The sequence below is a fragment of the Saccopteryx bilineata genome, chromosome 1 (genome assembly GCF_036850765.1).
Source record: "Saccopteryx bilineata isolate mSacBil1 chromosome 1, mSacBil1_pri_phased_curated, whole genome shotgun sequence".
NCBI classification, from domain to species: domain Eukaryota; kingdom Metazoa; phylum Chordata; class Mammalia; order Chiroptera; family Emballonuridae; genus Saccopteryx; species Saccopteryx bilineata.
The window spans coordinates 88,726,932-88,839,841 of NC_089490.1; the positions used below are offsets into that span (position 1 = coordinate 88,726,932).

Genomic DNA, 112,910 nt, shown 5'->3' on the forward strand with positions numbered 1-112,910 from the left:
AAAAAGTTTTAATTTTGTCTTTGTTTTGGTTGTTCTGGGTTCATTCATATACAAATATCTTCCCAGTGGCAATCAAAGTCTCCCATTAGATATGAGTCCCATAAATATTTTCTAATTTTGTTCTTTAGTTTTGGTGGTCCTGCTGCCAGGATGTCTACTATTTGTTCTACTGTTTTCTCCAGAATGTTCCATGGTCTAAAATGCAGAAAGCATAATTATTAATTTGAGAGCAGCAGAATATCTGTGTTCCATTGCTCAGGCAATTTCTATTGGCACACCAGGTTATATGTAGAATTATAATAGTAAAAGGTACGATCATAAGGAGTACCAGGATCCAGATTAACAATTTTACTAAACATTCTGTCATTTGATGTGAGGTTGTCTACTTTGATCTGTTGTATTTGTCCCTGTTTATTTACTGTCCACACAGTGTTGTATCCTGCGTTGCAGATTATTTCCTGTTGGGAGAGAGATGCATCATTAGGGGATTTTACTATTATTTTATAGAGTGGATTTTCCTTAATTTTAGGTACATTTCCCATTTTGATTTCTGCTTGTTCTAAATGGGGTTTAATCAGTTCTTCCAGGGGAGAAACTTTGTTTACTCTTGGTCTACTATTTAGGGCAAAGCATGCTTTGTTAAGAAGTGCTTGCGCCTGACCAGGCAGTGGCACAGTGGATAGAGCATCGGACTGGGATGTGGAGGACCCAGGTTCGAGACCCCAAGGTCGCCAGTTTGAGCGCGGGCTCATCTGGCTTGAGCAAAAAAAAGCTCACCAGCGTGGACCCAAGGTTGCTGGCTCGAGCAAGCGATTACTCAGTCTGCCGAAGGCACGCGGTCAAGGTACATATGAGAAAGCAATCAATGAACACCTAAAGTGTCTCAACGAAAAACTGATGATTGATGCTTCTCATCTCTCTCCGTTCCTGTCTGTCCCTATCTATCCCTCTCTCTGACTCTCTCTCTGTCCCTGTAAAAAAAAAAAAAAAAAGTGCTTGTAAATTGTTAAATTTTCTATCTATTAATAATGTATGACATTTGGCTTTTAATAATCCATTATGTCTCTCTATTATTCCTGATGCTGTTGGGTTATATGGCATATGAAAATTTCAATCTATATTATTTATAGCAGCAAAAGATTTTACTCAGCTGGCTGTAAAATGGGTTCCTTGATCTGAATCTATGATTTTAGGAGTTCCAAAGAATGTTTTCCACATACTTAATGTCTTAATTGTAGTGGCTGCTGATGGGTGTTTTGCTGCCAAGGCAAACATTAACCTGTATGTACATCAACCATCGTACATGCATATTTTTGTTGAAAAGGCCATGACAAGGGTCCAATAAAATCCATTTGGGCTTGAAAATTTGGTATTTGGGGTCTATCTAACCCTGGTGGCTCTGTTGTCCAGAATGTATATACATTTTTACAGGCTATACATCTATTAATGCCTCTCTTTATGTCTTCTATTTTTGCCTTTAAATTTCTAGTTCTAAACCATTCTATCATTGCTGTTTGTCCTGGATGTCCTAATTGGATATGAATTTCCTTTATAAACTCTGGAGAGAAATATAGGTATTCCTCTTGTATTTTATATTTATCCTCTTCTCTTTTTAACTTGATTGTAGGTATTGGGGGTATTTTATATTCTCCTGTATCTTCATCATTTTGTAACCTTAACTTTATCCCATATGTTTTTGTTGTATCCCTAATATTAATTTCTTCGTCTACCTTAATTCTTCTTGCTAGCTTACCTGCTATTTGATTCCCTAGTGTGGTTGGAGAATTATCTATGGCAGAAGCTGATATATGGGTTGCATAGAGCTTTATGTGTGATGTCAATTCATCTAGTTTTTCCCACTGTTCTCTAGACCAGAGGTCCCTTCCATTAATTTACCAATTATTTTGTTTCCATTTTCCTGACCATTCTGTTATTCCCTAATCAGTAAAAACATATACTTTGGGTAGGCCTTTCTCCATAGCATATTCCACTGCCAGAAGGATTCCTATTAGCTCTGCATGTTGAGCCAAGTCAGTCTTACCTTCCCTCGTGAGCTGCTGTATTTGCTCAGTTTGGTCGAGTCTCCGGCTGTGGAGGCTGATCCGTCTGTAAACCAGGCATTTTTCAATTAGGGTGTATATTTAGGCCCTACTGCCCCTAGAGTCTCGGGCACCCTTCGGTTCTCAACAATGTCTTGGGGGTTCTATCTCCAGTTTGGAGACATCCTCTGTGAGAAGGGCTGGTTCGCCAGTGCTCGTTATTTCTCTGGAGTTTGTGTACCATTTCCATGCCAGTACTTTCTTCTCCTCAATTTGGGTACCTGCCAATTCCTCAGCCGAAATTTTAAGCCATGCTTTGAGGGGTAGTAAGGATCTATTATTGGTATTTGTCCTATTAATGGCTCTGTATGGAGAAGTGCTGCATATAGTACCCATATATGTTTTTCATAGGGTGAATATTTATTATGGCAGTATGGGAATCTTTGGGACCAGAAACCTACTGGTGCCTGAGCAGGTGGTGGTGCAGTGGATAGAGCATCGGACTGGCATGTGGAGGACCCAGGTTCGAGACCCCAAGGTTGCCAGCTTGAGCGCAGGCTCATCTGGTTTGAGCAAAGCTCGCTCACCGGCTTGGACCCAAGATCCCTGGCTCAAGCAAGGGGTTACTCGGTCTGCTGAAGGCCCGTGGTCAAGGCACATATGAGAAAGCAATCAATGAACAACTAAGGTGTCAGAACAAAAAACTGATGATTGATGCATCTCATCTCTCTCCACTCCTATCTGTCCCTATCTATCCCTCTCTCTGACTCTCTCTCTCTGTCTCTGTAAAATGAAAAGAAAAAAAAAAAGAAACCTACTGGTATTCTTTATCACTTGGTCCTTTTTTATATAGGCCCCAACCCAACATCCATGAGTTGCAGTGAAAATTATGTCTAATGTGATAGTGTCTCCTGGTTTTGGTGCCACTAATTTTTGATGGTGCTCTAAATATTCTTTTAATTGTTCTAAGGCTTCTTGTTGCTCTATCCCTCATGTAAAATCTATTGCCTTCCTAGTTACTTTATATATTGGCTCTGCTAATACTGACAAGTATGGGATGTGATTTCTCCAGTATGCAAATAATCCCATTAACTGTTGAGCTTCTTTTTTATTACTGGGGGCCTTGATGCTAAGTATTTTGTTTACTACCTTTTCTGATATTTTCCTACCATCTGAGCTCCACTGAATTCCTAAAAATTTTACTTCTGTCTCTGGGGGTTGTATTTTTTCTGGATTTATTGTCCATCCTACTCCTTTCAATTGTTCTACTAGTTTGTTTAAGTCTTTCTGGAGGTTTTCTTTGTTTTCACCATATATTATTATATCATCAATGTATGTAATAATTTTGGATTGGTAATTCTTTGGATTTATGCTAGATGCTAATAAATTATGTGCAATTGCTGGTTAATTTTTGTATCCCTGTGGCAGCCTTTTACATTGATACTGCTTTCCTTGCCACGTAATTGGTCTGGAATCCTCATGAATGGGTATTGCAAAGAACACATCCGAGAGATCAATTGCTGCCATAAATTTCGATTGTCCTTTTGTAAAATGTTAATTACTTCTTGCGTATCAGGTAAGGTTCCATCTATACTAGGAGAATTTTTGTTGATATTTCTATAGTCTATGGTAATTCTATAGGTTCCATTTGGCTTTTTTACTGGCCACACTGGACTATTATATACATATATATACATATATGATCTTCCTACCTCAATTATGTCTTCATCTATTAATTTATTTATGGCCTCTGTCACTCTTGATGTCCACCTTTTTTTTTTTTTTCCTCTTCTTTCTGAAGCTGGAAACAGGGAGAGACAGTCAGATAGACTCCCGCATGCGCCCGACTGGGATCCACCCGGCACGCCCACCAGGGGCGATGCTCTGCCCACCAGGAGGCGATGCTCTGCCCCTCCCGGGCGTCGCTCTGTTGCGACCAGAGCCACTCTAGCGCCTGGGGCAGAGGCCAAGGAGCCATCCCCAGCACCCGGGCCATCTTTGCTCCAATGGAGCCTTGGCTGTGGCAGGGGAAGAGAGAGACAGAGAGGAAGGAGGGGTGAGTGGAGAAGCAAATGGGCGCTTCTCCTATGTGCCCTGGCCAGGAATCGAACCCGGGTCCCCTGCACACCAGGCCGGCGCTCTACCGCTGAGCCAACCGGCCAGGGCCGATGTCCACCTTTTAATGGATATTGTGGGGTAAAAGAAGCTTTTAAAGGTTCTGGTAAAAATATGGGTTTTATTTGCAACCATACAGGAATGCTACTAAACACCTTACAATACGTAGGATAACCTCCTACAACAACTTATCTGGTCCTATGATGTCAATACCGCCAAGTCAAAACCTCACTAGAGCACCTGGGTTTGAGTCCCAGCTATGCCAATTTCTGTGTGACTCTGGGTTAGCTACTTTATCTGAGCCTCAGCTTTCTTATCCGTAAAGTGGAATAACTAACCACTAACTTCTGTTATGTGCCAGGCACCACTCTGAGTGGTATTTCATTTGTTTCTTCCAAAATCTCTATGAGGTGCTGTAATCTCGTTAACAGATGAGGATAAAATAAAATAAAAGCTTATAGCACATGCCTGGAACATGGTGAGCACGAGCACTCAATAGCTGTCAGTCCTTAGCTATTTTTTTAAATATTTTATTTATTGATTTTTTAGAGAGAGAGGAGTGAGAGAGACAGAGAGAGGGAGAAGGGGGAGGAGCAGGAAGCATCAACTCCCATATGTGCCTTGACCAGGCAAGCCCAAGGTTTCGAACCGGCGACCTCAGTGTTCCAGGTCGATGCTTTATCCCACTGCGCCACCACAGGTCAGGTCAGTCCTTAGCTATTTTTAAGACTATATTTTGTTCACAGCAGATTTGGGTGGAAAACAGAGTTTCCATCCCCTGCCTACACACACACACACACACACACACACACACACACACACACACACCTTTCGTCAATATCAGCATCCCATTGTTTCAATCAATGAAACTATATTGACACATAATTACCCAAAGTCCATAGTCTACAGTAGGGTTCACTCTTGATGTTGTATATTCTTTTTTTTTTTTAAGTCTTTTTAAAAAAATTTAATTTATTTATTTTTTACAGAGACAGTGAGTCAGAGAGAGGGATAGACAGGGACAGGCAGACGGGAACGGAGAGAGCTAAGAAGCATCAATCATTAGTTTTTCATTGCGCATTGCAACATCTTAGTTGTTCACTGATTGCTTTCTTATATGTGCCTTGACCGCGGGCCTTCAGCAGACCAATAACCCCTTGCTGGAACCAGTGACTTTGGGTTCAAGCTGGTGGGCTTTTGCTCAAACCAGATGAGCCCGCGCTCAAGCTGGCGACCTCGGTGTCTCGAACCTGAGTCCTCCGCATCCCAGTCCGACGCTCTATCCACTACGCCACCACCTGGTCAGGCTGTATATTCTTTGTGTTCAGAAAATGTACAGTGACATGTGTCTACCATTATGGTACCATACAAAATAGTTTTCACTGTCCTAAAAATCCTCTGTGCTCTACCTATTCATCCTTTCCTCCCTCCAACCCCTAGCAACCATTGATCTTTTTACTGCCTCCATAGTTTTGCCTTTTCCAGAATGTTATCTAGTTGGAATCATACAATAGGTAGCCTTTTCAGATTGATTCCTTTCACTTAGCAATAATCCATTTAGCGTTCCTCCATGTCTTTTTATGGTTTAATAGCTAATTTCTTTTTAACATTAAATAATACTTGATTGTCTGGATGAACCACAGTTTATCCATTTACTGATTGAAGGATGTCTAGGTTGCTTCCAACCTTTAGGAATTATGAATAAAGCTGTTATAACTATCCTTGTGCAGGTTTTTGTGTGGATATAAGTTGTGAATCTTGTGTTAAATATCAAAGAGCATGATCGCTGGATGGTATGATAAAGTATGCTTAGGCTTTCAAAACAAGGATGAATTGAGAAAAGCATATTTTCACTTTTACCAACAGTCTTGGCTGTTACTAATGAAAATGTTTTTCTGTACTTAGAAAAATGTAATAAGCTTCAACCATCATTGGTAGGAAAACACAGAGCTATATCAAGAAAGAAATGTGCATTATGAATTCACTTTATAATCAGAAACTTGTCTGCCAGAGGAAGATTAAAAGTTTACCTTTTTTGGAGGGCAAAAAGTAATGACAGAAATATATAGTTAAATAATGTGAAAAGCTTTATGAAGCCAAAGGAGTTATAGATGCTGTAAAACAGGGATCTGATCTAGTAGCAAAATATGAATTATTTTCCCCTGACAAAATGTAGGAGGAGGGTTCAATGGACCTACCTTACTTTATAAATTATTAATTATTACAGAGAAGACCTCAGATTTAATTACTTAGCATATATGATAAATAGGCAAACCAGTCCAAAAACTCCCTCAGTATCTGTAACAGTCTAAATCCCAGTAGGAGCTTAATTGTTGGCTTAACTCCTACAAGGCTCATCCTTGACTCTTCTTTCTCTCATATCCCACCCATCAGCAAATTATGAGTGCAGTAACTCATTTATTTGTTCACTGATAAGCCCCAGTTCCTGGCCCTTTAGGCTTTCAATATTTGTCCAACAAATTCGATTACTCACCTGCATCTATGGCCCAAGAGACATCTGAAAGGCTTGTCAGGAAGCTCCTTTCCTTATGTTACTTTTTTTTTTTTTTCAGAGACAGAGTCAGGGAAAGAGACAGGTAGGGACAGACAGGAAGGGAGAGAGATGAGAAGCATCAATTCTACATTGCAGCTTCTTAGTTGTTCATTGATTGCTTTCTCATATGTGCCTTGGGGGCGGCACACTCCAGCAGAGTGAGTGACCCCTTGCTTTAGCCAGCAACATTGGGCTCAAGCCAGCAACCATGGGGTCATGTCTATGATCCCATGCTCAAGCCAGTGAATCCACGCTCAAGCTGGTGAGCCTGTGCTCAAACCGGATGAGCTGGCAACCTCAGGACTTTGAACCTGGGTCCTCCACGCCTGGTCGGGCTCCTTATGCTACTTTTGTAATTATGGTTTTTTAAAATTTCTATTTATTGATTTACCAAGAGAGGAAAGGAGAGAGAGAGGGGAACACAGATCTGTCCCTGTATGTGCCCTGATCCGGGATGCAAGAGGCAACCTCTGTGCTTCAGGACAACACCCTAACCAACTGAACCACACAGCCAGAGCGACATTTGTAATAATTTTAGAAATGCTCACAACATGCCTGACCTGTGGTGGCGCAGTGGATAAAGTGTCGACCTGGAACGCTGAGGTCGCTGGTTCAAAACCTTGGGCTTCGGAGCTCCAGTGGCGCAATCGGTTAGCGCGCGGTACTATACATACAAAACCTTGGGCTTACCCAGTCAAGGCACATATGGGAGTTGATGCTTCCTGCTCCTCCCCCCCTCCCCCTTCTCTAAAATGAATAAATAAAACCTTAAAAAAAAAAAAAAAGAAATGCTCACAACAGGGTAGGAGACACCAGTCAGCTCTCACAATAAGGAACCTCAAGTCTTCTCACTTACACCCAACTATAAAAATAAATAAGAGATGTTGGACCAGCCATTCTCCTAATGTCTTAACATCAGGACAATTTATGACCCTAGCTGGCCAATGAGATTTTTTTTTTTAAACCTCTTTTTTTTTAATCTACTGATTATTTTAGAGTCACACACACACACACACACACAGAATTAGTGGTTTGTTGTTTCACTTATTTATGCATTCATTGGTTGATTCTTGTATATACCCTGACCTGGATCCAACTGCAACCTTGGTTGGCGTATTAGGGCAACGCTCTAACCAACTGAGCAACCCAGCCAGGGTGAGCTTGTGAGACTTTAAAGTGCAGTTTGAGTGAGAAGGAAGCAGGCAGGGAAAGGGAAGCCAGATCAGAAGGAATGGAAACTGCGGCGTAGAGTGGGTAAAAACACGATTTATGTCTGCACCTTTGTGTCTGAAGAAGCCTTTCCTACCGGAAGAACACTAAAGACTTGTCAGCCCCCCCCCCCCCCCCCCAGGCAGCGCCATTTAAAGGCTGTCAAATCCTGGTGGTTACCTTAAGAGGAGCTCCACCCACATTTTGGTTCTATTTTAGTGAACTGTGCTCAGCGGGAGGTAGTGTAAATGTTCTGTTGAGAACACGCACTTTAGTGTGAACCAAGGGTAGTAGGGAGTGCTTTAAATCAGCTGGGACCTCGCTGCCTGACCAACTACGGGAAGAACGGACAAGGCGCATCCATCATGGCTGCCGGCGACAGCACAGCAAGAGGCTACCGAAAGAAACGTCGCCAGGGCGTACGGGCAGTCTCGGCAGACCCAGTGCTGCGGCACCAGAGAGCTGGCAGGGACACGCAGGAGCGCCAGCTAGGGACCCTGAAGACCCTCCTGGATTTTTGGCACCTAGAAATGCTGGAACTTGACAACTACAACGTGGAGGGTCGTTATAGTCTCCGCAATGCCACTTGTATAGGCAGGCCCGGGTTCCGTCCCGCTGTCGAACCCGACAAAATCGTCTATTCTTCAAATAGAATGCGTTACGCACACTGCGCATCTTCGCAACTCTGGGCCAGCTAACGACGCAAAGAATGTTACGTTGTATCTACGACTCTTACTCCGCCCCGCCCCCCAGCCCACGTTCTAGTTCTGGTGGCGCGAGAACTCTACGCCCGCTCCGTACTTTGTTTTTCCTTTGCGGACCGCAAAATGCGTCCACCTTCGTAACTGACGTAAAATGCCTCCAAGAATGTCCGTAGTACTCCGCATAGACCTGGGGCTATTCAGACACGCTGTTTACGTATCGTCTCCGACGTACGTATCGTTAAGCTGGAGCATTCTCAGTGCTGGCCGCCATTTTGTGCAGTCGCCGGGAAGGAAGGAGACGCCTAAACCGCGGCCCTGCCGGGTTTGAGCGTAGCCAAACCTACCCACTAACTTTATAACCCCGATTCTCTGTGTTGTGCTCCCGTCTCCGACGAGAGAGGCGGCGACGGTGGCGTCTGCGACGGGAGACAGCGCGTCGGAGCGAGAGAGCGCTGCGCCTGCCGCCGCCTCAACAGCGGAGGCGCCGCCGCCATCGGTCGTCACCAGACCGGAGCCGCAGGCCCTGCCGAGCGCGGCCATCCGTGCCCCGCTCCCAGATCTCTATCCATTTGGGACAATGCGCGGAGGCGGCTTTGGGGACCGGGACCGGGATCGGGACCGTGGAGGGTAAGGGGGGAGGAGGAGAGGAAGGGCCTTGTGCGTGCATGGGGGGTGGGGTGGTTGCCGCCCAAGGAGACTGCAGTTTGGGGTCTGGTGAGAGACGGAGTGGACTGCTGGCCTGTGAACGACGCTCCCTACTCGGGGGACCGAGGCGACCCGGGACATAATAGCGACTTAGTGCGCGGGCCCCGGGGTCACTGATGACCTGGCAGCGGAGGGTGGCTTGGCGGCCCCCCCAGCTCCTTGCGGACGGCCGTCGTGGCCCGGCCCCGGCCCCAGCCCCAGCCCCAGCCCCAGCCCCAGCCCCAGCCCCGCGGGGAGCGTAGGGACGGCCTGGCCGTCGCAGGCCCAGTCCGGACCTCACTTCGCTTCCCGGCTTTCGAGCCCGGCCTTTTTGGCCAAGTTATTTGATCTCTCCGGGCCTCAGTGTTCATCTGTGAAACACGGATGTTCTTGTTGAGAATAGAATGAGATCTCGAAGTTCAGCCTAGGAAAATCTCAACGCGAAATGGCTTCTCTCGTGTTTATCTGTCGCTAGAGAGAACTGTTAACGGAACTGGAAACCTGGATAGAAACTAGAGGCTGAAAGACTGGTTTCTGGTTTTAAATGTATTTTAAAATCACCGTTAGTCGTTTTTAAATAATTGAGAGGACGCATATTGGACTATAAAGGGAGAAAATTGTCATCTAAATGGCCGTGTTTGGGAAGGGAGTGGTGTTTTGTTTGGCCATTGTAGCTTTTCCCCCCCTTCCATGTTTCGGCCTTGTTGTCTATAACTGGACTGAACATGAACTTCTCGGCCTAGTTGGAAAGTTTCTGATGTAGAAACGCCCCTGTACTTGGGTTGGAAGTTAACGATTAAAAAATGAAGTCCTTCCAGATACTGATATTCAAATATAAATGTCAGCTAAACGAAAAAGTTTCGTAATAGGTAGGTCTATGTTGATTTGTGCTGTTTCTTTTCTGTAATAAAAGTTGCCTTTGTATTCACAGGAATTGAAATACATGTAGTTGTCTCTCTCAGTAGGTGTTCTGTGCATGTTTTCTCCAAACTTTTGTGAGCTAAATACTCAAGTATCAGATCTAGTCACAAGCACCTTGGTTATTAATTTATAAAATAAAAAGGGATTATTTTGACATACCTAGTTAGGAAAGATTTTATCTCCGTGGTAAGTTTGGAAGACCAGAAGTGCACTGTCTGCTGTGTGTTTTTCACAGTATAGCTAATTTGGAAGTAAATTTTAGTACAACAGCTTAGGAAGAAGAACATTACCTACTGGAGTTGAAAAATGCTGCATTAATTTCTCAATCTTTATATCCTAACCTCTAAGGCCTAGAGAAACCCTTGTATGTGTGCCCCGGTATTCATGTACAAAGATGCTTTTGCCAGCAGCATTCACAACAATGTTGGAAATGGCTCAAATGTCTATAAATTGTGGGTATTAATACAGTAGACTACAACAGTGAAAAAGCAAGTTGTGGTAGTATAACATAAGGATATCTACCATACCAATATGGCAAGGCTATAAAAAGCAAGGGAATGCCTAGAATGCGAGACAGTTATGATGGGGGTTTTAAGCGAATGAGGCTACCAAGATATACAGGTAATGGTCTATTTACTGTGGGTGTTTGACTTAATAGTTCATCACATCATATATATCCTTTAATAATAAAAATCTGAAAAGAGGAAATAATGAATTGCTGACCCATATTTAGTTTATCCCATATTGACTCTTTAATATTTTCTTAAAAGCTTTATAAGGCCCTGGCTGGTTAGCTCAGTGGTAGAGCGTCAGCCTGGCGTGCAGGAGTCCCGGGTTCGATTCCTGGCAAGGGCACACTGGACAGGCACCCATCTGCTTCTCCACTTCTCCCCCTCTCCTTCCTCTCTGTCTCCTCCCCTCCTGCAGCCAAGGCTCCATTGGAGCAAAGTTGGCCCGGGCACTGAGGATGGCTCTGTGGCCTCTGTCTCAGGCGCTAGAATGGCTCTGGTTGCAAAAGAGCGATGCCCCAGATGGGCAGAACATTGCCCCCTGGTGGGCATGCCGGGTGGATCTCGGTCAGGTGCATGCGGGAGTCTGACTGCCTCCCCTTTCCATCTTCAGAAAAATACAAAAAAAGAAAAAGCTTTATAAAGTTATCCATTTCAAGCAAAGTGACATAAAGTGCCCCAACTGTACTTTTACTGTGGAATTTCCTTTATGTGTTGGATTGCTATTGACTGCGTGCTACAGGGCTGAAATAGATTATTATTGTGAAAAGGAAATGCGGTCATTTTACATGTACAGTCCAAAGATGTGTATTACTCATTTAAACTAGCATGATTTTGCATGTTAGTGTATAAATCTTCAAAGCTGCATTTAGTGCAAAGCCAAATTAAAAAGAGTAAAAGGCTGTCTTGAATATTGAAGTCAGCATTAATTATAAAGGTGGCAGACAACATATTTATAAAGAATCCTGTGTTTCAAATTATATTAGTGTGGGTGGTATGTCTCGGATAGTAAGCCAAGGCATTAGGGAGAAAGGAAAAAAAAAATAATAAGGGCTACTTTTTTGTAAGCCTTGAAAGGAACCTTGAAAACTTCTGTTTTCCTGATCTGTGGTGGTACAGTGGTAGACCGTTGACCCTGGATGCTGAGATTGCCAGTTCGAAACCTCGAGCTCCCTGGCTTGAGCCCCCTCCCTCCTACCTGGTCAAGGCACAACTAAAGTGAAGTAACTACTACTTTATGCTTCTCTCTCTCCCTTTCTCTTTCAATAAAAAAAACTTCGTTTTTTTCCAGATCATTATTTGAAGGTCTGTACCATTGCACTGCAGCAGCAGCACTGAAAGGCATCTTCTGGAAACCACATAAATTCATTTAAACTGGACTGACAATCTCTAAAAATTGATCTTTTGTCACTTTTCCTTTCTTTGCAAGACTGTCTATAGAGACTTGATTTTTCCATTTAAAATTTTGTTAGTTGCTTTATTTACAAGTGAGGGGAATGGGGTTGATCCAGGCCAGGTGGTTTTTGGTGTATTCAGTATTGAGCTTTGGACCTGAGGCATATATGAAGTTTTATCTTTGATATATATGTGTGTGCAATGTGCTTTTCCTGTTTTGGTTCCTGATTTCTCTTAACAGTTAAGCAGTAGTACAAATGAAGTGACTCAGTTCTGCCTTTTGAATGTAGGTACTCAGTGGTCCCAAGAACATTTCCTGCCATCGATCTTTGTATGTTTGTATTTAGAGAAATGTTTAGCTGAATATTAAGCCAGTGTTTTAAGGCTGGTTTGAAATCCAAGAAGTTGAGGCCCTTTAAAATAGTACTACTGCCTGTCAGTTATAAAGTGGAACCATCTGCAAGATGAGTAGGTTAAAATGGAAAAGAGATATTAAATTTAGTGTAGTGTTTTCAGGAGTAAGGAAATAGGATGAAAATATGCTGTACCAGTAGTTTTCAGGCGCTGAGTTAACCACCCTGATGTATGAAGATTATAGAGTATAATCATTGGGTCTGTAATCTTCATACAACATCAGGATAATTAACATTTTGTGGACCAGTGGTTGAAAACCACTACTGTAGACCCCCCATAGTGTTAGGATTCTTCAAGAAAAAGTAGAACATTTCAACTTCTACTAGTGACCAAATTTGTATTCCAGTTGAACTTGTCTGTTAAAGTTAGATAAAACAGAAAAAAAATGTTTTTAAGTAATCTGAGTTTTAAATACCTTAAATCAGACTGACTTAGTGGTTTCTCTGATAAATTTATAGTTAAATTAATAGTACTTCTTGTTTGGGATCAAAAAGTAGATACAAGCCTGACCTGTGGTGGCGCAGTGGATAAAGCGTCAACCTGGAAACACTGAGGTTGCCGGTTCAAAACCCTGGCTTGCCTGGTCAAGGCACATGTGGGAGTTGATGCTTCCTGCTCCTCCTCCTTCTATCTCTGTTTCTCTCTCTCCCTCCACCTCCTCTCTAAAATGAATAAATTAAAAAAAAAAAAAAAAAAAAGATACAAAGTAAAGGTGGAGATGAAGAGGAAGGATAGGTCATAAATTTTTGTTCTGGCTGTTCATTAGCATAAACAAAAGGTGAAGACTAGCCTACCACGCTTTTTTTATTTTTAGGGGTCCCGGTAGTTTTTCTTAGTAGATTAGCAGACAAAGGAAGTGCTTGTCAGTGTATAAAGGGTAAAGGATCTAAGAATCTATTCCAAGTATGAGGTTGAGTTGCTTGGAGTAAATTTTTCTACCTGTTGTAGTCTTAGCTTGTATTTAAACTCAAACTAATGTCCTCTCTTACCTACATGTCTCAGTATCATACAAGAGTAGAGGCTTCTGTTTTATTCACTTGAGTATCTTGACCACTTGAAACAGTACCTGGTATATAGTCGATACCTAGTAACTGTTGGTTGAATGCTTGCTTGTACTGAGTGCTTACTATACCAGATACTGTTTTAAGCACTTTACACTCACTACTCATTTCGTCTTTATAGCAACTTCCGAAATAGGTGGTAGCATTATTTCATTTTGCATAAGAAACTGAGGGACAGAGAGGATAAATAATTTGCTCAAGATAATACTGTAATCCTCATGATCTATTTCTCTAAATACAAGAACTTTTTTTTTAATGTAACAATTTTTAATTTTTCACTGATTTTAACCATACCTGTAACAGTATTGTTGAATAGTAGAGGAAGTAGTATGACCTCCATTGCCTTTAATAAGAGTAATAAAATATGCTCTTGGAGGGGAGGGCTGGAAATATCCTAAGGGTCCCATCTTTTGCATGTTTTTATGGCACCTAAGGTACATTTCTTAGAAAAATATTAATAGCTAAAATTTTTGGTATTTCTAGATTTGGAGCAAGAGGTGGAGGTGGCCTTCCCCCGAAGAAATTTGGTAATCCTGGGGAGCGTTTACGTAAAAAGAAGTGGGATTTGAGTGAGCTCCCCAAGTTTGAAAAGAACTTTTATGTGGAACATCCAGAAGTGGCAAGGTTGACTCCAGTGAGTGTGGGGAGGGGGCATTTATTTTCTTTTTTAATACACAGTAATGAACCAAGTGGACATAGTAGCCAGAATTTACACATACACTACTATTGCTATTACATGTTATATTCTAGTGCAGTGGTACTTTCGTTAGAGTTTTATTAACACTGTTAATACACCTAAGAGGACCCCTTTAAATATATACCTAATGTATTGACTGATTGGTCCTCATTTATCACATGAAGTAAGTTAAATTTTAGAATGTTGGCATTATGTACTCCTATTTTTTTAACTTCATATTATGAATGTTTTAGACTCAACCCATTGTGGTTACTTGTTCAGAAGAAGGTATAGTCACTATAGTGGAAAGAGCACTTGGTCCTAAGTTCTACATTTTCTTCCTCTTCGTAGTTCTGACCTCGGGCAACTTAACATTCCTGGGTGTCAGTTTTCTCTTATGGAAAATGGAATTCTTATCACCTGCTTTATTGACTCAGAAAGTTGGGAGGCTCCTCACTCGTTTTTCATCTTATTTCAAATTGGGTGAAAATTGTTCAGCTGGATTGCTTCATGAAGTTGTGCATATTTAACTTGTTTTCTAATTTGTCTTCATTTTCTTCCATAGTACGAGGTCGATGAACTACGCCGTAAGAAGGAGATTACAGTGAGAGGGGGAGATGTTTGTCCTAAGCCTGTGTTTGCCTTCCACCATGCTAACTTCCCACGTAAGTGTTCTCACCAGGGTCCTTTTTTTTTTTTTTTTTAAACGGACAGAGAGAGAGTCGGAGAGAGGGATAGATAGAGACAGATAGACAGGAATGGAGATGAGAAGCATCAATTTTCAGTTTTTCGTTGCGACACCCTAGTTGTCCATTGACCGCCCTCCCATATGTGCCTTGACCAGGGGCCTCAGCAGACCGAGTAACTCCCTGCTGGAGCCAGCAACCCTGGGTCCAAGCTGGTGAGCTTTGCTCAAACCAGATGAGCCCACGCTCAAGCTGGCGACCTCGGGGTCTTGAACCTGGGTTCTTCCACATCCCAGTCCAACGTTCTGTCCACTGCGCCACTGCCTGGTCAGGCATCACCAGGGTCTTAATTGTTAATTTGGGTTGAATGGTAAACACAAGTAATTGGTCATTTAAAGGTTTTGTACCATACTCAGGACTTTGTTGAAAACCTTTCACAAAGGTAATTATGTGAAATTTATTATTTTTTTTAAGTCTACTCTAGGCTACAACTAAAGATAGTTGTGTAAGAGATTTTTTTTAAGCTCATCTGTTTTCTGATTTAGAACTTTTTTTAGTTTCATCTTTCTCTGGGATTTTGCCTCTACCCCTTAGAAATCAGAATGGAATTGCGTTCTGACTGGATATAATTTGAATTGAGCAAACAAGTGATTACCATGTGCCAATGCCTGTTAGATATTTGAGGGCAGTAGTTTTCAAGTTTTTGAAGGTAAATGGCTCTGACAGCAGCCCTTTGAGAGGTAGTAGTAAACAGGTCACAGATTTCCTAACTAAAGAAAAAAACTACACTTCTCATGGAGAGAGTGGGTAACTTGCTGAGAACAGTTTTTAAAAATTTACTTAAAAGCAGTAATATTATTCTCTTACAGAATATGTAATGGATGTGTTGATGGACCAGCACTTCACAGAACCAACTCCGATTCAGTGCCAGGGGTTTCCACTGGCTCTCAGTGGCCGGGATATGGTGGGCATTGCTCAGACTGGCTCTGGGAAGACATTAGCGGTATGTACCAGCATGGGAAGATTTTTAACAATGTGGTAACTTATTTTGCTATTCTAATTATCCCATATATATTTCTCAATTCTTTATAATCTTTTTATACAGAAAGACTTCCCTGAGAAAGTTCTATTTTTTTTAATTCAACTATTGATTTTAGAGAGAGATAGAAGCATGAACTTGTCCCACTTAGTTGTTCCATTTAGTTGGGCACTCATTGATTGCTTCTTGTACCCTGACTGGGGATCAAACCCAGGATGTTTTGTCACTGGACTGATGCTGTATCCACTCAGCCACCAGCTAGGGTCAATTCTTTTTTTTTTTTTTTTTTTTTAACAGAGACAGAGAGACAGACAGGGACGGAGAGATGAGAAGCATCAATCATTAGTTTTTCGTTGCGCATTGCAACACCTTAATTGTTCATTGATTACTTTCTCAAACGTGCCTTGACTGCGGGCCTTCAGCAGACCGAGTAACCCCTTGCTCAAGCCAGTGAGGTTTTGCTTAAACCAGATGAGCCCTCGCTCAAGCTGGCGACCTCGGGGTCTCGAACTTGGGTCTTCTATATCCCAGTCCGACGCTCTATCCACTGAGCCACCGCCTGGTCAGGCTATAAAAGTTTTAATTCATATAGTGTAGGTAATGTTTTATTTATTTTTAATTTGTGACAGAGAGAGAGGGACAGATAGGGACAGACAGGAAGGGAGAGAGATGGGAAGCATCAATTCTTTGTTGCAGCTCCTTAGTCTCTTCAGTTGTTCATTGATTGTTTTCTCATATGTGCCTTGACCTGAGGGCTACAACACAGTGACCCTTTGCTGAAGCCAGCAACCATGGGGTCATGTCTTTGATCCCATGCTCAAGTTGGCAACCTTAGGGTTTTGAGCCTGGGTCCTCTGTGTCCCAGTCTCTATCCACTGTGCAACTGCCTGGTCAGGCTAGTGTAGGTAATGTTTTAGCGTTTTTAGCTATATGAAATAGGTAGAAGCATTTCGTATTTAAATTTACATTGCATATATTTGTCACAGTTTTGAGTACTGTTTTCATTTTCTTAGTTAGGCATTATCAATTACTGTTATAATTTAGAACTGTTAAGATAATGGCTTGATTTTTTTTACAAGACCGTCATTCTTCTCCCCCCACAGTATTTGCTGCCTGCAATTGTTCATATTAATCACCAGCCATACTTGGAAAGGGGAGATGGTCCAATTGTAAGTGTTTCAATTTGCTTATAATTCTAAGATTAGCTGCAATTTAATGATTATTGTGTTCTAGGCAGCCACTGTGCATTACATACTTTTTCAGATTTCTTTTTTTTTTTCTTCTCTTTTTTTTGTATTTTTCTGAAGTTGGAAACGGGGAGGCAGTCAGACAGACTCCCCGCATGCGCCCGACCGGGATCCACCCGGCATGCCCACCAGGGGCAATGCTCTGCCCATCTGGGGCGTTGCTCTTTTGCAACCAGGGCCATTCTAGCACCTGAGGCAGAGGCCATGGAGCCATCCTCAGCACCCAGGCCAACTTTGCTCCAATGGAGCCTTGGCTGCAGGAGGGGAAGAGAGAGACAGAGAGGAAGGAGAGGGGAAGGGGTGGAGAAGCAGATGGGCGCTTCTCCTGTGTGCCCTGGCCGGGAATCGAACCTGGGACTCCTGCACGCCAGGCCGACGCTCTACCACTGAGCCAACCGGCCAGGGCCAGATTTCATTCTTGACACTATTCTCCATATCTGGAAGTGATACTGGCATCTTACATAAATTTTAGGCAGTGCAGTTAAATGACTTGCCCAAGGTCATACAGCTATTAAATAAATGAGCTTGAATTTGAATCAGTACTGTTAACCACCATGCTTACTACCTTCGTATATAGGCATTAATTCAAGTGCAGTTCTTAATTGCTCAGTGATTCTGTGAGGGATACAAAAGAGATATGAAGTGAGGTACCTGCTTGTATATGTTTAAGTCAGGTTTGGGATATATATTCTTTGCGATTAAGTAATACTTCCATAAATACTTATAGGTTAGCATGGTTTTCTATTTTCATTATTTTCTCTTGTGTTGTTTTCTATAAGATTTGAGTAGTGGTCCTTAATCATTTTGAATATGCCTTTGTATCTTTTCAATTGAGCTTGGACTTACTATGTTAATAAATATGTACATTGTTACAGTGTGTTTCAGTATTCACCAAAAGAATGATGCGTTACTTTTTATTACCTTAGTATGTATTTTATTCTATATGACTGAGTTAGTTTTATTATCATGAGTATGGGGTGGAACAGTACAGAGAACAAGACTCATTGTTAACAGAGTGGAGGATGCCTATTTCAGAGTCTTAATTTTGTATCATTTTGGCAAACTGCTTGTCAGATTATGTGTAAGTCCTTGTTTTTGCCTTATATGCCTGGCTAAGAGCTTAAACTAGAAGTCAGAAAAGTGTTGGCTCTTCTGTTTTATTTTTCATCTATTTCTACTAATACAGACTTAATCCATGGTTTTGTTGCAGGTTTTTAAAGGCACTCAATCATTTTGTGAAAGTGTTTTTTAAAACTAGGTGATATAGTCTGTAAGTCCACTTAAATAGCTGACATAAACAGTAATGAATCATGTTTTGAAAGTATGCCATCATTCCTAGTGCTCATAATTTTTTGTCACGCTCCAATACAGTCTCTGATGTCCTTGCTTTCCCAACCTCCCACCCCATTACATGCTTTGAAAATACCAAATTAGACAGAAAAGAATTAGATAGCCTTTTGTACTTTTTTAAAAACTTGGGATATGTGTCTCAACTGTTTGTTTGCTTGTTTCAGTGTCTAGTTCTGGCTCCTACCAGAGAGCTTGCCCAGCAGGTGCAGCAGGTGGCTGATGACTATGGCAAATGTTCAAGATTGAAGAGTACTTGCATTTATGGAGGTGCTCCTAAAGGTCCCCAGATTCGAGACTTGGAGCGAGGTAATTTAAAAAAATGAGTGTATAAGAATTATTAATTTATTTCATTTTGTCAATTTCAGTGACTGAAATTGAAGAGAAAAATAGTGGATTCTTGTGGAAAAAAATTCAGTATTTCAGCAGCTTAAAATTTTTTTCAGGTGTGGTTAAAGTACTATTTTGGGAAAGTTCAACATAGCTAGATACTCATACTTTGTGAAGTGTTTTTCCGGGTACTTTGTTAAAATGTAGTTAGTTCTCTGCAGCATGAGTACAATCACCAGAGCAGTGCTTCTTAGTTTGTTGAGGCTGACACTGGGTAAAGATTCTTATTTGCTTGATCTCCGGTTTTGTTTTACAGGAGTTGAGATCTGTATAGCTACTCCTGGACGCCTGATAGATTTCCTGGAGTCAGGAAAGACAAATCTTCGCCGATGTACTTACCTTGTTCTGGATGAGGCTGACAGAATGCTTGATATGGGTTTTGAACCCCAAATCCGTAAAATTGTTGACCAAATCCGGGTATGTAAAGCTGGTAATACACTCTGTTTGTGCCCTTTGCCTCTCATATTTCCTCAGTCTAAAAGAAAGCCTTTCGCCCTGGCCGGTTGGCTCAGCGGTAGAGCGTCGGCCTAGCGTGCGGAGGACCCGGGTTCGATTCCCGGCCAGGGCACACAGGAGAAGCGCCCATTTGCTTCTCCACCCCTCCGCTGCGCTTTCCTCTCTGTCTCTCTCTTCCCCTCCCGCAGCCGAGGCTCCATTGGAGCAAAGATGGCCCGGGCGCTGGGGATGGCTCCTTGGCCTCTGCCTCAGGCGCTAGAGTGGCTCTGGTCGCAACATGGCGACGCCCAGGATGGGCAGAGCATCGCCCCTGGTGGGCGTGCCGGGTGGATCCCGGTCGGGCGCATGCGGGAGTCTGTCTGACTATCTCTCCCTGTTTCCAGCTTCAGAAAAAAGCAAAAAAAAAAAAAAAAAAAAGAAAGCCTTTCCTTTCTTTACAGCCTGATAGGCAGACATTAATGTGGAGTGCGACCTGGCCAAAAGAAGTAAGACAGCTTGCAGAGGACTTCCTTCGTGATTACACCCAGATCAATGTCGGCAATCTGGAGCTGAGTGCCAACCACAACATCCTCCAAATTGTGGATGTCTGCATGGAAAGTGAAAAAGACCACAAGTATGAGTTATTTTCACTGTTGATAATGCTATACATCTTTCCTTAATAATCCTCCAAAACTAAAGTATTGGAGAAACTAATTTTTTTGAGATCTGAAAACACTGAAGAGCACTGCCAGCTTTCCAACAATCCATCTTTCATATTATTTATCAGAACATTTTGGTTAAAGGCAAAGGATTCTGGATCCTTGGATTTGATAAATGGCAGCTCTAATAAATGGCAACTCTATGGGAAGTAATGTGAAAAGAAAGTGCTGTGGCTTTGGGGGTGTTACAGCAGACACAGCTTCTACGTGATGTATAGCGAGGGCTCCTCAGTGGCTGCATTGTTATTGGCCTTGTTTTCAGGTTGATCCAACTCATGGAGGAAATAATGGCTGAAAAGGAAAATAAGACAATAATATTTGTAGAGACAAAGAGACGCTGTGATGACCTCACTCGACGGATGCGCAGAGATGGGTGAGTGTAGCACTGAGGTAACTCATTAGCTTCAGGTTAGGTCAGCAGGCATTTCTAAATCAGTATTGTGAATATTGTATAATACTTTAATAATGCCTTTGCTCTATATTTTATTATTATTTTTTTAGTATTTTATTTATTGATTTTACATAGGAGTGGGGGGGGACAGGAAGTGGTTGCTTCACTCTAGCTATTTATTGGTTGCTTGTGGTATGTGCCTTGACCTGGCAAGCCTAGGGTTTTGAACTGGCGACCTCAGCGTTCCACGTTGACACTTTATCCACTGCGCCACCACAGATCAGACAAAGCCTTTGCTCTTTAAATGGGCACAGTCATTTATTTATGTAGTCTATAACAAACTGTCACAATTCCATATGGTTGTACTTTTTAAAGCTTTCTTTTACTCTTAAGATTTCTAAAATATTGATCACTTTTCTTTTGACAGTTGGCCAGCTATGTGTATCCATGGAGACAAGAGTCAACCAGAAAGAGATTGGGTACTTAATGGTGAGTTTAAAACTAAACATGTTCATATTCTGTTTTGACAAACCTTCTGTAAAAGGACTAGGTAGTAAATATTTTAGGCTTTGCAGACTGTTATGATAATTTGTGTCACAACTGTTCGGTTCTGCCATTGTTAGCACAAAAATGGCCATAGACAATATATAAAGAAACAGCTTGGCTGTATTTCAGTAAGACTTTATTCGCAAAAATGGGCATTGTGCCAGGCTTTACCTGCAGGCTAGAGTTGCCTAGCTTTGCTCCAGTTAATGGGATATTAAGGGCATTTTAGGTATATTGCCACTGTCTTTTTAAGGTCAGCAGTGCTGGCCTTTCACACTTTTTCACATTTTCAACTGATGTGCCACAACGATTTTTAAAATATTTAATATCTGGCTATTTAGTCAGGGGCACTGACCTCTTCTCCCTTAGATTGTCAAATAAACAAATGACATCCAACATAAGAATAGCTGTTTAGTGTGAGTGGATCAAAACTATAGCTATTTTTTGTCAGATTGGCAAATAATATGTATATATTTAAAGATTCTATTGATTTAGAGAGAGAAGGGAGAGGGAAAGGGGGGGAGGGGGAAGAGCGGGAAACATCAGCTCGGTAGTACGTAGTTGTGTCACGTATGTGTCTTGTCCCAGCAAGCCCTTGGTTTCTAACTAGCGGCCTCCGCATTCCAGGTTGACGCTTTATCTACTGTGTCACCACAGGTCAGCAGCAGCAGCAAATGTATTTTTTGATCTGCCTCAGAATTTTAGTAGTTTATGTGTGAAAAAGGTTAAAAATCACTGCTTCCTTTATGTAATAAGTCCTCTAATTTATAGATATACTCACTAGCCCAGAAGCTTTCCAAACTTCTTACTTTAAGGATTTTTATGGAGACTTTATTATGTAGGCATGGTTGAGCTTTAACTCAATCTCCAGCCCATCTTTTCCTCTCCGAGGATGGTGGGTGGGGCTCAGAGTTCCAAGTTTCTAATCAGGGCTTGATTTTTGGTGACCAGCCCCAATCCAGGATCCCACTAAGTTTCGCCTCATCAGAATAAAACAGACTCCAATCACCCATGAAATCTGAGGGACTTTAGTGAGGAATCTGGGTCAAAGACTGAGTATCGGAATAAAAATTCTCCTAGCATCCTTATTTACAAGGATTTTAGAAGTTCTGTTTCAGGAACTGGGGGCTGAGACCAATAATTGTTTTCTTATTATTTCACAGGGAAACCATGGTTTTTCCTTCATTCCACATCTTTTAAACTTGCACCCTAACCCATTTGATTTTGTTTCATTTGGGAGATAACTTTGCTGTCATAATTTGAGGGGGGGAGATTCTAGCTTATGTAATTTTGTTACATATTTCCATGCCCTTTTTTTTTTTTTTTTTTTTTTCCTGAAGCTGGAAACAGGGAGAGACAGTCAGACAGACTCCCGCATGCGCCCGACCGGGATCCACCCAGCACGCCCACCATGGGGCGACGCTCTGCCCACCAGGGGGCGATGCGGAGGTTGCCATGTTGCTACCAGAGCCAGTCTAGCGCCTGAGGCAGAGGCCACAGAGCCATCCCCAGCGCCCGGGCCATCTTTGCTCCAATGGAGCCTTGGCTGCGGGAGGGGAAGAGAGAGACAGAGAGGAAAGCGTGGCGGAGGGGTGGAGAAGCAAATGGGCGCTTCTCCTGTGTGCCCTGGCCGGGAATCGAACCCGGGTCCTCCGCACGCTAGGCTCCATGCTATTTTAATGGGATTTCATTATAAGAGGTAACTTTGTGTATTGTCCCTCTGGCTCCTCTGCTAAAAGAGAATGTCATCAAGATTTTCAAAAGAATTACTATTTTCTTTAAATTTAAAAAACCTTGTCAGTGTTCTGACACCATTACTTGAAATATTACCATGGCATGGTAAAGACCATATAGCTAGGATTGTTTATTTGGTTATTTTTTGTTTGTTTGAAATTAAATGTATGGGGGTGATACTGATCAGTAAGAGCACATAGATTTCAGGTGAACATCTCTAGCATTTGAACTGTTGACTGTATTGTGTGCCTATCACCCAGAGTCAGATCATTTTCCATCACCGTATATTTCTTCCTTGTTATTCCCTTTTCCCCTCCCAGCCCCTCCTTAGATAACCATTTCATTTTATGTCTATGAGTTTAGTTTTATATCCCACCTATATGTGAAATTATATAGTTCTTAGCTTTTTCTGATTTACTTATTTCACTTAGTATAATGTTCTCAAGGTCCATCCATGTTGTCTTAAGTGGAACTATGTTACTATTTCTTACAGCAGAGTAGTATTTTGTTGTATATATGTACCGCATCTTCTTTATCCAATCCTTTATAGAGGAGGGACACTGGTTGTTTCCGTATCTTGGCCACCAAGAATAATGCGATGAATTTGGGACTACGTTGCGTACCAGTGTGCTTTGGGAGGATACCCAGTAGAGGGATTGCTGGGTCATATGGCTAGTTCTGTTCTTAGCTTTTTTGTTTGTTTGTTTTGTGACAGAAACAGGGGGACAGATAGGGAAGGGAGAGAAATGAGAAGCATCAGTTCTTTGTTGTATCACCTTAGTTTCTCATTGATTGTTTTCTCATATGTGCCTTGATCGGGGGTGGGGCTACAGCAGACCAAGTGACCCCCTTGCTCAAGCCAGCAACCTTGGGCTCAAGCTGGTGAGCCTTGCTCAAACCAGATGAGCCCGCGCTCAAGCAAGCGACTTTGGAGTTTTGAACCTGGGTCCTCTGCGTCCCAGTCTGGTGCTCTGGTGCTCTGTCTACTGTGCCACTGACTGGTCAGGTCTGCTCTTAGTTTTTTTGGGAACCATCATACTTTTCTTCCATAGTGGCTGTACCAGTTTCCATTTCCACCAGCAGTGAATGCGGGTTCCTTTTTCTCTACAGCCTCTCTAACACTTATTATCTGTTTCATTGATAACAGCCAGTCTAACAGGTGTGAGGTAGTATCTCATTGTAGTTTTAATTTGTACTTCTCTAATAGCTAGCAAAGATGAGCATTTTGTCATACATCTGTTGGCCATTTGTCTATCTTCTTAGGAGAAGTGTCCCGGTTCTCCCCCATTTGGATTGTTTGTTTGTTGTTGAGCTTTGTGAGTTCTTTATATATTTTGGATATTAACCCCTTATCAGAGCTGTTTGTGAATGTCAACTTCCATTTGATTGGCTGCCTTTTTGTTTTCTTGTCAGGACTTTTTTTTTTTCCCCTCTACTTTTCCTGTGGGTCAAATTCATAAAATGTTCTCTATGGCCAAAGTCTCTTAAGTTTAGTACCTGTGTTTTCTTTATCTGATTTATTGTTTCAGATCTTATATTTAGGTTGCTTTGTTTTCATTGTATCATTTCTTGTTTTGCAGAGTTCCGTTCTGGAAAGGCTCCCATCCTCATTGCCACAGATGTAGCCTCCCGTGGGCTAGGTTTGTATAGATAGGTGTCTCTGTCAATGGTATATGTATCTTTTGGTTTAAAGATTTATCATTTCAAATCAGATTGTATATACATGTGTTTAGATAAATACTTAGAAGAATACAAAGTGCTTTTTGTTTTCTTTTTTTATCCCCTGCAATTTTTAACCTTGGCATTTTTTGTTTTTTCTTTTATTTTTAATGTCTCTTCCTGCTCCTAATAAACAGGCTTTGGTCTGCAGCAAGGCCTAGACATAACATTCAGACAGAGGGAGAGGAGACATTCACTTGAACAGCTCAACTTCTTCCTGGTTTTTCTCTATTATCTAGCAGGATAGAGTGAGCCTGATTGGACCTAGCTGTTAAAAGCTGGTGTTTTCAGTTACTCTTTTCCTCATACCAATGTGTCTGTGCTAGATGTACATGGAGGTCCAATTCCAGGGCTGCTAACACAGTATATTCGGTGCATGTAATAATTCTATAAACACAGTGTCATTTGGCGATTTAAGTCTGCATTGCCCAAATTTATTTACTGATGTAAAATTATCTTGAGTACTCAGTCTCCTCTTACCCATACTCATCGAAGTGCTGTCTTCTAGTTTAAGAATTTAATTTGAGGCAAGTGTTTTTCTGGAGTTTTCAACTCAGTGTAATTTAAAATATACAGATATTTTGTGATACTTTAGCCTATTCAGAGTTTAAACAGGGGTAACTCAAAACTTTTATATTTGAAAAGATGAGATTATTTCTGTCACAAAGCTATCTTTAAATTATTGACAGGTGTTTAATTTCTTGCCCAGTAAAGTGAGAAGTGCTATATTTCCTTAAAATATTTATATAAAGAGACAGCTATTCAAACTGGAATACAAAAGTGATGAAGACTCTATACAGTGCATTCATCGTTTACTCCTTCAGAAGGGGTGGCCTGCAGCTGTGGCTCACACTGTCTATGCCCTCGAGGTCATGTCTGGATCTGTGCGGTTAGGACTTGGGCCTGTTGGGAGAAGAGGCTGAGGCCTGAAAGCATTTGTAGAAAAGCTTTCAGTGACGGTGGTTTTTAAACAGGCTTGCTATGTGCTGGTAGCTTCTTTGTGCATCTTGCCTAGACAATTAAAAACATTTGCTCCATGCCCCCCTGCATTTCTAAACCAAATCAATTGGCTACCATTAGAATAACTGAAGACTCTTCCTCCCACCTCCCCTCATCTGAGTGAGGGAAGAGGGAAGATATCCGAGTCTGTTTCTTGTTACTCAACATCAGTGCTTATTTTGGGCCCCTTTGTTTGCTGCCTTGTAAAAATCAAAAGGAGGGGGAAAACCCACCAAAATGGCAGAATGCTGACCAAGGTCCTACAAGATCCTGGAAAGTGAAGGCTTCTACCTCATAGACAGGGGTGCAATTTTCAGCTGAGTCACCAGGCCTTTTTTCACTTCCTGTCGAGCGATGGCCTCTTAAATGTTCCCTTCAGGTAAGTTCTTTGATTCCCTTAATGTTATAATAGTCACCCTCAGGAAACCACTATTACTCCCTTTCCATTGGGATTTTTTTGATTTTTCCTTTTTTTGTTTAAACTACACACTGTTAAGCTCAAAGTACTGAATTTATTTTGTTTTGTTTTTTAACAGAAGCTTTGGTATCAGCTGCAGCTCACTCAGTACTTGGCTGAGGCAAATCTACATTGGCCCGAAGCAGCTCTAGATGAGCCTATTCGCTAGTTTGTCCCTTCCGATTAGTGATTGGAGATTCAGGCCATGTTATAGGGCTTGTCAGACAAAAAGCTGTTACCTAGGCAGCTGGCCAAGACATTAACTTTTCAATTTCTCACCCTGCTACAGCATCTTCTCTAAAGGCAGCAAGATAATATTGTGGCCGTGCACAAATAACATCAGGGCAAGCTTGACTGGAGACAATCAGACTCTGCGCTTGCTCTCGGGTGTCCTCAGACAGCTGTGTGCACACACAGGACACCTTTCTAGTCTGAAGAACTGGCACCATGTCTGCCCCTTACTGAACCCCTCCAGAAATACCTCCAAGTGTTAGTGTCTGAGCCACTGACTTCAGTCCGTGGTGCTTTCTGCTAGGAAAGCACGTGTCTGGGCATCCAGTGCAGTAATTCAACTTGTGCTGCCTGTGGTCCTACACATGGGATTGAATAAGGACATTATCCTATCTCTGAAGATGTGATCATGGAGCATAATTTCCCACCCCCCCACCTCACGTCCTTCCTGGCCCTGTAAATTTTTGTTTTTCCTTTATTGCATCAACGACCCTAGCCGGAGACTCACGCTGCCCCCTGTGATGACTGCCTTCTCGTCTTTCTGGTGTGATTTCAGGACTTTAGGGGTCAGTAAAGACGGAGGAGCCTTTATTGTAATAAGAAACAGACATAATGCCCCTTTCTTCACAGGCCCTTTAACAATAGATGATTTTTTTTTTTTTTAAATCATCACCCCTTTCCCCCTGAAATTAATCCAGTCTGGGCAATAGATGCAGTCTGACCCTTTGGATGTAACTTACATTTTTTATTAATTATTTTTTTCTACAATCACCCCAATTATCCTTGGGGGAGGCGTTGGAGGACCTGAAATTTTTACCCGAACCCAGGTTCTCCGGCGCTTGGCAACCAAATGGGGCTACAGAGAAGCATCTAAGCCAGTTCACAGAGCGAGCGTGTGTGGGGACTTCTCACTGCCACGGACCCTTGATGCATGCTCCCCGCGCTCCAGTGGTCCCGTGTCAGAAGGCGGAGTTTTCGAAAGGAGGCCGCCAAAAATAAAAGGCAAAGAGACGGGATCGGCTGCAGCGGTTTCCCAAAGGAGGAGGGAGTGTGCATCGGTCTGGTAACAAACAGAGAATGTTTTTTAATTATTTATATCACAAAAATCTGTGTTTTATCTAGGATATTTTCTGAATATTCTTTGTAAAATGCAGATTTTTTTCCACAAAACATTAGGATTCTTTGTTATATTTTTTAATTTGTTTGTTTAATTAGGTAAAAAAAAAAGATGCATTTAGCTGAAAGCATTACACTAACATTTACACACTTGAAGCATTAGGAGGTTATTCAACTCAATTCCCAGCAGTGGATAGAACATTAAACTTGTGTCTCAAGGTTTCATGGATTTTCCCACACTCTTTGGCTATTTAATTTCCCAGGTTACATAGACAATCTTTGGTAATTGAAGCAAGTACCGAGTTAAAATAACCTTGAGTTGAGCAAAAATCTTTATTTTGCAGAGCTGGGCTTGGTAGTATAGTGAAATTTTAGTGTAATGTGCTCTTACAGTAATTGAAAGGGGGAAGATAATTTGGATGTTTCTGCAAAGGAAACTATGTGTACTTGGGCTCTGGTCGGTTTTTTTAACTATAAGAGGAAAAAATATTTTCATTAAGTCTCCTTCAAATGTAGTAATAAAGTATATGAAGTTTCTTTTTTCATTTTGCTCTGTGACTGGTTTAAAGGTAAGTTTGTTATATTTCTGGTAGATTTTGCCAGGCTTCTCCCAACAGAGTAGAAGTGATTTGGCCTTATAACTTAATGGTGGTACTACTTTCTTCTCCATTTCCATTTTGAAAAGGATAGAGCTGGAATTTGATGTAACTCCTGTTGGTATACTGGTTAAAATACAGAAGAGGCAGGAGTTTGGATTGTTGAGTGGGATTCCCTTAGGATTTACAGCTGATAAAGATGCCACTCCTGTGCATGTCCCAAGAATCATTAATCCTCTTTTACTCTGTTGGGATGAGTCTTTTTTAGTTCCTGTTCAGAGTGGTTACTAACTTAATCTTCTCTCCTCTTGCTGTCATCTGCATTCGGGCTTTCCACCTGTTGTTGGCATGTCCTTTACCTTCTCTTTCCTTGCCACGTCAACCTACACCCTGACTCATCGTTGGCTTTGAAGATGTGGAAGATGTCAAGTTTGTGATCAACTATGACTATCCAAACAGCTCAGAGGATTATGTGCACCGCATTGGCCGAACAGCCCGTAGCACCAACAAGGGCACCGCCTACACCTTCTTTACCCCAGGAAACCTCAAGCAGGCCAGAGAGTTGATCAAAGTGCTGGAAGAAGCTAATCAGGCTATCAATCCAAAGCTGATGCAGCTGGTGGACCACAGAGGAGGCGGCGGAGGAGGGGGTAAGGGTAAGTCCTGGAGTTTTCCAGGTACTGCCAAGGTATCTTTTTGTATTCATTGTGCCTTATTTTTTTTAATTCTGTGAAGGCTTTAAATATGTTGCTTAATAATGAAAGATAGTGCTTAATAGTTTTTGTAATCTCTTCTGAGTAACACAGTGTCATATTTCTGTAGTTAATATGAAGCTGACCTTTGTATTTTGAAATATATATGCATATTCAAAATTAAGCTGAATTACTTTACTGCCTAATTTTATACCATTTTATAGTAGTGAAGCATGCATAGCTATTGCATCTAAAAATTGGTTGCAAAATATACTAGGATCTAGGCCTCCCAACTACCATTTTCATATTTTTCCCCCAACTTATTACATGTTTAAGCTCTATCAGAATTACCCAAAGTGGGTTTAGAATTGAGCTAGGAACCTGACCTTTTTTCCTAAAGCTTGTGAGATGATAACTGGTGCAGTTAGGACCACAAAGCAATACTTGAGAACCCCTGTGCACCAGTAGAGGATCTCTTTCTTCATGGTGGTATGAGCTTAGCTGCTTGTCTTTTTTAGTAGTGGTAGTAGTGGTAGTAGTGGTAGTAGTAGTGGTGGTAGTAGTAGTAGTATTTTACCTATGGTAAGTCACGTAAACTCTTTGCCATTGTTCCTACATTTTTTTTAAGATTGTGTTTCTTGGTAATCCTCAAGTAAAGAAAGATCCTAAATAGGTAGGAGGTTGAATATCCTTAATGTTTACCATTTTTTGAGTATGTTCTGTTTAAGATTCAAATTACTGGGGGGGGGGGGTTGGCTTGGGGTGTTTTTTTGTTTTGTTTTGTTTTTTGTATTTTTCTGAAGCTGGAAACAGGGAGGCAGTCAGACAGACTCCCGCATGCGCCCAACCGAGATCCACCTGGCACACCCACCAGGGGGCAATGCTCTGCCCATCCGGGGTGTCGCTCTGTTGTGACCAGAGCCACTCTAGCGCCTGGGGCAGAGGCCATGGAGCCATCCCCAGCACCCGGGCCATCTTTTGCTCCAGTGGAGCCTTGGCTGCGGGAGGGGAAGAGAGAGACAGAGAGGAAGGAGAGGGGGAGGGGTGGAGAAGCAGATGGGCGCCTCTCCTATGTGCCCTGGCCGGGAATTGAACCCGGGACTTCCTCACGCCAGGCCGACGCTCTACCACTGAGCCAACCGGCCAGAGCCAAATTATGGTATGTTTTTAAAGTACTGATTTGGAGACTGGACTAGCTAAAGATCAAGAAAGAATATTGAATACTTTTGTACCTAGTAGAATGTTGACATTGGTCATGTTTTGGATTATATATCTGGTATTAAAAATTCATTGTATTCTTCATTAGGTCGTTCTCGATACCGGACAACTTCTTCAGCCAACAATCCCAATCTGATGTATCAGGATGAGTGTGACCGGAGGCTTCGAGGAGTCAAGGATGGTGGCCGGAGAGACTCTACAAGCTATCGGGATCGTAGTGAAACCGATAGAGCTGGTTATGCTAACGGCAGTGGCTATGGCAGTCCAAATTCTGCTTTTGGAGCACAAGCAGGCCAATACACCTATGGCCAAGGCACCTATGGTGCAGCTGCTTATGGCACCAGTGGCTATACAGCCCAAGAATATGGCGCTGGCACTTACGGGGCTAGTAGCACCACCTCAACTGGGAGAAGTTCACAGAGCTCTAGCCAGCAGTTTAGTGGGATAGGCCGTTCTGGGCAGCAGCCACAGCCACTGATGTCACAACAGTTTGCACAGCCTCCAGGAGCTACCAATATGATAGGTTACATGGGGCAGACTGCCTACCAGTATCCCCCTCCCCCTCCTCCCCCTCCTCCTTCACGTAAATGAAACCACTTGGGTGGTAGTGACTTGTGCAGACTTAACTACATTTAAAGGAACGCTGTCTTTCCCTTTTTGTTCTTTCCCCCTTCTCTTTCTTTTTTATCCCCCCCCCCAACCATTGTGATTTGTCCTTTATGCAGTTTAGTTAGAATTCACTGCCAGGTTTCTTCTGCCCGCCAAATTGATCCAGTCTGTAATAATAGATTTTGTAAAAAAAAAAAAAAAAAGTATATATATATAGCCAACTGGAAGAGATCCCCCCAACTTCTTGCATGTTGAGGATATTTGAGCTATTTTTCATCTTAAAAGAAAAGGCAAGGTATTAGGCCCTTTTGTTGGAACCCTTTTTTTGTTGTCATGAGTTGGGGTTGGGTGGGGAGGGTAAAGGGTTAAATTCTGCAGAAGTTGGCATCTGTGCTTTAATGACTCATTACCAAGTTCGAAAACCAAGAGGGAGTTTCCTGTGTATTTTTCATAATGCTTTTTTAATATTTTCCAAGCTGGAAGAGAGTTCCTCAGGCCTGATGAGTTTTCAAGACAGTGCTTTGCCATTGTCATTTTGGCTGATTGCTTTTTAAGTGCAGTCAACAGTTTTCAAAATTTTCGAATTGGTTTTTGTCTCCCTTAAACTCGACCCTCTCACTTCCCAGTGTCTGAAAAATAACCATTTTTAGCATCAGATTAGAAGTTGGAATTGCCAAGTCTGAGTACTTCAAGTGTATCTTTAAATTAAAAACCCCAAACGTTAATTGCAGTGGTTAGATGTATCTCAGCATCTGGGTGGAAGCTGCCTATTTTTCTTCCTCATACAAACAGGGACCATCTTTGAAATTCGTTTTTCAACCAGATAGCTGCTGTGAGCAGAATGATCATAAATGCTCACTGGAAATTGACTTTATTAACCAGTTAAGTATGCATTCACCTGCAGTGGAAGAACAATCTTTAATTATAAATAATATACTCAATGGGCAGGTTTTCTTTTTAAACTATGTAGAGCTAGAATAAAAGCAACTCTTTGCCAGCTACTCAGCTCTTTGGTCTAAGTTATCCTGAATAAAGAATCTTAAGGATTTATTAAGAACTCTTCTTCTCCTCATACTCTGTTCTCTGCAGAGCTTTGTAACAGCTTTTGGGTGCAGATTTCCCTCTGCATCCTTTTGCACTCAGCTTTTCACAGGTAGGTAGTGCTTAAGAGAAGTTATAGAGGATTAAAGCCTAAGTCCTTTTACTTTCCCTCCGTCTGAAGGTAGGTGAGTTTGTCCCCTTCGTAGAAATGTTGACTGTTTACTGAGACTCCCCATAAGGCCTGGGAAGAATTTTCTGTTCTTGTGTTCACTGTAACAGGACAGGGAGATCAGACTGCCTCAGAAACCTCTTCCATATCTAGTGCGAGACTGTCTAATGCTGTCATCAGTATTCGTTCACCATGTAGTTAAAGGGGGAAGGCTCCACTGCATTCTTGGGCTAAGGCCTGAGAGTGCCTGCCGGTTTGTAAGATGCAAATATCTAAATACTTGAGGTTTTGTGGTGTTTTATTTTACTTTTGAAATTCTTCAGGGAGAGAAGGGATTGTTTCTGAGGGTTCTGAAAGTCTGGTTGAATATGCAACATACAGGTAGGTTGTCGGCATAAGTTGAAATACATACGTGTGAGAACTTTGACACCGCCCCCACCCCATCCTCACTTTCTTAACTTCTCTCCTCCCCCCCTTTATAGAAGTGAGGCCAAGGGATAATAGCAGACATGAAAAACATGGCAGAACTGCTCTGTGCTTTCAAACCAAAGTGTTCTTTGTGCTCTCCCCCCAAAAAAATTGTTTAAGCACTGACCAGACCATTTTTTACTTTTCTACACCAAAATTCTGATTTTTTTTTTTTTTCTTCAAACAGGTGCCACCAGAGGGGCTGTTATACTCTTGCAGGTTTTAAAAGCATCCCTTTTTGGGAAAGGTCTCAGGGCAAGCAAGCAATGGTTTGTCTGCTGTATGCCTCCCTTTTCCCCACCAGGGATGTTACAATCATAGTCAAAATAACAGCACAGTCCGAATCTCAGAAGTATTGTGGCCTGAGCACAGCTGGAATCTAGTGGAGTTTTCCCTATAGCTCTAGTGTAACTCTGCTGCCTCCATGTCTGTTGCTCATAATTCAGGTTCTGCCTTTGCTTCAGAACATGAGCAAGAGATTTCATTTGACGCTAGGTGTTACAGTCATGGTTAAAACTCATTTAAAGAAAAGATCTCAATACTAAGCTGTGGGGTGGCTTCCCCAAACCCTCAGCAATTCATTGTGTGGAATTCTCTCATCTAAAAGGTTGGTGACTTTGCTTAGGATCAGTGCTCCCTATTCATATCCTTGCTGGTCTCTGAACACATTCCTGTTGCATTAAGACTTGAAAGATTTGTAGATGTGTGATGTTCAGGCACAGGATGCTAAGAGCTATGTTACTATTCTTAGTTTGTAAATTGTCCTTTTGATACCATCTTGTTTTCTTTTGTAGGTATAAATAAACACTTGACAATACGGTGTGAGCTTTTTATTAAAAATTATGACTAGAGTCCAATGGTAGTCCTTTTACAGTTATTATTTGCTTCAAGACCAGGGTTTGGGGTGTTGGCTGTTGCGTTAGCACCTAAAAATGTGATAGGGAGGTGTAATTGATTGGTGTTAATGCAAAGGTTTGAGCCACAAAGCAATAAAACAATACCTGGTAAGTAGAGGCTTGAGTATTTGTTTCCTCATAAGTAAAATGGTCTCCATGCTAATGGTACCCACATAGGATTGTTAACTTGGATTAAAGTACCCAGCATGGAACTACTGTGAGACTTAGGTCAATTTTAAAGGTGAGGAATGAAATACCGAAGTCTTGCCAAAGTTGTAAATTTGGTTTGCATTGTGCTCAAGAATATCTTTCCAGATTGGCATTGACTTTCTTAGCATGTGTCTCACAAGAGGGCCTTAGCAGTAGTTCATTTAACCCATTCATGAGTGAGGCACCTAAGGTTTCTTGGTGTTCCTGGTGACAATTGTATGGCACGTTTGTGTAATTGGTCCAGGGTTTTCATTACCTCTGTAAGGGAGGTATTATTGATGAAGTCTTTTAGAATGATCAGTGCTTTGCTGAAATCCATCCACACTAAGCATTTCTCTGGCTTTAATTGTAGCATGTGGACTGAGTCACGTATAAGTCGCTCAGTAGAACTCCAATAATTGGCTTCATGTCTTTGTTCTCTGAGGGCTCTCAAATTGGCATTGGGAGACTTAACTTCTTCCCTTTAAGGACTAGAAGAGAAGAGATTAAATTAGAAGTTACCATACTGATCATAGAACTCCTTTGTAACTACATAGTCTTAGCTCTAATGCCCAGTTCACAGCTATTCAGATTATAAAGCCAAGGGGGAAACAATCGCAAATAACAGATGTCACCCCCCCATCTTGGTTACTGATGCCGCCACTACCCCCTTAGGCCATAAGTTTAGCACCTAATTTAAGTCTACATCTCACATCCAGTCCAGCAATTAACTCCCAACAGATCTGTCCACATTTTTTTCACTGACCTGATGACTGTAATTGCCCCATAACTAGTTTCCTGCTTTGACTTCTGGTGGGTTGGTTATTTTAAACCATTGTTTCTCAACCACCAACCCGTGCAAGTTTACCATACTGATGTATGAAGATTATAGAACCAGTCGTCTTAGTCAAATTCACTTATGCTCAGGGTGATGTCTGCTGTTTTCACTGGTCCCCCAAGTGTAAACAGTAACACTGCTTTGTTCTCTTGGCACCTACCTTTGGTCACATATAAGTAGAAGAAGTCACAGTAGAAAATGGTTTGTACCACTCCTGACACCACCGCAATTTGGTCGTAGAAATTCTCAGTCTGGTATCGTCTGATCCAGTTAGCTAGGTAGAGTGCCCGGTACAGCCCAAGAAAGAACAGGTAGTGAGTAGTAATGGTCTCTGCCTCTCCCGTCTTACTGATCATGAAGAGCTGAGGCAGGATGGCTACCGATTCCAGGTAGATAGAGAAAGTCCAGAGGATCTGAACCAAGGAGAGGAAGTTGGTCAGGACCAAGAAGTTCATTTCTTTAAAGGAATTACTAAAACATGTTTACTGGAGAGAATACAGTTAAATCAGTAAATCACTCCAACCCTTTGTAAATATAAGTTTTTTAAAAGAAGCATGGCTTGTTTTTCACAATACAGCATGAACATTTCTATAGCTCATTTTTTAAAAAGATTTTATTCATTTGAGAGGAGAGAGAAGGGAGACACAAGGTGGGAGGAGCAGGAAGCATAAACTCCCATATGTGCCTTGACCGGGTAAACCCAGGGTTTTGAACTAGCAAGCTCAGATTTCCAGGTCAATGCTTTATCCATTGTGCTACCTCAGGGCAGGCTCTATAGCTCTTTTTTTTAAGTGCCCTGACGGGATTGAACCTGCAACTTTGGCATGTCAGGACAACACTCCAGCCAGCTGAACTATCCAGTCAGGGCCTAACTGGTAATTTTTTTTTTTTTAGCTCATAATTTTTTATTGTGTAAATGCCTTGAGGTCACAGTTTCTCAAAATATAGTCCACAAACACCAGCATCAGACTCCTGAGATGCCTGTTACCCCACAGATTCTTGGGCCACCACCCCGATCTCCTGAGTTGAAATCTCAGCCTGGACTGTGCTCTAGTATCCACTAATCACCTGTTGGACAGACTGTCTCAAGAGCTTTAAGTGTGTTGTGATGCTTTGTGTATGAACATCACTGTTGAGATGTACCCATTTTCAAATGGAGCAATATGGATACTGTGTTGCTAATTTCTAAATTTACAGCTGAACAAGTAATACAGTTGTAACAAACACCCCCAAACATTACAAAGAGTCCAGAGGGTAGGATGTTAGGGAGCGTTTTTGTCTTTGCAAATTAGTTCCCTGGGGCCCTTCTCTTACCTCCAGGAGAGTGAAACTATAGTTCTCAAGGAAGGAGAGGCCAATGACCGGGACCAGAAGAAACTCCAGGCGGAATGTGTCATTCTCACTGTCAAATGTTTTCCGAAATTTCCCGTAGATCATGTACACTGTGACATAGGCACAGAGGAGAAAAACCACCTAAAAAGGGAGAAAGATCCATGGGAATTGATGGAGTCATATTCCAGCCTCATGGCTGTGCTTCAAAGCCACCCTGAGTTGGGACCCACCAAACCTAATAGCGAATGCTCTGCCCTAAAATGGAAAAGGTGAAATGTGTTTGCAATGTCTCCTAGGGTCAGTGGCCCAGAATCTGAAGCCAATGACCCTTTGTTAAGTAACTCTGTGCTTCTAACTGGGGCAGGTAGTGCTCCTGTGAAGACGCAGGTGCCAGGATTGGTCTTTGTGGGAGGATTTAGCAGGAGCATTCCAGGGCACTTTTAAAACTTAAACTTCCTGGGTCTGCATCAGTGATTTGTGAGCATTCTTACACAAGGACTAACATCCCTTGAATCAGTAGATCACTGCTCCTTTGGAAAAGCTCTCTTTCTAAGTAAGTAGCTGTCCTCCAGCATATAATGATTTTAGGATGTGGCCTCTCAAACCTTCTAGGCCAGAGGTTCTCAAACTTTAATGGGCACCAAAATCACATAGATGACTGCCCCTTCCCCTGCACCCAATTTCTGCTTCAGTAGGTCTGAGTGGGCATGAGGATTTAAATTTCTAGCAAGTTTCTATGTGATGCTGATGGCGCTGGTCCAGAACTACCCTGGCCTAAAGAATTTATACTTAAAAACAGGTTATATCCTTGAAGTCTTTTCTCACCAGAATGAGATACACATACTCTGTCACAATAGCCCTGAATAAAAATATTCACTAGTGCTCCTGATCACAAGTCCTGTAAATGTCAGTGTTAACAGTGTCTCCCCTAGGAGAGGGGGCTTTTATAAGAGGGACCATGTCCTGTCCACTTCTGAATCCCCAGCCCAAAACAAGCTAGAATGAATGAATGAATGAATGAATGAATGAATCAAGAAAGGGGTGATCACTTCCTCATCTCACAAAAGTTTAGAAACTGATCTCTTTGTGGTTCCTAGACCTCATTCAGCCATACCAAGGGCTGGGTCCTTGGGCAGAGAATAAACTTTGCAGGTGGTGTGTGTTACTTGTGTGTTGAGTTTAAGGAGACGGTGATTTCAGGACTGCAGACTTAAGTATCAACAGCCTCCCTTCCACCAATCCTAGGAACAAGATGCCTAGCATCCCAAAGGTACATCTCTGATATAGAGGAGAAAGAGAATGTACTTTGGTTAAGTATCTTGTGAGTATTCGACACTTTACGTATATTATCTCATGGGATCATCACAACAGCCCTGCAAGATAGGGAAGATTCCCTCCCATATAGCCTTTCTTCCTTAATAAACAGGACTCCTTTTAGACATTGTGCCCAACTTTTCCCAGCCTCCTTCGCAGATGATGGTCAGTGACATGGAGATGAAAGTGGTTGGGTAGAGTGTTAGGAAAGGTCTTAACAAAGGGTTTACCTAGCAGGCAGGTACCCTGTCACATCTCTCCTTCCTTCTCCTTCCTGCCCAAAATATGATGTGATTGAAGGAACTCTAACACCCATTTTGTGACTAGGGCAATGTTAAAGGTAGCTATCACATTCAAAACTAGCTATACCATTTACAGGACCTCTTACTCAAAAAAGGAAGAGTTTCAGGATGGCAATAGCATGGGGTTCTTCTGAGCAACTGCACAGGTCATACATCCATGAGTCCTGGTCACATTCAAGAGAGCAGAGCAGAAAGTTAAAAGGAGCTGCCACCCCAGCTCTGGATTTCATGTTATGAGTAAGGGGGAAATAAACCCTTACTTTATCAAAATAACTCTTACTTTAAGTCTCTGCTACCAGTATCTGAGCAGTTATATACCATTTTACTGACTCTGAAACTGGGGCTCCTTTCACTAAACTGTGTTGTCTTAAAGAGTTAGAATGGTTGGCTAAAAGCTCAGAAAATGCCTCCCTTCAACATAACCCAACAGTTACTGCCCAGGGCCTATGACATGAGCAGAACATAGAGATTCTCATGTAAATTTCTCCATCTGTAAAATGGCCACGCTTCCAAGCAATAGCCTCAGTCACACAATTAAATCCAAACTGCTAACCTGCCCAGGCTCCCCTCACCCAGCCTTACCACCCGCGGGCAGCCCTTTCCTGCTGAGCTCCCACCACACTGGCCTTCTGTCTGTCCTTTGAATACACCAAGCTTGTTTCCTTCTGCTTACAATGTCCTTCGTCTGGTCTTCACATGGCTAGTTGGTTCCTGGTGGTACTCAGATCTCGGCTTACATGTCACCTCTTCAGAGGGGCCCTTCTTGATCACACTCCCTGAATAGCAGCACCCTACTTCTTCTCTATCATATCACCCTATTTTTTAAATGTTTAAAATAACAGAGTCTAAATCCCATAGCCCCTAACATAGATCCCAGCACAAAACAGTATATGCTGGGCAAATAATCCTATTTTAATTATTTGCATAGCCTTCACCCTAACCAAAGATTTTCTTGTTTGTTTTATTATCTGTTTCCCCAGTTTGAATGTAGCTTCCGTGAGAACAGGAACCCCACATGTCATCCACAGATACCTGGCTCTCAGTAGGTGCTCAATATTTGTCAGGAGGATGGTTGAATAAGTTCTTTGAAAGCTCAGGGTACAGGGTTGGGTTATTTTGCTTATTTTTTAACCATTGCAATAGCTACTGCATGTTTAATATATGACAGCTATTGTGTATTTACGTCTATTCCCTCATTTAATTTTCACAACAAAACCCTCTGAGGTAAGTACGAGTACTTTCATTTCAGAGGAGGAAATTGCGGTACACAAAAGCCTGAGGTCTCACCCCAGCCCAGGCCTCGTTGCCACTCAGCAGCAAAGTCAGGACACAAACCAGGTCTGCCCAGCCCCAGAGCCTGCCTGAGTTCTGAAGCGTACTGTCTCATGGCATGGGGGGCCTGGGCAGGCCCCACCACCACAGCCTCCCATGCCTCACCTTCATGACTGTGTTGTAGATGGAGATGAAGTTGGTGAACAGGTCCAAGTACCTGGTGGTGAAGACGAGAGCGAAGAGGATCTGGCTCTTCCCAGAGATGCCTATGGCCAGAGGGGGACAGGAGACAATGAGAACACAGATGGCCAGGCCCACACGCACTCCAGAAACCCCAAGCCTGGGCTGGAAAGGCTCTTAGGGATCCAACTGCCTTTAATGATGATTCCCTGTCCAGGCACAGTAGCTCTTTACAGAACAGGAAACAACCCTTCTCATTGGGTCACTTGAGTCTCTGTTCCTTTCCTTAGGCTGCAATCTGTTTCCCAGTCTTCAAATAGAGACTGAACACTGAGTTCCCAGTGCCCGGAAAGGGTGTCAGGTGTTGTAATTGGGACTGGTGTGTGTGTGGGGGGGGGGGGGGGGTGAGGCTTCTCCGTGCTCTACCCCCAGAGCCCCACTGAAAAGCCCCAAAGCTCTGTCTTTTGGAGAACAAAACCCTACAAGGCTGACTCATCAGAAGACCAGAGCAGGTAGAGGAAGGCACAGGGCCAGGGGATTATTCTATTTTTCTAATTTTTTTTTTTTTTTGCGTTTTTTCTGAAGCTGGAAACAGGGAGAGACAGTCAGACTCCCGCATGCGCCCGACCGGGATCCACCCGGCATGCCCACCAGGGGGCGATGCTCTGCCCATCCTGGGCGTCGCCATTTTGCGACCCTCCTGGGTGTCGCCATGTTGCGACCAGAGCCACTCTAGCGCCTGAGGCAGAGGCCACAGAGCCATCCCCAGCGCCCGGGCCATCTTTGCTCCAATGGAGCCTTGGCTGCGGGAGGGGAAGAGAGAGACAGAGAGGAAGGCGCGGCGGAGGGGTGGAGAAGCAAATGGGCGCTTCTCCTATGTGCCCTGGTCGGGAATCAAACCCGGGTCCTCCGCACGCTAGGCCGACGCTCTACCGCTGAGCCAACCAGCCAGGACTCTAAATTTTAAAAATTAAAAAAAACTTTCTTTTCCTAGTCATAAATGTTATGACTGTCTTTACCCTTTGTAAAACAAAAATTGGAAAATAAACAAATCTGTAAATTTTTTTTTTTTTTTTTTTTGTATTTTTCTGAAGCTGGAAACGGGGAGAGACAGTCAGACAGACTCCCACATGCACCCGACCGGGATCCACCCGGCACGCCCACCAGGGGGCAACGCTCTGCCCACCAGGGGGCGATGCTCTGCCCCTCCGGGGCTTCGCTCTGCTGCGACCAGAGCCACTCTAGCGCCTGGGGCAGAGGCCAAGGAGCCATCCCCAGCCCCCAGGTCATCTTTGCTCCAATGGAGCCTCTGGCTGCGGGAGGGGAAGAGAGAGACAGAGAGGAAGGAGAGGGGGAGGGGTGGAGAAGCAGATGGGCGCTTCTCCTGTGTGCCCTGGCCGGGAATCGAATCCGGGACTTCTGCACGCCAGGCCAACGCTCTACCACTGAGCCAACCGGCCAGGGCCAAATCTGTAAATTAAAAAGCAGCCATCACCTGAATCCCACAGTCTCAGTGTGCATCCTTCCAAGTCTTTGTTGGCTCATCTGTACACGTGACACATATGAGCACACACATAACACAGGGATGTATGAGATGACAAGACTAGAGTCATACTTTTCTCATCTACTTTGGCCTCTTCCTTCTTTAGATTTTTATTTAAACATTTAAGTAATTTTAGATTTACAGGAGAGTTGCAGAGACAGTGCAGAGAGTTCCCATATACCCTTTACCTGGCTTCCTCTAGTGCTAACATCTTGCATAACCATAGAACATCGACCAAAACTAAGAAATGAACATTGGTACGGCACTATTGACTAAACTCCAGGCTTTATTTGGACCTCAACTGTTTTTGCACTGATGCTCTTTTTCCATCCTAGGATCCAATCCAGGAACTGAAGCTGCATTTAGATGGAATGCCCCCTCCTCTCCTTCGGATCACTTTTGATACGTCATAGAGATGGTCCAAATGAGGGGAGCAGAGGCCCTGCCTCCCATTGCGCTTGCTTTCTCAAGCTCACACCAATCTGGAGACTTCACCAAACCATGCCCATCAATACGCCCACATTTCTGCACCCAAAGGTCAGCTCTGTCCTCACTCACCCAATCTATCCCGAACCACGTCTATCCTGAACCACTGTCCACATTACTGGCTTCTTATATCCTCTGGTTGCTCCTGTCCCCCTTACCATCTAATCCTTGCCACCCAAGCCTTTCTTTTTCCTCTGTCCCTTTGCCATCTCAGCCCACATACCAGGGACACTCCAGCTTTGGACTCTCCTTCAAGTTCTGACCTATATATTCATGCTTGACCAAACTCATCACCTCCCTTTGAACCTCCTCATTTTCCTGTAGCCCCTCCTTCATAAATGCCACCAAATCTCCTCTGTGTTCAAGGTAATAAACCAAGAGCCATCCGTGAATCTCTCCCCCCTTTGTCCCTCCTCCTCCCTGCTTCTCTACAGCCCCCTCTCTGGTGCCTCTCACTCAGCCCAGCCATCCCACCTCAATGACCCCCAACTGGTCTTCCCAAGTTTTTCTTTCTGCCCACCCCTCTCCCAATTCTACCCAGCAGCCAATGAGCTATCTGTAAAATAAAATTCTGCTTAAAGCCCTTAAGTGGTTCCCAAGTGCCCTCAAAATAAAGGGCACGTTATCTTGGCTCATGAGGGCCTGCCTAGCCCCCCATTGATCCTTCTCCACTTCTCTCCCTCCCTCCAGCCATGGTGACACATCTGGATTTTATCCTAAATGCAACAAAACAACTGGGGAACTGGGCACTGAGAAGTGACATTACCTGATTCAGGGTCTGGTTCATTCATACACCTGAACTTTGCCTTATCTGACTATTCTTCTGGGGATGGGCATTTTGGAGAGAGGGATATTCTCAATGTCTGAGAATGAACACCACTGAAGTCCCTAACACTCTAGAGAGCGCTGGGTCCACATGCCAGCTTTCCTACCAGCATGCAAGCCTGAGCCTCTCAGTCCTCATGTGTAAATCGGGTACCTTCACACATACGAGCAAGACTGATGTGAGGACTAAAGAGGATTCAATGGGACGCGAGTGCCTCCCTGGGGGTCTGGCACTGCAGCCATAATGGGAAGGAGACCCCTGGGGGGCAACACTGACCAGTTCTGGGTTGTGGCTGTTGCTATGCCATCTCACTGAGCCCTCATAAGCCTTGCTGGGAGGCCCACAGGCCCAGTTAGGAGGATCCAGGAGGCAGTCCTGGTGGGATATGCTCGGCCACCCCTCTCACATAGTCTTCCCCCACCTCTCCCCTCTCGCCATTCTCAGCTTGCCAGGCCCCTGGGCTTCACTCACATTTCCACAGTGACTGGAACCCTGGGGATCTGGAGCACAATGGTTTCCACGCTCTTGAATGCCATGAATAATTTCCACCAAAGCAAGCTGAGCATGGAGACCCAGGACATGGAATAAAACATGAGCCAGAACCTGGTCAGAGTCCCTGAGGGCTCCTAAGCACATATGGGATCCCCGACCAGGTGTAGTCCTCCTTCCCAATTGACAGACAGGAAAACTGAGGCCCACTGTCACATATTGAGTCAGGGGCAGAGCAAGAACAAAGCCCCAGTCTCCTGTTGCCTTCAGGGCTGAGTCAGTGGGGTCACCCAGGCACAGCTCCTTGGAGCTGACAGGGCTGGCATCCAGGTACTTCACCTCTGCAGACTTCAAACATGCCTGTGCCCATCACTCTCAGCACATGCATAAGCTGTCCTTTCTCTCCATAGCGCTGAGCGTCTCTAACAAATCCTATTATTTACTCGGTTGCGACTACTGTTCCTTGTCAGAGGTCTCCCACTGCTAGAAAATTGCTTCCCCAGCTCAGGATCCTGACCGCTGCCCGCACTCTATTCCAGGGGCCTAGTACAGTGCCTGGCAGACTAGGTTAGAGAACACACTCCTCTCCTGGTCATGGGTGTGCACCCAGCCCAGGTCTTCCATGGAAGTGCAGAGACAAGTCCAAGCTGAGTTCTTTCCCTCACCAAAGCCTTCTGCCCCCAATCTGATTCTCTCTACATTCCTGGCCCCCTTCAAGAAGCCTTCAAGGGTTGGCTCTCTGCCTCCATAGACCCCACAAGGACTCTACAATTATCTCTGTATCCCTTCATCCCAGTGCCAAGCAAAGGGCGGTGTTTGCAGGACCCCAGTTGACAAAGATGGCCACAGGAGGCCTGGGCAGCCCTTTAATGAACTGGGTCTCTTTGGCTACCATTAGTCCAGACCTGAAACTCTTCCAAAAGTCCAGCAGAAAAACCAAACTGTTGGGCTAAAGAGGGACCCTTCCTGCCCTTCCCAGGCTTCTGCTAAGGGGCAGCTCCAAGCCCACCAGGGCTGAGCTGGGCCCCTCCCACCACATCACAGATGCCTGTGCCACACACAAGTGAGGGGACATCCTTACAGGGTGTGGAGTGGGTAGGGGAGAGTGGTGGGGAAAAGAAAAGAGAAAGTAGGGTTGGGGGCCACTGTGTTCATACCTCCTCTGCCCCGGGCCTCCCATCCCACCCTGGGCCTGAGTGAAGGTAGAGAGAATAATGGGCCTCAATCCGTGCAGCTCCTGTGGAGCAAAGGGGATGCCTGGAGTGAGAAGTGTCACTTCCCCTTACCGCCCCCTTCTTTCAACTAGCAGCGGTCATATGGGGGTGGAAGGGGGTAGTGAAAGGCACAAGCCCTGCCTCCCCCATAATCTCCAGGGTCCTCCTTCTTTGATAGGGTACAACTTTAAACTTTCTTTGGAAGCTGAGCTGTGCAAAGCTGTTTCACCCCCAAGCCGAAGTCCCCACCCTGAACAGACATTAGGAGGCCCTGCCTCGAGCCCTGCAGGCAGGAGGCATGGGGCTGGCCAGCAAAAGAAAGGTGGCCGAGGCTGCTGAGTCTCCCTCCTCTCTCCCGGGATGCCCCTCACCTGTGCAGCACTTGGATCTCCAGATCTTCCCCAACAGCAAGATCATGGCCAGAAGGTGGCTCAGGTCGCCGAGGATACGGAACACGTTCATGGTCCAACCCGCCAGCCAGCGCTGCACCCGCGTGCAGTCAACTCCTGGGAAACTTTCTGGCGGGCGAGGCAACTGCCACGTCCCCGGCCCAGCCTGTGGGTCCCGCGCACCCCTGTCCGCGCCTCCGTCCGCCGCACCCGCCCGGTTCCGCCGCTCCGCCAGCGCGCTCTCGGCCGGGCGGTGACGTGGCCAGCCCCGCCGCCACACCAAGGAGCCAGGAAGCGCGGCCGGCCGAGGTCCCGCCCCCGGCCCACCCCAGAGCCTCGGCTCCCGAACAGGCGGGGCGGCCTGGCCGGGCTGGGGGTTTCCGGCCTGGGCCAGCCGCCCACCGCCGAGGTCGCTGTGTGCCAGCGAAGGGCTCGCCACGTTCCGCTGCCGATGCTCGAAGGGGTGGCGTCCCGGAGTCCGGGCTCTGCCTCTCCTCCTCAGAACTCGAGGGTCCTCCAGGAGGTGACCTTGAATAAGCCAAAGGCCCCTCTCTCTGCCTCCATCCCCTCATCTATCTATCTGTACATAGTGCTAATAACACCCATGCCAGGGTGGAGTCCTGCCTGCCGGTGCTGGCATGCGCCTAGCAGATTGGAAGCACCCCATGGTGACCTCCTGCTATCGTCATCCTGGGGTTTGAAGCTCCTCCACCGTGGGCGGGATGGGTTGAGGAGAAGAGCTGGAGTCTGATCACCCCCTGCCCCCACGTTTGTTTGAATAGCCACCTTATCCTGACCTGTTAGGGGGAACAATAAATAATACCTAATGACTTAGGTTTGGAGTCAGGTTGACCTCACTAATGTTTTCCTCTTCTTGGTATGACAAGATGTAAAACAGGAGCACAGGCCAGGAGAGACTCCTGGGGTTGGGGTTATTTGGCTAGAAATCCGGGAGGCAGAAAGGGTGACAGGTGAAGGGCCACAGGTGGGCAGGACTCCTCCCAGTGCTGTGTAGTCTGAGCAGGTCAGCCACCCTCTCTGAGCCTTTGTCTCTGCATCTGTGGGAGTGGGCCACCTGAACCAAAGGGCCTTACCAACCTCCCTTTTCCCTTCTCCTACTTGGGGCCTTAATCTCTCCCTAAATTACTGGCCTCCCACCACACCCCCTTTACTCATGACCCTCCCTCTCTGGGACAAGGTACCGTATTTCTTCATGTATACACTCCCATGTATAAGATGCACCTTAATTTGGGGGCCGGAATTTGGGAAAAAAAGTATTACATTAAGTTACTGAACTCAAGTTGTATTCATCATAAAATTTATACAACTCCTCATCAAGCACAAAAAAAGTGGGAAATGCAAGTTAAAAAAAACTACAACCACTGTATAAGACGCACCCAGTTTTTAGACCCTAAATTTTTTGAAAAATGGTGCATCTTATACATGGGGGGATATGGTAGTCCTTGTCCTAAGACTCAAAATGTGGTCTAAGGACAAGCAGCATCTGCTTCACCTGCTAGGAATGCAGAATCCCAGGCCCCACCCCAGAACTACTGAATCAGACTCTTTGGTTAAACAAGATCCCTGGATAATTTGTGTGCTCATGAAAGCTTCAGAAGCACTAAACAATACTGCCAGCAAGGTGTTGTTATTTCAATTTTACACTGGGAAGACTGAGGCATGAAGAAGTTAAGTAGATTGCTTAAGTTCACACAAACACTAAATAGTAGAGCCTGGATTCCCACACATAGTTTGACTTCAGGGTTCATGGAATTAACGAATTACATCACACTGTGGATTGTCATGGAAGGTGATGAGTGTTGGGCAGATAAAATAAACTATGCTCACTGTGTTAAAGATGGCACTGCCCACGTGGAAGCCCATCGCCCAGGTGATATTAGTTGCCCTTCTTCTTGGGATGGTTATATTAATGTGTGTTGGGGGTGGGCTGTGGGCAGGCAGGATCCTTGTAGCCTGGGGCTTGTTGTTTTTTTTTCTGAAGCTGGAAACGGGGAGAGACAATCAGACAGACTGACAGACTCCCGCATGCGGCCGACCGGGGTCCACCTGGCACGCCCACCAGGAGGTGAAGCTCTGCCCACCAGGGGGCAATGCTCTGCCCCTCCAGGGCCGCTCTGTTGCGACCAGAGCCACTCTAGTGCCTGGGGCAGAGGCCAAGGAGCCATCCCTAGCGCCCGGGCCATCCCCACTCCAATGGAGCCTCGCTGCTGCGGGAGGGGAAGAGAGAGACAGAGAGGGGGAGGGGTGGAGAAGCAAATGGGTGCTTCTCCTGTGTGCTCTGGCCGGGAATCGAACCCGGGACTTCTGCATGCCAGGCTGACGCTCTACCACTGAGCCAACCGGCCAGGGCCCTGGGGCTTGGTTTTTAGGACTAAGCCTTTCCCACTTTTTTTTTTTGTATTTTTCTGAAGTTGGAAACGGGGAGGCAGTCAGACAGACTCCCACATGCACCCGACCTGGATCCACCCGGCATGCCCACCAGGGGGCGATGCTCTCCCCATCTGGGGCGTTGCTCTGTTGCAACCAGAGCCATTCTAGCGCCTGAGGCAGAGGCCATGGAGCCATCCTCAGCACCCGGGCCAACTTTGCTCCAATGGAGCCTTGGCTGCAGGAGGGGAAGAGAGAAACAGAGAGGAAGGAGAGGGCGAGGGGTGGAGAAGTAGCTGGGTGCTTCTCCTGTGTGCCCTGGCCAGGAATCGAACCCAGGACTCCTGCATGCCAGGCTGATGCTCTACCTCTGAGCCAACCGGCCAGGGCACCACCCTTTTTGATGTAGGGTGGTGCACTCTCATGAGGAATCCCATTATGCCTCAGATAAGTTACTTTGTATCAGTGACTTCCTTATTTGTATATTGGATTAAAGGTTTTGATTTCTGCACTATAAAGTGTGGCAGACCAGGAGCTTGCTCTCTCGGTTCCTGAGATTAATATTAGAGGAGAGAGCAGAGAAAGGCCACGTGGAGGAGGCCAGGAGAAGCAGCCAAGATGGTGGAGTGCTGAGTGAGAAGCCAGTTTGTGCAGAGTTTGTGCAGGGAGAAGGAAGGAGATGGGGAACAGAGGTGAATAAGTCTGGTGAGCTAGAAACCTTTGCTTCTAGGAAACTCGGATAAGTCAGTAGCTTTGTGAGCACTGAATGAGTGGGTTTTGGAGCCCAGTGTGTGTTTTTACTTGCCCACCGGGTACAAGCTAGGATTAAAGATGATGGCCCACCAGTTCTTGGCTCTGTTGTTTCTTTATCAACTGTCCAAATCCAATGCGAACCTGCATGGGCCAGGCAGCTGTAATAGCGGTCCTGGCCACTGGCTTTACAATGAGCTTCCTGTCATGAGAGGTGAGGAGCAGGGAGTGAGAGCCCACTTGTCAGGGATGCTGCAATGGGGACTCCTGTCTTGGTACAGAGGTTGAAATAACAATAACAATCAAGCAGAATCAACTGGGTGCTCACATGGATCAGGCACATTAGTCAGGTTCTCTCCACTCAGCCTCAACAGGCACCTTCTGAGCAGGCTTTCAATCCTCAGTTTGTAGGGGATGGCCATTAAGGCTTCCTGAGGTTGAGGTGGGTGATTCCAGTCCCTCTGAGAGGAGGAGCCAGGCACTCATTACCTGGATATTACAGGTTCTGAATGGGCTGCTCTGTTCCCTGCTTTCCCCCCTCCCATTAATCCTGCCCAGATGCCTCCTCTCCAGCTGGTGCCCAAAGAAGGCGGTGGCTATTTAAATACCTCAGGTGTGGCTACATTTCTCTCTGCCCAACCAGCTGGCATCTTTTCAGCACCCACCTCCTCCCCAAACCAGGGAAAAGCATGTGCATTTGCCATTTGGTGAAACATCTGTCCTCCTGAGAAGAAACTCCACCTGCCAGCGGAGGCTGGAACAAGGCTAGAATCCTTCCCTTCCCTCTGTTTCTCTAAGGGGGCCACTGGGGAACTGGCCAAGGCCTGAGGGGGTCTAAGGAGTAATAACTGTGGTGGTGGAGGGGGAAGAACCCAGGTTCAATGGCTCCAGGGCCAAGATCTTGTCATAGCCACAGTGACCTTGAGTCTGCTATGTCCTCACTCTGGGCCTCAGCTTTCCCATCTGTTAATGGGGATAATGAAGGCAGAAGTATTATTGATTGGTTGCTTGGCCCTCTTCGTATGTACTCTTTCCTGTGAAATCAATACTCCCTATGGTTAGATCGCCAAAGGAGGGTTGCACAAGGCCTGATAAGTTTTTGTAAGAACTTTTTTCATGCATCTGTAAACAAATGGCCTGAGACCCTAGGGGCAGCAGCGGAGAGCTTCAGGAAGAAGGTGTCTGATATAGGGACTACTGCAGGTATCTGCTGACATGGGGGTTGGCGCACCTGGACATGCTCAGATTAGCCTGTCCTGGTTTATGGACTTGGTATCTGCTGTCTCCGTTTACCCCAACCCTTGGGCTTCTCTCCAATGCCTTGCCCCAAGGACACTTCCCAGATCCTCTTGGGGTAAGGGGATTTGCTTAAAGCAGCGGTTCTCAACCTGTGAGTTGAGACCCCGGTGGGGTCGAACGACCAAAACACAGGGGTCGCCTACCAAAACACAGGGGTCGCCTAATGGCTTTAGGCGACCCCTGTGTTTTGGTCGTTCGACCCCCGCCAGGGTCACGACCCACAGATTGAGAACCGCTGGCTTAAAGGGAGGGGAGCTTGAATGAGGGAGTTTGCTTAATTGAGGAAGTTGCCCCAGCAGGAGGTTGGGTGAAGGGAGTTTGAGTTTTAAAGGGGCCCTGGACCAGAACCTAACACCTAGGTCTCAAGACAGGGAGCTCATCTGCCCATTTTACAGATCAGGAAATTGAGGCTCAAACTTGTCTCTTCCTCCTCCAGGTCATATAGACCTCCTCGCCCCAAAATCCTACCACTCTATCCTTAGTAATCATCCCCACCTGGGTGACGAAGCAGGAAATTCCTACTCATTCAAAACCCTTGGTTCTAACCCAGGCCAACACACTGACCACCTGCACCATCAGACACTATTCTTTCCTGATGCTATGTGGTTCCAGGCAAGTCCCTCACCTATCTGTGCTCACTTTCCTGACACTTCAAATGTGTCTGCTGTAAAAACGCAATGGAGAGGAAGCCAGAAGGGAAACGTCCCTCCCTGCCGTCTGTCCTTCCGTCCGTCCTTCCTTCCTTCCTTCCTTCCTTCCTCATTAACAAAGCAAAACATATGTTCAAAGTCAGATTTATAGAAGAGAGAATGGGGGCGTTGTTTAGCTATATATATATATATATATATTTTAAAATATATGTAATCTTTTTTCCTTCCTGGTGCTAGCCCTTTGGTGTATTTCACCACTGTACTGACTATCCTGTCAACTTCCTCCAACTGTGTGGAAGGAAAGTGTAGATGTAATGTGAAAATCACCATCCTGAGGACACTCCACCACTTAAGCCGGTGCCTCTCGCTGGGCAGGACCCTGGAGGGATGGGGCTCCCTCAGGTCCCTAGGGGCCACTATAGGTTCTTCTGGCCTTGACGAGTGCACGCCCCCCCCCCAAGGAATGAACTCTTCCCAGGCAGCTCCGAGGTCAGGCCCTGGAGGCAAGGGGAGGCATGAACAAGTCCATTCGCTAACTGAATTGGGGCGGGCAGGGCAGCCGTTCTCGTTCTGTGGTCCTGCCCCAGGTGTCCCCAGGTGTTCTTGAAGCTCTTTCCTGGCTCACTATCTTTTTTTTTTTTTTGGCAGAGACAGAGAGAGTCAGACAGAAGGACAGACAGACAGGAAGGGAGAGATATGAGAAACATCCATTCTTCATTGGTTCCTTAGTCGTTCATTGATTGATTTCTCATATGTGCCTTGACCAGGTGGCTACAGCAGACCAAGTGACCCCTTGCTTGAGCCAGCGACCTTGGGCTCAAGCTGGTGAGCCTTGCTTAAACCAGATGAGTCCGCGCTCAAGCTGGCGATCTGGGAGTCTCAAACCTGAGTCCTCCACATTCCAGTCCGATGTTCTATCCACTGTGCCACCACCATCACCTGGTCAGGCCTGGCTCACTATCTTTTGAGTGACTGGAGGCAGGGGAAACCAAGGCTTCAAAACCTCTTCTCCATTTTCAGTTCAAAATACATTTATTGAAGACCAGCTATGTGCCCCGGTGCCTTGCAGGTTGAACTTAGAGGAAGACCCAAGGAGCCCTGGGGTACACTCTGGGAAGTGGGTGCTTGTGAATGTGCTGGATAGAGGAGAGAGTCTTACCCTGGGTTAGGGGTTGTCACAGGGAGGATGCCCTGATGGGTTTTGAAGGATGAGTAGGAGCTTGCCTCAAGTACAAAACCTGGGGAAAGAGAGTCAAATCCCAAGTAGAAGGACCTACACGTACAAGGGTGGAGAGCTATGGTATGACCCGATCTCCCAGGGCATTTTGTATCACTCTTCTTAAGAGGCCAACGATCAGGGGAAATGTGTGTGTGTGTGTGTGTGTGTGTGTGTGTGTGTGTGTGTGTGTGATAAATCATCAAGGTTAGAAAGAACTTCGTTGTAGTCTCAGGCTCCACCATTTAGGTAAATTATTCAAATTTCTTCAAGTCTTAGTGTTCTCATCTATAACCTGAGTATAAACCAAGTAGTACCGACTTCATAGGGTAGTAGGTTAGCTCAGAATCTAAAGCGCTTTGCAAGTAGAGAACCACGTAACAAACAAACGCCAAAGGCTTGCTCCCTTTTACGGGAAGGACGTCGAGGCCCATGGAAGGCTGAGAGAAAACACGGAAATTTTGTGTCTTTGGAGGGCGATCACTCCCTCGCCGGTTTATTCTCGGAGAAGTGCAAAAAAGACAATTAAAAATAACCTCTCGGCCAGAGGAAGCCTTCTGGGGCGCTGGAAGTGTTCCGTATCTTGATCCGAGTAGTGGTTACATGGGTTTTATACATATGTAAAAATCATCCATCTGTACTATTAAGATGTATATATAAAGTTACACCTTAATTCAAAGAAAAAGAAAAACATAACAACCCTAGCCACGACGCCTCCTCCCCTCGCCGCTGGCGACAGGTGTCTCTGAGTTTCAAAAGTCACTCTTCGCGTGGCGCAGGCCCAGCGCCCTGCACCGAGAGTCGTGCGCCACGCGCCTTGGCCCCGGCAAGGTTCCCAAGGCAACCGCATGCCGCTCGCAGAGTCTTCCAAGTGACGAGGCGCCAGCGAAGACCTGGAACCGGATTTATGAACGGGAGCCACGGAGCGAGACTGGAGAGAGACGGAGACTGGTCAAGTGCGGAGAGGAGCGACTCGGCGCCCTTTGTCCTTGCGTGGATATTCTGAGGGCATTCAGCAGACACCACTCCTCAGCCCCGACTGAGACCATAAACTGCTGCTTGGACACATCCCTAGAAATTCACTCGCAGCTTTCCAGGTCTGGCGATGGAGAGCTTGGCTTGGCTGCCAATATCACAGGTCAATTCAGGGGCAAAGCCAACCCGGCACACTGATGGTCCGCTTTCCAGCTTGTACAGTGCAGTCAAGTGGAAGGCCCATAGGTCTGGGTTCTGGTGCCTCCTTGGGTTCTGGTTCCAGCAAGTAACTCGCTGTGTGGTCTTCAAACTCCCCTCTCCTGTCTGGATCTCCAAGATGGGAACACCACCACTCAGAGTAGTTTTTTTTTACCAAATATGTGAAATAACAGGTGTAAAACTGGCTTACAGGCCCTGGCCGGTTGGCTCAGTGATAGAGCATCGGCCTGGCATGCAGGAGTCCCAGGTTCGATTCCCGGCCAGGGCACATAGGAGAAGCGCCCATCTGCTTCTCCACCCCTCCCCCTCTCCTTCCTCTCTGTCTCTCTCTTCCCCTCCGGCAGCCAGCCGAGGCTCCATTGGAGCAAAAAGATGGCCCGGGCGCTGGGGATGGCTCCTTGGCCTCTGCCCCAGGCGCTAGAGTAGCTCTGAACACGACAGAGCGACGCCGGGATGGGCAGAGCATTGCCCCCTGGTGGGCATGCCGGGTGGATCCCGGTCTGGGGCATGCGGGAGTCTGACTGCCTCCCCGTTTCCAGCTCCAGAAAAATACCAAAAAAACCAAAACAAAAAAACTGGCTTACAACCTGTAAAGTGCTTTGCAGGTGTCAAGGTCATGTGTCAAGGACCATCAGAGTTGCCAGCCTGTTGCCTTCTTGCCCTCATCATCACCCCACCCCCAACTGCAGCCTCATTGCCAACCAGAGTGAGCCTGGGGCTCAGCACTGTCCATGCCCAGAGGTCTCCAGTCTATAGATGAGAATGCCCTCCCCTCACTTTCCAGTTTCCAAGGAATGGGCCCTAGGCAGCTCTCCTGGGTTCTTTGGTCCCCAGACCATGCACTTAGAGGGATTCCCAGAGTCAACACCTAAACCCAACACCCAAACTCCTGTGCACCTCTTCCTAATCTTCCATCCTGTGGCTAGATCACAGAGGCTCCCCACTAAGTGAAGATGTCTGGAGGTCCCAGAACCTGGCCCCTGGACTGAGCCCATGAGTTATACCACTTAATTCCCTTTGAATACCACATGCTGGACATGTTTGGATAGTTGTGTGTTCATGTGCTGTGAGGCTGTGTATATATTGGTGTATATGTATGTGCCAGACATGCATATGTTTGGGAGGATGTACTTGTGACACATATTTGTGTATGTAAGTGTGTGTGTTTATGGCTGGATGGTATGTACTTGCAGGTGTGTGTTGTGTATTTGTGGCATATGTGTTTACCTATGCATCTATTTGTGTCTTTGATGGTATATACGCATATCTAGGTGCTCATTTATGGGTTTGTACTTGTGTGCACAGTGGACGCGTAAGACTATGAAGTCTGTGGTTGTGCATGTATAGGCATGTGCTGAGGTTTTTGGGTGCGGGGCTCTTTTCTCTCCCATCTCCCTTCATCTGGGTGACCTTCTTCCTCCAGATGAGGACTTGGGCTGAGGCCACAGGCATGCTCAGGCTAGCTCCTGCCCCCACTGCAGACCTGTGGCTGCCCAGGTCTTTGCCTTGCTCAGGTTTCTGGCAGGTGGGGGCAAGGGTGGGTGGGTGAATCTGGGGCCAGGGCTTGTGTGCCACCCTCCTCCCTTCCCCACAGCAGGAGCAGCAGCGGAAAGGTTGGCGGAGGGGGACTATTTTGGGAGCGTCTCCTTAGCAACAGCTGCCACAGGCCGTCTGTGGCAGTTTTCCTATAGGTGCTAAAATATTCCACCCTGGTGACTACTGAGTACTGGAGGGGGGAGCAGAGGGTGAGAGAGACCCCTACAGTCCTCTATCCACAGGGCACAGCCTGCTAGGATGGGTCCTGGCCCTTTGGACCTCCAAATTCCCTTTCCCAACCTCTGGTCCTCATCCCTCAGGCTGTGCAGACTTTTAAAAAATCTTTATTTTTACTTTATTATTTAGATTTTATTTATTGATTTTAGAGGGAGGAGAGAGAGAGAAGGGGGAGGAGCAGGAAGCATCAACTCGTAGTAGTTGCTTCTTATATGTGCCTTGACCAGGCAAACCTGGGGCTTTGAACCAGCAACCTCAACATTACAGGTCGATGCTTTATCTACTGTGCCACCACATGTGAAGCTATTTATTGATTTTCAGAGAGGAAGAAGGAGAGAGAGAGAGACAGAAAACATCAATCTGTTTCTATATGTACTAGGGATCGAACTAGCAACCTTTGCATATCAGGACAAAGTTCTAACCAACCAAGCCATCTGGCCAGAGCTACATAGACTTTAGAGTTCTGAGTTAGGCCAGCTATGTTCTGGTCTGATTTCTAATCTAAGCAGCTGGGGTGGCTCAGTTTGTCTCATCTGTAGAGTAGACTGGCTGGACTTTAAGGAACTCTCTAGGCCAAAAACCTCTAAATTCTGTGATTCTGGCATTTTGGAGTCACGTGTTCCCTTCCCTCCCCACTCGTCCCACCTTCCTGGCCAAGGCCACTTTTCCGCTCCTTCTTGCCCTCAGGGACCCTGGGGACCAGAGAGGCCTGTCTAGGCTTTCAGAGTGAGCCCATTAGTGAGTGCTCTGCTGGCCTGGAATGACCTTTCCCCAGAGGCTAGCAGCTGGCTCAAATCCTGGGTTAAACAGGTGCTTAATTCCTGAGCTACCCTGGGCAATGCACTTCCTCTCTCCATGTCTCAGTTCAGTTTCCTCTCCCGTGAACTAGGGCTAATCATAGGCTCTACCTCATAGGGTTCTTGTGACGATCAAATGAGAATGGAGAATAAGCAGGAAGCTCTGGTCAAATAGATAAAAGGTGTTTGTTTGTTTGTTTGTTTAGCAAGAGAGACAGACATACAGGAAAGAAGAGATGAGAAGCATCAATTCTTCATTCGGCACCTTAGTTGTTCACTGATTTCTTTCTCATATGTGCCTTGACCAGGGGGGCTCTAGCTGAGCCAGTGACCCCTTGCTTAAGCCAGCGACCTTGGGCTCAAGCCAGTGACCATGGGATCATGTCAATGATCCCACACTCAAGCCAGCGACCCCGCACTCAAGCTGGCAACTCCACACTCAAGCTGGTGAGCCTGCGTTCAAGCCAGATGAACCTGTGCTCTAACCAGTGACCTCAGGGTTTCAAACCTAGGTCCTCAGTGTCCCAGGTCAACGCTCTATCAACTGCGCTACCACCAGTCAGGTGACAGAAGATTTTATCATCACTCCCCATTAAACTTCAGAGCAAGTCTTACCCTTCCAGAGAGTTGTACTTGGCTATGCAGGCCAAACCACTCATAGCGACAGGACCCATGCCTCAGCTTCCCGTCTGTAACGGTGCCTGTGTCACAGAGTTTTAGTAAGGATTGAAGGAGACAGAGCCTGTGAAAGTTTAGAATAGTGCTGGGCAAATGGTGTGCACTCAGGGGATGCTTGTCCCCCCACTCCATTCAGGGCGTGCTTCTGTGTTAGATGATCCTCTGAGGCCCAGAGAGGATACGCAATTTGCCAAGAGTCATCCAGGTTCTAACACCCAAGCTTGCCCTCCCCATCCCCACAGCTCTGCACACTTGTATCACCTCCCTTCCCCCACCTCCCCACCCCTGCTATTAGAAGCTACTCAAGCAAGGGATGAGCAACGGCAAATTCCTCGTTTAGACTTTAAACATCCCCAGAGCAGCCCCTTAAAATAGATTTTATCCTTCTCTTTTTACATTTGAGAAAACTGAGGCTGGGAGAGGAGAGGTGAGCTGCCCAGAGTCACATAAGGGTTGGATGGTGGAAAATGAACTCTTTTTTCAGGGATCCAAGGTATTCTTCCTGCCTAGAGCTGCCCTTTTTGCCTTTTCCCACCTCCTTCCAGTCTACCCTTGGCCTCCATGGGACCCTTCTTTCAGAAGATGAGCAATGGGGCCAGGCTGCCAACCCAGGCCTAGCAAGGTGACCATCACCAGATGTTTCTTCTCAAATCCTGTGACATCACAGCCACCAGGCCTCCCCTTACCCTCTCCCAAAAGTCACTGTCTTCAAGTCCCCACCCCTTCCTTAAACTTGTGGCCAGTGGTCCAATATCAGGTCTGATTCCACAGGAACATGTGCTCTGGGTCTACCCCTGTCTCCATCTCCCTCTTTTCCCTTCCCTACGTGCTTCCCTTGCACCCCACATGTTCAGGGCCACCACCAGGCCAGGCCTCTGGCCAGGTGAAGAGATCACAGGTCATTTGCCTTACCTGCATCCTCCTATTCTCAATCTATGGAAAGGTGTGATAGGTATGAGGCATACATCTGCCTCTGAGCCAGCATTCACATGACTTGAGTTCCCCCATCCATTCACACACCAAGATTCATGGAATGGAACTTCAGTCCTGGTTGCCTGCCTGCAAGGGCACAACCAGGTAATGAGGGAGATGGGCATGGGATGGGGCATGCACAATGGAGGTCTGCACAGTAGTGGAGGAAGGACTAAGAAGGGATGGTCACTTTTATTGAGCATCTACTATGAGCTATGCATTCTTGTGCATCTACCTTACTTGATCTGCTTGTGTGAGGGGAGGGACTGTTAGGGTCCCCATTTTAGACAGGTTAAACAAAATGTTAAACAAAATACTTTGCTCAAGGTCATGCAGTTCCTAAGTGGGTTTTTTTTTTGTTTTTTGTTTTTGTTTTTTTTTGTATTTTTCTGAAGCTGGAAACGGGGAGAGACAGTCAGACAGACTTCTGCATGCGCCCAACCGGGATCCACCCGGCACGCCCACCAGGGGCGACGCTCTGCCCACCAGGGGGCAATGCTCTGCCCCTCCAGGGTGTTGCTATGCCGCGACCAGAGTCACTCTAGCGCCTGGGGCAGAGGCCAAGGAGCCATCCCCAGCACCCAGGCCATCTCTGCTCCAATGGAGCCTCGGCTGCGGGAGGGGAAGAGAGAGACAGAGAGGAAGGAGGGGGGGTGGAGAAGCAAATGGGCGCCTCCCCTATGTGCCCTGGCCGGGAATCGAACCCGGTCCCTCGCACGCCAGGCCGACGCTCTACTGCTGAGCCAACCGGCCAGGGCCTCCTAAGTGTTTTTGAGCCCAGGTTGGCCCGACTTCCAAACTCACTTAACAAGAACCAAACTTGTGCCCAGTGCTGAGTGAATGAATGAGTGGGTGGTGAATGAATGAGTGGGTGATGAATGACTACTGCAGGGGGCATCAGGAGACTTTCCCAGGGCAGGCAGCATGGAGGCTGCACTTGGAGAACAGAGAAGGCAGAAGGGCATGTCAGGCAAGAAGAACAGTATGTGCAAAGGCAGAGAGGTGTGTTCTAACACCTGTGGGAATCAGCATGCATGGGTAGGTATATGGTGTGTGGGGTTAGGTGGGGCCTGACTGTACATCACCCCGAGGAGTCGGGACTAAATCCTTTGAGGTGGGGAAGGTCTGCAGGGAAGGGAAACAGTCATGGTGGTTCGTGTGTTGTGGTTCCTATGCTGGTCACATCTTCTAGGGATCAACTTGAAGGAGCTGAAGAATATTTCATATTCAACAAGTTTCCAACTCGACTTCAGGATGCCTCAGTCTCTCCCTCTCTTAACTGAGGATAGTCAGAGATGCACAGGCTCCCTGGGAAGTTCTTCTAGCTGTCTAACTGCAGGTGCTCTCTCATCCTACCGCCTGAGAAGGAGCTGTTTCCCACCAGCTTCCTTAGAGGGTTGGAATGAAGTAGCAGAGTGACCATGGAAGTGGCTGGCTCTCCAAGGGCTGGGAGGTGCTTGGGGGCTTCACCCCACAAACCAGAGTGTGTGGAGCCCAGAACTGGAGCACAGTCAGAGAGGGGAGAACATGGGACCCTCCCATATAAAGGCACTTTGAAGTAATGAAGATGAAGAGAACAAGGGACTAAGGTTTGGACGAGCTCTGCCACCTCTGGTGACTTTGGGTAAGCAAGCTTGTGGCCCTCCGTACTCAGTCTCCCCGTTTGTAAAATGGGGCGGTGCTACCCTAGGTGATTTTGCGAGTCCCTCTAGCAGGACCACCTCTGTCTCCGGAGTGGGGTGCGTAGGATCTTTAATTGCCGGTACTTCAGGAGGGAAAGAGGATCGCTAAACTGAGTGGCGGGTCGCAAGAAACCCAGTACCGACCCTCTCCCACCCACTCCCTTCGCGGCACGAGGAACCTTTGCACCTGCCCCTGGATGGCTGTAAAATCCGGGAGCGGATTTCAGGAATGGGTTCTGGGAGGAGCGCTCCTGGAGGCAGGAGGAAAACCCGGGCAGGAAATTTGGGGCAGGAGCGGGGCCACGCAGCCCCCAGCCCCTGCTCCACGCGACTGGCGGGCAGGAGGGGGTTTGACGCCCATCCAGGAGTAGGGGAAGGTGCGGGCCAGGCCCGTGGGCTGCCTGGGGCTCCGGGGCAGAGGTGGTGGTGGCGGTGGTGGTACGGCCCCCGCAGCGGGGCGCGGGTCACGTGTGAGGAGGGGCGAAAGTCTCGCAAAGCGGGGCGGCGTGCGGCGAGTTGGGAGTTCTCGGCGCGCCGCGGACGGCGGGAGCTCGGGCTCCCAGGGGAGCCGGGGACGCGGCAGCGGCGGGGAGCCTGGGTCCGAGACAGCGGGGACCTCTCGGAGAGTGCGAGGGAGAGAGCCAGAGGAAGACAGAGACGGGGTGGGGGACAGATTGAGACAGGTGGGGGAGAGAGGGCAGAGAAAGAGGGAGGCAGGGGAGAGACTGGGAGGACGATCGGGACGAAGACAGAGACCGGCAGGGAGAGAAGCGAGGGCAAGGGAGACAGGACAGAGACAGGGACCGGAGAGAGCAGTGACCGAGGGTGGGGGGGACCAGGCGGGGGAGGTGGCGACAGAGCCCGGGCCGGTCGGCCAGGGTGTCTCGGACCGGAGGCAAGCGCAGCGGGGCAGGGAGAGCAGCGCAGCGCAAGGGACAGCGCCAAGTGACAGCGAAAAAACAGCGGAGTGCTGAGGGGGCAGGTGCTAGAGGCGGGTGCGGGGGGCGCGAGCTCAGTGGGTGAGAGCCATGGGTCCCCGGAGCCCCGCGCTCCAAGCCCGGACCCAGGGTGGACGATGCTGACGCCCAGGGGGCTCCGAGGGCGCGGCGCTGGTCTGCACTGAAAGTTGGGCGGCCGGCGGGAGCGGCCCGGGACCGTGCGGAGGCGCGGAGACCCACGAACAGACCCACCAGCAGCCGAGGAAGAGGGCGGGGCCGGCTCGTCCGGTTCGCGGGGAGGGGGCGCCGGGACACCCCTCTCCCCGCGGGGACGCCGCCCGCCCGACCGTGGGATGTAGCGCCCATTCACCACCTCCAGGACATCCATCGGACCTCCGCCTCGCGGTAAGCCTGGCCTGCGTTCTCCTCTGGCGCTGTCCCTCTGTCTGTTTTGCCGCGTGCCTGTCTGTGTGTCCTGGGCCCTGGGCCGGCCGCTTTGGCCCCGTGCGCCCAGCACCCTGTCCGTGACCCGGGTTCCCAAGACTTCCTAGGAAGCTGGTGAGCTCTGTCGGGAGCTTCGAGGTCTGGATTGATGCCAGAAATTGAGGTGAGATGGTTTGAACTGGCCTTGACCTCCTGCCCCGGCCATGACCTTTCCCTGCCTCCACCCACCCCCAGTTGTCATGCTGAGTTTCAGAGGAGCTCAAGGCAGGAGACTTGTGGCAAAGAGTGGAGGGGCTCCCTTTCCACCTACCCAACTGCAGCCTTTTTGCAAATGGCCCTTCCATCTGACTGGAGAACAAAATCCCATTTCTCCTGTCTTGAGCTCCTAGTTTGGTCCAGGAGACCCCAGGGTGAGGAGGCAGGGATCCAGAAAATGAGGCATGTCATATTGTACAGTGGTAGAGACAGGCTATGGGGACAGGCGCAGACTGCTCCTTCCTCCCTAGAGGAGAACCCCAAGCAGAGAGGTCTGGATGAACCTGGAGCAGAGAAACTTCCCCTTAAATATGCTGAGCGTCCCTCCAGGAGCATCATCATACTTCTGCCCTGGTGCCAGTGCTCCAGGATGAGGCGAGGGTGCAGGGAGATGATAGTGGACAGGAGTGTGGTGGAAAGACTAACAGCAGGGTGACCTGGGCAAGTTGGCAGGTGAGGGCTTCCAGAGTAGTAGGATGTTAAGCAGCAAGTTGAAGGTACAGGGAGCTCAAGGAGGGAGGCCACACAAGCAAGGCCCAGAGAGGAGCCATACCCTGTGTGTGTGCATGTGTGTGCGTGTGTGTGCATGTGTAAAATGTCTATTCTGCTTCTCCCTCATATCCAGTTCTGTGATTTCCAGAGCATTGGGACTTTTGGGGGCTGTTGCCAGGACTTTGGGGGCTTAAGAGTCACATTGTGGCCCTGACTTGCCCTGGGATGAGGGGAGCAAAAGGCGGAAGAGGGCAGTGGGATAAGGGCTGGGATGTAGCATGACAGGAGCAAAGGCCATTGGTTGACCCATATCCAAATCAGGGCCTGGAAGACTGAGCCTAGAACATTCGACTCTGTTCTCTATTGAGAGGAGGGGCTCTTTCTGAGGTTTTCCACACTGGACAGTGGGCCTCATATATCCTTCATTCAGGCTCCTAGAAATCAGCTTAGCTGAGGAACCAGAACCCTGGGCAAGTCACTTGTTCCCTGACCCTCAACTTCCATCTGTGGAATGAGAACACCACTTCCTGCCCCACTACCTCCAAGGAGGACCTCTGGGCTAAAGTGAGTTAAGGGCTGTTCACAGGCTGGGGAAGATGCTAGGCAGATGAGAGTAAGGACTCATTTTACCTTTGGGAAGATGCACAGCTAGGGGGGAGGGGAGAATATGGCCTGAAATAGCAGGCTGATGAAGGAGAGGGGGGTCCAGGCACTAGAGGAAGAGCTAGGGCTTGGGAGCTATTCTTCAGGGTCCCTTGGGGTTACCCTTGAAAAGGAAGCTTCTCTCCCAGCAAAACCCTTTGGGGTGACTGGGAACAGATAGTGCTGGCCTTGAGTTTCTCCTGGGTGACCTTGGGTAGCTGTCTTGACCTCTCTGAGCCTCAGTTTTTTGCACTGGAGAATGGGGATGATGGTACTAATTTCATTGGGTTGCTGAGTGATTTACAGATTCTGCCATGTTTCTGAAAGCAGCTTGCACAATGCTGGAACATAGTAGGTTCTTAAGAGACATTTGTGGACTAGAGAATGAAATTGCTGTCGGAGACACTGTGAAAAGGTTTTGTAGCTTAGAATAAGTGGGGAGGAGAGGAGGAGTGGTGTAGGCTCACAGGGCGGGCTGGTTCTTAATGTGGATCTGGGGGAGGTGGGGGCAAGAGCTGGAGGGGGTGTGAGGAGGAGGGAGCCCCTCTGCGGGGACCACTGAGTCACGAGGACATGTAAGCGACATGACAACCAGCAACATGGTAACCAGGAGACTAGCAGCAATGGGAAATGGAGCTGGAACTGTGTGTTGGGGTGGGGGTAGGGGCGCAGGACTGGCAGCTCCAGGGCTGGAGGGGCCAGGGAACAGCAGGCCAGATTCTCAGAATGAGGAGGGGAGACCTCAAGGCCATGTTGCCTGGGGAGGGGCAGGCCAGGGTGGCAGGAGGGCAGATGCCTCTGGGGTCTGCTGGGCAGGGGGACTTTTCCGGCGCCTCCCCAGGCTCCTCGCTCCTCTCCTCCACATCTCCACTTTTCATGCCTCTCCCCCTAGGATGCCAAATTTGGCTCACGCAATCTGTCGTCTCTCTTCTGAGATTGGCACTAGGACCAAAGCTGAGTACATTACATCATCATATCTCCCCCTGCACGAGGAGGGGAGAAGGAGGTTCAGAGGGCCAGGGGACAAGCGGCCAACCCTCAACTTGCCTGTCTTCCTGCTCACTCTTCCTGCCTCGGTCTCAGATGTTGGGGGCTTCTGGGAGCAGTCAAGTGAGGCCTAGAGACAGGACAAGGGCTCCAATCTTGGGGAGACCCCAGGGTCGGAGTAGGAGGTCAGACCATGTTGCTGTCCCCCTGGCTCAGTGTGGCCTGGGAGGCTGGGAGCCTTCGTGCAAGACCCCAGTTTTTCATTGCTTTGCTATGTGACCTTGGGCAGCCCTCCCCCACCCCACCCCCACCCCATGCAGAGTCTGCATCTGTATAGAGAAGAGTTGGCCACTCAAGATCGTGGTGACTCTCCTGAAAAAAGATGCCCTTGAGTTCTGCTGTTCTCCTGGGAACAGAGGAGGAATCCTGAATTTTGAATTGCTCTCTGTGACCTTGAGCAAGTAACTTTACCTCCTATGCCTCTGTCTCCTCACCTGGAAAATGGGGACAATAGAACCTTAAAAAGTACTAGATGTGAAAGGGATACAAGAGAAGAGGGAGAGTCTCTGGCCCTGAAACCACAGACACTCAGGGGCCCCGTGGCTCCTGGTGTGCTAGGCTGGAGGTGGGTGCAGGCCAGGCTCAGCCATTGGTGGGGACAGTAGGACAGTGTCTCAACTCAGACAGAAGGCTTGGAGCTTACATCACTGGTCTGGTGCCCTCATTTTACAAAAGTAGACATCGAGACCCAGAAAGGGGAGAGGACTCCACAACCAAGGTCACAGTGATGGTTTGGGGGTGAAGGAAGCAGAAATGGGGCCTTAACTCAGGTCTCCCAGCTCTCAGTTGTGCTTGGAGGTAGACAAGCAGATACACACCCCACCCCATGGGACATGGTGGCAAGCCCGGACAGGACCCAGGCACTTTGAGGATCCCGTTCTCACTCTGGCCCCCTCCTATCTCTCTTCCTGCTCCCTATCCCGTCTTCCCTGGACATGAATTCCATCACTCATTTGGTCTATTTGAAAAGCTCCCTTTCAGGTTCATTTAGAAGCCAGTTTTAGGCAGTCCCAGGCAGGGCAAGCTGGAGTTGGGAGTAAGCTGGAAGATGGTGGCCCCTCTAGAACATTCCTAGAGTGGAGGTGGGGAAAACTGGAAGCAGCTGTGGGTGCTTTGTGACATAGTGAGCTCCTCAATCCCCCTACCAGAGCTATTCAAGAAGAACCAGATGAGTATCTGCCAGGGCCCTGACCCGGTGACTCCTGCTTTCTGGGTGAGGTTGAATGACATCTCCACCTCCAAAATCCCAGGAGCCTGTGATGAGCCCAGGAGGAGCTGGGAAGCAGCGCTCATCATTTACCCATTTCCCAGCAAGGAAGCTCACGTTGTTGCCAGGCGTTGGACTTGGAGCTTTTGCAAATCCCTTCTCATTTTAATCCTCCCAGCAACCCTGCAATGTTAAGTTGATGTCCCAGTGTTGCAGAAGGGGGAGCCACAGCTCAGAGAGTCTATGTGGTTTACGCAAGGTCACCCAGCAGGGAAGTGGAGAAGCCTGAATTTGAGTCCGAGCCAGTTTGATTCTTGGGGTCTGTCCCTGGGACTTCCTCGGGAAGAGTGGAGAATGTCCCTCCCCTGAGCTAGAGCTTGGCAGGAGATCCCCCCCATCCCCCCCACCCCAGTCATAGTACAACATCTCTTCAGGGCCCTCGGGGGGCTTCATTCTGAAGACACACCTAAGGGAGATCTTATTTTATAAATGGGGAGGCTGAGGTTCAGAGACAAAGAGTGGCCTGCCTAGAAGTATCCAGAGAGGAAGATTTGAGCCAGTGCTCTGTCCCTTGCACCAGTGGGTGAGGAGGGGCTTTGGGCCTGTTGGTGACGTGAGGTCTGAGACTGGGGGTGCAGACTGCTGGGTGGTTTGGCATAAGGCAGAGAGAGTGCTGACTCTAGAGACTAGGACTACGGGTAGGGGTAGTCAGCCTTGGGAACAGGAAGGGAAACCAGAAGGGACAGCAGGTCCATATCCATCATCCCTGATCCTGCCCCAGAGCCACCCACAGATGTCAGTGTCATACAGCCTGTGAAGTCAGGGGAAACTGTGGGTGGGACCTGCCTGATAAGAGAGGGTCTTGAAGCCAGCAATGTTGGGTGTGGTCCCTGTGTGACCTTAGGTCAGTTCTTTACCCTCTCTGAGCTTGGTACACCTATCCATGTGACCAAGAACCTGGTTTTATGAGTTATTTCCACAAAGTGGCCACCATTGGGCTTTTGTCCCAAAGTGCTCTTCCCATCCCCACAAGGACCCTGTGCCCTGGACAAGGGATGGGCAGGAATCCTGGGGGCTGGCATAACCTTTAAGCCTCCTCAGCCACTCAGCCCTCCTTGGGTGTGGGGGAAATCCGGGCCCAGCCCTTCTCTCCTTTTTATCCTTATTTTTCTCCTGCTCCCTCTTCCTTTTGCTACGTGGGCTGATCGCTGCTCAAACTTTTAATTCAGATGGTAATTGAAATAATAATATGGGCTGAGGCCCCTCTGCTTGTGACGATGCAGCTGGTGGAGCGTGGCTATGAATAGACCTTGAGTCACACATGCGCGCTCCTGCAGGCGTGCACGCGGCTCACGGGGGTTGGCGGGGTCAGGGTGGGCTCATGCTCCAGATTGCTCTGGGTCTCTAACCCCCTTCTTAAAGTTCTGGGCTAGTTCTTCCCCCACAGCCCACTGTCTGGTCCCTGAGGTAAACCAGAAGACTTGGGGCCTCAGCAGTTCTCTCCATTTACAGAAGGGAAACTGAGGTTCAGCTGGGCGGAGGGGGTGGCTGGCTGGATTCAAGTAGAAAGGGTCCAGGACTAGATTTGAATGAGTGGGTTTTGCCTGATTCTCAGACCTTTGTTTTTTCTGGGAGACACAGGCCAGGGTGGGAGGAATGCTGAGGTGTGGCCCCTTGCCTTCCCCTTTGCATCCCTGTGCCTTGCCTCCTCCCAGCATACACACACACCATGTGCACACTCCCTCACACTTGCACTCACACACATGTAAGCTGCTCATATAGATGGTGTTATTGCTTGGTGGCTGGGGTGACAAAGAGCTTTTCTTGGGGGTCCTTCTGTAGAGTGGGCACGACTCCCTGTGTGCCAGGCTCTGAGCTGGGCTTTATATTCATGACTTCAGTTCATCTCCCCTGCCACCCTGTGAGGACCGTCGTTCCCACTTTCCAGCTGAAAAATCAGGCTCAGTGAGAAACAGGGTTTGCACGAGACCCCACAGGCAGAAGGGGCCGTATATCCTTTGTCCCACTCCCTGTTCCAGCCATTCTAGGACCCTCCGTTTGGTCTCCTGGAGGAGGGAGAGTGCATCTTGTCCTGCCTGGGGCTCCCCTTTCTCTCCCTACGACAGTTACCCCCCTCTTCCCTGTAGCTACCAGGCCAGTTGTTGACTAGCTCTAGTGCCAGCAGCAAGAATGTGTGGCCACTCCACCCCCACCCCCTCCTTCCTCTCTGTCTCTCTCTTCCCCTCCCGCAGCCAAGGCTCCATTGGAGCAAAGATGGCCCGGAAGCTGGGGAAGGCTCCTTGGCCTCTGCCCCAGGCACTAGAGTGGCTCTGGTTGCGGCAGAGCGACCCCCCGGAGGGGCAGAGCATCGCCCCCTGGTGAGCAGAGCGTAGCCCCTGGTGGGCATGCCGGTTGGTCCCCAGTTGGGCGCATGCGGGAGTCTGTCTGACTGTCTCTCCCTGTTTCCAGCTTCAGAAAAAAAAAAAAAAAAAAAAAAAAAAAAGAATGTGTGGCCACACTGAGCAGGGGGAGGTGAGGTGCCTATGAGGGGCATTGGCAGGTCAAGGAGAGGGGCCTCTGAGAAAGGTGGGCCTCGGTGTTCCAGACTCTAGCTGAAGCTGTGTAGGAAAAGGGTGTCATCCCAGTGCCCTGTCCTCTGGGAGCTTTGGTCTAGGCCTGCTCCAGCGGGCCTAGTGGGCAGGGCAGTCCCCTGGGCCTGGGACAACGGCAAAAACCCTCCCCGCTTTACCTGGCAGCCCCGATTTGCTCCTGTGTCTGCTTTATCTCTAGCACTCTGATGGGAGATGGAACAGCTGAGCCCAGAGGCCGCAGTGATCTGCCCAAGGTCACATGGCAGGGATGGCAGAACTGGGGCTGGACTGGCACCCAGGGCCATCTTGACTCCTCTGCCTTTCACCTCCAGGGTTGCCCGTACCCTCTTACTCTCTCCTTCCTCACACGCTCCCTGTAGCAGCGGGTTTGGAAGAGGAATGGAGGTGCTAGGTCTCATCAACCTGATTTCTGGACAAATCCCCAGACTGGAGTGAGGGGAAGGGGCAGCAGCCCTGTGTCACAGCTGGGGCAGCTGAACAGGAAAGGCTGCCTGAGTCAGGAGGCCTGGGGTTGAATCCCAGCTCAGCCACTTATCCCACCAGGTCGCTGTCCCCTGGGAGCCTTTCTTAGCTCTTCGATGAAGCATGGACAGCTTGTGGTGATGGGGAGATGTACCTGGCTTTTTCCTTTTGTTTCTCCACCTGTTCTCGGAGCCTCCCCTGGCTCCTCTGGGCTGCAAGGATGGGAGGTGACCTTAGCTAGGCCAGGGGTACATGTGCTGTGAAGGTCTGACCCCATTTTACTGATGGGGAGATTGAGGCCTGGGGGAGAGAGTTTTCTCAACTTTGACTTGGTGGCAGAGCCAGCACAGGAGTCACTGCCTGGCCTCTGGGACTTCTCAGCAGTCTCTCCCACCTCACCTTGCAGCCCCTCTCTTAGCCTTTACCCCAGACTTCTTTTCTTTTTCTTTTTCTTTTTCTTTTTTTTTCATTTTAGAGAGGAGAGAGAGAGGGAGAGAGAGAGAGAGAGAGGAGAGAGAGACAGGGGGGAGGAGCTGGAAGCATCAACTCCCATATGTGTTTTGACCAGGCAAGCCCAGGGTTCCGAACCAGCGACCTCAGCATTTTGAGGTTGACGTTTTATCCACTGCACCACCACAGGTCAGGCTACCCCAGACTTCTTGTAGGAGCTTCTCCTGTCCCACTGCAGGCCTGAGAAGTCCAAGCCCCCTCTGCCTGTGTTAGTTAAGGTGCCACTCAGCCTGTGGGACAGATGGAATGGGGTCTTTGATCCAGGAACTCCATGAGGTGAGGCAGCAGGCACAGAACTAGAGGGGCCCTGGCTATGGGTGACATAGGGGACAGAAAGGGCTGACGCTGCTCTGACATGTGGGCACCAGAGCCCTCCACATCTTTCTTCTATTTTTTTTTTGTTTGTTTTGTTGGTTTTTTTTTTTTTTTTTTTTTACGGAGACAGAGAGAGATTCAGAGAGAGGGATAGATAGGGACAGACAGGAACAGAGAGATGAGAAGCATCAATCATTAGTTTTTCGTTGCAACGCCTTAGTTGTTCATTGATTGCTTTCTCATATGCTGTGGGCCTTCAGCAGACTGAGTAACCCCTTGCTTGAGCCAGTGACCTTGGGTCCAAGCTGATGAGCTTTGCTCAAGCTGGCGACCTCGGGGTCTCGAACCTGGGTCCTCTGCATCCCAGTCCTATGTTCTGTCCTTTGCGCCACAGCCTGGTCAGGCCCTCCACATCTTTTTTGATGGTGAGCTCACCATTTTCCTGGGCAGCCAACTTGCCTCTAGAAGGTTCTGCTAATTGATACCTGCTTCTCACTTTGGCCTTTCCTCTTTACCCTGGGGCCTGAGACAGCCAGTCTGTTCTTGACAGAAAGGGTGGCCACCTCCCCACCCCCGACTCCTAAGGGTTATCTTCGCCCTCAGTAGTCCCAGTGGAGGCCTGTGGATGGGAAACAGAAGATCTGGGTTCGAGCCCAGTCCTACGCTGGACTGGCTTTGTGCCTTGGGTAGCCTTTTCACCTCTCTCAGCCTCTCTGCTTTGAGCCATAGGGTGGGCTTGTGCACCTGGGGGTTGCTGGGAAGATCCCATGAGCCTGTGTGTGACATGGCCTGTTGTAACATGAGCTGCTGTGTGATCTGACCATTCCATGGCAATTCCCGGCAGATTTCCAGGCTTCCAGCCCCAACACCCACCAGTCATCACCTCCAGGTATTGCTTTTCTGGCTATCTTGGTGTCAGCACTGAACCTTTGGGCTGAGCCCTACCCTTGTGCCCTCTCAGCCCTCCTGACCTGCTTGGGTGGGGTTAGAGCTGGCTGAATGCCAGCACCAGGCCATGCAGCTACAGATCCTGAGGCCACCTGACCTTGGAAAGGGCCTCTCTCTGGCTGAGCCTCAGCACCATCCCCCAGACGTGGGGCAGGACCTGGGCACCAGGGAAGAGAGGGAACTGGATGGGGTACAGAGTGGGCCATGGCCTCACACGCTGGCTGTCCATTCCCCTCTCTGTCTCCCGGCCTGTAATTTCAGGGACCCAGGCCAGCTCCAGCATGAGTTATAGCTACCAGCTGCATGAATGGCATGGCGGAGCCTCAGTCTCCATACTCTAGTGGGCTGCCTGAGGAAGGGGTGAGCTACCTATCATTGGGGGTATGCAAGCTGAGTGGCATCTGTTAGAAGGGAAGCAGGAGGTTCTAACACAGGTTCAGGGGAAGGGGTTGGACCCAGAACCCAGAGTCCCTATTGTTTGGGTAATAGTTTTGTTACCCTAAAGGTCTAAAAGCCTATTCCAAGTATTCCCCGTGACCTCCAACAACTCTTCCCATGGTTGTGCCCCCCTAAAGCCCATGGGCCAAGCATGGTCAGTCACAACTTCAAGACAAGCCCCAGACCCCATTTCAACCCACTCACAGCTCCTAACACTCCCCACAGGCCAGTATTTCTTTTTTTTTTTTTTTTTTTTTTTTTTTTTTTTTTTTTTATTTTATTTATTTATTTTTTTTTTTAATTTGAACTTTATTTTTTTAATTTTATTCATTTTAGAGAGGAGAGAGAAATGGGGAGAGAGAGACAGAGGAGAGAGAGAGAGAGAGAAAGAAGGTGGGGAGGAGCTGGAAGCATCAACTCCCACATGTGCCTTGACCAGGCAAGCCCAGGGTTTCGAACTGGCGACCTCAGCATTTCCAGGTCGACGCTTTATCCACTGCGCCACCACAGGTCAGGCAGGCCAGTATTTCTTAAACCACATGTGGGTCCTCACTCATCAGCGGCTGTGAGTTCACAACTTATTTTTTAAAAATAAAAGAAAATAATAATCACTTTGCATTTAGTGTGAGGTTAAGTATTATTTTGTGATGCTTTTGTTTCAACTTTTAAAATATAATGAATAGCAATGTACAATGTGTTTGTTTTTACTCTGAGTCTTGGTCAAAAAGATTGAAAGCTACTACCCTGTATAGAAGCCCTGGGGGACCAGGATTTTCTGTGTAGAAATGATAGGGCTTGGCTCTACAGGTTGCCTTTCTCCGGGATGCTCGATTCCTAAGAACGCGAGTGCCAAGAATTCTAGGAGGCTGCTGGTCTGTCCTCAGATCTTCCATTCTTTGCCCAGAAGCACACTTAGTTCTAGGCCCAAGCCTGTTTGCTGTCAACCACCCCACCCAAGGGCCGGGTCCTGCTTTCTACCCAGCCCGGCCCATCCCAGCCCTGCTTCACCTTTGTGCTCCCTGCTTGCCCCACATCTTCCTGGGGACCTTCCCTCTAAACCCTCCATCAGCACAGACCTTTTGTCTCCTGTCCTCACAGTGTACCTGCAGAACTCAGTAGAACAAGGCCAAGTCTTCCTCACTTCTCTTCCCCCAGCACATAGTAGGTGCTCAATAAATGAATTCCACAGTGGTTTATAGAGCGCCCTCTGAGGCAAGGCACTATGTGCTGTGTGGGAGATATACTAGGCAGGAGGGAAGCTGCTGCAGCTCAGCGTGCATTTAGCGTGATGAATGAATGAATGAATGAATGAATGAATGAATGGAGTCTGAGAGTCTCTGGCTTCAGTAGCCAGCTGGGCAAATGGTCAGAGATGATGAATAAGCATCTCGCACTTTGCCTGCACGTGGTAGGCATTCTGATTGTAACAGTCACTCCTGGCTGTGAGTGAGCTGGAATGTTGGGGTAGGTGGATGGCTGAGTGTTCCATTCCAATCTGATGTCTGTACCCTGCTGAGACCTGATGTCTGTACCCTGCTGGGCCCTGCACATGCCCCCCACCCCAGTCCCCCATTCCAGCTTCTCTTTTGGGCCTAGGGCCCTGGGTGTGAAGCTGGGATGCCCTGATCACCCCCTAGGAGGACCCCTGAGGGACACGAGAGGAGAAGTCAGTGCTCTGCGGGAGGATGAGGCAGAGGCCTGAGGCCTGAGGCCTCAGATGTCCTGCCCCCACTCCGGTGTCACGGAAGGTCTCCTTCTGGTCCCCACTCAGAGGCCACCTTTGTTGAGAGGTTCTCCTTGACTACAGTGACAAAAATAGCTCCTGCTTGGTCATGTTCGGTCACATCGCCCTGCTGAGGTCCTTTATGGGAACTATGACGGGTTGAAATTATCTTGTTTCTTTGTCAGTCATCAGATGTTTATTAGGCGTCTGGGGCTCAGGGGTGAGACAGAGATTCAAGGTCCCTGCACTTAAGGAAATTGCACATGAAATGGGATAAATGTGAGGAGGTCAGGACTCAGACAGACAGATGGAGAGTGCCTGGGGTTCTCTTGAAGGAGAAACCTTTGAATAAAGACCTACATGGTAGGAAGGTATGAGCAGCAGAGAAGGAACAGCCAGTGTAAAGAGCCAGAGATAGAAATAAACTTGGTGTGTTCAAGGGACAAGAAGAAAGGCCCAGTTGGTAGGGGGTCGGGTAGAGAGTGGAGGGGTTGAGGTCAGAGAGGGCAGGAAAGCCCCGAGAGATCTGAGTTGAGAGTGGAGTGGGTCCTCAGCCGTGGAGGGGGGACTGCAGGAGGAGAGGAGGCAGGGTGGTGCAGGGAGGAGGCCGTGGTGTAGTCTGGTGGTGATGTGGCTCAGAGCAGGAAGCACCCTGCAGGCCACAGGAACTGGGTGTGGGTCAGCATTCAGGTCCTGGTCCTAGTCCCAGAGGTTCTCCTGCTTGGGGGAGCTCCTGAACCCCTGGTGGGAATGAAAATATCAGCACATCCCTCCAGGGTGTCATGAGATTGATTCAAAGGAGTGGCCAGGGCTTGGCCCACAGCAAACACTAAATTTTAGATATACCGAACTTCCCCATGTATAAGACGCACCATTTTTCAAAAAATTTGGGGTCTAAAAACTGGGTGCATCTTATACAGTGGTTATGGCATTTCAAATGCCCTAGATGGAACTGAGGACGAGGTAATATATGAAGACAGTGATTCGTCATCAGACACAGATGAGGACAAACTAATGGATGCAAATTTTGACAATGAGGAGTTGTATGAATTTTATGATGAATAAAACAAGTTCAATAACTTTATGTAATCTATTTTTTTTTCAAATTTTGGACCCCAAAATTAATGTGCATCTTATACATGGGGAAATACAGTACCACTATTACAGCGATTGGCTTTGGGGAGGACTGAAGGATAACACCCAGACAGTAGGCCTGAGTGGGCCCCCTGGGAGGTCACAGACTGAGATGGAGAAGGAGGGGAGGGGCTGCGACTAGCTCATGTTGGTGATGCTGATTTTGTGATGCATCTTAGACATCCAGTGGATACTGGGAGCAGGATCCAAATTTGCTTGTCACTGCTTGGGAGGGTGCTGGGGGCCTGACGGTATTTCTAGCCAAGGTGAGCCTGGGCACTGCATGGGGTGTGCACCCAGAGGCTGGAGAAAGTAGCGTAAGGAGGGCAACCGAGAGGGGCCTCCAGGCCTGGAGGGCTCACAGAGGAAGGCACGGGCCAGCCAGGGTCTCCATCAGGGCTGCTTGGGAGGACGGCGGGCTCAGAGGAACCCTGGAGGGGGCAGTGGGGAGAATGGGAGGTAACCCTCCAGGGTCACCATCCATCTTAGAAACATGCCTATGAAGTGAGTGTTATTCCTCCCCATTTTATGGATGTGACTCAGAGAGGTTAGAGGCATCTTCCCATAGCCACACAGTGTGTAAGTGAAGTGTTTGCAATCTTCCTGGGATCACAGTCCCTTTTGGGGACCTCATGAATGCTATGATCTTTCTCAGAAAAATACACATATGTACACACTGATTTTAAAACTTTGTATGTGTCTTTTTCTTTGTAGGTAATACATTCATATGGTTCTAAAATTAAAAAGACACAATGAGAATACAGTGAGAATTCTTCCTCCCACCCATCCCCAGCCACCTGCTTCCCCTCCCTGGAGGCAGCCAGTGGCTCCAGTCTCCTGGGCCTCCATTCGTAGACGAGCACAGACAAGCAAATATGTGTGTCTATAAATTTCTTTCTCTCCTTTTTTGTACAAACGGTAGATACTATACTTGGTATTCATCACTGTTGCCTTTTTTCACTTAAAAACATCTTGAAGACCCACATCGCTCCTCACAGGGCTCCCTCCTCCTTTTTTCTCTGGCTGCGTGGTGAGCTGTTCTGGAATGGGCATCAGGCTGCTTCCAGGCTGGGCTGGGCAAGCAAGGTGCCAGGCTCCCTGTGGGCATGACTGTCTGCAGGCCGAGGTCCCAAGAGCATACACAGTGTCACAGGCAATTCCATGGCAACCCAGAGCATGGGAAGGAGGGAGCCTGGCACTTGACTCTGACTCCCGTTCCCCAATCCTCCCACCTCACCACACCTCTTAGGTGCATCCTCTGGGCCCAGCTGAAAATCCAGCAAATCCTGTGTGGGGGGGTATGAGGGGCAGCAGCTCCCACTCCCCAAAGCTCCGGGAGACCTCCTTCCCCCACCAGCAGCCCAGCTCCTGGAGACTTGTTTGCAGAGAGGCCAAGTACGAGGGTGAGGGACAGTGATCATGCCCATTCCCACTCCCAGCTGGTGGGCTAGATGTGTAGGGCAGTCGTGGGCTGTGTAAGGCCACCTCTGCCTGGGTCCTTGGCCCACCACAGCTATCCCTGCCCAGCAACTCCCCTTTTTCTCTGCTCAGGAAGAGTCTCCACCCCTTTTGACCAGGACTGTAAGGAGGGCATCCAAGTGGAGAAGGGAGGTGGAGCCACTGACCTGGGGTGGTCTGGGCTGCTCAGGACAACTGGGCAACTCTGCTAAAACTCCGTTGCCTGGCTTTTGCCGCTGTCTCCTTGCTCCTCTCTCTCTGCCCCTCAGCCCCCTCTGCTGTGTCAGGCCTCTATGTGCAGGAGCTGCTGGGGCTGAGGCCCAGGACCCCTTCTCTTTCCACCTGGCATTCTTGCCCTAAGTGATCTCGTCCACTCTCACAGCTTAAAATATCACCCAGGCGGTCAAGATCTAACCAGTCTCACTCCTCCCAGATCTCCGGGTCTGACATGCCTGGACATCTCCATCAGGACCCTGTAAGGCTACTGCATACTAGAGAGTGTCACTCCTCAAACCTGGTCCTCTTCAGTGTCCCACCATTACCTACTCCTGTCACCTCTCTTCTCCACTCCCCCATACAGCCTCCTCCTCCGCTCTTCATCCAAAAGTGTCCCCACTGCCACTGCCTAGTAGCTCCAAGCCACCGTCATCACCTGCCTGGGCAGCAGCAGGGGCCCCTTGCTGGCCTCCTGCTTTTTCACTGTGCTCCACATGGCGTCGGACACACCTTAGTCCAGTGTGGGTACCATGCTCAGACAGTGGCGGCCTCCAAGGTCAGACAGGGCCGGGGAGCCACTGGGGCTATTCTGAGGATGTTTTCTTTCTTCAGCCTGGTGGCAGATACGTAGAGGTTTTGTTTTTTTGTTTGTTTGTTTTTTTACAGAGGCAGAGATAGACGACAGGGACAGACAGACAGGAACGGAGAGAGATGAGAAGCATCAATCATTAGTTTCTCGTTGCGCATTGCGACTTCTTAGTTATTCATTGATTGCTTTTTCATATGTGCCTTGACCGTGGGCCTTCAGCAGACTGAGTAACCCCTTGCTGGAGCCAGCGACCTTGGGTCCAAGCTGGTGAGCTTTGCTCAAACCAGATGAGCCCGCGCTCAAGCTGGTGACCTTGGGGTCTTGAACCTGGATCCTTCCGCATCCCAGACTGACGCTCTATCTACTGCGCCACCGCCTGGTCAGGCGGATACGTAGGGGTTTATTGCATTATTCCTTATTCCTACTTGTCTTAAAGATTTCACATGAAAATTGAAAAGACCAAACCAGGTGAAACCTGCTTGCCTTTTTCCCACGGCCATGAAGATGATACCCACAACCCTCCCCACTTTGGCTTCTGGGGCCTCATCCTGGGCAACTCTCCCTCTTGCTCACTTCGCTCCTGGCCTTGCTGCAGATCCTCAACACATCAGACTCTTTCTGGAATGTCCTATACCCCACCGTTCACACAGACACACAATTCTCACGACCATCTTGACTCCCACTTATTACTCAGGTCTCAGTATAAATGCCACTTTCTGAAAGGGGCCTTTGGGGAACCCCACCAAACCAGAGTTTCTCATCTCTCTCACATCATGACAGACTTTTCCTTCAAGAGCTCACAGTTGGCAACTGCCGGCCTCTGCTTGTGAAGTGTAGAGCCTCTCTCCCTAGCTGGCTGTCAGCTGGGTGAGTCCGTGGCCCATCTGACCCACAGCAAGTGTGCAATAAATAGCAACTGAAGGAGCAACTTCGGAAGTCAGGTGGGCAGCAGACCAGATCCTGAGCCACAGCAAGATAGCGAGGCACTGAATGTCACTGCCAATGAGAGACTGAGGTTCTGGAGACGAGAAACCTTCAGAGAACCCCTCTTCCCTTCAAATCCTTGTAGGGAAGAGGACCACAGGTGTTTGTGGTGGCCCCTTTTGGTGGATGGGATGGTCTAGCCAATAGAGGCGGCTCCTGTGAGGGTGGTGAGTTCTCCATGAGGGAGGGGACCAGGTGTTGGCACTGCAGCAAAGGGCACACTTGCAGGTTGGTGCAGTGGCCCTCGGTTCCTTTAGCCACCAGCTCCTGTCACTTGGCCATGACCGGAAGGCCTGTTTGGACATTCGGTCCAAACAGGGGAGCTTGCTTTCTAAGCCTGTTCACCTGCAGGATGAGTGGCTGGGGGGGGGGGTGCAGAGCCGGAGGAATGAGCTGGTTCACCCCCCTGCTCAGAGCCCCTCTGGAGCCCAGAGTCGCCTGTGTGCCTAGGGTCTGGCTGGCCCTGAAACCCGGGACAGGGTCCTGGCACCAACTCCCTATGACCCACTTTCTCCTTTCCTGATAGGACTGACTTGACGGAACCTGGCACATAGTGGGACTTGATAAATGTGTACTAAGTGGAAGACATGTGCGATGTGAGTGTTTCTTCGAGACAGGAGAGCAGAGTGTCTAATGAATGTGCTCTGGTATCGACTGCCTGGGAGCAAATCTTGACTCTACCACTTATGAACTGTGTGAACTTGGGCAAGTTGCTGAACCTCTCTGTGCCTTGGCTTTCTTACTGCTAAAGTAGGGAAAATAATGGCAACTTCTCTGAGGTCATGGTGAGGACATGAGGAATTGATCCTAGTAAAGCACTCAGAACAGTGCCCGCACAGAGGAAGTCTGTGCTAAGTGCTCCGTGTGGATTTTGCAATGTCACATCGGTGGCCAGGGGGAGGGGCTAGGTGTGTAGTGGGATGTCAGGGTACAGAAGAAAGTATGGGGAGGAAGAGCATTAACTGAGCACCCACTGTGTGGCCTGTGCTTTTATGACAATTGACAACCTGCGTCTGGCCCTCACGACTGCCCTGCAAGGTAGGCATTACTATGTTCCTACCCAGGTGAAGATACAGACGTTCTGAGAGGTCAAGGAACCTGCGGGAGCCCGCTTCTGACCCAGCTCTGTGAGTTTCTGAGGCCGTTGCTCTTATTTGCCTGGTCCCTAATGCTGGGCAGGGCCATGAGATGGGTGCAGGGTGAGCTCTGAGCCTGCATCTGGAGTTTAGGGGAGGAGATCAAAGGAAGGACTAGTCAACCTTGGGAGTGATTTGGACCACTTATCAATCACTTACTGTGTTCTGGGCACGTGATGTGCACAATCCCATTTATTTCTCATTACAGCCTTATGAGGTAAGGACTATTATAAGCCCCATCAAAAGAGGCATGCAGGGACCAGAGAGGTTAAGTAACTTGTCCAAGGTCACACAGGCAGAAAGTGGACAGAGACAACACAGTTGAGGCCACTGCACTAAGAGGGGGAAGATGTGGGCTCTCAACATTTACAAAGAGAAGAGTCAGACTTCCCAGGGTCCAAGGAGCAGGAACAGGGCCTGCAAAGGGCCATGGCAGAGGAGATACCCTGCCACAATTTCCCCTGTGGCTAGATCCATCCTCAGCTCCCTTTTACTCTGAGGAGCACAGCTCAGCTCCCTCGTCCTTGAGCCCTTTCCCTGCCCTGCCAAGCCCTGTGTGCCTGAGCTGAAAGGGTCCCCACCCAAGCCACATAGTCAGGCCTGAGAGACCTCCTTCAGGGCTAGAGTAGGGGGCAGGCTCTGTGTGTTCCTCAGGGGATAGGAAATGGGACAGTAGTGTGAATTCCTTCCATTTCCCCAGGGAAACCTTCCCACCCTCTAGAATCCTGTCTTGGTGCACTGAGTTAGTCCCTCCGTTCCAGCCCACCACTGTGCCTGCTCCCTATGGTAGAAGAGCCAGTCTCCCCATCCAGACACAAGAGGGGCTCAGACTCAGGAACACCCCCTGGACCACCTGCCTTGTTTCATTACATCTTCCCAACTCCCCTGCCTGGGAGCAATTTGGGCCCCCTTTCTTGCCCCCCTCATTTGCAGACAGGGAGGGAGGGCCTCTGGCTTGCGCAGTTAGTGGTAGGACCAGGACTGGAAGCCAGACTTCCTTACATTGTCATCATCCTCCTCATCCTCATCATTATACTTTGTGCATTCTACCTGCGATGTCTGGTGCAGCCCCAGCTGATATGTCTATTACAGGGCGGTTATAACGTGTGCCTCAGCCGTGGCCTAGTGAGGTAGACACCGTTGTCATCATATCAATTTTGCAGATGAAGAAACTGAGGTCCAAAGAGGATAGACTGCGAGGTGACAGAGTTGAGACTGAGAACCAAGTCCTGCCACCACAAACATGAGGGTTTGACTCGCACATTATTTTCTTAAAGTAGAAAAGAAATCGAGGGGGACAGACAGACAGTGAGTGCCATAGGCGCAGAGGAGGTAGGGCTGGCGGCTGGCAGCGCAGTCAGGGAAGGCATTAGGGAACGCAGGGGCTCAGGCCTGGGCCCGGGGCCCTGGAAAGAGGCATGTTGAACAGGTCACATGGGAGGAGCCCTTCAAGGAGCCCAAAGCCAGAGGCTGAGGACCAGGGTGAGTCAGGGACCTGGAGCCAGCCAGAACTGAGGAATCTCAGCATCGCCACATCTGCTGTGTGACACCCCCCCTTCCATTTACATCCCTGCTCCCACTTGCACCCCCTCCCCAGCCTGTGATTCTTCAGCTAGAGAGAGAAACAATAACCCTGCCTGTGCTAAGGTAGGTGCTTAATAAATACCTGTTAAATAAACAAAGGGTTGCTGATCCTCAGTGAGCTAGACCAGCAGTTCTGGGGGGTTGTTGCCTGAGAGCAGCCTCCGAGGATGATTCAGTGGGGCTCTGGGGCTGAGCTGTGTGGCCTCAGTAAGTCACTTCACCTCCCCTGTCCTCCCACTCAATAGCAGGCTGGCTAAGCGTCCCTTCGCGTGGGCTTCTGGCCCCTCCCTCCATCCATTTAGGGGGGTTGGGGGGGGCTGAGCCTTCCTGGGTCTCAGATGTGCCCCTGCGGCTGCTGTCTGGGCTGGGAGCCACCTGGGCATTGCCCTATCCCGTGTGCATGGTGAGGGTGCACCCCAGGGGCCTTGCCCAGAAACCACTGGGGCTGCTGCCATTCCAGCAAGCTTTTCTTTTGCAAAGGGAGCTGTGAGCGAAGAGGAGACATTCAGTGTCACAAAATCAGAGGAAAAATGTAAGAAGTGACAGGAGCTGGGTCTCCTTCCTACCTCCTGCGGAGCCCTGGCAGGCAGGGTCTCCAGCCGTCCTTAGCTCCTCAGGAAGGGCTGGATAGCAGCTGTGCCGTGCCAGTGAATTGACAGCCATGCTGGTCACCTTCACTATCTCCCTGAGGCCCCAGTGTCCTTGGCTACCTCCCTACTCACCATGCCACATCCCTGTTCTCTGCCTCAGTTTCTCTAGTTGTCCAGTGAAGTCTGGACTTGGGGCTTCAGATTTTGGATGTTCACAAGTCACATTTTAAAAAATATTGTTAACCTGCACAGCATTGTCACTCCGTCACCTTGCCAGGAAAGGACATTAAGTCTGTAAAAAGCAGCCAGCATGTCCCGCCCTCATCATTTCCCTAAGAAAGAATATTTACCATGAAAGAGTCCCAGTATGCAATCTTAGAAGGACAGGGCCTGCAGGCCAGGAAGGGGTAGGACTTGCTCGAGGTCACCCAGCCAGATCGTGAGAGAAACCCAGACTCCCAGAGCTTGCTTCCACCGTCCCTGCAAGCAGACCAGACCAGCTCCCTGCCTTCCAGAAAAGTGTGGTTTACTGCAGACCTGATACAGGCCCCTAAACAACCAGGATGCATGCTCTGTCTCCCTCTTAATAAAGCATCTATATTCCAAGGAGGATGGTGCCGAATCATCAATGCCTCTCGCCCCTCTTTTGCCATCTGTGCCCCTTCTCTTTTGCACTTTTCCCTCAGGCCCCTGTGCCAGTAAGCCCCATGTGACAAACTAGTGAAAGAAAACCTGGCCCTCTCCCTGTGGTTGTCACCTGAAGGCACAAGGCCAGGCCTCGTACTTTTCCCCTTTTGGTCAGGCACAATGTGGGCAGCTCACGTGCTGGCAGGGGGACTGTTCATTTCCCCCAAGAGAGGTAACAGGAGTGGTCACTTATTTGAGTAGGTCACTACAGACAAGGGGCTTAAGGGGATGGGCCACACACAAGCCCCTCCATGGTGGAGGGTGCTGAGTCACAGGGGAGCATGTGTGCCCAGGGGCAGCTTTCCCCACAGCCCAGGGGTGGACATTTCTGAGCGTTGCTGAGCTAGCACAGGCCAAGGGCAGGCACAGGGCCTAGCGCAGAGCAGCGGCTCAGTAATGTTGCTGTGCCCAGGAGAGGAGGTGCTAGGTGGGGGGTAAGCTGTTCCCCCACTGGCTGTGATGTGGGGGACGATGCTGAGGCTGGGGCGGTGGAACGATTGGAGGGTGGGCACTGAAGTTGGGGGTGTGAGTGTAGGGGCGGAGATGTGTGGAGCCTCAGGGCTGGCCCGGGACAGGGGGCTTGGCCTAGACTCCTGTCACTTCTACTCACCAGTGAGGACTGGTGGACTGTGCTGGTGGGGGGAAGACCAATAGCCTGTAGCCACAGGGGTGGCTGTAGATCTACCTCATCCCCAGGGCCCTCCTACAGAGTGGGAGTCCTATGAAGAACCCTGTCCTGCAGCACAAGATGAACCCCTCCCCCGGGTCAGGGCCAGTCCTTTTGAGCAGAGAACCAGGAGTCCCCCAGCCTAGGGCAAGGCCCTCACCCTCTCTGGGCTTCAGTATCTTCATCCATGAAAAGCTAGGTCACCATTCTTTGTCCCTTCTTCCTCTCTCCTAGAGACCTGCAGCCTCGGGGTTCAGGCCTGCTGGGGCCAGGCTGATGCCCTCTCTCTTTTTTTTTTTTTTTTCTGAAGTTGGAAACAGGGAGACAGTCAGACAGACTCCCATATGCCCCTGACCGGGATCCACCCAGCATGCCCACCAGGGGGCGATGCTCTGCCCATCTGGGCCATTGCTCTGTTGCAACCAGAGCCATTCTAGCGCCTGAGGCAGAGGCCATAGAGCCATCCTCAGCGCCCAGGCCAACTTTGCTCCAATGGAGCCTTGGCTGCGGGAGAGGAAGAGAGAGACAGAGAAGAAGGAGAGGGGGAGGGGTAGAGAAGCAGATGGGCGCTTCTCCTGTGTGCCCTGGCCGGAAATCGAACCCGGGACTCCTGTACGCCAGGCCGACGCTCTACCATTGAGCCAACCAGCCAGGGCCTTGATGCCCTCTTTTCCTAGCCCTCAAACCTTACCCCCATGTCCTCCAGGGAGGACAACCCTCTTCCCAGGAGCACCTGGACCTTCTTCTAGAAACTCTGGAGTGGGAGTGAGGAGGTCAGTTCAGGGCTGATCCACCCTGCCTCACTCTGGGACCCTTAGCAAATCTGTCCCAGCTCTTGCCCTCGGCTTTAAAATGAGGGTCTTGAAATCAGCGCTCTCCCATTCCTTCCTGCCCTGGTTCTTTCTGTGGCACTGATGGAGGCATCAAAACAGTGGGCCAGAGCAGAGACAGAGATGTTTAGTGAAGGAAGTCATCCCTGAAAACTGTTTCTAGCCTAGATGGTGCACCTGGCACCAGGGCTGTTAAGCCCCTGGGGGGAAGGGGTGGCAGATAAAGCCTGGCTTGCCCAGGTAAAGTTATGACCCCTTTAGAGCCAGCATCACGCATCCACATTACCTGTTAGGTCTTCAGACTGATGGTCTCACTGACCCCATTTTCCAGATGAGGAAACTGAGGTTCAGTGCTGTCAAGTATACTTGCTCAAGTTACATGGTGGATCTGGACTTCCATCCAGGACAGTGGGACCCAAGGAGCTCCTCTGAATGGGAGAAGGGAGAAGAACCCAGAGTAGGGGTGGGATGACTGCAGGAGAGGAGGGGGGCAGGGTTCACTCTCCCTGGGCTAAGAGAGGGCGTTTTTCCCTGGAAGAGGCAGACTCTGAAGCTGTTGATCTCTAAATTACAGCGTTGGCGCGCACCAGTTGCTGCGGCAACCGAGTTGTCCTGAACCGGGTAAGTGTATAAACATTGCCACAGATGCACAATTAGATCAGGAAGAAGAATAGAACAGAAAATAGAAACTTTCATCCTTATATAATTCTGGGCCAAAATGTTACCAGGAATGCAGACTTGTGCTGGTCCTGCCAACCTCTGGGGCCCATGGGCAGCACCATCTCTCTCTCTCCTGGGCCCCCAGTGGAAGAGAGGGATGGAAAGAGGGTCTGCCCTCCGTGGGCACAGCTGGTGTGCCCACCACCCAGTGGGGTGAGGTGCCGCCTCTGCTGAAACAGCTGGGGATGCTGTCAGCCCAGCCCTGCCTCTCACCAGCTCCTCCTGCTCCCGGGAAGCGGGAGGAAGGCAGGAGGGCAGCTGACTTTAACCAAGCACCTATTATATCTCCCTGGGTCCTGTGAGGTAGGGTTTTGATCCTCATTTTACAAATGAGGCAAGTGAGGCTCAAAGAAGTAAAATGCGTTATCCGAAGATGACACAGCTGGGCAGTGGGCGTGTAACCTCCCCCACTCCGGGCCTCCACACTGTGAACTCATCAATGTTGACAGCACCTGGGGAATGAAGAGTTAGACACACCTGGATGGACCCACTTACAAGGTGTGTGTCCTTGGGCTGGTCACTTCCCCTCTCTGACCTCCTCTTCCCTTACCTGTGACATGGGAATAGTGATACCTACACACCAGCTAAAGTTCAGGGTCTCCTCTTCTCTGTCTTGACCACCATTGATGTCTTCACCCACCACTGCTCTCAACAAGTCTGGGGACAGGACAGGAACTGAAGTGGGACAGGTCCTAGCACTGTCCAGTAGGACTTTCTTCAATGATGGGAATGTCCTGCATTCTGTCCATCATGGTAGCCATTTGCTGTGAGTACTTGAATTTAAAATGTAGCTCATGCAACTATGGAACTGAGTTAAATTTTTATTTAATTTTAAGTAAATATAAAGAACCACAGTGGCTGTCATATTGGACAACACAGGAGAATAGCCAGCCCCCAAAAGACCCAAATAGGCAGAGGCTGAACTCAGGGAGGTGAGCAGGGGCCAGAGCTCACAGCTCCCTCTGCTCAAGACAACTGGTGGGAGGGGCCAAGACGGGAATCTGGAAGCTCAGGCTTGGGATAGTGGGAAAAGGAGGTTTGTAGGGGGCAGCATGAGGGGCTGGGACAGGACCTGGATCCTGGTGGCCTCAGGTTCTGGCCAATCCCGGAACTTGGCTGGCCATGAAGGCACTGGCTCAGTCCTGACACTCCCTCCTGGTCATCAGAACCACCTGTCACATTCTCCTGACCAGGGCAGAGACGTCTCTGGGGCTAGCCCAGGCTCTTCCCCTTCTGAGCATCTTTGGGCAGGTGCCTTGCCACTAGAGCCTGGGTTCCCCTCTGGGAGGCCTCCCCATGGCAGCCACCTCCCCAGCATCTCATGTGTCTGGCTTCTCCCTCCCTCCCCCAGGCCCTGCGTCTTCCCAGGTGACCACGCCGGCTTCAGGACATGCTCGGGCACAGCCGCAACGGGCAGGCCCACGTGCCCCGGCGGAAACGCCGAAACCGCTTTGTCAAGAAGAACGGCCAATGTAACGTCTACTTCGCCAACCTGAGCAACAAGTCACAGCGCTACATGGCGGACATCTTCACCACCTGCGTGGACACGCGCTGGCGCTACATGCTCATGATCTTTTCTGCGGCCTTCCTCGTCTCCTGGCTCTTTTTTGGCCTCCTCTTCTGGTGCATTGCCTTCTTCCATGGTGACCTGGAGGCCAGCCCAGTGGTGACCGTGGCGGGGGCCCCCGCGGGCAGCAGTGGGGCAGCTCCGGTGACCCCCAAGCCATGCATCATGCATGTGAACGGTTTCCTGGGCGCCTTTCTATTCTCAGTGGAGACGCAGACAACCATTGGCTATGGGTTTCGGTGTGTGACGGAGGAGTGCCCGCTGGCGGTCATTGCCGTGGTGGTCCAGTCCATCGTGGGCTGCGTCATTGACTCCTTCATGATTGGCACCATCATGGCCAAGATGGCGAGACCCAAGAAGCGGGCGCAGACACTGCTGTTCAGCCACCACGCAGTCATCTCGGTGCGTGACGGCAAGCTCTGCTTGATGTGGCGCGTGGGGAACCTGCGCAAGAGCCACATTGTGGAGGCCCACGTGCGGGCCCAGCTCATCAAGCCCTACATGACCCAGGAGGGCGAGTACCTGCCTCTGGACCAGCGGGACCTCAACGTGGGCTATGACATTGGTCTGGACCGCATCTTCCTGGTGTCGCCCATCATTATTGTCCACGAGATTGATGAGGACAGCCCTCTGTACAGCATGGGCAAGGAGGAGTTGGAATCTGAGGACTTTGAGATTGTGGTCATCCTCGAGGGCATGGTTGAGGCCACCGCCATGACCACCCAGGCCCGCAGCTCCTACCTGGCCAGCGAGATCCTGTGGGGCCACCGCTTTGAGCCCGTGGTCTTCGAGGAGAAGAGCCACTACAAGGTGGACTACTCGCGCTTCCACAAGACCTACGAGGTGGCCGGCACGCCCTGCTGCTCCGCCCGGGAACTGCAGGAGAGCAAGATCACTGTGCTGCCCGCCCCACCGCCCCCGCCCAGTGCCTTCTGCTATGAGAATGAACTGGCTCTCATGAGCCAGGAGGAAGAGGAGATGGAGGAGGAGGCAGCGGCTGCAGCAGCTGTGGCTGCGGGCCTGGGTCTGGAGGCAGGCTCCAAGGAAGAGGCGGGCATCATCCGTATGCTAGAGTTTGGCAGCCACTTAGATCTGGAGCGCATGCAAGCCACCCTCCCACTGGACAACATCTCCTACCGCAGGGAGTCGGCCATCTGACCTCCAGACACCCGCCTCCATCGCTTCCCACAGACCCTTTGCTGCGGGGTGGGATGCCAGGACACCCCCTCCACACTCAGGACAGAGCTGACCCTGGCTCTGTGGACCTTCTGGAGGGAGGTGGGGGCTTTAAAGCTGGGGGACTCCTTCCTCTTGGCTCTGGAACCCGGGCCTGGGAAGGGCCCAGGAAACACTCAGCACTGTCAGCCCTGGAACCCCAGGCCCACCGCCCTTCCCCCACTGAGCCTTCAAGGTCATGCCCCTTTGATCTGAGAACTTTGGGGAAAGTGGCTGGACTTCTGAGGGGTGGGCATCATGGGGTTCTGGGGTAGACAGGGGGTTAGTTTGAGGGGAGGGAGGGAGGGTGTGCGTTTTTGTTTTTTTTTGTTTTTTTTGCATGACCGTGGCCTGTTGCTCATGACTTTCTTTTGTAAATATCTATAAATGGAGAGGAACAAAGGCACCAAATCCAACTTCTGCCATTTGTACCTACAGGACAAGGAGGTACAGCCCTCTCTGTGCACCCCTCTCACTCCCTGCCCATCGAGCCTAGCCCCTCCCCTGCCCAGCTGGCTGGTCCCTTGAAGACCTCAAAGCCAGCCATCTTGGCCCCTGGATGGTGTTGGGTTTGGGTGCTAAGGTGGGACCCCAAGGGGCAGAACAAAGGCCATCCCTCTCGTGGTCCCGCCAGGTCCCCGGGCCCAGCCCAGATTGACAATGGAGTTTGTAACTATATATTTTTAATAAAGTATATGGTCCATTGGGGTAAGTTGGTTGAAAATGGAGAACTGGGAAGAAGAGATAGACCAACATGATGTGAACGTGTTTGCATGTGGTATGTATGTAACACGTTTGTGTGTATGTATGGTGTGTGTGGTATGTATTGTGTATTGTGTGTGTGGTATGTATGTGTATGTAGTATATATTTATATATGGATGTGTGTGTGTGTGTCTGTGCGTGCCCTTTCTGAGACACTGACTCTTAGAGGGAAATTTGCCACTTGCCATTCTCCTTCCTGAGAGCCAATGGGAATGATTCTGAGTGGGCCTCAGAGGTTTGAGTTGGTTTGAGTCAGAGCTTTGCTACATTCTAGCTATGTGGCTGTCAGCAAGTTGTCCGTCAATCTGGCCTCAGTTTCATCATCTATAAAATGGGGTGAACCCATTTACCTGTCTCCCAAGAGATGATGGACAGGAGAATAAATCAGGTGAACTGGTAAGGGCCCACTGGTTATACCCCACACACATCCATGCACATACACACTGGGGTGGGCTGATTATATCGGCCACAGGACTGTGCTGGGAAGGGCTCTGGGAATAGCTGAGATTACCTGGTCATAGTCACACTTGGTCTCTGCCTTGCTGTAGGATCTTGGGTTAACCCTCTTTCCTTCTCTGGGCTTCAGTTAGCCTGTGCAGTTTAACAAACCACTCCAAAACTTAGACAGCAAGGGTCTGTTCTTTCTCAAGCTTCTGTGGGTGGGCTGGGTGGTTCCTTGTCTGGTTTCTTATGGGTTCACTCAAGGAGCTGTGCTCAGCTGGAATGTTAGCTCAGCTGTAAGGTCCAAGATGCCCTCCCCCACTTTGAGCAATTGATATGGCTGTCAGCCAGTGGGCTTTAGTTCTCTTCCGGGTGCCTCTTCACCTACACCAAATTCCTCCATGGTGTTCTTTTTTTTTTTTTTTTTTGTATTTTTCTGAAGCTGGAAATGGGGAGAGACAGACAGACTCCCGCATGCGCCCGACCGGGATCCACCCAGCACGCCCACCAGGGGCGATGCTCTGCCCACCAGGGGGCTATGCTCTGCTCCTCCGGGGCTATGCTCTGCCCCCCCGGGGCATCACTTTGCCCCTTCGGGGCATCGCTTTGCCGCGACCAGAGCCATTCTAGCGCCTGGGGCAGAGGCCAAGGAGCCATCCCCAGCGCCCAGGCCATCTTTGCTCCAATGGAGCCTTGGCTGCGGGAGGGGAAGAGAGAGACAGAGAGGAAGGAGGGGGAGGGGGTTGAGAAGCAGATGGGCGCTTCTCCTGTGTGCCCTGGCCGGGAATCGAACCTGGGTCTCCCACACACCAGGCTGATGCTCTACCGCTGAGCCAACCGGCCAGGGCCTCCATGGTGTTTTAGAGCAGCAACTTGTGAGGGTGAAGGCAGAAGCTGCAAGGTCTTTGAGCCTAGCCTTGAACCTGTATACCATCACCTCCACTGCATTCTGTTGGCTAGTTCAGGTCTTGAGGCCAGCCCAGATTCAAAGGGTGGGAAATTGGGCTCCACATCTTGGGACATGGTAAAGTCGAATTACAAAGGGTGTAGGCACCAGAGTGGAACTGTGGCCATAACTTGATAGTCTATCACAGAACCTTTGAGGGTTACTTCCACCTCTAACTCTACTCTACATGCCAGCTGTGTACCCAACATTCGGGGTATAAGGAAGCCGAGGGCACACTCCTTGGTCTAAAGAATCCTCTTCTTTTTAAAATTATTTTATGTTTTTTAATGTTTATTTTATTGATTTTAGAGAAAGAAAGGGAGACAAGAACATCAGTCTATTCCTGTACATGCCCTGACCAGGGATCAAACTAGCAACCCCTGGTCTTCTAGAAGATGCTCTAACCAACTGAGCTATCCAGCCAGGGCTCTCAGGAATCTTCTGTGCAAAGGTGCTGGCTACCTAACGAAACACAGGGAACCAACAGGCAAGCTCACCTACTGTGAAGTACGGTGGGCTGCTTTGTGAATGACCATACTTCACCAGCATTGGCAACATGGCTACCATTTGGGTAAATCACTGTGCATCTCACGTGCTTTAGTAGTTTAATAAGAGAACCTGAGGCATCTTTCCTAGAGACAGATGCTACCTTGTACCTAAGTCCCCCAACAAATAATTCATCATAATGTCTTTCATTTGCATAACATCCTTTACATCCTTTAGTTCACTGAATTTCTGCCAAAACCCATGAGATAGGTAAGGCAAGGACTTGGCCTCTCATGAGGAAACAGAGGCCCAGAATTAAGGGGCTGGCTTGAACCAAGGTGATGACTGTCAGCTTCCCCTTTGCTCCCATCCTCCTACAGTCAGGGGCTAAGCAAGGGGGGAGGGACTGCCTCCTTTCTTCCCCTGCCCCCATCCAGGTCTTTCAGAGCTAAACTCCAAGAGCCTACAAGGGCCACTTAGCAAGACAAGATCTCAGCTGCCCAGCTGCCCATGCTCTCAGAAGGGCCTGGTGCCCTTCTGCCAGGTGAGAGTACCCAGGGTCTCAGCCCAACCCCAGAGGCTCATCAGAGATGTCCCTCCACCCAGCCCTGCAGGCCCTGGGGAGGGAGGACCTCCCCAGGTCTCAGCTCTCCTGTGTGCTTCATTCTCAGTGATGCTTGGGCACTCCAGTAAGCAGCAGAGACGAAGCAGACCTCAGGCTCAGTCAGGCACACTTAGCCTCAGAACCTTCAACCTGGAACACATCTTAGAGGTCACCCAGCCTTCTGCCCAAGAGGTCAGTGAGGGGAAGGGGTACACGCAGGGCCCACCCAACGAGGGCCTCCCATCCAGGGCACTTCCAAGTCCCTCTCAAATACTTTCTGCTACTTGGCTCAGACAGGAGGCACAGTGACTCCTCTAGGATGCCTGCCTTTTTGTTAACACCAGAGCTGACCTGGGGAACACAGGAGAGGCAAGTTTTGACCAGAACCCACAGCAAAGACTTCCTGGGAGGCTGAACTGAAGTGCCATTGTGGGCTGGGGGGTGGGGGTAGGGTTGGGCACGGGGAGAGCGCAGGGGGAGGGTTCAGACAAGCAGACGCGCAGCTGCAAGGAGGCTGGAGGCTCAGCTGCAAATTGGCTTCGCTCTGCTCTGCTCCTTGTTGACTCACCTTCCTGCTCCCACCTGTTCCCCTTCCACAGCCCTCCCACCTGCCTTCCCCACCCTGCTCTGTTCTCCCTCACTCCCAGCGCCTGGGGGTGCTGAGAGAGGGGCATCGCTGTGTCCGTAGTAGGTGTGCGTGTGTGTAAGAACCTTGGATATCATGGCGCTTGGCATGGCAGAAATGGACTGGCTGAAGGGGTCTTGGAAGTGCCGCCAAGCCCTTCCTCACCCTCCCTCATCCCTGCCCTGCCTTCTCTCTCTCTCCTTCAGTCACAGCCAAGGGAGTGGTGGGCGGCAGAGAGAGAAGGGGAAGTGGGGTGGGAGAAAGGGAGGAAAGGGTGGGGGTGGGGAGAGGAAAAGGGCCCGATCTAATGAAGTTAAAAGTCCCGCCCTGATTTTGCCTAAAACTCCGCCCATCAAGCCTAGTCCCTGTAGGTTCACCTTTGCTTCCTATCCACCAGCTTCTGAAAAACGTATTTTCCTTGTGAAGGTAAATTGCTTAAAGAAAAGTAGGAAAGGCCCTGGCTGGTTGGCTCAGTGGTAGAGCGTCGGCCTGGCGTGCAGGAGTCCGGGGTTAGGTTCCCGGCCAGGGCACACAGGAGAAGCGCCCATCTGCTTCTCCACCCCTCCCCCTCTCCTTCCTCTCTGTCTCTCTCTTCCCCTCCCGCAGCTGAGGCTCCAAAAGATGGCCCGGGCGCTGGGGATGGCTCTTTGGCCTCTGCCCCAGGCGCTAGAGTGGCTCTGGTCGGCTCTGGTCGCAGCAGAGCGACACCCGGGAGGGGCAGAGCATCGCCCCTGGTGGGCGTGCCGGGTGGATCCCTGTCGGGTACATGCGGGAGTCTGTCTGACTGCCTCCCCGTTTCCAGCTTCAGAAAAATACAAAAAAAAAAGAAAAAAGAAAAGTAGGAAAGCCTGACCAGGCGGCGGTGCAGTGGAGGAGGGGGCTCCTAGGGAGCCAGGCACCCAGATTCAGCAGGAAACACAAGAGCCAGAGGCAGGACAGGGCCAATGGTTGGAGGAGGGTGACTTGACGGAGGAGGGGCTTAAGAAGACAGTGGAGAAGGGAGGGGCCCCTGGCCAGCAGGGGGAAAGAAAGAGAGAATGGTATTTGCAGGTGAATGAGAAATAGGATTCAGCGAAGGGAGGGGAGGGGAGGGGGGCTCCGTGGTAAAATCTCACTGGCTGAAGGACAGTCGCTTTTTTCCAAAAGGCTCCTGGGAAGTTTCTTTTGGCGCGCCTGGATGTGGGCAGGCGGTTCTAGCTAAGTTCTCAGGTCTGGGTCCCCCATTGCTGACCACCCCACAGTGGGTGTGAGAGTCTAGGGGTCCTAGGTTTGGATTCTGCCACTAGCTATGCGACTTTAGGCAAGTTGATCTATGTCTCTGAATCTATTTCCTCATCTGTTAAAAAGGGCCGTTCACATCTATCTCACATGATCACTTCTTGGCCTTTTGGCTAAGATCAAGTGTAGTATCTCACATGCTTCTCGTGTGGATTGAACTAGATCTCATATGTGATCAGACATGGCATGGTGTCAGGCATATTGGTGGACCCAAATAAATGTGAGTTGCCTTCCAGAAAGGATTCTGATGGGCTTACCATAAAAGACACAGTTTGAAAATTGACCTCTAAGCTTCCTGGCTGCCGTATGAAGAGGAAAACTTAATCATTTAGCTCTCAGGTATGAGGACTCAGAGGCTAGAGAAGAACGTTGGGTTATGACTTACTGTGAGATCCTGGGTAGTCTCATCCCCTCTCTGAATCTAATTTTCCCCACATTTATTTATTTATTTATGTGTGAGAGAGAGAGAGACACAGAGACAGAAACAGACAGGAAGGGAGAGAGATAAGAAGCATCAACTCTTAGTTGAGGCACTTTAGTTGTTTACTGATTGCTTCTCATATGTGCTCCAGCTAAACCAGGGACCTCTTGCTCAAGCCAGTGACCTTGGGTTCAAGCCAGTGACCTTTGGACTCAAGCCAGCAACTATGGAACCATTTGATGATCCCACACTCAAGCTGGCAGCCCCACGCTCAAGCTGCTGAACCTGTGCTAAGGCGATGATCTTGGGGTTTCAAACCTGGGTCCTCAGCATCCCAGTTCGATGTTCTATCCACTGTGCCACCACCTGGTCAAACAATTTATTTAAATTTTTTATTTTATTTTATAAATTTTATTATTTTTATTTTATTTATTCTTTTTTTTTTTTTTTTGAGAGGAGAGAGAGAGAGACAGAGAGGGAGAGAGAGGAGAGAGAGACAGAGAGAGAGAAGGGGGGAGGAGCTAGAAGCATCAACTCCCATATGTGCCTTGACCAGGCAAGCCCAGGGTTTCGAACTGGCGACCTCAGCATTTCCAGGTCAACGCTTTATCCACTGTGCCACCACAGGTCAGGCCTTATTTAAATTTTTTAAGTTGATGTTAGAGAGAGAAAGAGGGAAACATCAGTTTGTTGTTCCACTTATTTTTGCATTCATTGGTTGATTCTTGCAAGTGCCCTGACTGGGGATGGAACCTGCAACTTAGCATGTTGGGATGATTCTCTAACCAACTGACCTACCTGGCCAGGGTCATTTCAGCCATCTTTAAAGTTAGAAACTTTAAAGGACCTAAGGACCTCCAGGGCCCTGGTGTGACAGATAACATAGGATTCTATGCCTGTGTTTTTTAGAAGATGGCAGGGGGTCTGACAAGAGGGTGGGGAAGAATAAAACTGGCACTTGGCAAAAGTAGAAGGTGACCAAGTCTCTCTTTGGCCCCTCTTGAAACCACTGGCAACCTCCAGGTCCTACTCCTCACTCTACTCACTGACTGCCTCAAATCTGCTATGAAAATCCCTACACAAACTCCAGTTGGAAACCCCCAGCCAGAGGCATTTGCCTGAGTCCTGGTCATCAGCTCAACCATTACAGATTTCAAAGGCTTCGTTCATTTATTCCATCATTCAATAATTTTTTTTTTTTCCAAAACAGAGAGAGAGTCAGAGAGAAGGATAGACAGGGACAGACAGACAGGAACGGAGAGATGAGAAGCATCAATCATTAGGTTTTTGTTGCACATTGCAACACCTTAATTGTTCATTGATTACCTTCTCATACATGCCTTGACCGCGGGCCTTCAGCAGACCAAGTAATCCCTTGCTCAAGCCAGAGACTTTGGGCTCAAGCTGGTGAGTTTTTGCTCAAACCAGATGAGCCCTCGCTCAAGCTGGCGACCTTGGGGTCTCGATCCTGGATCTTCCGCATCCCAGTCCGACGCTCTATCCACTGCACCACCACCCGGTCAGGCTCATTCGATAAATATTTATTGAGCACCTACTATGAGAGGGGATTCAGTGCTGAACCAAACAGAGCCTGTGTCCTCAGCCCATCAGTACTGGGCTATGGTACTGGAAGGGACCTCTCAACTGGGGGTCCTCCAACCTGGGCCCTGCTGCTAACACAAGGTGGTCACTCCCTGGTCAAGCTTGGGACCACAGATAGGGTTCCCTGTCCACTGCAGCTGCAGGTGCCATGATAACAAGGCAGGTAGGCAAGAGCCCCTGCTGGATGGAGCTGTTGTCAGCTCTCGAGGTGCCCACAGTGGGAGAAAGGCCAAAAGGGATCCCCATGGACAAAGGAAAGGCAGGTCTGGAAGAGGGATTGAGATGTCATACCGAGGGGCAGGGCCAGAAGCACATCCAGACCAGGCTCCTGACTCCCTGTCACTAGGCCCCCCTCCTCCTGGGATGTGGCTCCTTGGAATGAGGGTCTAGAGGCCAAAACCTGTCCCTTATGTTTCTGGGGCCTCCCCTGCCAAGTAGAGCAGAGGCTCCATGCACTGTCCTCCCCTTCTAAACCTGTCTCAGTCGCCTCCTACCTCCCCTCCACTGTGGTGCTCTACCAGGCTTTCTGGCCTAGAGTTGATGGCGGCTCAGTCCCTGAGCTGTGGTGGGGGTGAGGGTCCGGCTGATAGGAGATTGAGGCAGGAGAAGAGGATGCCCGTGGTGGGAAGACAGTTGCTACTGGGAGCTGAGCCAGGTGAGGAGGTGAGGACAGTGAACTGAAGATCTGGGGCCTCTCCCTGCAGGCAGTGGGGAGTCCTGGGTGGTCTTGGAGCAGAAGAATGAATGATGGAGAGGCATTCAGGAAGCTGCATTGACCACTGAGTGGGCCGGAGTGAAAAGTGGCAAGAATGGGAAGCTGGCTGACCAGCTGACAGAATGGCAGCCAAATGGGGTCTGGCCTCCAAGCAGCCTTTGAGCCCAAAGGAAGCTGGGTGGGGAGGCAGGCAAAGGATGGGCAGCTTTCTGGGCTCAGAAACGAGACAGGCAGGAGCGTGGATGCTGTCAGGGGAGCCTCAACAGGTGTGGGGAGCAGGATATCAGACGGGTTACTGACAGGGAAATGGAAGGGATGGACTGACTCCCGGGTCTTCTCTATGACAAGTGAGAGGAGGGAGGACACGGGCAATTGAGCACGATGAGCAGAAAACTGGGAGATGGTGGACATGGCTATTTATAGCCCAACCCCTGCAGGAGAGGAGTGAGAAGGGGCTGCAGAAGGCCTTGCACCACCCCGGCAGCCAGAACCCAGCCGGGCTCAGGGGAAGAGGGAGAGGCTTCAGCTGAGCAATGGGCTGACTGTTGCATCAGCCTCGGTCTGGGCTGTCCTGGGTGAGATTCTTCCCTCTCTGGGCTTCATCTGTAAGAATGACATGAACATAATGGTCTCACGTTCACTGCGGCAGTGACAATGACGTGCGGACATGCACAGTGCACCTTGATCCTACCACACAGTGTCAGGCACAGACCCTGGGCTCAGCAAACACGCGTTGCATCTCTTTCCTTGGAGACAGGTGGGCCTCACTTGATGACCTGGAGAATGGGTCTGCTGGAGGCAGTGGGCAGGGAAGGCAGGCTTGGAACATTCCCCACCCCCAGCTCTCTGCCTGCCTGTCACAAGGTGCCACAGCTGGACAGACCCTTTGAGACCTGACCCCATCACCTTGAATTTGTAGACGGAGAGACTGAAGCCCAGAAAAGGGAAGGGATGTGCCTGTGGTCCTGCAGAAACTTGAGTGCCCAACTGAGGCTAAAACATCCCAGGCCTGACCCTCCTTCCCCTTAGGCCCATTTATGAAGTGAGCAAGGACAATGGGTTCCTGCTGGGAGGGGGAGCGGGGCTCACTGGGCTCAGTGTGAGAGGGCTCAGCACAGAGGGTGCACAAGAAGCAGCTGCATCTTCTACTCATCGAGGTTACCGTCTAGTGTACGTGTCTATGGTTAGGGGCTGTCTCGGGGGTCATGTAGACTGAGGCTGAATCCTGGCTCTTCCATTGCTGCTGAGTGAATTTGGACCAGCAACTTGGCTTCTCTGAACCTGGGTCTGTTTTTCTGGAAAACACAGGAAGCCCCAGTTCCCACCTTGCGGGGCGTTTGGAAGGAGAGAGGGAGGTAATATAGGTGGCATCATGGCCTCAGCCCCTCAGCCATGCTGTCCTGTTCTTCAGCATGTACCCCTCTGCCTCAAACCCCCATCAGTGCTCACCTTGCCACTCCCACATGGATGGAGAGCCTGGCCCAGAAGGGACTGAGGCAACTTCTCTGTCTGGCAGGGAAGCGACTCCAGCTCACTTCAGGCCCCCAAAACAGAGTCCTACTTTAGCTTCCAGCTCCTCCATGGAGAGGCCCAGCGCCCAGTGAGAGAGTGTTTGGCTCTTGAGGGCCTACCTCAGGCCTCCTCTGCTTCCTGGTAGCTGCCTTCTGTCCTGGGCACCTAAGGCCCTCCCCTAGGCTGGGAGGACTGCCCTTCCTGGCTCAGCTCCAATTCCAACTCCAGTTGAGGGTCTCAGTGCCATCGGGACATTGTTTCTCCCAGAGGACCCAGGACCATCATGTTAATCAGGATCCCAAAATTCTTCATTGCATTATTCAAACGTGGTTCCCTGGGCCTTCAAGCCTGTCCATATTTCCACAGCCCCATCTCAGAGAGAATGGGAGTCCTCCCGGCGGCAGAAGGAGGGAGACAGGACTGCTAGATGAGGAGGGCAGCCATTCAGCCTCAGCCCCAAGGAACCTTCTCCCAAGTGCTATGCACTGCTTCCTACCTCAGTGCCTCTGCACCTGTGGATCCCCTGCCTGGAATGCTCCTCTCCTTTGTCTCTAGCTGGGGTTGGAATCCAGATGCCTTGGGTCCAGAATGCTCTTAACCACTCTGTGGTCATGGTACAAGGATATCCAAGCAGAGAGATGGCAGGTGCAAAGCATGGCCCTTATGAAAGAGGAGGCAGCTATCATTGGACAGGAGTTTGTGGTTTCTGGAGACACTAGGGGACTTCACTCTTTCCCCCGTTTTACAGAGAAGGAACAGACACAGAGAAGTGAAATAAATTCCCCAGATTATAGCCTGACCTGTGGTGGCGCAGTGGATAAAACGTCAACCTGGAAACGCTGAGGTTGCCAGTTCAAAACCCTGGGCTTGCCTGGTCAAGGCACATATGGGAGTTGATGCTTCTTGCTCCTCCCCCTTCTCTCTCTCTCTTTCTCTCTCCCCCCTCTCTATAATGAATAATTCCCCAGATTATATATACTAGTGAATGAGGAAGCTGGAATTTGAGCCCTGGGGGCCTGCGTCCAGAGCCTACACCTACACCCTCATAACTGGCCTCTGAGCAAAGAGGCTCAAAAGAGATTTGCTAAATGAGAATTGAACAAATGCACAGATGGGATTCTAGCCGGGAGGCCCGCTGTTCACCAGCCTCACTCAGCACAGCTGCCTCACTAGTCACAGTGGAGCTAAGAACTCCTTTCTCAGTGGAGGCAGAGGTATGTCGGGAGGACCAGTATCATGGGACCTTTCCATCCTCACAGCCTAGGTCTGGTGAGTTGGTGTTGGGGAGGGGTGAAGATGGGTGGTAGGTAGGCTCTGTGGGAAGGCCGGGGTGGGGGAGGGGGGCAGTAAGTATAAGTCCATAGGGGCTCAAAAGGAAGGAAGGAAACCGGGAACCAGGAATAGGGGAAGGCAGCCTGGTAGAAAAAATTCCAACCTCAGTCAACTTCTAGTTAGATGCCAGCACAGAACTTCGGCTCTGCTGGGCTGTGTGACTTCAGGGAAGCCACCTACATCTCTAAGTCTCAGCTTTCTCATCTGTAAGACGGGCAATAATGGCACTTAGTTTAGCTAATGGCAGTTGTTATTTTTATTTTCATTTTTCAAAGTTCATATTTCAATCGCTGTATATATATTATGGGCACCAGACAGTTGACAAAACCCCATCACTTGTAGGGGTCCCGCCCCTGCCTTGGGAGATGCTGGTACCGGGTTTTACAGGTGAGAAACAGCTTGGCCAGCTTGACTGATGGGAGTTGGGACTTCACCTGGACTCTGAAGCCTGAGTTCCTTCCATCACAGCAGCTGTTGGTTGAATTGGTGGGATTGAAAGGTGGGGTAGGGACAGTTCTTGGCCTCAATATTTCTTCCTGCCACAGAGGGCACCAGAATGGTACCATTCTCCCCTTCCCAGGGAAGTCCACGCCAGACAAAAGGACTTCTCGCCTTGCCTCCGCGGGGTCCGTGCGTTTCCCAGAGTACCTGCGCCTTACCCAGGGTCCCTCGTCCCACAGCGCCGCCCCGTGGCGGCCTCGGGAACTGAAGGCTGCGGGCCCCTGGCAGACTTAGTCCCTCACAGAACCCAACCTCGCCGGGAGCCCCGGCCCTCCGCCTTCTTGGTCTCTGAGACTTGAGCCCAATTCTGCCTTCTCTTCGCATCCAAATCTCCCCGTATCCTCCCGCCTCCCCCGCGCGAACACCTGGATTGCTCCTCCAGCACCGAAGGACTCATTCGCTCATGTGGAGACCGAGCTTGGAAGGTGAGGGTCACTTCCAAGGTCACAAGTCAGCGAGGATAGGGCGGACGGGTTGGAGGCGGGACTTGAGCCCAGGATGTGACTTAGTCCCCATATTTTCTTCGGGGAACCGGAGTTTGCGAAATGCTTTAAATGTAAATACACACAACGGGTGTCCGAGTACGTAAAGAAAAGAATACAAAGTATCTTATTAATATTTATATCACCAGTTATATATTTAAAAACACTATTTATATTCAAAAATACATTTTAATAATTGGGTTCATGTAAATGTATAATTAAATAAATTTACATACATATTAAATCTATTAAATATATTTTTTATATATATTGAAACAAATATATCATTTGAATTTCTATAAGAAAAATTTCAAAAAATTTTTCACCTTTTTTTTACCTTTTTCTGTAATTATTAGAAAAAAATTTAAATTTTTACTTACTGATTCTATAGAGAGAAAGGGAGAGAGAAAGAAACATCAATTTGTTGCTCCAGTCATTCATGCACTCACTGTTGGTTGATTTCATTAGTTGATTCTTGTATGTGCCCTGACTGGGGATGAAAAACGCAACCCTGGCATGTCAGGACAACGCTCTTAACAAACTGAGCTACTGGGCCAGGGCACTAGAAAAATTTAAGTTGACAAATGTGGCTCGTGTTTGTGGCTCACATATTTCTACAGGTGAGTGCTGGATTAGTTGGCCCAAAAACGCTCAATCCTGAGCTCCCCACCCCCCACCTCAGACCCTTGAAAGCCTGTCTGGGCTGGGGCTCAGGGACCTACATGTTAACAAGGTCTCTAAAGGGAGTCTGTGGGCCCTGGCCGGTTGCTCAGTGGTAGAGTGTGGAAGTCCAGGAATCAATTCCCTGTCAGGGCACACAGGAGAAGTGACCATCTGCTTCTCCTTCCCCTGCCCCCTCTCTCTATCTCTCTATTCCCCTCCTACAGCCAAGGCTGGAGCAAGTTGGCTTAGGCACTGAGGATGGCACCATGCTAAAATGTCTCTGGTTGCAATGGAGAAATGGCCCCAGATGGGCAGAGCATCACCCCCTAGTGGGCATTGCAATGGCCCCAGATGGGCTTGCTGGGTGCATCCCAGTCAGCTGCATGCGGGAGTCTGTCTCTCTACCTCCCTGCTTCTCACTTAAGAAAAATACGATAAATAAATAAACGGAGTTTGTGGATGACCAAAGTCTGAGTTTAAGCTCCAGCACTGTGTCTGGCTTCTTCATAATGAGCTTTCCTAGGATCTGGTATAGGGCCTTGGGGCCTGGCATAAAATATGTGTGTAGCCCTGGCCGGTTGGCTCAGCGGTAGAGTGTCGGCCTGGCGTGTGGAAGTCCCGGGTTCGATTCCCGGCCGGGGCACACAGGAGAAGCACCCATCTGCTTCTCCACCCCTCCCCCTCTCCTCTCCTTCCTCTCTGTCATGTCCGTCCGTCCCCCGTCCCCGTCCCCCCCCCCGCAGCCAAGGCTCCATTGGAGCAAAAGATGGCCCAGGTGCTGGGGATGGCTCCTTGGCCTCTGCCCCAGGCGCTAGAGTGGCTCTGGTCGTGACAGAGCAACGCCTGGGATGGGCAGAGCATCGCCCCCTGGTGGGTGTGCCGGGTGGATCCTGGTCGGGCGCATGCGTGAGTCTGTCTGACTGCCTCCCCGTTTCCAGCTTCAGAAAAATACAAAAAAAAAAAATATATATATATATATATATATGTGTGTGTATGTGTGTGTGTGTGTGTGTGTGTGTGCAGTAAGTATTTGTTGAGTGAATTATCTCATCCAAGCCCATAGCAGGTAACTAGAGGAGAGAAGACTGATGGAGTTTCATGTACCAGCTTAAAGCCTAAATTGGCCTTTATGTATTGAGAGGAAAGATGTCCGATATATTGCTAAAGAACAGGATTTATGTAATCCCATCAAACAAAATATTTTTATGTAAAGGATATATGATCTGATTTTTTCTACAAATAAATTATAAAGAAAACAAAAGAGAAAGTAAAAACCTTTAGATTGAGACTTAAAAGAAATCAATCTATTACAAACTCTCACAGGCCTTATTTACAAACATACTATAAAAACTGACATTTGATGATATTAGGAATTATTGTTTTTTGTTTTTTGGGTTTTATCTTTTTTATTTTTGGTGACAGAGAGGGAGAGAGAGGGACAGACAGACAGAAAGGGAGATGAGAAGCATCAATTCTTCGTTGGTTCCTTAGTTGTTCATTGATTGCTTTCTCATATGTGCCTTAACCATGGGGCTCCAGCAGACCAAGCGACCCCTTGCATAAGCCAGCGACCTTGGGTCCAAGCTGGTGAGCCTTGCTCAAACCAGAGGAGTCCGCGCTCAAGCTGGCAAGCTCGGGGTCTCGAACCTGGGTTCTCTGCATCCCAGTCCTACACTATCCACTGCACCACCACCTGGTCGGCGAGAATTATTGTTATAGGGCAGTAATACAAGTTTTCTACATATTTAAATATTTGGTGATTAACTGATGTGACATTTAGGATTTGCTTCAAAATAATATGGGATGGGAAGTCATTAGGGATAAATATATTGCTTTGATATATACCTAAGCTAGTTGACGGGGAAATAAAGGTCTAGTTTATACAATTCTGTACTTTTGTACATGTTGCAAAATTTCCATAACATAAATATTTTAAAATAAGAAATCAAGTCACCTCTAACTTAGGCCAACCGGTAGTTTGGAAGTGTTTTGGCCCAGATAAGAGGAAGAGGGGGATGCAAATAAATTGTCCTTTGTTTGGAAAAGGATAAACGCCAAAAGATTTATCGCTATATTAATAACAAACCAGGCTTCAAAGCAAAAGCATTATTAGAAACAAAGAAGAGATTATAACTGCAAGGAGATATAACAATTCTAAACTCTTATACAACTGATAACATAACCTCAAAACATATAAAGCAAAACAAGAAAAAATTAACAAATCCATTATCACAATTAGAGATTTTTATCACAAGTCTTTCAATGACTGATAATATCAAGAAGAGAAAAGAAGAAGAAAGAATCACTAAGAGTGCCCTGGCTAGATAGCTCGGTTGGTTAGAACATTGACCTGACGCACACAAGTTGCTGGTTTGGCCCCTGGTTGCAGCACATACAGGAACAGAGTGGTGTTTCTGTCTCTTTCACCCTCCCTTCTTCTCTCTCTAAAATAAATCAATATTTTTTTTTAAAAAAAGAATTACTAAGGATGTAGAAGACATAAAAAGGACAGATATTCAATATCATTAGTAATCACAAAAATGTAAATTAAAGCCACAAGAGTTAGAATTTTACTCCCACAAGTTTAACAAAAATTATAAGATTGGCCTGACCTGTGGTGGTGCAGTGGATAAAGCGTCGACCTGGAAACGCTGAGGTCGCCAGTTCAAAAAACCCTGGGCTTGCCAGGTCAAGGCACATATGGGAGTTGATGCTTCCTGCTCCTCCCTCCCCCTTCTCTTTCTCTCTCTCTCTCACTCTCTCCTCTCTAAAAATTAATAAAAAAATTAATTAAAAAATTTTAAAAAATTATAAGATTGAACAGTTCCACATTTGACAAGGCTGTGGCTGAGCGGGAATCTAATCTAGTTTGGTTGGGAGTGAAAATTGGCTTAATCTCCTTGGAAAATAATTTAGCTGTGCCTAATAAATTTAAACATGTTGCACACATGATAATTTAGCAATTCTCATCCTAAACTTTTTTTTTTCTAAACTTTTTATTTAAGAGTACATTGAGCCTGACCAGGCAGTGGAGCAGTGGATAGAGTATAGGACTGGGATGCAGAGGACCCAGGTTAGAAACCCCAAGGTCGCTGGCTTGAGTGCAGGCTCATCCAGCTTGAGCGTGGGATTGATGGCTTGAGCATGGGATCATAGATATGACCCCATGGTCGCTGGCTTGAGCCCAAAGGTCACTGGCTTGAGCAAGGGGTCACTCACTCTGCTGTAGCTTCCTGGTCAAGGCACATATGAGAAAGCAATCAATGAACAACTAAGAAGCCACAATGAGGCCCTGGCCGGTTGGCTCAGTGGTAGAGCGCTGGCCCAGCTTGTGAAAATCCCAGGTTCAGGTCAGCACACACAGGAGAAGCGCCCATCTGCTTCTCCACCCCTCCCCCTCTCCTTCTTCTCTGTCTCTCTCTTCCCCTCCCACAGCCAAAACCCACTGGAGCAAAGTTTGCCCAGGCACTGAGGACAACTCCATGGCCTTCGCCTCAGGCACTAAAATGGCTCCTGTGGCACCAGAGCAATGCCCCAGATGGGCAGAGCATCGCCCCCTGGTGGGCATGCCCGGTGGATCCCGGTCGGGCGCATGCAGGAGTCTGTCTGCCTACCTGCTTCTAACTTAGGAAAAATACCAAAAAAAAAAAAAGAAGTCGCAATGAAGAATTGATGCTTCTCATCTCTCTCCCTCCCTGTCTGTTTGTCCCTATCTGTCCCTCTCTCTGTTTTTCTCTGTCTCTGTCACACAAAAAAAGAGTACATTGAGAAAAAGAAGACCCGTATATGTGGTCAATCTGTAAGGAAAATCAGAAGAGGGTGGAAGGTGCAGTTGGTGATTATTTCTGGTGGTAAGTACATACATGGGTGTTTGTGTTGTTGTATTTTTTGCAATTCTACCAATAAAAATGTTATGTCTATATATTAGCAGATATCACATCTGTATGTAAATGCATAAGAGGTTGGAAGGATACCCCCGACTGTTCACAATGGCTCTGCTTAGAGAGTGTTATTGGTAGGGAAGGCAGAGAGGGGAGGGAACGTATATTTTACATCAACTATTTCTGGATTGGTTGCATGTTTTTACAGTATGACTTGTGTAATTTTAAAGACTCAATTCAAGCAAATGAAGCAAAACAAAACCCAAATAACCTTAAGATGAGTGAAAATCTCAAGGGCATTTTGAGAAGCTGGTTGGTGGGATGGAAAGAGGGAGAATTTCTAGCGAGTCATATGATTTCCCTAAGGCTCAGTGTCCTGTAAAATTTGCCTAGCGGAGTTCAGGTTCATGGGGACTCCGGAGAGCTGGGTGGGAAAGGGGGTGAAGGGCCCAGCTCAGCCTTGGTTGCACAGTGGATGTTCAACACACAGGGACTCTTGTAACAGAAAAACAAGTGTTTTGGGAATTGAAGGGGTGATAGAGTGTGGAATTCATAGCAGACCTTTAGCTGCTGGGTGAGGGAGGTTTCTGGGGAGGTGATGTATGTGTGCCAGGCCTTGGGGAACTAGGAGAATGTGGAGATGGGGTTAGTGAATGACATTTGGGGGGTTTGGGGGAGGTGGATGGTATAAAGGGGATTAAGGGTGATGGATGGAGACTTGGGTGCTGAACACACAATACAGAGTACAGATGATATGTTGTAGAATTGTGCACCTGAAATCTGTTAATCTTTTTAACCAGGGTCACCCCAAGAAATTCAGTAAAAAGGGGGAAAATAATGACATTTGGCTGGGAGAGGGGTAAGATAGCCTGGCCTTGTCCAGGTCTAAGCATGAGGGCTGTGCTAGGGGACGAGGTGGGTAGGGGAAAGCTCTCATAGGACCAAACAGAAAGGAGGATAAGGGTTAACACAGGGAAGTCATGCAAATATATGCAAAATAAATGCAAATGAGCCCAGCTGGTGATTTTGTTTCCAAAATGTAGTCCAGAACCACCTGTGACAGAATCATCTAGAAAACTCATGCTGGTCCCCCACCACCCCCAGACCTGCTGCTTCTACCCTCTGAGGCTGCAGCCCAGGAATCCACATGTTTGAGGAATTCCCCAGGTGATTGTTTATTTCCATATTTATTTATTGAACATGCACATGGTAATGCATCTTAATCATAACACATTATATATGCACATTATAATAGGTAACATAAACATTCAAACAGAAAAGTAAGGTTTCCTCCTTCCTCTTCCTCTATCTCATGCCCGGAGGCAACCACCAGGACCAGCTCCTGTGTGTCCTTCAGGCCCATAGTGTTGTAGAGTCTTAGGGTGATGTCTCTGGGTCACTCACAAACCAATCTGTCGCTCATTTGTATCTTGGTTCACTCATTCAAAATTCACTAGGAGTCTGGTACATGCCAGGCCCATGCCAGGCCCAGAGGAGACCCTGGCCCAGCCCCCAGGAGTTCATACAAGTTGGGAGCCACTTGCAAAAGGCAGCACTGCCCAGCAGTCAGTGCCCTGCTGCAGTCAAGATACCCGAGTTCGCCTGACCTGTGGTGGCGCAGTGGATAAAGCCTCGACCTGGAAATGCTGAGGTCGCCGGTTCGAAACCCTGGACTTGCCTGGTCAAGGCACATATGGGAGTTGATGCTTCCAGCTCCTCCCCCCTGTCTTTCTCTCCTCTCTCTGTCTCTCTCTGTCTCCTCTCTAAAATGAATAAAAATAAAAATAAATAAAAGATACCTGAGTTCAACAAGAATCCCTCTCCCTGACCTCCAGGTCCTCATCTGTAGCAGGTAGTAACAGTTCCTGGCTCTCAGGGCAGCAACATGTGGATCAAGAGTCTCATGTAATGATAAAAACAGAGCAGGCTCTTCGATAAATGCTAGTTTCCAGAAGACAGGGACTTGCCTAGAGCAGAGGAAATGGAAACGGAGATTTTTGCAACATAGGCTGGCCAGGCGGAGGGCCAGCAGGTGTGAGTTGAGGGTGGGAAGGAGGACTTTTATTTTTATTTTTTTACAGGGACAGAGAGTGAGAGTCAAAGGGAAGGATAGATAGGGACAGGCAGACAGGAATGGAGAGAGATGAGAAGCATCAATCATCAGTTTTTGTGGCGACACCTTAGTTGTTCATTGATTGCTCTCTTATATGTGCCATGACTGCGGGCCTTCAGCAGACCGAGTAACCCCTTGCTTGAGCCAGCGACCTTGGGTCCAAGCTGGTGAGCTTTTTGCTTAATCCAGATGAGCATGCGCTCAAGCTGGCGACCTTGGGGTCTCGAACCTGGGTCGGGAAGGAGGACTTCTAATTTCTCCATGCTTTCAGGTAAACATTTCTCCAGGCTAGAGTTTTGGGTTCTCTGTGGCCTTGGAGGGCAGTTGTGACTGCACCAAAAGGTCTACACCCCTTGGCCTGGTATTCAGGGCCCCCAAAGTGGTAGGAGACCCCAGCAGTTTCTCCATGTCCTTATGTTCAAGGCCTGCCTCCTCCAGGAGGTCTTCCCAACTGTTTCAGCCAGAAGGGTCTTTCTGTCCCCAACTTCCCCCTGACCCAATATGCTCAGTCCATATCCTCGACATTCCTCCCGGAGATGTGCATACCCAGCTTGGCGGGGGACCCTGCCTGGGCTGGGGCTTGGCTCCCCACCAAAGAGGAGACTTGAGGGGCGACGGCTTCAGCACACAGTGGGTGCTGGGCTGAATGTCCGAACTGATTCCACAGAATGAGAGGCTCCAGCCTCACCTTTGAGCCCTGAGAGGGAGGTAGGAGGCCTTCCAGTCCCAACTGTAGTCATCCTCACCCCACCGGCCCCTTTGTTGTCACAGCTGTGTGCCTTTCAACTCCATTGACTTTAAAACATTATATTGAGGCCTGACCTGTGGTGGCGCAGTGGGATAAAGCGTCGACCTGGAACACTAAGGTCGCTGGTTCAAAACCTTGGGCTTGCCTGGTCAAGGCACATATGGGAGTTGATGCTTCCTGCTCCTCCCCCTTCTTTCTCTCTCTGTCTCTCTCTCTCTAAAAAATCAATAAATAAAATATTTTAAAAAATAATAATAAATAAAATAAGTAAAGAAAATTTAAAAAAAAATAGAAGTAATCCGGAAAAAAAATAAAACACATTATATCGAATCAACTCACTTTTTTACTTAAACAAATTTATTTTAAAAGAAAACTTTCTCTCTCTACCATAAGTAAAAACCAGTATTAACTTGCTATAGACAGAAGGTGAAGGCAGAAATCCTACAGTGCTCTTTCCCGGCAGCCCCGGGAACCTAGGCCTGAGGCCACTGCTCCTTTACAGGGAGGTTAGGAAGCAGTGTCCACTAGCACTAGGTAGAGACCTTCATCGGGACCATCAAAGGAATTACAGTTCTGAAGGGGGAAGCACACTCACTGTGTGAGTAATGTGGCTTGGTGCTCTGTCCCCAGACCTCCAGGGGCCTTCTCCCACCTTTGGGAGATGCATGGAGGGGAGGGATAGAGAGAGGCCGAGCTCACCCGACCTGGGACCAGGCACCGGGCTGGATGCTTTAAATACTACCCCGGTTAATCCTCAAGACGGTCTAATCTTCAAGACAGGTATGTGTTCACCAGTTTTTCCCAGAGAAAAAGGAGGCATGGAGAGGTTAAGGGGCAGCTGCTGAGCTCCAGGAACTCCCCTCTGTCAGTTTCCAAAGCCTGGCTATATTCAGGCCAGCACACAGTTCAGCTGTGGCCTGCATCACTCCAAGACAGGGAGTTCAAGTGACAGGGCCTCCCAGAAGCACGCCTCCTTTTCCCATTGTAAGCGAGTGCGTTCAGTACACTTCTAGGGGTAGTAGTCTCAGGCTCATGAGTTTCGAACGGTTGGGATCCATCTTCTCTCTGTCAGTGCCCCCCCTTCACATCTGCCCTGAGATTGGCACCAAGGAGTGCCCCCGCCCCGTGTGACCCGTACCCCGGGGCACTACAACGACCCGACTGCAGCGCCCGCGGTGGCCACACGAGGGCAGCAGGGGAACGCTCTCCTCGTGCCCGGCGCCCGAGTTCTAGCCCAGGTGGGCACACGTGTTCGCTGCGGGAGGGAAAGCGCCTGGCCTGGCCTGGCCATGATTCCACACTGGGACCCCAGGCAGGTCGTCTTACCCTAGGAAACTTGGCTTTCCCATCTATCAAGTGGACTGGACCGTCTGCAAGAGCCTTTTGACCCTGGCAATCCGCGAGAAAGCTTTAGCAACAAATGGAGAAGGGCTTTCCGGCTTGGTGTCCATGTTCACAGAGCTGGGTCCTGACTGGTTCTGCCAGCAGCCTCTCATGCCCAGGGGGAGAAGAGGAGCCTAGAGAGGGGGGTGAGTCCCCTGCACCCACACCTGGCTCTAGGCCCAGTGCTGGGTTGCCAGAAATACGCGCGTGTGTGCTGGTTTGGGACCTGAACCCCCAAAGTGGGGGGACATGCCTGACTCTCACAGAGAACAGGGCAGAGCCAAACATCTGGTCTCTCTCAGCGCCTCTCTCCAGGCTAAGCTGAACAAGCATAGTCTTGTTCTGTCCAATCTGCACAAGCCAGAGAAGGTTGAGAGGCTTTGGAGGTCCTGTGGGAAGTCCTGAACTTAGGGAAGGTCTGCCTCATGAGACTTGGCCCTGGTTCCCAGGACCTGCCTCAGGGCCAGCCTAACACAAGACTCCTCAATCTCCCTCAGGAAGAAGGACAAAGCTGGGGCGGCCTTCTGCTCAATGGATTAGAGCAGGGGTCTCAAACTCAACTCAGCATGTGGGCCGCAGAGCAAGATCTCAGCCATTCGGCGGGCCGCACTAGGTCTACAAAAGGCAACTGTTACACAACACTTTTCTCACTGCAGTTGAAAACAAAAAAAATCAGTACAACAAGCACAATCGTACATGCAGTTTACTCAGTGTCACAAAACGACCAGAAACTGTAGTTCGCATCGCAACTGCTGTTAACTAAGCTAATATCTAGCTAGGATGCTAGAGAAATGAAAAATACAAGTAGGCCCCTAGGCTTACTTAATTTTATCCAAAATATTTTGAACTTCGTGGATTAGTCTGCGGGCTGCACAAAATTGTTCGGTGGGCCGCATGCGGCCCGCGGGCCGCGAGTTTGAGACCCCTGGGTTAGAGCATCCCATCCTCCAAGGTTGACCTTTCTTCCTCCTCTCAGTGCCTCCTGGGTGTCTCACTGGGGCACCTTCCCTGATGCCCCTGTGAGTTTCCACAGCAGGGCGGCTCTCCACAGAGTCTGCCAAGGGACTGGTACAAAGCAGCCTTTCTGTCACCATCTTAACTCAGCAGAGCAAGTGGGGCTGGTAGAGTCAGTCAGCAGCCCTGTGTTCCTGCCCTGTCCAGCACAGGTGCAGAGCAGAGCAGAGTGGCTCCTAGCTCTGGGATTTGGTTACAACCTTCTAAGAAATGTGGCTTCCTGGGCAGTTGATCCCATGGGCCATGCTCTGTCAGAGTAGAAAGGGCAGGGCAGAGGAAGTCATCAAGGGCCATGACCTGTGGGCGGGGTGACAGAGCCAAGACCATCATGCCCACAGCGGAGTTTTCTGGGTGCTCACACTCACACACTCCCAGAGCTATGCTCCTGCCTTGGTTCAGGAATGTCAGGGTGGAGCCAGAGCGCCATGTCATTACCCAGTTCCACAATCATTCTTCCCATCACGGCTGTTCTCTTCATCACTGCCTTCGTCCCCATCCCTAGCATCGTCAAAGAATTTCCTACTCTGCAGGGCACCTCTGGCCAAAGACAGGCCTGCTACCTGCATACAGTGGGCTGGACAAGGAGACCCTTTTAGACTCCTGGGAAGGGATCCAGAGAGAAGCCTCTCTGACTCTGTCTCTGATCTACTCAGGAGTACAAAGGAGGAAAGGGACCCCAGTTTACTGAGCACCCACTGTAGCCCAGGCACTGGGCTTTATCTCCATGAGCTTCAAGGCTGTACTTTCCCCATCTTACCAAGGGGAAGACGGTCTCTGAGAGGTCGTGAGTGCACGAGGTGGGATTTAATCGAAAGTGTTGTCACCTTCAGTGTGCTCATCCTCTGCCTCTAGGTAAACAGCACAAAGCAAAAGTCTGCCCCCTGACAGCAGCCCCTTCCACAGCCCCAGGTGTGCAGTCCCCTGCCTGTGATCCCCTGCTCTGGGAGGCAGCTGCAGTGTGGTTAAGGGCCGGACTCTGGAGCCTCCCTGCACAGTTCAGAGCCAGCTCTGCCAGCTGTGTGACCTTGAGCAAATCACTGATTTCTCAGCACCAGAGTTCTGCAGCCGGTGAGCGGGGATGCTAACAGTACCAGCTTCCAGCTGGCGTTAGGCTAGCCCAGGCACTGTGCACAGCACTAAAACAGCCAGGCACATAGCAGGCGCTCAGTGAGTGTTGCCTTACAGATTGATCATTTCCCTGCCACAAACGCCTTCTCCTTCTTCAGTGCCTTCCTGCCCACCCACCCAGGCCTAGCTGCCCTCCATCCTCCATAGCCTTTCTCATCCTACAAGGTGAGCGCCAGCTACCTCTCTGTACCTCCTCACTCCAGACCACACCCTTCCTGAGCACAGTGGGCTGGGTGTCCTAGCTGGCCTCTCCCTGCATCCGAGGCTGCCTGGGGCTAGCCCTAGCAGGCCCTAAGATCTGCTAATGGTTGAGTGAGTGCACATTCATTTCCTCCTCCCACTGCTGCCGGCCACCTCCTCACCTCCCAGGACTTTGAGGAATCTTCCCTGCCCTTCTGCTGCCCATCTCACAGCTCAGGCCCTTTGCCCTGTGATCCTAGGTCCTCCCCAACCCTTATACCTCTGCCCTTCAACCACAGGAGAAGCCCCCCTCCCATAATCTCTTTACCACCCTGCACACCTCCTGGTCTCAGCCCTGCCCTCCAAGAGCCTGGAGTCCTGACATCCCCTCCCCACTGGCTGTGTGGTGTTGGACAAGGCCCTGCCTCTCTCTGAGCCCCTGGATGTCAGCTATAAAAGGAGGCAGAGAAACACCCCCCCCACACACACACACACACCTAATGTGTTGCTCTAAGGATGAGAGAGGGTAGGGAACTGCAAAGACCTGTCCTACCACCTGTGTGAGCACCTGTGTGAGCAGGTGCTAGATGCTGGCCGGAATGAGGGTACAGTTCTGAGGCGCTCCAGGGTACCATCCCACTGTGGGTCCATTAGTAACCCCTCCTCTCAGGAGGGGTTTTTATATCATGGGTCAAATCCTTGACTCATTTTAACAAGGTGCACGACGCTGTTGAGTAGGCAGGGGCCTAAAATTAAAGCTAGGATTAGTGATCTGCAGATCCTGTAAGTAGGAACATCAGCCTATAACATGCAACAGAAAGGGTGGTGCCTTCTGTTCATATTTAACAGGTAGACTTGATGTTTTCATTAACAGTAATACAATCTACTGAAGAAACAAATGCTACTGATTAATTAATCAGTACAAACAACCTGTACAAACCTTCTGCAACTTACATAAACCTTTAATTTTTATGAACTTTATTATCTATTCAGAAATAACTGTCTTTCATAACAACTTACTTTCTTCCTTTTTCTTTCAAAAGTATTTCAATACCTTATACCTTTTATTATCAACACGATACAATTCCTTTCTAGTCAGAACTCTTATTTTTAAAAATCTTAACCTTTAGTGACAACCAAGCTGGCAATAAGTAATTTTCTTTAAAGTATACTTCCTTTTGGAGGTGTCCTCCCTCTAAGTAGCTAGTATTTATAGATTAAGTATAAGCATATATTTTTTTTTCATTTACTTTGTAGCTTCCCTTCTATGGAAGGGACTTACATCTCCCTTCTGTATGACTCATAGTGGTACATGCATTAACCCTTAAGACAACTTGTTCTGGCTTTCCTTTGACCTCAGTTTCCCTCCCTCCCCAAAGTTAAATTAAAGGAGATCCTCGCTGGGTTTCCTCAGGCATCAGTCGTGTGTAGACCAGCCAGCTTCCGGTTTGTGGCTGGAGCAGGGCATGCTGTCCTTCTCAGGATCAACTTACAAGGGTCGGTGGGGTCAGTCTCCACTGTCCACAAGGGTGTCTCTACTGGGACTGCAGGCTTCAACCAGCTGTGGTGGACCCAAGTGGGTATGCCTTCTACCTTGGCAGCAGTAAGAGTGGTCAAGATCATGGTGTGTGGACCCATCCACGTGGGAGTCAGTCATTGGGTGATGTACTTCTTTACCCAGACTGAGTCTCCGGGCTGGAAGGGATGTATCAGATCTCCTGGCAGTGCTGGAATCACCTCTCGGACAGTCTTTTGGACAGCCTGCTGAGTAATCTGTAGACCCTGCAAAGTATTTAAGGAAGCAGTGGTTACTTAACTCAGCTTTCATTTCTTCTCTGAGTTTTGGTAGTAAGGGAGCGGGTCTCCTAAACTTTATTTCAAAAGGAGTGAATCCTTCCCTGTAGGGGGTGTACCTTGCCCTAAGGAGGGCTAAGGGGAGTAAGGTGGGCCACTTTTCACCAGTTTCAAAAACAAATTTGGTTAAAGTTTCCTTTAAGATTTTAATTTTTTAAAATTATTTATTTATTTATTTATTTATTTAGAGAGGAGAGGGAGAGACAGAGAGAGAAGAGAGACAGAGAGAGAAGGTGGGGAGGAGCTGGAAGCATCAATTCCCATATGTGCCTTGACCAGGCAAGCCCAGGGTTTCAAACTGGCAACCTCAGCATTTCCAGGTCAACGCTTTATCCACTGCACCACCACAGGTCAGGCTCCTTTAAGACTTGATTCAGCCTGACCAGGCAGTGGATAGAGTGTCAGACTGGGATGCAGAGGACCCAGGTTTGAGACCCCGAGGTAGCCAGCTTGAGCACGAGCTCATCTGGTTTGAGTAAAAGCCCACCAGCTTGAACCCAAGGTCGCTGGCTCCAGCAAGGGATTACTCGGTCTGCTGAAGGCCCGCAGTCAAGGCACATATGAGAAAGCAATCAATGAACAACTAAGGTGTTGCAACGCGCAATGAAAAACTAATGATTGATGCTTCTCATCTCTCTCCATTCCTGTCTGTCTGTCCCTGTCTATCCCTCTCTCTGACTCACTCTCTGTCTCTGTAAAAAAAAGAAAAAAAAAAGATTTGATTCATGCATTCTACCTGCCCTGAACTTTGGGGCCTGTAGACACAGTGTAATTTCCAATTAATATTGAGTGCCTTTCCTACTAGCTGTGAGATCTTGGATACAAATGCAGGCCCATCATTAGACCCAATATTAATGGGCAAGCTAAATCTGGGAATAATTTCATATAGCAATTTCATTTTTTCTTTCTTTTTTTTTTTCTTACAGAGACAGAGCGAGTCAGAGAGAAGGATAGATAGGGACAGACAGGCAGGAATGGAGAGATGATAACATCAATCATCAGCTTTTCGTTGCAACACCTTAGTTGTTCATTGATTGCTCTCTCTTATGTACCTTGACCGCGGGCCTTCAGCAGACCGAGTAACCCCTTGCTCGAGCCAGCGAGTTGGGTCCAAGCTGGTGAACTTTGCTCAAACCAGATGAGTCCTCCCTCAAGCTGGCAACCTCAGGGTCTCGAACCTGGGTCCTCCGCATCCCAGTCTGATGCTCTATTCACTGAGCCACCACCTGGTCAGGCGATATATAGCAATTTCTTAACAGCTGTTACTGCGGTCTCATTTCTAGTAGGAAAAGCTTCTATCTATCCTAGAAAGGTGTCAATTACTTTAGTAAAATCTATTTCTAAATGTTCACCTGGGACAGTTCCTCCCTCCCTGTTTCTCTTTATAATTACTTTGCTTAGTATCTATTTGGGCACAGACTAAACACTCAGACATTATACCTTCTGCAGTAGATTCTAAGTCTGGCTTTTCTAATTATTTCTTCTTATTCTTAGTTATCCCTTTCATGCTGGTAAAATCTTTTTCTAATTGGTTGCAAAAAAACCTTTGGCAACAAGGGTTCCAGTAAAGTTACTAAAATTTCCTAAAAACCCCACTGGTTTTAGGGCTACCTTATTGGTAGTATCATCAGCTGCTTGGTTTTTCTTGATTTTCTAGGGCAGGGGTCAGGAACCTATGGCTCGTGAGCCAGATGTGGCTCTTTTTTTTTTTTTCTGAAGTTGGAAACGGGGAGGCAGTCAGACAGACTCCCACATGTGCCTGACCGGGATCCACCAGGCATGCCCACCAGGGGGCGATGCTCCACCCATCTGGGCTGTTGCTCTGTTGCATCCAGAGCCATTCTAGTGCCTGAGGCAGAGGCCATAGAGCCATCCTCAGCGCCCGGGCCAACTTTGCTCCAATGGAGCCTTGGCTGCAGGAGGGGAGGAGAGAGACAGAGAGGAAGGAGAGGGGGAGGGGTGGAGAAGCAGATGGGCACTTCTCCTGTGTGCCCTGGCCAGGAATCAAACCCAGGACTCCTGCATGCCAGGCCGACGCTCTACCACTGAGCCAACCAGCCAGGGCCAGATGTGGCTCTTTTGATGGCTGTACATGGCTCGCAGACAAATATTTAATAAAAAAATTATGTTAAGCCTGACCAGGCGGTGGCGCAGTAGATAGAGCGTTGGACTGGGATGCAGAGGACCCAGGTTTGAGACCCCGAGGTCGCCAGATTGAGTGCAGGCTCATCTTGTTTGAGCAAAAAGCCCACCAGCTTGAACCCAAGGTTGCTGGCTCGAGCAAGGGGTTACTCGGTCTGCTGAAGGCCCGCGGTCAAGGCACATATAAGAAAGCAATCAATGAACAACTAAGGTGTTGCAATGCGCAATGAAAAACTAATGATTGATGCTTCTCATCTCTCTCCGTTCCTGTCTGTCTGTCCCTGTCTATCCCTCTCTCTCGCTGAAAAAAAAAAATTATGTTAAAAATATAAAACGTTCTCACCTGACCAGGTGGTGGCGCAGTGGATAGAGCGTCGGACTGGGATGCAGAAGGACCCAGGTTCGAGACCCTGAGGTCGCCAGCTTGAGCGCGGGCTCATCTGGTTTGAGCAAAAGCTCACTAGCTTGGACCCAAGGTTGCTGGCTTGAGCAAGGGGTTACTTGGTCTGCTGAAGGCCCACGGTCAAGGCACATATGAGAAAGCAATCAATGAACAACTAAGGTGTTGCAACGCGCAACGAAAAACTGATAATTGATGCTTCTCATCTCATCTCCGTTCCTGTCTGTCTGTCCCTGTCTATCCCTCTCTCTGACTCTCTGTCTCTGTAAAAAAAAAAAAAAAAATATATATATATATATATATATATATATATATATATATATATATATATCTTTATTATATGCGGCTTAAGTGTCTGTTTGTCGCCGATAGCTTATTGGTTGCTTGCGTAACTGTACTAGCCAATGGGGCGAAGTTGCCACCGCATTCAAATAGTCCCGCCTTCTGGCATGCCACCTCACAAATTGAGGTTAGAGATTGGAGTAATTATTATGCTGTTAAGAAATCTTAACACTAGAAGGGGTCTTTGCAATGGTACAAGACTAGAGGTTCTCCAATTGAAAAATAATGTCATAATAGCTAAGTCTTTGACTGGCTCCTCTAAAGGTGAAATACATGTCATTCCAAGAATTTATTTGGCTCCGTCTCAAACAGGGTTGCCGTTTCAATTGAGACGTAGACAGTTTCCTGTAAAACTTGCCTTTGCTATGACCATCAATAAGTCTCAGGGCCAAACGCTAAAGCGTGTTGGCATTTTTTTTACCTGAGCCTGCATTTGGACATGGTCAACTTTATGTTGCCTGTTCAAGAGTTCGTGAAAGAACGGACATAAAATTAAAAATAATTGATGGCCTTCTGCAAGGCGAGCTTAAAAATGATGGAAAGATCTACACAAGAAATGTTGTGGCCTGACCAGGTGGTGGTGCAGTGGATAGAGTGTCAGACTGCGATGCAGAGGACCCGGTTTCGAGACCCCAAGGTTGTCAGCTTGAGTGCAGGCTCATCTGGTTTGAGGGAAAAAGCCCACCAGCTTGAACCCAGGGTCGCTGGCTCCAGCAAGGGGTTACTCGGTCTGCTGAAGGCCTGTGGTCAAGGCACATACGAGAAAGCAATCAATGAACAACTAAGGTATCGCAACGCGCAATGAAAAACTAATGATTGATGCTTCTCATCTCTCTCTGTTCCTGTCTGTCCCTGTCTATCCCTCTCTCTGTCTCTGTAAAAAATAAATAAATAAATAAATAAAAATTAAAAAAAAAAAAGAAATGTTGTGTACAAAGAGATCTTTGACATGTGAATTAACATTTTATTATTTAAATCACCTTTATTTATTGAGCTAGCGTGGCTCTTAAGAAATGTACCACCAGTGGTTTCCTTCATTGCACTCTACTTTAAGCAATTAAGCAAGTAGAAGGGGGAAACCCCGTGGGGCAGTAAGCAAAGGGGCGTCCTCGCCACCTGCCCTGGGTAATTCAGTTTGAATTAGCAGACACCTTTGCACAAATCATTTTAATTACAATTTATAATATCTAGAACAGCGGTCATTTCGTATGACTGCCGGGTTTTCTATTATATATATATATATATATATATATATATATATATATATATAAAAACATTCTCATGTATTATAATCCATTCATTTCCTACTGCTCATGTTCATGGTTGCGGTTGGCTGGAGCCAATCACAGCTGTCCTCCGGGACAACACCAAATTTTTATTGGATAATGCGTAAGGTACACGGGTCATTGTATGGCTCTCACGGAATTACATTTTAAAATATGTGGCATTCATGGCTCTCTCAGCCAAAAAGTTTCCCGACCCCTGTTCTAGGGAGTCCCCCTCTTTTGGTGCCCTGGACAGTGGATGATGGCCACTATTTCAGGGGAGCAGGCTCCTGCATTGTTGCGGTGAGAGTTTGAGCCTCACCGTTATTAGTTCTTAAGCCTTCTCCTGATGGCCCCTCTTCCACTGTGCCTGTCTTAGGTTGTTCCTGCCTTCAGGATTCTTACCTGTCTTTGGCTAACTAGCCATCTTAGGGGCTAAACAGAGTTATGTGAGTGAGGAGCAATGTCCCTTCCGAAATGCTTAGTTGTTTTTTTTTAGCAGCTAATGTTTCTACCTTTTAAAAAAAAAAACTTATAATACATTCCCTTTCTAATTCCTAGAGCTGAATGCTATGTAAAGGCTAAGTTGACTGCCTTAGTATCTTCTGGCGCCTCTAGGTCTAGAGGTGCATAGATTTTGTAAGCTTTCCATAGTCTAAGAAAGCTGCGGGATCTTCTGAGGATCCTGAATAACTTCTGACACCTTAGACAACTCTATGGTTCTTTTTCTTAGTATCTTCCCTGATCCTGGCTAACAGAAACTGGTGGAAAGTGTCCAGAATTTCCTTACCTGCTTGGGTGTTAGGGTCCTGCTTAGGCCAGGCAACCAGAAACATTTTCTCGAGGTGGTCTTGGTTGTCCTAAGGGGGGCAGCGCATGTACAGTACAGATTCTAACAGTCCTGTTAGGGCTTGAGGCTTCTCCGAGAAAGGGGATTCTGAGCTTTCTAATTCTATAGGTCACTTGGGAAAAAAGGATTTAAATTATTTCCTATTACATCTATGCCTCAAATTCTAAAGATCTAGTTAAAAGCACCAACTAAAATGACCAATATTTCATAAAATAAATCTTATGCTCTACTTAATAATAAATCCCTTTTACATTATAAGAAAAGATACCTTATTTATGCTGTAATTTTATGCACCCTAACAGATAATGTCTAAAAGCTCAAGAGAAACAAATTTCTGTTCACATACTTCAGTCCTTTTAATCTGGGCTCAAAACTTAAATGTTTCCTACTACCACAATTAGTCATCTATTTTCTCCTTTCCACCTATTATGTTGAGAATTCTACTGTTAAGCCAATCAATAGTAATATTAGTCACCAAATATTGAACAATACTTCCTTCACGGTCTACATGCTCATGAGCAGACTGGACCTTACCCCTTTAACTGCTTCAGAAATGATAATAAGCTGAACACCTATACACCATATAAAAAGATATCATTAATAATCATTACATATCTCCTAATATTTAAACCAAGATTTCAACATCACAGGGCTATGAAATTGCAAATAAAAAAGAGAATTAACAAAAGACTCTTGAAATAACATATACATCTCTAACATAGAAAATATTTTTTCAAAAAGAAAATACTTTTTCTACAACAACGATCCTTGGTACAAAAGGAAGTCTTTGTATTTGGCAGACTATAGAATTTTATATGCCTTATCATTAGTACAAATTTAGTACAATTTACAATAAGAGGATTTGTTGGTCAAATAAGTTTGTAAATATGATATACATGTTTGCTCGCTTATAGTTTGCATTGGGTGTGAAGGACAGGCTGTAAGCGGCAGTGTCATTATAGCCTAAGGCTTAGTTTTAAGCCCCACACCCTTGACTGATTGCATGATGTGGGGTGGTGCTCTCTTATGA

At 48.5% G+C, this 112,910-nt stretch overlaps 3 protein-coding genes, 1 long non-coding RNA gene and 1 pseudogene across 6 annotated transcripts; 4 read left to right on the top strand and 1 right to left on the bottom strand.

Annotated features, from left to right (window-relative positions):
• Positions 1–8,243: 8,243 nt before the first annotated feature.
• DDX17 (DEAD-box helicase 17) lies at positions 8,244–32,947 on the top strand. Of its 2 annotated transcripts, none has more exons than XM_066258153.1 (13): positions 8,244–9,248; positions 14,089–14,239; positions 14,847–14,946; positions 15,837–15,970; positions 17,110–17,175; positions 18,768–18,909; positions 19,247–19,407; positions 19,887–20,059; positions 20,407–20,517; positions 20,963–21,024; positions 24,396–24,455; positions 28,347–28,589; positions 29,932–32,947. In XM_066258153.1, the coding sequence occupies exons 1-13, from the start codon at positions 9,199–9,201 to the stop codon at positions 30,432–30,434; spliced, it is 1,956 nt and encodes a 651-aa protein (XP_066114250.1). In that variant the 5' UTR covers positions 8,244–9,198; the 3' UTR covers positions 30,435–32,947. The 2 variants fall into 2 exon arrangements, with proteins under 2 accessions (XP_066114250.1, XP_066114258.1); XM_066258161.1 differs by having other exon boundaries at positions 8,249–9,248; positions 28,347–28,583.
• KDELR3 (KDEL endoplasmic reticulum protein retention receptor 3) lies at positions 30,642–43,665 on the bottom strand. The gene is made up of 5 exons (XM_066258171.1): positions 43,383–43,665; positions 38,439–38,539; positions 35,368–35,526; positions 34,214–34,466; positions 30,642–33,706 (listed from the first exon to the last, which is right to left on the bottom strand). The coding sequence occupies exons 1-5, from the start codon at positions 43,471–43,473 to the stop codon at positions 33,666–33,668; spliced, it is 645 nt and encodes a 214-aa protein (XP_066114268.1). The 5' UTR covers positions 43,474–43,665; the 3' UTR covers positions 30,642–33,665.
• Positions 43,666–57,669: 14,004 nt separating this feature from the next.
• On the top strand, positions 57,670–82,507 carry KCNJ4 (potassium inwardly rectifying channel subfamily J member 4). 2 transcript variants are annotated; one of them, XM_066258183.1, is made up of 3 exons: positions 57,671–58,142; positions 79,282–79,328; positions 80,779–82,507. In XM_066258183.1, exon 3 carries the CDS (start codon positions 80,818–80,820, stop codon positions 82,150–82,152), a length of 1,335 nt encoding a protein of 444 aa, XP_066114280.1. In that variant the 5' UTR covers positions 57,671–58,142; positions 79,282–79,328; positions 80,779–80,817; the 3' UTR covers positions 82,153–82,507. The 2 variants fall into 2 exon arrangements, with proteins under 2 accessions (XP_066114290.1, XP_066114280.1); XM_066258193.1 differs by lacking the exon at positions 79,282–79,328 and having other exon boundaries at positions 57,670–58,142.
• Positions 82,508–87,445: 4,938 nt separating this feature from the next.
• LOC136321479 (U2 spliceosomal RNA) lies at positions 87,446–87,521 on the top strand (annotated as a pseudogene).
• Positions 87,522–98,347: 10,826 nt separating this feature from the next.
• Positions 98,348–100,183, top strand: LOC136319946 (uncharacterized). The gene is made up of 3 exons (XR_010728242.1): positions 98,348–98,431; positions 99,505–99,628; positions 99,919–100,183. It is a non-coding gene; the product is annotated as an uncharacterized lncRNA (long non-coding RNA).
• Positions 100,184–112,910: the final 12,727 nt, after the last annotated feature.

Coding starts and splice junctions, on each gene's coding strand:
- KDELR3 (XM_066258171.1), bottom strand. CDS start 43,473: ATGAACGTGTTCCGTATCCTCGGCGACCTGAGCCACCTTCTGGCCATG. Junction 38,540..43,382: donor GAGATCCAAGTGCTGCACAG/GTGAGGGGCATC, acceptor CTCTGGCCATAG/GCATCTCTGGGAAGAGCCAG. Junction 34,467..35,367: donor ATAGTTTCACTCTCCTGGAG/GTAAGAGAAGGG, acceptor TCCTTGGTTCAG/ATCCTCTGGACTTTCTCTAT.
- KCNJ4 (XM_066258193.1), top strand. CDS start 80,818: ATGCTCGGGCACAGCCGCAACGGGCAGGCCCACGTGCCCCGGCGGAAA.
- DDX17 (XM_066258153.1), top strand. CDS start 9,199: ATGCGCGGAGGCGGCTTTGGGGACCGGGACCGGGATCGGGACCGTGGA. Junction 21,025..24,395: donor AAGAGATTGGGTACTTAATG/GTGAGTTTAAAA, acceptor CTTGTTTTGCAG/AGTTCCGTTCTGGAAAGGCT. Junction 28,590..29,931: donor CGGCGGAGGAGGGGGTAAGG/GTAAGTCCTGGA, acceptor ATTCTTCATTAG/GTCGTTCTCGATACCGGACA.